The sequence below is a fragment of the Sus scrofa genome, chromosome X (assembly GCF_000003025.6).
Source record: "Sus scrofa isolate TJ Tabasco breed Duroc chromosome X, Sscrofa11.1, whole genome shotgun sequence".
NCBI lineage: Eukaryota > Metazoa > Chordata > Mammalia > Artiodactyla > Suidae > Sus > Sus scrofa.
Window position 1 is genome coordinate 42,715,915 of NC_010461.5, and position 121,896 is coordinate 42,837,810.

The 121,896-nt window shown below is 50.5% G+C and overlaps 3 protein-coding genes and 1 pseudogene across 15 annotated transcripts in view; all 4 read left to right on the top strand.

Annotated features, from left to right (window-relative positions):
• Positions 1-14,286, top strand: part of WDR13 (WD repeat domain 13) — a 15,104-nt gene extending 818 nt beyond the window's left edge. Inside the window, exons 1-10 of one of the 6 annotated variants that reach the window (XM_021080036.1) lie at positions 7,125-7,281; positions 7,630-7,709; positions 8,399-8,639; positions 9,921-10,030; positions 10,149-10,279; positions 11,135-11,442; positions 12,060-12,240; positions 12,344-12,485; positions 13,478-13,596; positions 14,015-14,286. In XM_021080036.1, the coding sequence (XP_020935695.1) occupies positions 7,669-7,709; positions 8,399-8,639; positions 9,921-10,030; positions 10,149-10,279; positions 11,135-11,442; positions 12,060-12,240; positions 12,344-12,485; positions 13,478-13,596; positions 14,015-14,199 (1,458 nt within the window). In that variant the 5' untranslated portion in view covers positions 7,125-7,281; positions 7,630-7,668 and the 3' untranslated portion in view covers positions 14,200-14,286. Of the gene's footprint in view, positions 1-7,124; positions 7,825-8,019; positions 8,640-9,920; positions 10,031-10,148; positions 10,280-11,134; positions 11,443-12,059; positions 12,241-12,343; positions 12,486-13,477; positions 13,597-14,014 lie in introns of those variants that run through there. The other 5 variants (XM_021080040.1, XM_021080041.1, XM_021080037.1 and 2 more) reach the window with 5 other exon arrangements.
• Positions 58,683-77,141, top strand: WAS (Wiskott-Aldrich syndrome). Of its 4 annotated transcripts, none has more exons than XM_021080063.1 (13): positions 58,683-58,901; positions 67,681-67,861; positions 68,228-68,368; positions 69,814-69,900; positions 70,018-70,120; positions 70,513-70,554; positions 70,652-70,705; positions 71,966-72,134; positions 73,075-73,117; positions 73,320-73,473; positions 74,392-74,798; positions 75,072-75,186; positions 76,712-77,141. In XM_021080063.1, the coding sequence occupies exons 2-13, from the start codon at positions 67,730-67,732 to the stop codon at positions 76,765-76,767; spliced, it is 1,503 nt and encodes a 500-aa protein (XP_020935722.1). In that variant the 5' UTR covers positions 58,683-58,901; positions 67,681-67,729; the 3' UTR covers positions 76,768-77,141. The 4 variants fall into 4 exon arrangements, with proteins under 4 accessions (XP_020935722.1, XP_020935723.1, XP_020935721.1 ...); XM_021080064.1 differs by lacking the exon at positions 58,683-58,901 and adding an exon at positions 59,738-59,755; XM_021080062.1 differs by lacking the exon at positions 58,683-58,901 and adding an exon at positions 64,292-64,307.
• SUV39H1 (suppressor of variegation 3-9 homolog 1) lies at positions 81,395-95,543 on the top strand. 4 transcript variants are annotated; one of them, XR_002340649.1, is made up of 7 exons: positions 82,015-82,239; positions 84,325-84,470; positions 86,842-87,504; positions 90,913-91,013; positions 92,874-93,020; positions 93,103-93,232; positions 93,998-95,543. XR_002340649.1 is itself a non-coding variant. In XM_021080076.1 (6 exons), exons 1-6 carry the CDS (start codon positions 82,221-82,223, stop codon positions 94,129-94,131), a joined length of 1,422 nt encoding a protein of 473 aa, XP_020935735.1. In that variant the 5' UTR covers positions 81,395-82,220; the 3' UTR covers positions 94,132-95,543. The 4 variants fall into 4 exon arrangements, 3 of the variants coding, with proteins under 3 accessions (XP_020935735.1, XP_020935736.1, XP_020935737.1); XM_021080076.1 differs by having other exon boundaries at positions 81,395-82,239; positions 92,874-93,232; XM_021080077.1 differs by lacking the exon at positions 90,913-91,013 and having other exon boundaries at positions 81,452-82,239.
• LOC110257674 lies at positions 102,710-108,264 on the top strand (annotated as a pseudogene). Its single transcript, XR_002340610.1, has 2 exons — positions 102,710-102,731; positions 107,654-108,264. The product of XR_002340610.1 is annotated as a 60S ribosomal protein L12 pseudogene (transcript).

Below are 121,896 nucleotides of genomic sequence, written 5' to 3' on the forward strand. Positions count from 1 at the left end.
CACTTTGGGAATTGGCGTTAAATAGTGCAGTGGTTAAAGAGTAAGGATTCTGGAGCCAGGTGGCCTGGGTTGATCCAACTCCATCACTCACTGGCTGTGTAGCCTTGAACAGGTTATTTCATGTCTTTGCCTCCATCTCCCAATCTGTGACATGGGCTAATAATAGTACCAACTTCATAGGGTTGTCCTGAGTATTAAAGGTCTTTTTTTGGAGTTCCCTCATGGCTCATCAAGTTAAAGATACAACAACGTTGTCACTGCTGTGGTGTGGGTTGGATCCCTGACCCAGGAACTTCAGCATGCTGTGGGCATGGCCAAAAAAAAAAAAAAAAAAAAAAACAAAAAAAGGTTTTCTATGTGAAATACCTCAAGCAGTGCCTGGGACAAGGTGCTCATTTCAGTACTATTACTGTAGGATGAGTAAAAGTGTTGTGTGCACAGAAGACAGTTTCCCAGATCTCAGGAATGGAACAGTTTGTGCAGTCTCTTTTTTTTTTTTTTTTTTTTAGCTGTGCCCATGGCATGCAGAAGTTCCCGGGTCAGGGATTCAAACCCACACCACAGCAGCAACCCAAGTGACTACACTGGACCCTTTGTGCCTCCAGGGAAGTCCTGTGCAATCTTTGTCTTTTTTTTTTTTTTTTTTTTTTTTTTTAGGGCCACACCCTAGGCGTATGGAAGTTCCCAGACTAGGGGTCACATGGGAGCTGTAGCTACTGGCCTACACCACAGCCACAGCATCTCCGGATCCGAGCCGCGTCCGCAACCTACACCACAGCCCACGGCATTGCCAGATCCTTGACTCACTGAGTGAGGCCAGGGGTCGAACCCACGTACTCATGGATGCTAGTCAGATTTGTTTCCACTGCACGATGGGAACTCCCCGCCTGTGCAATCTTAAAAGGATGTGCAAGAAAGTCAGTATGACTGGAACATAACCGGATAGAGTAACAGGGGACAGAGTTGGAGGGGAAGCCTAAGAGGTCGGCTTCTCACCCAACTGGGAGTTGTTGTAGATTTCAGGGCAGATCTACCAGTGCAGGAGGTTGAAAGACAGGAGTGGAAGTTGCTTTGGGATTTGACTAAAGGGATGTACAGAGAGGTGACAGAGGGATGGGGTATTGTCATCAACACTGTTGGCTTGTTACCAGAGAGTGGTGGTGCTTTCTGGTATCCAGGATGAGAAACTTAGTCTGGTTCTACTTCCTGCCGGGTTCCAGATGCTGGTTTTATTTATTTTTTAATATTTATTTTTGTCATTTTAAGGCCACACCCACAGCATATGGAAGTTCCCAGGCTAGGGGTCAAGTGAGAGCTGCATCTGCGACCTACACCACAGCTCACAGCAATGCTGGATCCTTAACCCACTGAGCGAGGCCAGGGATCCAACCTGCATCCTCATGGATAGTAGTTGAGTTTGTAACCCACTGAGTCACAATGGGAATTCCCCAAATGCTAGTTTTAATATTTTCTACATCTGTGGCCATGGGCAGTAAATCCCTCCAGGGTTCACTTTTCTCATCTCCAAAGTGGGGCTAAATGTCCCACTATCTCATTAGGGCTGTTGTGACAGTTCTGTAAGAACGCTATAGTAAGTGTTTGGTAAATGCAGGCTGTCACCAAATCCAGGTGAGACTTATCCCAGGAAAGCAAGGATGGCTTAACATTTGAAAAGCAACCAGAGGAGTTCCGGTCCGGGGTCAGTGGAAACAAATCTGACTGGTATCCATGAGGATGCAGGTTTGATCCCTGGCCTCACTCGGTGGGTTAAGGATCTGGCATTGCTGTGAGCTGTGGTGTAGGTTGCAAACGTGGCTCAGATCTGGTGTTGCTATGGCTGTGGTGTAGGCAAGTGGCTGCAGCTCCCATTTGACCCCTGGCCTGGGAACCTCCATATGCTGTGGGTGTGGCCCTAAAAAGACAAAAAAGAAAAAAGAAAAGCAACCAGATACAGGTTCAGTGGATTAGCAAGAAAAAGCAGGAAGAATCGAGGGCTGTGCTCATGTAGCTGTACCACCTGGGACTGAAGTACCAAACCCAAGGTCTGGTCTTGCTCAGGCCCCCAGTCTGGCACTGAATCATTCACTGGGTAAATGGGATTGAGATCTTAAGAGTGACTTCAGTTCTGACCCTGTGAAGTGATTTCTCCTCTGAATCAGTCACTGCCTGCCCTCACTGGCCTTATCCACACATTCAGTGTCCGGAGCTTTGTGTATCTGGCTCCTTTTCATTCAGGTTCCAGCTTAAATTTATTTTTCATCCCTCCCCCTCTCCCCCCACTGCTTTCAACGCCAACCAAAATACTATTTTAGTGATAGTAAATACCAATTTAAAAAATGATCTTGGAGTTGCCATCGCAGAGTAGCGGAAACGAATCCGACTAGGAACCATGAGGTTGTGGGTTTGATCCCTGGCCTTGCTCAGCAGGTTAAGGATCTGGCGTTGCCGTGAGCTGTGGTGGAGGTCACAGATGCAGCTAGATCTGGTGTTGCTGTGGCTCTGGTGTAGGCCGGCGGCTACAGCTCCGATTAGACCTCTAGTCTGGGAACCTCCATATGCCACTGGTGTGGCCCTAAAAAGACGAAAAGACTAAGTAAGTAAATAAATAAATATTTTATTTATCACTTACCTTTACAACTAGAATGGCAAGTCCATGAAAGCAGGGACCGTTTATCTGAGTTACTGCTGTTTCTCCAGTGCCTTGCACCTAGTAGGGGCTTGATAAATATTGGAAGCTTGGCTTGCTATTGCAGCTGGCTGGAGGTTGCTCAAGTGGTCTGAGAGGCTTTTCCCAAGTGCAGGATCTGGTTTCTATTTTATCTTATTTTTTATTTTTATTTTTTATTTTTTTGCTTTTTGTCTTTTCTAGGGCCGCACCCTTGGCATATGGAGGTTCCCAGGCTAGGGGTCTAATTGGAGCTGTAGCCACCAGCTTACACCACAACCACAGCAACACCAGGTCCGATCCGCATCTGCAACCTACACACAGCTCACGGCAACGCCGGATCCTCAACCCACTGAGCGAGGCCAGGGATCGAACCCACATCCTTATGGATGCTAGTCAGCTATGTTTTTGCTGCACCACAACAGGAACTCTGTGGCATTGTCTTTAAACAGCTCTGGCTTACCTGCCTTTTCTGTCCTAATCTGTTTTTGTTTGTTCATTCGGCACCCTCAACCAGCACTCTGACAGTAACATAGCCCCAGTATATTAGAGTGGGTAGGACTTGTGATTCTTCATGGACTTGAGCTTTTTTAGATGATTGTAACCAAGGTCACTCAAAACCTCCAGGAGCTGCTTCTGGTGACCTGATACTCCCAGGCCTGAGACCCCCTCTGACCTGCCATTCACACACACATAAATTCTGCCCCTTTCTCTCCAAGCTCCCAAAAAACTGAAAGTGCCTTCTGTCATCAGCTTATTGTTTAAAACCCATTTTTAATCCAATAAGAGTGTGTAAATTTTCTTTTCTATTTTTTTTAACCTTTTCTAGGGCTGCACCTGCAGCATATGGAGGTTCCCAGGCTAGGGGTCTAATTGGAGCTGTAGCCACTGGCCTACACCACAGCCACAGCAATGTGGGATCCGAGCCTCGTCTGCCACCTACACCACAGCTCACAGCAATGCCAGATCCTTCACCCACTGAGCGAGGCCAGGTATCGAACTTGCAACCTCATGGTTCCTAGTTGGATTCATTAACCGCTGCGGCACAACGGGAACTCTGAGAGTGTGTAAATGTTTAAAAATGAAAGTTGAAAAAATACAAAGCACAAAAATGTAAGGGGGTGGCTGTGGTCATTCTAATTCACATTATTTCTGCACCAGATTTACCTGTGGCAGATGGATCTGTTACTGGGAAAAGCTTTTATTATTTTTTTTGTTTGTTTTTTTTGCCATTTATTGGGCCGCTCTCACGGCATATGGAGTTCCCAGGCTAGGGGTCTAATCGGAGCTGTAGCCACCGGCCTACGCCAGAGCCACAGCAACGGGGGATCCGAGCCGTGTCTGCAACCTCCACCACAGCTCACGGCAATGCCAGATTGTTAACCCACTGAGCAAGGCCAGGGATCGAATCCGAAACCTCATGGTTCCTAGTCGGATTTGTTAACCACTGTGCCATGACGGGAACTCCGGAAAAGATTTTTTTTTTTTTTTTGTCTTTTGTCTTTTTGTCTTTTGTTGTTGTTGCTATTTCCTGGGCCGCTCCCGCAGCATATGGAGGTTCCCAGGCTAGGGGTTGAATCGGAGCTGTAGCCACCGGCCTACGCCAGAGCCACAGCAACGCAGGATCCGAGCCGCGTCTGCAACCTACACCACAGCTCACGGCAACGCCGGATCGTCAACCCACTGAGCAAGGGCAGGGACCGAACCCGCAACCTCATGGTTCCTAGTCGGATTCGTCAACCACTGCGCCACGACGGGAACTCCGGGAAAAGCTTTTAAAGCAACTAACATGGAGTTCCCATCGTGGCTCAGCGGTTAATAACCCGACTAGTATCCATGAGGCTGCGGGTTTGATCCCTGGCCTTGCTCGATGGGTTAAGGATCCAGCATTGCCGTGAGCTGTGATGTAGGTCAAAGACGAGGCTCGGATCTGGCATTGCTGTGGCCGTGGTGTAGGCTGGCAGCTACAGCTCCGATTCGACCCCTAGCCTGGAAACTTTCATGTGCTGTGGGTGCGGCCCTAAAAAAATAAAGATAAAAGACTAAAACAACTACCAGTAGTCAACATTTAGTAGATAATCTTCTGTGATCCAGATGCTAGTCTAAGATTTACAAATACCACATAAGTTGTCAGAGCCTGTGGTAGTGGCCAAATTATACTGCCTTCTGAAAAGTACTGTTTCCTGGAATGACAGCAAATGGTCTCGCAACAGGTGTCATTATGAACACTTTATACACATTAATAGGTAATTCATACATTTTTTTGTCTTTTCTATGGCCGCACTCAGGGCATATGGAGGTTCCCAGGCTAGGGGTCGAATCGGAGCTGTTGCTGCCAGCCTATGCCAGAGCCACAGCAATGCGGGATGCAAGCCACGTCTGTGACCCACACCATAGCTCATGGCAATGCCAGATCCTTAACCCACTGAGCAAGGCCAGGGATCGAACCCACAACCTCATGGTTCCTAGTCGGATTCGTTAACCACTGTGCCACAACGGGAACTCCTTAACATGAATATTTTTAAAATAACAAGAACAAAAAATTAATTCTGGCAGTGAGACAAATCTTCCTGGTGTCCTTGACGTTCCTGTGACTTGTTCCCACCAGGTTTCTTTGGAAGCTGAATGGTAGGATGAAGGGGTGGGGTTCTGACTAGGGAGTGTCAGGGTGAGCCAGATAGATGTTGATTGCATCATCCTTTATGGCAAAAAAAAAAAAAAGTTGTTCATTGCTGTCTGTGGAGGATTGGCTCCAGGACCTGCTGTGGATACCAAAACCCACAGATGCTCAAATCCCGTAGTTGGTTCTCTATATCCATGATTATGCATCTGTGGATTCAGTCAACCGTGGATGGTGTAGTGCTGTAATTTTTATTGAAAAAAAACCCTGTGTATAAATGGACTTGCATAGTTCAAACCTGTGTTTACAAGAGCCAACTGTAAAACCAATGCTGGTCACAAATGGGGGTCCAGTTGAACAAAGCGTTATCCATGGACTTTCTGGGCTTCGGACTTCCTCATCCATAAAATGAGGATAGTAATGGGACGGACCCACGACATTCAGTTATTAGGATTAAATTAATACATGTAAATCACTTTGAACAATATCCAACACATTGTCCAATAAATGTTAGTGGTTACATGTTTGTTCAGTGAAATAGTTTATTCCTTAGCAATTATGAAACAAAAAGGTGTTCAATATCCTGAAAAGACACCTGTAGCTTAGTTACATGGAGGAGGGAGGTACTAAATTAGTACAATACAGTGTGGTCTACTTTTGTTAGAACACAAAGGGCAATATATTTTTGGCTGTGTCTCATGTTAGGTGGCTTTTAAAAAATATTTCTCAGAGTTCCCTTGTGGCTTAGTAGGTTAAGGATCCAGCATTGCCATGGCTGTGGTTCTGGTTACAGCTATGGCGTGGGTTCAATTCCTGACCGGGGAACTTCTGCAGGCCATGGGTGTGACCAAAAAATTACTGTTTGTTATAAAAAACAGTGTGAAAAATTAACACATTCTATAGCAGATACAATCATCTGAACAATATTTGTGAGAACTGTGTCAGTTGATGTTAAGATCCAACAGGAGACTACTAAACATTATATTTCAGCTTCATACATTGTATATTCTGATCACTTTAAGATGACTAGAGATGCAGCTTCCTTTTGGAGTCAAAGTAAGGATGATTCAGATAGCCTCTTGGAATCCAAACCTCAAAGCTTGTTGTGCCTAATTATGTCTTCTGCCTTCAGAGACTCACACTAAGTTTCCTGGAAGAATCCAAGCCCACTGCCCCCACCCCAACACAGAAAGGACTCCTCATTTCAGGGGTGTCTGAAAGGCCCATCAGTCACCTAAGAACTGGATTTTTTTTTTCTTTTTAGGGCTGCACCCCAGGCATATGGGGATTCCCAGGCTAGGGGTTGAATCAGAGCCATAGCCTCTGGCCTACGCCACAGCCACAGCCACAGCCACAGCCACACCAGATCTGAGTGGCGTCTGCAACCTACGCCACAGCTCCTGGCACTGCTGGATCCTCAACCCACTGAACGAGACTAGGGATCAAACCCCCATCCTCATGTAGCTTAGTCGGGTTTGTTAACCACTGATATGCAACAGGAACTGCTGGAAAACTTTCTAGGGGCCTTGCATGTGTGATTATTTTTTATTGTGCACTTCAAATCTTGCTTAGTCAAGATTGTGTGGCTAAAAAGCAGCTTATACCACTCTTTCAAAAGAAAGTCGTGTTTCTTTTTCTTGAAAGTACTATTTCTGATTTTTAGTGAGTGATTCACATACTCGCGCCTGTCCCTGTGGCCCCTGGACATTGTTCTAGTGTACACAAAAAAATGCCACTAGGGACTAAAGGTGGATATACTTTAAAAGGGTGGAGCCTTCATCCTGGTGCCAGAAGCTATTGTCCCTTAATGCGCCTGCGTGATGCTCCCACGCCCTGGGGAGGATTCCTATCGATTTGCTCTGAACTCAGCATTCTCCCTGGCAGTAGGCGGCCATCTTGCCTGGAGCCTGGGAGAGAGAGGGAGAGAGAGGAGAGAAGGGTGACACTGGTCTCAGGGCCGCCCCGGGAGCCTCAAGAGCCGGAGGCAGCCCCGGAGGTGGTCCCTGATCCCGGGTCCTAATCTTGGACCCGAGAAGGGAAGGCGGGGGGCGGTGGTGGCAGGAGGGGTGGGGAAGCCAGCGAGTATAGCTAGGCGGTGGGGAGGAGGGGCGTTGCTATGGTGATCGGGGAGGGGCGGGGCCAGGTCTGAGTTGCCTTTGTGCGTCATCAGGGCACTGCCCGGGAAGGGCAGGACTAGGGTGATGACCATGCTAATAACCGGGTGGGATTTCGCGACGTCCTGGCCTGGAGGGACTCGGTGTCTAAGGCAACGATCGCCTGGCGGAAGGGGCGGAACTAGATCTCTTCACTTGAGACGCTGACTTTCCAGGCCCTTGTCCTGCAGGCTCCCGCGGGCGGACACGCCGGAAGAGGAGGCCGGGGAATGGCCGCGGTGTGGCAGCAGGTTTTAGCAGTAGATGCGAGGTGAGGCGGGGGGTCGGACCTCGTGGGAGCGGAAGTTACTGTGGTGCATGCGCAATGGCGTTAAATGAGGCTGGGCGGAGACCTTGCCTTGTGCTGCTGAGTGGGCCTGCTGGAGGTGAGCATGCGCAGTAGCATGGCGTGGGGGCTTGCCCGCAGTGAGGAGGATTGGCCATAGAGGGTCGTTAAAGAGCATGTTAGGAAAATACAGTCACAGGTGGGGCATGCGCAAAGCGTCTGTGTTATTAGAGCCTTTGGGAGGGGGTGATGGATCCCAGGCTAGTGACATCCTATTCCCCACTTTTGCCCCCAGACTTCTCTTACCAACATCACTTCCCCATTCTGACCCAATCGCCATCCCATACTGATCCCCACCATTGCCCCATAGTAATCTCCATCACCATGTCAGCGTGGCACCTATTGTCTACCCTAACTCAGTCAACCCATATCCCATGCCAGTCTCCAGCAGAGCTGCGGACAACCTCCATTGTGCCCACACTGACCTCATTGCCCTGTCCATTGTTACTGTGACTCGCCTTCATCACAGCACCAGAGGAACCCATCACCACTGCTGATCATTTGCCATCCTGACCCCTCACTGCCACAAACCTCATTCTTCCTTCCCCATCCCCTGAGCTGATTGATTCCCTCTGTCCTGTGCCTGCTACCCGCCTTGCCTCCTGCCATCGTAGATACAACGCATACCGCACACCAACGTTTCCACAGTTTCGGACGCAGTATATCCGGCGGCGCAGCCAGCTACTGCGGGAGAATGCCAAGGCTGGGCACCCTCCAGCATTGCGTCGGCAGTACCTGAGGCTGCGTGGGCAGCTGCTGGGCCAGCGCTACGGGCCCCTCTCCGAGCCAGGCAGTGCTCGTGCCTATAGCAACAGCATCGTCCGCAGCAGCCGCACTACCCTTGACCGCATGGAGGTGAGCTCCTCCCCAGCCACCTGCCATGCGTATCACCTGCCTCCCTGTATATTAACTCAACAGACTTGTCAAGCACCCGCTATGTGCCAGGCACTGTTCCAGGCTCTTGGGATGAGCAGAGGGTAGAAAGAGACAATGTATGAGATAAATCAACAAACGGACAATAAACAAGATAACAGGTTGATCAGCAGGCAATAAGCAAGATAAATAGGTCAATAAACATAGCAAACCAGATAAACAATAACTACCATGGTTTGTAGTGAGAAGTGCTAACCGTGGAAAAATAAAGCAGATTTGGGGGTGAAGCAAGACTGGTGTGGGGGACAGAGGGAAGCTAATTTTTTTTTTTTTTTTTGGCTGCACCCGCAGTCTGTGGAACTTCTCTGGCCAGGGATTGAACCCACGCTGCAGTTTCGGCCCATGCCACAGCTCTAGCATTGCTTTTTCAGGGCCGCACCTGCAGCAGCATATGGAAGTTCCTAGGGTAGGGGTCGAATCAGAGCTACAGCTACAGCTGCCAGCCTACACCACAACCACAGCAACTCGGGATCTGAGCTGCATCGGTGACCTACACCACAGTTCTAACAACGCCGACTCCTTAACCCACTGAGTGAGGTCAGGGATGGAACCTGCCTCCTCATGGATACTAGTTAGGTTCATTACCGCTAAGCCATGATGGGAACTCCAGGAAGCTTATTTATTTATTTATTTATTTTGTCTTTTTGCCTTTTCTAGGGCCGCTTCCCGCAGCATATGGAAGTTCCCAGGCTAGGGGTCTAATTGGAGCTGTAGCCACCGGCCTACGCCAGAGCCACCTTTGCAACCTACCCCACAGCTCACAGCAACGCTGGATCCTTAACCCACCAAGCAAGGCCAGGGATCGAACCCACAACCTCATGGTTCCTAGTCGGATTTGTTAGCCACCGCGCCACAACGGGAACTCCCTGGGAAGCTGTTTTTGATGGGATGATCAGGAAGGGCCTCTCTGAGGTGACACTTGAGCTGAGACGTGAATGAGGCAAGAGACCAAGCCGAGTGGTTTTCTGGGGGAAAAGTGTTCGCTTTTTGTGCAAAGAATGTTTGTCGAGTATTTCCTGAGCAGGGCAAGGGTGAGAGCAGGGGAACTAGTACAGAGGCCGCCAAAGTAGTCCAGGCAATGGTGGTGGCGGTGGAAGGGGTGAGGAGGGATCTGGTTCTGGGTGTGTTTTGAAGACACCAGACCTCATCCGTTCTTGAGGGCTGTCTCCCAGGTGTGCCCTCCCTGACCCTCTGTGTTTGCAGGACTTCGAGGATGATCCTCGGGCTCTGGGGGCCCGTGGGCACCGCCGTTCTGTCAGCCGCGGCTCCTACCAGCTGCAAGCACAGATGAACCGTGCTGTCTATGAGGACAGGTGGGCACCAGGGGCAGCGGAGGGCGGGGGTTTGTGAGGAGGAGAGGGGCCACAGTGCAACGGCAGGCCAAATGCTAGTTCCTCCCTCCTCTCATCCCTCCCTCTTCTTGGGGCCTAGGCCCCCCGGCAGCGTGGTGCCCACGTCAGCGGCAGAAGCAAGTCGAGCCATGGCCGGGGACACATCGCTGAGCGAGAACTATGCCTTTGCGGGCATGTACCATGTTTTTGACCAACACGTGGATGAGGCAGGTGAGCCAGTGGGTGGCAGGTCCCCTCACCACACATCTGCCCATACGCAGATAGCCACCTGGTGCATCCTTTTCTGGAATGCAGCATCTCGGGCCCATCTCCGATGGAGGAATTGCCATTCATCAAACCTATCGTAAACCTAAAAGCCCCCTGCAGCGTGATCTGCAAAGTCTAGGCTACTTTGTCTACCATAGAGGGCTCAGCAGCTTAAAAAGAGCACTTTGGGAGTTCCCTTCGTGGCTCCGTGTTTAACGAACCTGACTAGTATTCATGAGGATGCAGGTTTGATCCCTGGCCTCGCTCAGTGGGCTAAGGATCCAGCGTTGCCATGAGCTGTGGTGTAGGTCGAAGACGCAGCTTGGATCCTGCATTGCTACAGCTGTGGTGTAGGCCGGCAGCTGTCATTCTGATTGGACCCCTAGCCTGGGGACTTTCATATGCTGCAGGTGCAGCCCTAAAAAGCAAAAAAAAAAAAAAAAAAAAAAAATTAAAACACTTTGCAGAAGCTTTTGGGGTCCTGAGTCACTTGGATGAGCTTAAAACCTTGCAAAGGCAGAGTGAGTTTTTCAAGCCGCCAAGACCTTGGTAATTGTAGAGCGCTTCCTGAGATGTAGAGGCCTTTGCACGTTTCAGAAATCATTTGCAGTCCCTGAGGTTTCTGCCAAGATTTAGGGAGCTTTTGGCATAGGGCCATCTGGGGTTCCAGCTCCCCTTCTTAGCCAAGGAAAGCCCTTTGCTGAGGCCACTGCGCTTGGTGTGGTGGGTCCTGCCCCCAAGCGCACACATCAGAACCTCCTCTAAATGAAAGCACTGGTGACCTTGCCAGCTCTCACAAACGGTCCCTTGGCCTTGCAGTCCCACGGGTGCGCTTCGCCAACGACGACCGGCACCGCCTGGCCTGCTGCTCGCTCGATGGCAGCATCTCGCTGTGCCAGCTGGTGCCCGCCCCGCCCACCGTGCTCCGCGTGCTGCGGGGCCACACGCGGGGTGTCTCCGACTTCGCCTGGTCCCTCTCCAATGACATCCTCGTGTCCACCTCTCTCGATGCCACCATGCGCATCTGGGCCTCTGAGGATGGCCGCTGCATCCGGGAGATCCCTGACCCCGACGGGGCCGAACTGCTCTGCTGCACCTTCCAGCCCGTCAACAACAACCTCACTGTGGTCAGGCCCCAGGGCGCCCCTTCACCAAAGGCGGGCTGCGAGCCTGGGAGGGCTGCCCCTTGGGGATCAGGATGAGGGAGACCCCTCTAGTCCATGGCCTCAGCCCTCTGCTGGTCAGACTCAGAGGGCAGCAGGGCAGAACCAGGGGGGTGCAGTTCCTGGTCTGGCCTGGCCTCACTGTGGTAGACCCTTGGGGATGGAGGGGGGGCAATCAGGGGTCACAGTCCCATCAGCCTTGATCCTACCATTTTCCAGCTACAGGGGCTGCTGGCCGGGCCCTCAGCGAGGGGTAGGGGGAGCTGGCCAAGGGAGCCTGTGCTCTGGGCTCTTTTCAGCTGCAGCAGCAACTACCACCCCAGTGTAGTAAACCCTCCCGGAAGGACCGGGAGGACAGGCCCCTTTTACTCCTGGGAGCAGTCGCCTACTCCGGTCAGGTCACAAGAGGGGCTGGCTCGGGAGGTACAGGCCTGGGTCACCTTCTGGTCCCCTGGCCCAGCCTCACCGTGATGAGTGTCCAGTAGGGATCAGCCTGCCCCATCCACAGCCGCCCCACTGTGGTCAGACTCAAGGAGGGACTGGCTGGGAGCAGGGTGATGGTGTGCGGGTCTCACGCACAGGTGGGGAACGCCAAGCACAACGTGCACGTCATGAACATCTCCACGGGCAAGAAGGTGAAGGGCGGCTCCAGCAAGCTGACAGGCCGCGTCCTCGCTCTGTCCTTTGACGCCCCCGGCCGGCTCCTCTGGGCGGGCGATGATCGTGGCAGCATTTTCTCCTTCCTCTTCGACATGGCCACAGGTAGGCCAGCCCCCGGCCCGCCTCCAGGTGCTCGAGCTCCCCGCCGCCTCCAGGTGCCCAGTCCCTGCGCTCACCTCTGCCTCCCCTCCCTCTGCTGCCGCAGGGAAGCTGACCAAAGCCAAGCGTCTGGTGGTGCACGAGGGCAGCCCCGTGACCAGCATCTCCGCCCGCTCCTGGGTCAGCCGCGAGGCCCGGGACCCCTCCCTGCTCATCAATGCTTGCCTCAACAAGCTGCTGCTCTACAGGTGGGTCTGCCTGGAGGTAGGGGGCCTGCCACCTCCGTCAGACTGAGATGGGAAACCCCATGGTCCCAGCAGACTAAGCCATGGAGGTTACTTTCATTGAGAGCGGAGGTCTGGTCTCCTAATAATAGTACTCACACAATAATGGTGACACCAGCAGGAGCAGTAGTAATCGCAGTAGTTAGCATGTGTGTAGCAGTTACGGGGGCCAGGCCCTGTTCAAAGCACTGCTGCATACGTAACATCTCATTTAATCCTCATAGCAACCCTATGAGGTGGGTGCTGTTCTCGTGTCCATTTCACAGATGAACAAACTGAGCCATAAGATAGACTGGAGCCCCCTTAGAGCACTGGCCTGCATTTCTTCCTTCCTTCCTTTTTTATTTATTTATTTTTTAAGTGAGGGGTTTGCAGAGTTCCCATTGTGGCACAGTGGAAAGAAATCCAACTAGTAACCCTGAGGTTTCGGGTTCGATCCCTGGCCTCGCTCAGTGGGTTAAGGATTTGGCATTGCCATGACTTGTGGTGTAGGTTACAGATGCGGCTCAGGTCCTGCATTGCTGTAACTGTGGTGTAGGCCGGCAGCTGTAGTTCCAATTAGACCCCTAGCCTGGGAACCTCTATATGGCGTGGGTGTGGCCCTAAAAAGCAAAAAAAAAAAAAAAAAGTGAGGGGTTTGGCAGTTCCCATTGTGGCGCAGCGGAAAAGAATCTGACTAGTATCCACGAGGATGTGGGTTCGATCCCTGGCCTTGATCAGTGGGTTAAGGATCTGGCGTTGCTGTGAGCTATGGTGTAGGTTACAGACAAGCCTCGGATCCTGCATGACTGTGGCTATAGCTCCGATTTGACCCCTACCCTGGGAGCTTCCATATGCCTCCAGTGCAGCCCTAAAGAGAAAAAAAAAATCATGAACCTTGAAAAGACCTTAGGTGCAGGGGTGGGGACATAGACTGGCTGAGGCTGCCCCCTGACCCACTCTCCTCCTCCTCTCAGGGTGGTGGACAATGAGGGGACCCTGCAGCTGAAGAGGAGCTTCCCCATTGAGCAGAGCTCGCACCCCGTACGCAGCATCTTCTGCCCTCTCATGTCCTTCCGCCAAGGGGCCTGTGTGGGTGAGTGCCATGGGGGCAGGGGGGTCTAGGTGGCTGGGGAGAGGCAGGGACCAAGGCTGGTGCTGATCTGGCTCAGATATCATGACACCCTGATGCCCTGACCTCCTGCTCCTCGAGTCCTCGTGTCCCAGCAACCTCACACTAAACGTAGACCCCCAAACAGGCAGAAACCTCCCAACCTAAGACACAGGAGCCCCTCCCACCAACCACAGAGAGCTCAGAGACCTTCTGAACACAGAGCCAAAACAGCTAGGCGACCTCCCATCTAGGGACGGTCCACCCCCAAGCCCCCAGCCACAGGACCTCACGCCTTGGACCGAAACCCTGCAATACCTCAGACACCCCAGAGGCGTCACACGCAGAGCACCCAGTGGCCCCCTGCGATGCCTCCTGAGGGCCTCTCCTCTCCCCTGCGCAGTGACAGGCAGCGAGGACATGTGCGTGCATTTCTTTGACGTGGAGCGAGCAGCCAAGGCCGCCGTCAACAAGCTGCAGGGCCACAGCGCGCCCGTGCTGGACGTCAGCTTCAACTGCGACGAGAGCCTGCTGGCCTCCAGTGACGCCAGCGGCATGGTCATCGTCTGGAGGCGGGAGCAGAAGTAGGAGATGTCAGCCCTGCCACTGTCCCACCTTCCCACCGGCCTTCTGCCCCAGTTGTGTTTGTAAATAAAGTACCCGTGGTCGTGCCGATGGCTGGCTCCCAGATCTGCGGGGGGAGAGGGCAGCTCTTAGGCCCCAAGATGCGACGGGGTTCACCTCCTCATTCACGCCTTCATGCATTGATTGATTCATTCATTCAACACCCATTTAGGAAGGTCGGCCGGCCCTGTCAGAGGCACCACTTCAAGTGTTTTCCACAGCCACACACTGGACAGACATTATCAAACACCTACTATGTGCCAGGAACTGAGGGTCTAGTTATGACCTAAACTGACAGGAACCACTACCCTCATGGCGCTTATATTCCGGTGCGGGCAGGTAAAGAATAGATAAAAATAGATAATAGGTCAGCAAAAGTTGAGTGTTGGGAAGAAAAAGTGGGGACAGGGGATAGAGTTTCCAGAGGTGGGGTGGTGGCGGGTGGCAGCGGGGAGGTTGTGTTGTTTTTTTGATGTGACCACGAAAGAGGTTCCTGACTGTGAAATTTAAAGATGAATGACGTGAGAGGGAGCCATGATGTGTGAGGGAGAAGAATGTTATAGGCAGAGTAAAGGCAGTGCAAAGGCCCTGAGGCTAGAATGCGCCAGAAGGACTGTTGTAGAGGTCAATGTGACTGGATCAGGGTTTGGTAGGACACGAGGTTGGACAGGCCAGATCCTGGAGGGCTTTGGGGTCATGGTTGGTCTAGAGCTTTTTTGCTGCATGAGGGGTGAGTCATAAGAAGGTTTTGAACGGAGTAGGGACATGATCTGACTTGGTTATAAGAGGATCCCCCTCTGAGAAGAGAACAGATTGGGGCGGGTGAGCAGAAGTGGGGGGCCGGTCGGGAGACCCCACGGTAGTTGAGGTGAGCAGTAATGGGGACTCGCACCGGGGTGGCCGCAGCAGAAGGGCTGAAGTAAGGAATGTTGGCTTCTACCACAGTGATTTCACCCTGTTAGTCCGCGGGACTCTGCTGGTTTCTCAGGGAGGCTGAGGCTCCTGGGCTCCCCCAACCCGACCTTCGGGCAGCTGCTACCTGGGCCCCACACCTGTCAGTGCATTGATTGTTTTTCGCAAGCACGGAGCAGAGGTGTTGAGGACTTAGAGCGCCAAGCCAGTGCAGAGCAACTGTGGGCCCCCCTGCCAAGGCTCAGGTAGCGGCTCCTGTTGGAGAGGGAAGGGGATGGGGAATCTCTCTCCACCCCAGAGAAACCCCAGACCACCTCCAGCTCCCCCGCCCCATGCCCACCCAGAGCCCAAATTCAAGGTCCGGAACAGCCCAGAGACCACAGAGTGATGTTCAGTATTCAAGAGGAGCCCTGAGTGAGGGCAGAAAGCTTGGGGTGCAGACAGGGAGATCGATAGTAACCCAAACCCCTTGTCAGTGACCTGAGTCACGAGGAAATGTCAACGTTGCCAGGATATCAAAGACGCTCTTCCTCCAGCCCCATCCTTCGCTGCAGCTCCACAGGCTGCCACATCCAGAGGCCTCAGTGGGATGTGCAGCTACCATCTTGAGACCTTGGGTCAGTCCGCAGCAGAGTCCCAGAGACACAAAACTGGCCCAAGGTTGTTGAGAGGCTGAACTAACACCAGCAGTCTTGTTGGTGGAGGACAATAACCTTTTGTTCATTCAAACCACAGTTGTTGGACAGCGGGGTTACATACATCCAGAAGCATTTCTTTTTCTTTCTTTCTTTTTTTTTTTTTTTTTTAGAGCTGCACTGGTGGCATATGGAGGTTCCCAGACTAGGGGTCCAATCGGAGCTACAGCTGCCGGCCTACACCACAGCCACAGCAATGCCAGATCAGAGCCACATCTTCGACCTACCCCACAGCTGACGGCAACACCGGATCCTTAACCCAGTGACTGAGGCCAGGGATCAAACCCGCAACCTCATGGTTCCTAGTCGGATTTTTTCCACTGTGCCATGATGAGAACTCCCCATTTAAATCTCTTTTTTTTTTTTTTTTTGGCCATTTCTTGGGCCACTGCTGCGGCACATGGAGGTTCCCAGGCTAGGGGTCTCATCAGAGCTGTAGCCGCCGGCCTATGCCAGAGCCACAGCAACGCGGGATCCGAGCCATGTCTGTGACCTACACCACAGCTCATGGCAACGCCAGATCCTTAACCCACTGAGCAAGGCCAGGGATCGAACCTGCAACCTCATGGTTCCTAGTCAGATTCGTTAACCACTGTGCCATGATGGGAACTCCCCCATGTGAACTCTTAAGCAGTGCTCCCCTGGTCCGGCCTCAGACCTGGTCCACTATTTACTACTGCAACGTCAATGTCCTCCTGATCTGTTCTCAAACTAGGGTCTCTTTTACTGTCATTCCACCTTCAGTGTCATCCTGATTCCTAATCACAGCTTTTCCACTATCTTTGCTCTTCCATCTGTCTGATTCTTCACCAGGATTTCTTAACTCTTCCAAATTCAGCAATCTACTGGTCTAATTATGTTGCACAGCCACTTAAATTCTTCCAATCCAGGCCTATCCTCAAACCTGTTAAATACACCACCATCAACTCCCCTTTGGTTTTACCTTAAACCGGGTCCTCTGGTAACTGCTCTGTCACCTGTTCCCTGTGGATCTGTTGCTGAACTCATGCAGTTATTTCTTCCAACATCAGTGCTCCTAGAATCTGAGTTCAAAGCCCAGGCTCTGTTCACTGTTCTAGAATCTGTTCCTCCCCCCGACCCTTTTTTTGCTTTTTAGGGCTGCACCCGTGGCACATGGAAGTTCCCAGTCTAGGGGTAGAATCGGAGCCATAGCTGCCGGCCTACACCACTGCCACAGCAACTCTGGATCCAAGCCACATTTGTGATCTACACCACAGCTCAGGACAATGCCAGATCCTTAACCCACTGAGCGAGGCCAAGGATCAAACCCACATCCTCACGGGTACTAGTTGGGTCCGTAACCCACTGAGCCACAATGGGAACTCCTCTATTCCCCTCTTGGCTGACCTCAAACCCAGATATTTATTCAGTTGTCCCCATCTCTTTTTCTCTGATCTGACCCTAAACCAGGGGCTATGTTAACTGTTGCACCATGAATGCCTCTCTGGTCAGAGTTCAAGCATTTGCTAACTATTCTAACATCAACACCTCTCTTGTCTAGATAATCAGAACATTTGTGGGTTGTTTTTGTGTGTGTGTGTGGGGGGACACATACACATACAAACAACAAACAGGGTCCCACAATCAGTAGCCCCAAAATTCCACTTCCACTCCCAGACAGAGGATTCCAGACTGGCCTGGCTCCCAAAAGAGGATGGACCCAGATAAAGTGGGTAGAATTCCCACCTGTGCAAGCTGGAGCGACTTACTCCCAGTAACACCAGGGAGTTTCCATTGTGGCACAGCAGAGACAAATCTGACTAGTATCCATGAGGATGTGGGTTCAATCCCTGGCCTCACTCGATGAGTTAAGGATCCAGGGTTGTTGCTGTGGTGTAGGTCGAAGATTCGGCTAAGATCCAGCCTTGCTGTGACTGTGGTGTAGGCCGGTGGCTACAGCTCCAATTCAACCTCTAGCCTGGAAACTTCCATATGCCGCAGGTGCAGCCCTAGAATGCAAAAAAAAAAAAAAAAAAAAAAAAAAAAAAAAAATCCCAAGTGACACCAGATGTCGACTGTATCTCAGGATGTTTCTCAGCTCCAAACAACCTCACACCCTGGGGTGGCAGGCGCCTGCATTCCCTCCCAGTTCCCAGATTGAGATGAACTCAGGTAGCTGCTGGGATTCAGGGAAGGGGCTGCCTCTGGCCAGGTCAATCTGCCATGGGCTCAGGCTGGCTTCGCCAAAATTGTTACCAAACGCAAGTTTCTGTGCCCAATGCCCAGTGAGGCCGAACAAACCAAAACTTCGATATTTGGCACAGAGAAAGGTTTATCTCAGGGCCAAGCAAGGAGAGCTGGTGGCTTGTGTTCAAAAAACTCGAACTCGCAAAGAGAACAGCTGTTAACTAATTTTAAAAATCCTGGCCCCTGGAGTTCCCGTTGTGGCTTATCCATAAGGAACCCGACTAGTATCCGTGGGGATCTGGGTTCAATCCTTGGCCTCGCTCAGGGGGTTGAGAATCCGATGATGCCATGAGCTGTGGTATAGTCTCAGGCAGCATGGATCCAGCATTGCCGTGGCTGTGGTGTACACCAGCAGCTGTTGCTCTGATTTGACCCCTAGCCTGGGAACTTCCATATGCCCGGAGTGTGGCCCTAAACAAACAAACAAACAAAAAGATCCTGATCCCTCTTATCTGACCCCAAATCTGCATCTCTTGATTCCACTATCAGTGATTTTCTGGTCTATTACTGAACCTGTGTTTTAACTCTGCTGCCATCAATGCTCCTCTTATCTGACTGAACCACAGTCACTGTTTTTTGTGTTTTGTTTTGTTTTGTGCTTTTTAGGGCTGCACCCTCAGCATATGGAAGTTTCCAGGTTAGGGGTTGAATCGGAGCTGCAGCTTCCAGCCTATGCCACAGCCACAGCAATGCCAGGTCTGAGCCGCAGCGTTTGCCATCTATGCTACAGCTTGTGGCAACACTGGATCCTTAACCCACTGAGTGAGGCCAGGGATTGAACCCACATCCCACAGGGACAACATCGAGTCCTTAGCCCGCTGAGCCAAAACGAGAACTCCCTGAACCACAGTCCCTGTTAATTCTTCCACCATCAATCCCCCCCTGATGGCATCATCTTCCACTGGGGCCTCTAAGGCTACCGCTGTGATTGCCCATCCGGCCTGACCTTAGACAAGGGCTTTTGTTAGTAATTTCACTGTCAATAATCTCTTGTTTTAGAGCATGGACTCTGGCATGTAGCTAGTCCATCATCCATTCCCTATTTTCTGACCTTGAACCTGGACCGTTATTAAGTCTTTCAACATCTGTGCCCCGATGGAAAGACTTCCAACTTGGGCTTATAGTAAATGTTCCAGCATTAGTGGCCTTCTTGCCTGAATTCAAATATAGGGGATGAAAACTACTGAACATTTTTTTTAAGGGCCACACCCGCAGCATATGGAGGTTCCCAGGCTAGGGGTCCAATTGGAGCTACAGCTGCCGGCCTACACCACAGCCACAGCCACAGCCACGAGGGATCCGAGCTGCGTCTGTGACCTACACTACAGCTCATGGCAGCGCCAGCTCCTTAACCCACTGAGCGGGGCCAGGGATTGAACCTGCAACCTCCTGGTTCCTAGTCGGACTTGTTTCCACTGGGCCATGTCGGGAATTCCAGAAAACTAGTGAATTTATAAGGACTTCAGAGTGGTCAGTACTGCTGAAATACAAACTACAGTGGGATGTAATGAGGTGAGAGATTGCAGTGTGGACAAAACTGGACACAGAAATCAATGTAGATCCTAGCAGAGTCACAGGCTAGGATATGGACCCTCCCATGACCCATTATCTGACTCTGTGTGAGCTGAGGAGTCTCCACAACACAGTCTATATGACCACAGGGGTCCAGACTCCAGTCTGTGTGGCTGCAGGAGGTCCCTACCCCAGGAGTGTCCACACTTCAGTCCTTGTGACTAGAATATCAACACCCTAGTCTCTATGACTCCAGAAGTATTCATACCACAGTCTGTGTTATACCAGGAGTGTCTAAACTCGGTCTGTCTCTGAGTTCCTGTCATGGCTCAGTGGTTAACGAATCCGACTAGGAACCATGAGGTTGCGGATTCGATCCCTGGCCCTGTTCAGCAGGTTAAGGATCCGTTGTTGCCGTGAGCTGTGGTGTAGGTCGCAGACGCAGCTCAGATCCTGTGTTGCTGTGGCTCTGGTGTAGGCCAGCAGCTGCAGCTCCAATTTGACCCCTAGCCTGGGACCCTCCATATGCTGTGGGAAGCGGCCCTTAGAAAAGGCAAAAAGACCAAATAAATAAATAAATAAAAAATAAACTCAGCCTGTCTCAATCCAGTTTCCAAATTACACTGTGGGTGATTCATGGGAAACCACTTCCTAGTCTGTGTTACCCCAAGTGTGCCTACACTTAGCCTGGGTGACTCCTGGAGCCTTCACACTCCTGTCAGTGTGACACTAGGAGTGTCTGCACCCCATTCACAAAGGAGAACAGAAATGAGTAGATATTCTTTCTTTCCTTTTTTTAATGGATTGATTGATTGGTTGGTTGGTTGATTGCTGTAGTTGTAGCATGCAGAAATTGAACCAAGCCACAGCAGGAATTGAACCAAGCCACAGCAGTGACAAGGCTTAGTCCTTACCCATTAGGTCACCAGGGAACTCTGATAGTCTTTCATTTCTGCCGTTAATAATTAGATAATGGAGATTCAACTAAGTTTTTTGTTTTTTTTTTTTTTTTGCTTTTTAGGGCCGCACCCATGGTATCTGGAGGTTCCCAGGCTAGGGGTCGAATCGGAGCTACAGCTGCAGGCCTGCCAACGTCACAGCAACAGCAACCCAGCATCCAAGCAGCATCTCCGATCTACACTACAGCTCACGGCAACGCCAGATCCCTGACCCACTGAGCTAGGCCAGGCATCAAACGCACATCTTCATGGATACTAGTCGGATTCTGCTGAGCCATGACGGGAACTCCGAGAAACCCTCAAGTTACTAAAAAACAAAAACAAACAAACAAACAAAAAACTTCCATTGACCATAATCTCAGACCATGATGCAATAATGATTAGAAAATTAGCACTCAGTTATTAAAAAAGGAGCCACCAGTCTCCTCCTACCACCCTAAGTGAAGTTCAGGCTAGAATTTCTGAAGCTGTTCTTCTATCTATCCAGGGTGATGATGCTCTGGCTTCCTGACAGGGTTGATCTGGTCTTGGTCATTCTTTTTTTTTTTTTTTGTCTTTTTAGGGCTACACCCGAGGCATACGGAGGTTCCCAGGCTAGGGGTCCAATTGGAGCTGTAGCCGCCAGCCTACGCCACAGCCACAGCCACACGGATCCGAGCTGCATCTGCGACCTACATCACAGCTCATGGCAACGCCGGATCCTCAACCCACTGGGTGAGGCCAGGGATCGAACCCACAACCTCACGGTTCCTAGTCCGATTCATTTCTGCTGCGCCACAACGGGAACTCCTAAATTGGCTCTTTGACTAAAGTTTTCCTGTAGATAAAAGGGCAAGTGGAGGACATGAGTGAAGGTGCACGCTGGGAAGGCCTCTCAGGGTCCTGCTCGGTTACAAGACTGCTGTCCTTAGAAAGGACAGCTCTGCTTGCAAAGTTGGCCCTTGGGAGTTCCCGCTGTGTCTCAGGGTTAAGAACCTGACTAGTATCCATGAGGATTCCTGTTTGATCCCTGGCCTTGCTCAGAGGGTTAAGGATCTGGTGTTGCCAAGAGCTGCAGTGGAGATTGCAGGTGCTGCTCGGGTCTGGCCTTGCTGTGGCTGCAGCTGCAACTCCAATTACATCCCCAGCCTGGGAACCGCCATATGCCCCCGGTGCGGCTCTAAAAAGACAAAGAGAAAAAAGAAAACAAGTTGGCCCTTAGTGTTAAAGACTGAATTATGTCCCCACTATAAAGGCATGTTGAAGCCCTACTGCCAAAGTGACTGATTTGGAGATGAGGCTTTAAGGAGGTGATTAAGGTTAAATGAGCTCATAAGGATGGGGCCCTGATCCAATCGGACCGATGTCCTTACATGAAGAGGATGAGATCTGGCTCTCTTGGTGCAGGCGCAGAGGAAAGGCCATGTGAAGACACAGCAAGAAGGCGGCTATCACGGAGTTCCTGTCGTGGCTCAGGGGTTGACGAACCCAGCTAGTATTCATGAGGATGGGGGTTCGATCCCTGACCTTGATCGGTGGATTAAGGACCCAGTGTTGCCATGAGCTGCGGTGTAGGTCGAAGACATGGCTTGGATCCAGAGTGGCTGTGGCTGTGGCTGTGGCTGTGGCCGGCAGCTGCAGCTCCAACTTGACCCCATATGCCGAGGGTGTGGCCCTAAAAAAGGAAAAAAAAAAAGGTCGCTGTCTACAAGCCAGGAAGAGTCCTCACCATCACCAGAAGGCAGCCCTGGTGGCACACTGATCGTGGAAAAGAAATTTCTCTTGTTGAAGCCGCCCAGCCTGCAGTAACTTGTATGGTAGCCCGAGCTGACTCATACAGCTGGCATCCGGGAATTCGGATTTTGGGAGGGTCCCCAGCAGGTCTCTAAATGACAGGTGGCTGACTGTGCCTCCGGTTTGTACAAACCCTGGGTGTTTGCGCTGAGCACCTGCTTTCCTTCTGGGGAGTTGGCATTTTGCTGCATGATCTCCCGAGGGTGCCCACGTGACCAGCCCCTGATAAAAAATCTTGACCTCTCCCAGCAGGTGAGTTTCCCTCTAGACGATGTTTCAGATGCGTTGTCACAGTTCACTGCTAGAGGAATTAAGCGTATCCCATGGGACTCTAAGGAGTCTTAGAGGCTAGTTCCTGGTCCTCTCCCCACTTTGCCCCATGTGCCTTTTTGTGCTTTATGTCCTTTCGCTTTACTTATTTATTAATTTATTTATTTATGGTCTTTTTGGGGCCACACCCACAGCATATGGAGGTTCCCAGGCTAGGGGTGGAATTGGAGCTACAGCTGCCAGCCTATGCCATAGCCACAGCAATGTGGGATCAGAGCCATGTCTGCAACCTAGACCACAGCTCACAGCAATGCTGGATCCTTCACCCACGGAGCGAGGCCAGGGATCGAACCTGCATCCTCATGGATGCTAGTCGGGTTCGTTAACTGCTGAGCCACGAGGGGAACTCCATGTCCTTTCACTTTAATAAAGCATGGTGAGTATGACTACACAGAGTCCTGTGAGTCCTCAGAGTGAATTGTCAAACCTGGGGCTGGTCTTGGGGACCCCTAGCACTGAGACTCTTCTACACAGTCCCATGCTGTCATCCTCACACTCCTCCATCCCTTGCTCGACTGATTGTTTTTCGTTTGTTTGTTTTTGTCTTTTTGCCTTTTCTACAGCCGCTCCTGCGGCATATGGAGGTTCCCAGGCTAGGGGTTGAATTGGAGCTGCAGCTGCCAGCCTACACCACAGCCACAGCAACACAGGATCCGATCCTCATCTGCGACCTACACCACAGCTCACGGTAACACCAGATCCTTAACCCACTGAGCAAGGGCAGGGACCGAACCCGCACCTCATGGTTCCTAGTCGGATTCCTTAACCACTGCGCCATGACGGGAACTCCTTGACTGCTTGTGTTGCTGCCAGCTCCTTGGAGGCAGGGTCCTTACTTTAGTCATCAATGTGTTCCCAGTGCCTGGAAAAGAATAAGGTGTCAGTAAACCTCTGAGTCTTTTGTGTGTGCGTTGCAGGGGAAGGCCTTAAAATAACAGAAATTTGAAGTTCGCATTGTGGCTCAGTGGATTAAGAACCCAACTAGCATCCATGAGGATGCAGCTTCAATCCCTGGCCTCACTCAGTGCGTTAAGGATCTGGCGTTGCGGTGAGCCTGCAGTGTAGGTTGCAGACGCAGCTCAGATCTGGCATTGCTATGGGTATGGCATAGGTCACAGCTGCAGCTCCAATTCAATCCCTAGTCTGGGAACTTCCATTTGCCGCAAGGTGTGGCCCTAAAAACACACAAACAAAACCCAAAAAACCCCAAAGTTATTCTCTGATGGATCTGGAATTTAGAAGTCTGAAATTTATTTACTTATTTTTTTGTCTATTTAGGGCTGCACCTGTGGCGTATGGAAATTCCCAGGCTAGGGGTCGAATCAGAGCTGTAGCCACTGACCTACACCACAGCCACAGCCATGCAGGATTCGAGCTGTGTTTGTGACCTACACCAGAGCTCATGGCATTGCTGGGTCATTAACTGACTGAGCAAGGGCAGGAATCGAACCTGTGTCCTCATAGATTCGTTGGGTTTGTTAACCACTGAGCCACAATGGGAACTCCTTAAAAAAAAAATCTGAAATCAAGGTGTCGACAGGGCCATTGTTCCCTCTGAAGTCTCTAAGGAAAGACCTTTTTTTTTTTTTTTTTAAGTTCCTGGGTCAGGGATCAGACCCAAGCCATAGCCGTGACAATGCAGCATCCTTAACCACTAGGCTACCAGGGAGCTCCAAGGAGAGTCCTTTCTAATCTCTTCCAGCTTCTGGTGGATTGCCAGCATCCTTGATGGCCCATGGCATTCTCCCTGTTTCTCTGTGCCTTTTTTTTTTTTTTTTTTTTTTGCTTTTTAGGGCCGCACCTACAGCATATGGAGGTTCCCAGGCTAGGGGTCGAATCGGAGCTGTACCACCAGCCTACACCACAGTCACAGCAACTCAGGATCCAAGCGGTGTCTGCAACCTACACCACAGCTCATGGCAACGCTGTATCCTTAACCCACTGAGCAAGGCTAGGGATCGAACCTGCATCCTCATGGATGCTAGTCAGATTCATTAACCGCTGAGCCATGACGAGAACTCCCTTTTTCTTTTTCTTTTTTTTTTTCTAAATAGGGGGAATAGGGAAGGGCAAGGAGCAGAGTGTAGTGGGTTTTGTTATTGTTTTATTTATTTGTTTAGGGCTGCACCCATGGCATATGGAAGTTTCTGAGCTAGGGGTCAAATCAGAGCTGCAACTGCGACCCACGCCGAAGCCTACAGCAATGCCTGATCCCCAACACAGCGAGCAAGGCCGAGGATCAAACCTACAAGCCCATGGTATGGTACCACTCAGGCTCCCACTCTACTGAGCCACAGGGAAACTCCCTCTGTGCCTCTTCTCATAAGGATGTACGTGACTGGATTCAGGGCCCACCCTAATCTAGTACGACCTCATCTTAACTTACATCTTTTTTGTTTGTTTGTTTGTTTTTTTGCTATTTCTTTGGGCCGCTCCCGCGGCATGTGGAGGTTCCCAGGCTAGGGGTCGAATTGGAGCTGTAGCCACTGTCCTACGCCAGAGCCACAGCAACGCGGGATCCAAGCCGCGTCTGCAACCTACACCACAGCTCCCGGCAACGCCGGATCGTTAACCCACTGAGCAAGGGCAGGGACCGAACCCGCAACCTCATGGTTCCTAGTCGGATTCGATAACCGCTGCGCCACGATGGGAACTCCTTAACTTACATCTTAATTACACCTGCAAAGACCTGATTTCCAAATAAGATCCCATTCACATGTACCAGGGGTTAAGACTTGAATATATGGCATATGGAATTTCCCAGGCCAGCGATCGAGGCTTGCCTCTGCAGCAACCCAAGCTGCTGCAGTCAGATTCTTAAACCCACTGCACCACGGCAGCAACTCCAATGCTAATGATTATTGACAATAACTTCTAATTATCCCTGAGCACTTGCTATGTTGCAGGCACTGGGCTAGGTTACACTTTATTTTTTAATGATTTTTTTGGGCTGTGCTCTCAGCATATAAAAGTCCCCAGGGAGTTCCCATCGTGGGTCAGGGGTTAACGAATCTGACTAGGAACCATGAGGTTGCGGGTTCGATCCCTGGCCTTGCTCAGTGGGTGAAGGATCCGGCATTGCCGTGAGCTGTGGTGTAGGTCACAGATGCGGCTTGGATCCCGCATTGCTGTGGCTGTGGTATAGGCGGGTGGCTACAGCTCCGATTCAACCCCTAGCCTGGGAACCTCCATGTGCCGTGGGTGCAGCCCTAAAAAAGCAAAATAAAGCGGGGTGGGGGTGGAGAGAACCTTTTTCTTCTCCATCTGAATTTGGGCAGGACCTTGTGACTGCCTCCATGAGTAGGATGTCGGGGGAAGGACACTATATAACTTCCAAAACTGGTCATGAAAGGTGATACAACGTCCCCCTGCCTCTCTCTCTCTCTCTCTCTCTCTCTCTGGAAGCTCCGTCTTGGAACCCAGCCCTGATGCCGTGAAGAAGCCCAAACCAACCACATGGAGAGGCCCAGGCTGGAACCAGCATCAACTACCACCCATGTGGGTGTGGGAGCCTTCAGATGACCCTGCCCTTGGCCTTCTTCTGGTCTCCTAGCTGAGGCCCCAGGTCAGGAGGAGCAGAGACAAGCCATCATTGCTGACCTGCTCTGCCTGAATTCCCGACCCACAGCAGACAACCAAGACATTCGGGTGTAGTTTGACTTTGGACAAGGCTGGACTCAGAGGCTTAGATAATAATACTCAGAAGCCCTGCTCAAAGTTCTGCTTTGGCTTCTCCATGTTGGCTTCATTTTCCAGCTCCTCCTGGGGGCCCCTGGTAACCTCAGGATTCTTACATCAAGTGTTTTTTGTTTTGTTTTGTTTTTGTTTTGCTTTTCAGGGCTGTGGGATCCAAGCTGCAATGGAGACCTACACTGCAACTCACGGCAATGCCAGGGCCGTAATCCAGTGAGCAAGGCCAGGGATTGAACCTGCAACCTTATGGTTCCTAGTCAGATTCATTTCCGCTGCACCACGACGGGAACTCCCGCTTCCTTAAGTTTTATACTGGAGACACTTCATTTGCCTCATCCTAGCCCTAGGAAGTGATTCCATGAAGCAAGAAAGTCTAAAATGAGTCCTTCTGGAGTTCTCTTGTGGCACAGCAGGTTAAGGATCTGGCGTTGTCACTGCTGTGGCTCTGGTTGCAGCGGGGGCACAGGTTCGATTCCTGGCCTGGGAACTTCCACATGCTGAGGGTGCAGCCAAAAAAAAAATAATACATACCTGTAATTAGTACGACTTCTAATATACAAAGAAGTTGGCCTGGCCAGGGCAAAAGTGCCAATTGAGTGAGGTATCCTAAGTCTGGACCAGAACCCACATGGGCCCTGATCCCAATTTTTCCTTTTTAGAGGTGCCCTCTCTTACCCTTTACCCATGTATGGGGTCAGACAGATGCCCTGATGAGCTCTGGTTCTTATACCTATGGGGCTGTCCCAGGGCTCTCTGGCCACTCCTGGGGGCAGGTGGGTGGCTTGTCAAATGGATTGCTTCTCCTGGCTGGTGTGGCATTTCCTCCACAGGATCTTATGAGACGGAGGCATTAGAATGGTGGTGCCAGGCTGATTTTGAGTGACTCTCATTCATGTCGTTTACAAGCCAAGTTCAAGGCTCTAGGCCTAAACAATCACTCCCAACCATTGGCCTTGAGCTACCTATGTATCAGCTCTCACCGTGACTAGTCCACATGTGAGACTGCCTCCTGTCTAGGGCGCCTAAAATTGCAGACTTGGTGGCAGGTGACTTTACCTGTGTGTCCTCCGCCACTGGTACACAAGTCAGTCACTCCATCCACAGGCTCTGCACCAGGTGCCAGGCAGTCCTCTGGGCCATGTCCACCACCTCCAGGGACTTCTGAGACAATTTCTCCACAATTCCAGCAGGGCATCTTGGCTCATTAGTATGGTGACATCATGCTCCCCCAGGTCGAGCTCAAGCCATGCCAGATGAGGAACAGATATTCATTGTACAATGGGGACTCCCTACCCTGCCATGCCCTTGGCATTCCTCCCCACTGGTGGTGGCAGGTGGAAGGCAGGGGTACAGTCGTCCTTGCAACAGAGCCCATTCTAGGAACACAGTGATTATTGTTGAAAGAGTTCAGGAGGAGTTCCCATTGTGGCTAAAGAACCCGACTAGCATCCATAAGGACCCAGGTTCACTCAGCAGGTTGAGGCTCCGGCGCTGTCATGAGCTGTGGTGTAGGTTGCAGACGCGGCTTGGATCCTGCGTTGCTGTGGCTGTGGTGAAGGCTGGCGGTTACAGCTCCGATTCCACCCCTAGCCTGGGAATTTCCATATGCCCCAGATGTGGTCGTAAAAAGAAAAAAATAAGAGAGATCCTTCTTTTTTTTTTTTTTTTGACTTTTTGCCATTTCTTGTGGCATATGGAGGTTCCCAGGCTAGGGGTTGAATCAGAGATGCAGCTGCTGGCCTATGCCAGAGCCACAGCAACGTGGGATCTGAGCCGCGTCTGCAACCCATACCATAGCTGACAGCAACGCCAGATCCTTAACCCACTGAACAAGGCCAGGGACCGAACCTGTGACCTCATGGTTCCTAGTTGAATTCGTTAACCACTGAGCCACGACGGGAACTCCGAGAGATCCTTTTCTAACAAAACATTCATTCTTTTAAAAAAAGTCATCTTGTTCTACATTTATACTACAGAATACCAAATGGAAAATTTAGCATGTTCACAAAATGAAGTATTGTCCACTTTCCCCACCACGCTCTGTGCAAGGCTTGCTTTTGTGGTCCTTATCGACCAAACACAGTAACTTCTGTAGGAGGAGTCACTGGAAGCCTGTTATTATGGGTAAGATGTCACCTGCAGTAAATAAACAGCATTAGGGGAGTTCCCATCCTGGCTCAGTGGTTAACGAACCCGACTAGTATCCATGAGGACGAGGGTTCGATCCCTGGCCTTGCTCAGTGGGTTAAGGATCCAGCGTGGCTGTGGCTGTTGTGTAGGCTGGCAGCTGTAGCTCTGATTGCACCCCTAGCCTAGGAACCTCCATATGCCATGGGTGCAGCCCTAAAAAGACAAATAAATAAATAAATAAATAAAAATAAAGTAAAATAAAAAACGGTATTAGGGACTTGCAGAGGCAAGAGATCTATATTTCCCAGGACAAACATGTTCTAAAGAGCCATGGCAAATAAATAAATAAGTAAAATAAATAAATAAAATATTTATCTTTTTGCTTTTTAGGGCCGCATATGGAGGTTCCCAGGCTAGGGGTTGAATCAAAGCTGCAGCTGCCGGCCTACACCTCAGCCACAGCAATGCGGGATCTGAGCCGAGTCTGTGACCTACACGGCAGCTCACGGCAATGCCAGATCCTCAACCCACTGTAGCTCTGATTCAACCCCGAGCCTGGGAATGGCCCTATACCACAGGTGTGGCCATTTTAAAAAAAAGGAAAAAAACAAAGAAGCTTGGGATTTTTCTGCCCCATCCCCCATCCTCCAGAGAGGGGAGAGGGGCTGGAAACGGAGTTACTAATTGATCATGCCCACGTGAGGAAGCCACCATGAAACCCCAATGGCCTGGGGTTCTGGGAGCTTCCAGGTCGGTGAACCAACCACACTGGAAGGGTAACCCCAGCTCCACGGGCACAGAAGCTCCGGCGCTAGGAAGCCTCCCAGACCTTACCCTGTGCATCTCTTCATCTGCCTGTTCATCTGGACCCTTTATCCTGCCCTTAAACAGACTGGTAAGCACTTCCCTGATTTCTGTGAGCCGAGTTCCTTGATTTTCTAGCAAATTAATCAAACCTGAGGAGGGGGCTGCGGGGAACCTCTGATTTTCTTTTTATTTATTTATTTTTGGTCTTTTTGCCTTTCCTAGGGCCACTCCCACGGCATATGGAGACTCCCAGGCTAGGGGTCTAATTGGAGCCGTAGCCACTGGCCTACGCCACAGTCACAGCAATGCCAGATCCGAGCCGCGTCTGCGACCTACACCACAGCTCACGGCAACGCCAGATCCTCAACCCACTGAGCAAGGCCAGGGATCGAACCCAAAACCTCGTGGTTCCTAGTTGGATTTGTTAGCCACTGTGCCACGTCAGGAATTCCTCTTTTTAATTTTTTATTCTTGGCTGCCTCGTGACCTATGGAGCTCCCAGGCCAGGGATTCAGTCATCAGTGAAGCCACAGCTTCGGCAACTCAGAATCCTTAATCCACTGTGCCGGGCCGGGGTTCGAACCCGAGTCCCAGCACTCCCAAGACACCACCGATCCCATTGCACCACAGTGGGATCTCTGGTACCTCTGAATTTTAACCAAACCAGTCAGAGGTTATGGGTACCCTGAGAACGTACAACTTGCAACTGGCATCTGAAGCAGGATGGGAAGAGTCTCATCAGACTGAGCCTTAACCCGCGGGATCCGATTCCATCTCCACGTAGATAGTGTCACCATTACTGAGTTAAACTGTAGGACATCCAGCTGGGGTCACACAGAATTGCATGGGGTAGGGGAAACCCCACACATCTGGTGTCAGAGGCGTCGTGAGTGTTCTCTGTGAGTAGGAAAGGAGACACACCGGAAAGGGAAACACAGAAAGAGATGGAAACCTGGGTTTTCCCTACACGGGAGGTGAAAACAGCTGTTTTTTCTTTTATTGTCTTTTTTTGTCTCTTCTAGGGCCGCTCCTGCGGCATATGGAGGTTCCCAGGCTAGGGGTCAAATCGGAGCTGTAGCCGCCAGCCTACACCACAGCCACAGCAACGCCAGATCCAAGCCACATCTGTGACCTACACCACAGCTCATGGCAACGCCTGATCCTTAACCCACCGAGCGAGGCCAGGGATCGAACCCACAAACCTCATGGTTCTTAGTTGGATTCGTTAGCCACTGAGGCATGACGGGAACTCCAGTCTCTGAGTTTCTATTTGACATTGGTGTACAGAGGCCACAGTCTCAGGCCTCCCGTGCTGGCTCTTTCCAGCACAGGCTCTGCACCTGATTCCAGAAGCCTTGAAACGGCTGCCAGTCACATTGTTCCCTGGAAGGAAGGGGGTCCCATTTGGTGCTTGCGGTCTAGGTCACAACGGCTCTTTTCCTGTGTGTTGAGAACCTTCCTGCCACCTTGACCTCAGCCGACAAAACCCAGAAATTAATTGATGTGTGAGCAGAAGGCATCCTTCCAGGGAGGCTGGGAGCCACTGAGGGATTTTAAGCAACCCTAACAGCTAATACGGCTGATTGAGAGAAGTGTCATTTCTCACAAGTGGTTGAAACATGAATTTCCTGCACATGCAATTAACCATGAAATGGCTCAGGACAGGAGTTCCCGTCGTGGCTCAGTGGAAATGAATCGGACTAGCATCCATGAAGTTGCAGGTTCCATCCCTGGCCTCGCTCAGTGGGTTAAGGATCCAGCGTTGCTGGGAGTTGTGGTGTAGGTCGAAGATACGGCTCGGATCCCACATTGCTGTGGCTGTGGCATAGTCCGGTGGCTATAGCTCCAATTCAACCCCTAACCTGGGAATGTCCACATGTCGCAGGTGTGGCCCTAAAAAGACAAAAAAAAAAAAAAAAAAAAAAAAAGAAAAAAAGAAATGGCTCAGGATAAGTTGAGACCCTCTACAGGTAAAACAAAATTCCATGTACATACAAAATGCACCACCACAAGAATTCGTGCCTGCCTTTACTAGAAAAAGAAAAGCTAATTGTGGATTGAATTGCTACTTCCTTAACAGGAAGGAGGTGTTGTGGATTTGGGAAATGACTCATAAGTGGTAACATGACTCAGGATTGCATGAAACTAGGACATCTAAAACTTTATTAAGCCCCATTTCACACCAGCTGTACGTATACAAGTTATATAAATGCAGTGTGTGCTAAGAGTGTGTTCAAATCTTGGTCTGAATTAAGGGCGCTGTGCTTATAAAAGCACATAATTCCAGGAGTTCCCACTGTGGCACAGCGGGATTGGCGGGGTCTCTGCAGCATCTGGATGCAGGTTCTATCCCTGGCCCAGCATAGTGGGTTATGGATCTGGCACTGCCTTGGGCTGCATTGTAGATCACATGTGGGGCTTGGATCTGTTCCCCGGCCCAGGAACTCCAAAAAAGATAAAAAGGCATAATTATAGTCATCAGATTTTATTTTTACTTTGTATTATGGCATATTAGAAACTTATATAGGAGTTTCCATCGTGGCACAGTGGAAATGAATCCAATTAGGAACCATGAGGTTGTGGTGTAGGTCGCAGACTCGGCTCAGATCTGGCATTGCTGTGGCTGTGGTGTAGACCGGCAGTTATACCTCTGATTCCACCCCTAGCCTGGAAACCTCCATATGCTGCGGGTGTGGGCCTAAAAAGACAAAAGACCACAAAAAAAAAAAAAAAAAGAACTTAAACAAAAGCCTAGAGATCAGCAAAGGGACACTGTTTTGTTTTGTTTTGTCGAATCAGAGCTAGCTGGCCTACGCCACACAGCTCACAGCAACGCTGGATCCTTAACCCACTGAACAAGGCCAGGGATCAAACCTGCGTCCTCATGGATGCTAGTCAGATTCATTTCCACTGAGCCACGTTGAGAACTCTGAGATCAACAAAGGGAGCCTTCTGTTCTCATCCCCCAGCTCCAACCTTTGTAAACTTGGCCAAAGTTTATAAACATGACCAACCATCTTTCATCTCTATCCCATCCACTAGGCACCCCTCAGATTATTTCAAAGCAAATCTCAGGCATCATATTATTTTCTCTAGACTCTGTCAGTGTGGGTGTCTGTCAGAAAGATAAGGACGGTTGGGAAGTTCTAACCTCAATACCATTTTCTCATCTAAAAAAAAATAAAATAAAAATAAGAAATCCTAACTCATCCAATAGCCAGTCAGCCTTCTCAGTTCCCTGAATAGTTATATACACTCAGGATGGTTTCACAGAGATGCTTTGCGCCCCCATAACTAGGCACAGACTGTTGGTTGTCTCTCTCTTTTTTTGAGGTGTCATCAGTCATTTATGGGTGGCGCCTGGATCCACTTATTCACAAAGGGGTTACAAAAATGGAACATTGGAATGGAATTGAAACTGACAGTACCAATGGCCTGACCCTAGCCAGAATACGAACTGAGACTTGAACCCAAGTGCTGGGACTCGAACTCAGGCAAAACCCAGATTGGGATTTGAACCCAGGGTTGTTTTTGTTTGTTTGTTTTCGTCTTTTGTCTTTTGTCTTTTTAGGGCCGGACCCATGGTATATGGAGGTTCCCAGGCTAGGGGTCCAATTGGAGCTGTAGCCACTGGCCTACACCACAGCCACAGCCACACCAGATTGGAGCCGTGTCTGTGACCTACACCACAGCTCACGGCAACGCTGGATCCTCAACCCACTGAGCAAGGCCAGGGATCGAACTCACAACCTCATGGTTCCTAGGTGGATTCGTTTCTGCTGCGCCACGACGGGAACTCCGAACCCATGGTTTTAAATTAGAATCCCTCACCCTGTGTCTGGACTCACTTGAGGTTCAGGTTCTTCATGTCTTTGCGCAGAAGGAATTCAGCAAGAGACAAAGGGATAGGCAAGAAATAGATTTATTAGGATAGGACCCTTGTGAGAGGTGCCAGCGGGCAGGCACTGAAGCTATGCCCGGAGGAGGATGGGGTGGGCTACAGTTTTCTCTTCCGAGGGGAGTGGGGGTCGGAGAAGACCGCCTCTTCCTTTCTGGGAGTAGTAGCTCCTCCTGGGTCTCCAGTAAGCTGTGTATTCAAATCAGCAGAAGGGCGGTCCCCAAACTCCTGCCCCAGGTCTGAATCTGAATGCAGGCCTCATCCCAGCCCCACCCAATGACCTGAGGCAATTCTCATACCTCCACTTGTCAAGCAAGCCTGCCTCGTTCTGATGGCTTTTTTCAGCAATATTTTTTTTTGTCTTTCATCCTTTTTAAGGCCTCACCCGCGGCGTATGGAGGTTCCCAGGCCAGGGGTCCAATCGGAGCTGTAGCCACTGGCCTACACCAGAGCCACAGCCACACGGGGTCCGAGCCGCGTCTTCAAACCTGCACAACAGCTCCCAGCAACGCCGGATCCTTAACCCAGTGAGCGAGGCCAGGGATTGAACCCGCAACCTCATGGTTCCTAGTTGGATTCGTTTCCACTGTGCCACAATGGGAGCTCCCTTTTTTCCAGCAATGTTTGAACTTACAATGATCTCCCAGCACCCCCTAGATTTCCTTCTCTATCTATGATCCTCTACTGGGACTTCTACAACTACCTGTGCCTACTCCACCCCTATCAGAATGGTTTATTTATTGGAGTTCCTGTCATATTTATTGGAGTTCGATCAAACTCGTGCCACAGAAGCGACCTGAGCTGCTGAAATGACAACACCAGGTTCTTAACCCACTGTGCCACAAGGGAACTCTCAAAAGGGAATGTTCTTATTTGTTCGTTCCTTCTTCATTTTTAATTTTTTTTATTTTTTTATTTTTAAAATTTTTATTGACATATAGCTGATTTACCATGTTGTAATTATTCCTTCTTCATTTGTTAGCCCAAATATAATAAAGGAGAACTGCCCCCTCGCCAGTGCTGCCTTGTATAAGAAAAACAGGATAGGAGTTCCCGTTGTGACTCAGCAGGTTAAGAACACGATGTTGTCTCTGTGAAGATGTGGTTCCATCCCTGGCCTCACCCAGTGGATTAAGGGTGGGATAGGCTGCAGCTCCTATTCAACCCCTGGCCCAGGAACTTCCATATGCTGCAGGTGCTGCCAAGAAAGAAAGAAAGAAGAAAGGAGGAAAGGAAGGAAGGGGGCTTCTTGTTGTGGCTCAGTGGAAATGAATCTGACTAGCATCCATGAGGACGCAGGTTCGATCCCTGGCCTCGATCAGTGGGTTAAGGATCTGGTGTTGTGGTGAGCTGGGGTGTAGGTCGAAGACTGGTGTGCTGTAGGTGTGGCCCCAAAAAGACAAAAGAGAAAGAGAAAGAAAGAAAGAGATGGAGTTCCCCTTGTGGTGAAGCGGAAACAAATCTGACTAGTACCCATGAGGATGTGAGTTTGGGTTCGCTTCCCTGGCCTCACTCAGTGGGTCTGGGATCCAGTGTTACCATGAGCTGTGGTGTAGTTTGAAGACTTGTGTTGTCAAAGTCTGGTGTAGGTCGAACACCAGTGTTGCTGTGGCTGTGGTGTAGGCTGCAACTACAGCTGGGATTTGACCCCAAGCCTGGGAACTTCCATATGTCACAAGTATGGCCCTAAAATGACGAAAGAAAAGAAAAAAGATAGATGCTTAATTCTTTTGCTGTATTTATCAGTTTTCTTTATACAGAGTTGTTTCCCAAGCATTCTCCCAAGGTGACCAATAAGCTATTTTTATTTGTATCAGGAGTTTGTGGATTTTTTTTTTTTCTTTTTTTGGTCTTTTTAGGGCTGCACCCGTGGCATATGGAGGTTCCCAGGCTAGGGGTCCAATCGGAGCTACAGCTGCCGACCTACACCACAGCCACAGCAATGCCAGATCCAGATCTGAGCCACGTCTGCGACCTACACCACAGCTCACGGCAACACTGGATCCTTAACCCACTGAGCGGGGCCAGGGATCAAACCCACAACCTCATGGATACTAGTCGGGTTCCTTAACCACCGAGCCATGACCGGAACTCCTGGGAGTTTGCGGATCTTAAACTGGTTTATATTTCATGTATTTCAACCCGTTATGACAATAACTTGTTGAAGCTCAAATTGTCCCATCTATAATCTGTGGGATCATCTTCAACTTGGCTTCGGGATCTCTCTCTCAAGACTTCTGGATTTTCTATTTCAACAAAGCATTCCTTTCTTTTATGGAAGCTTCATTCTGTTTGCCCACGTGGCTTGAGGCTTTGTTAAATTTTCCTCTTGGTGGCGATGTTGCTCCAGAAATGCCAAGACGCCCTCCATCCCTCACCCCACCCCCTCATCGACGCGGCCTCTTCACCCGCCTTTCGCGTCTGAAAAAAACGCCTGGGCGCCTGATGGCTGCTGGAAAGGAAGCTGCTTGTTGCAGGGTTTGCGGGAAACCTGCTCACTGCGGCAGTACTTGCCTGCCTCCTTTGAATCGGAAATAAATTTGAGGACCACACTGCAAACTCTCATCGGACACCCTTTCTAAAATTCCATTTCTACTCTGCCTAGGCTTGGTAAATCCACACTAGTTAACCCCACATTAGATGCCCGCAATTTTCCCAAGTTGTCGAGAAATGCTGGAAAGCTAAAAACCTTGGAGGAGAGCGTCCCTAGCCACGGAGCCCTTAGGTCCCGGGCCTCACACACCTGCCAGGCTCATTGTCCTCAGTTTGCGGACCCAGACACGAGGCCGGCGGTTCTCAAAGCGAGGATGTAGGAGTTCCCGTGGTGGATCAGTGGTGAACGAATCCGACTAGGAACCAAGAGGTTGCGGGTTCGGTCCCTGCCCTTGCTCAGTGGGTTAAGGATCCGGCGTTGCCGGGAGCTGTGGTGTAGTTTGCAGACGCGGCTCGGATCCCGCGTTGCTATGGCTGCACAGGCAGGTGGCTACAGCTCCGATTGGACCCCTAGCCTGGGAACCTCCATATGCCGCGGGAGCGGCCCAAGAAATGGCAAAAAGACAGAAAAAAAAAAAAAAGGTAAATTCTCGGATCCCACCCCAGACCCGCTGCATGGGAAAACTGAGGCTGGGACCTCGCAGCTTAGGGTTTATTTAGCAAGACCCCCAGTGGATTCTGCGAACCAGTGCGGTAGGCCAGGTGTGGTAAGCGGGAAAGAACTATTTGGGGCCAGTGGCCCTTCTTCGAAGGACCGGTCTGACGGCTCCCATCAGTTCGACACACAATGTTCACACGGGGCGGGGTGGGGGGAGCGCACGGGCGGAGCGCGCATGCTCCCTACGTGGAGAGGCGACAGGCAGGTTTGTCTTGTGGTTTTATCGTTTATATCGGAATGCGAGCCTTCCGTGGCTTCCTATCTCCTTTACTTTCATTCCAGAAATACTGTTTTCTCATGAGCAAAGTCATCCACGCTGCTTGTGAGTTTTTCAGAAAAGAAGGAACTACATGGTAGAAATAAATGTCAGGCAAAGACCCACCGTTCTAGGGATAATTCGCATTTCCTTTAAAAAAATTTTTTTTTCTTTTGTTGCCACCCGAGGTATATGGGCCAGGGATATGAGCTGCAGTTGTGACCCATGTCGCAGCCGTGGCAATGCTAGATCCTTAACCCACTGTGCCCGGCCAGGGATCAAACCCCTGTCCCAGGGCTCCAGAGACGCCACTGAGTCTGTTGCCCCACAGCGGGAACTCCATAATTCTCATTTCTGTACTTTACATGTTTAAATATTTCTAAATTTCCGTGTTTATTTACATAAATATATTTCCATAAAATTGAGTTCCCACATACATATTTTGGATCAGACTTTTTCACTTCAGTATTACTATATGATACGCAGTTTTTCAGTAACGATACTTCTGAATGCCTATTTTACAATTTTAAAATTCAAATGGGGAGTTCCCATCGTGGCGCAGTGGTTAACGAATCCGACTAGGAACCATGAGGTTGCGGGTTCGATCCCTGGCCTTGCTCAGTGGGTTAAGGATCCAGCGTTGCGGTGAGTTGTGGTGTAGGTCGCAGACGCAGCTCGGATCCCGCGTTGCTGTGGCTGTGGTGTGGGCCGGTGGCTACAGCTCTGATTCGACCCCTAGCCTGGGAACCTCCATATGCTGCGGGAGCAGCCCAAGAAATGCCAAAAAAAAAAAAAAAAAAGACCAAAAAAAATTCAAATGGAATGCTTGATTATAGCGAGAGATTCAAAAATATAGAAACACAAAATAAATATTTCAAATCTCAACCTAATTTGCTAGAAACATATCCAGTATTATCATCATTTACCCTCATGTTATAACACTGTCCCATACAGTTATTCTTGAAGTGCCTGCTATCTCTTTATGTTTTTATAGATTAAAAACTAGTGTTCGTTCTGATTGGAAAGGCAACATGTTCTTTTGCGAAGTTTAGAAAATTTAGAAATTATACTTGAGAAAATCATTTACTTTCCTTCTTCATATAAAATCACACACTTAAAACGTCTAGGTGTGGGAGTTCCTGCTGTGGCACAGGGTAAAGGATGCAGCATTGATGCAGCTGTAGTGTAGGTCACAGCTGGGGCTGGGGCTCAGGTTTATTTATTTATTTATTTATTTTGTCTTTTTAGGGCCACACCCACATGAAAGTGCCCAGGCTAGGGGTCAAATTGGAGCTGCAGCTGCTGGCGGACACCACAGCCACAGCAAATGCCGGATCCAAGCCACGTCTGCGACCTACACTGCAGCTCAAGGCAACACTGGATCCTTAACCCACTGAGCAAGGCCCGAGATCAAACCTGCAATCTCATGAATACTAGCTGTTACCACTGAGCCACACCAGGAAGGCCTAAATTTAATCAATAGTATAATTTTCCTTAATTAGAGGTATAACCTCTAATTTTAAACTACCCATATGTAAATATAAATATTTTTACAACACAATATCAGTGCATATGTACATTTGTTTCACCTCTTGGATTGATTTAGGGGTTTTAATTTTTTTTTTCCCCTCAGTGGCTCGGAATTTATATATATATATATAGTTTTTTCTTTTTAAATTTGGCCTCATCCTCGCATGCAGAAGTTCCCATGTCAGGGATCAAACCAATGCCATAGCAGTGACCTGAGCCACAGCAGTGACAATGCCAGATCCTTAATCTGCCTCTGAGCCATCAGGGAACTCTGGGAGGTATATATTCTATTCCTATTATTTTTATGTTTATATAGAATTCTTAACAAACTAAAACCTACAATTTCCTACCAATGACTAGAGTTAATCAGCATGCCCATTGTCTGCTTTTTAAAATTTTTTTTTTTATTTTTATCTTTTCCAGGGCTGCACCTGTGGCATATGGAGGTTCCCAGGCTAGGGGTCTAATTGGAGCTGCAGCCGCTGGCCTACACCAGAGCCACAGCAACGCCATATCTGAGCTGTGTCTTCGACCTACACCACAGCTTAGGACAACGCCGGATCCTTAACCCACTGAGCGAGGCCAGGGATCAAACCCGAAACCTCATGGTTCCTCGTTGGATTTGTTAACCACTGAGCCATGATGGAAACTCCTATTGTCTGCTTTTTAAAATCCTGATGTATCACTTTAACAAAAACAGATTCATCAGGATCGCAGGCCACTCTTCTTCCTCTCATCTCTCCTGTTAATATTTTTGGTAATTCAATGTCTAGCTTGTTATCAAAAGTTATCAGAAATGTAGGAGTTCCCGTTGTGGTGCCACACAGACAAGTCCAACTAGTAGCCATGAGGTTTTGGGTTCAATCTCTGCCCTCACTCAGTGGGTTAAGGATCTGGCATTGCCGTGAGCTGTGGTGTAGGTCACAGACAAGGCTCAGATCCCACGTTGCTGTGGCTGTGGTGTAGGCCAGCAGCGGCAGCTCCGATTGGACCCCTAGCCTGGGAACCTCCATATGCCACGGGTGCGGCCCTAAAACAGAAAAAAAAAAAGTTATCAGAAATGTAAAGTGTATAATTAATGCTACTTTTTTTGATACTCAATGTTTCTTATCTATCAGCATTCACACCAATTTCTTTGCTCACTTTTCTTTCTTTCATTTTTTTGTTGTTTGTTTTTGTTTTTTTTGCTTTTTAGGGCTGCACCTGGGACATATGGAGGTTCCCAGGCTAGGGGTCCAATCGGAGCTGCAGCTACTGGCCTACACCATAGCCACAGCAACAGCAACGTGGGATCAGAACCTCATCTGTGACCTACACCACAGCTCACGGCAACGCCGGATCCGTCACCCACTGAGCGAGGCCAGGAATCCTCTTGGATTCTAGTCGGGTTTGTTAGCACTGAGCCACAATGGGAACTCCAGCTGGAGAACATGTTTTGGTATATTTTTCACCTTGCATCTGTGGGCATTGATCAGTGCATCCTTATTTGTCCAATGATACCTATATTTTGTCCTCAGTCTTTTTAATATTTGAATAATACATTATACGTGCATATTTTATGCATATTATTATTTAAAATTTATTGGATTATAGTTGACTTACAATGTTGCATTTGTTTCCAGTGTACAGCAAAGTGAATCGGCGATACATGCATATCTATCCATTCTTTTTTCCCATATAGATTATTATAAACTATTGAGGAGCTGTCCCTGTGTGGCCTCCGCCTTGAAGGTTAACTGGGCAGTGATACAGATCTAGGTTTAAAGCTATTTTTCAAGCGAGGGCTCCAATCAGTCATATAACAAGTATTTATTGACTGTCCACGATGTGCTGGGCACTGTTCTAGATACTGCACACACACACCCGGGGCAAAACAATAAACGGCTCTTATCATCACCATCTGACCGGAGGAGAAATGAAATAGCCCTTTGATCCTTATTCTCATGAATTTAAGCTTTTTTTTTTTTTAACTTTTTTAGGATTTTTTTTTCATCCTTGCACTTTTGAACTTTCACCGCCATCTGTGAGGCCTGGAGCAAGCTTCATGCTGTGTGAACTAGAAGTGGCAGGACTACTGGAACAGATGGTGAAGGGTCAACGTGAGTATGCTGGAGTGAATATGTGCTGTGAAAAACCCATAAGATGACCAGGTCCCCTGGGAGGGCCAGGGACTCCTCCATTTACCAAAGCGATAAGGAATATGCGGTGAGGAAGGGGCCTCAGCATCACTAAGAGGAGGGGTGGAGGCGCTCCACCTGTCAGCCTGAAGTGGTCCATCCATCCTCGAGGCTGCCCAACATGAAGCTTCCATGAGGAGTTCAAGATCAACAAGAACAGCTAGAAGTTGCCTTCGTGGCTCAGTGGTTAACGAACCCAACTAGCATCCATGAGGATGCGGGTTCGATCCCTGGCCTCGCTCAGTGGATTAAGGATCCGGCGTTGCCGTGAGCTGTGGCGTAGGTCGGCAGCGGTAGCTCTGATTCAACCCCTAGCCTGGGAATTTCCATATGCTGCAGGTGCAGCCCTGAAAAGCAAAAACAAAAAACAAAAAAAAACATGTTTGGATACAAGTGAATTTGCTTACAAAGAGGGACTCACAGACAGAGAAAACAAACTTACAGTTACCAAAGGGGAGGCTGGGGAGGTGTAAATTAGGAGATTGGGATTAAGATATACACCCTACTATATAGAAAATAGATAACCAACAAGGACCTACGGCATGGCACAAGGAATTCTAGTCAATATTTTGTAATAACTTATAAGGGAAAATAATCTGAAAAAGAATATATATGTGTGTGTGTATCTTTTCCTGTACACCTGAAACTAACAGACATTGTAAATTAACTATACTTCAATAAGATTAAAAAATAAAAATCATGGGCGTTTCCGTCGTGGTTTAGGGGTTAATGAATCCGACTACGAATCACGAGGTTGCAGGTTCGATCCCTGGCCTTGTTCAGTGGGTGAAGAATCCAGCGTTGCCGTGAGCTGTGGTGTAGGTTGCAGACGCAGCTCAGGTCCCGAGTTGCTGTGGCTGTGGTATAGGCTGGTGGCTACACCTCCGAATTTGACCCCTAGCCTGGGAACCTCCGTATGCTGTGGGTGTGGCCCTAAAAAGAAGAAAAAATTTTAAAATATTAAAAAAAATTTTGTTATCCTTTGCCCATGTAAAGAATTTCGAATTTTTTTTTTCTTTTTTGGTCTGTAAGAACTCCAGGACTTTTATCCTTTTATTGACAAACTCCATGAATTTTACATCTTTGTGCGAGCACCACCACAATCGGATACAAAATATTTCCATCACTCCAAAAAAGTCTTTCTACTATTACTTTCTAGATATACCCTGCCTGCACCCCAACTCCCTGGAAATCACGGATCTGTTCCGCTCACTAGAGTTTGGTCTTTTCAAGAATGTCCTATAGGAGTTCCCATTGTGGTGCAGCAGAAAGGAATCCTACTAGTATCCATAAGGATACGGGTTTGTTCCCTGGCCTCGCTCAGTGGGTTAAGGATCTGGCATTGCTGTGAGCTGTGGTGTAGGTCACAGATGTAGCTTGGATTCCCACATTGCTGTGGCTGTGGTGTGGGCCGGCTGCTGCAGCTCTGATTCGATCCCTAGCCTGGGAACCTCCATATACTGCAGGTGCGGCTCCAAAAAGCAGAAAGAAAAAAGAAAGAAAGAAAGAAAAAGAAAAAGACTCTCCTGCTGCCATCGAATTTCTTTTGCAGCTTTGCCAAAAACCAAATATCAGTATTGTGTGAGTCTATTTCCGAGCCCTCTATTTTGCTCCATTGATCTATGTGTCTGTTCCTTTGCCAATACCACTTATGAGACCTATGCCACGACTGCAGTAATGCCAGGTCCTTTAACCCGCTGTGCCAGGCTGCAGATCAAACTGGTGCCAATGAAGCAACCCAAGCCACTGCAGTCAGATTCTTAACCCCCATCACCACAGCGTGAACTCCCAGCTAATACACAATTCTTTTTTTTTTCTTTTTTTTTTCTTTTTTTTTAGGGCTGCACCCGCAGCACATGGAGGTTCCCAGGCTAGGGGTTAAATCGGAGCTACCGCTGCCAGCCTACACCACAGCCACAGCCACGCAGGATCCGAGCTGCATCTGTGACCTACATCACAGCTCACGGCATCGCCAGATCCTTCACCCACTGATCAAGGCCGGGGATTGAACCCACAACCTCATGGTTGCTAGACGGATTTGTTTCCACTGCCCCACAACGGGAACTCCAGGACACATTTCTTAAAAATTTACTTCGATCCTAGGAATCTACTCAAGAAAATAGAAACATGTCCCCACAAAGACTTGTATGTGAATATTTATAGCAGCATTATTTGTAATAAGCCCAATCTGGAAACTATCTATATGTCCATTACTGGTGAACGGGTAAACAAAACGTGGTATATCCAAATATTGGATGACCCTCAGTAATACAAAGGAACAGGAGTTCCCGTCGTGGCTCAGTGGAAACGAATCTGACTGGCATCCATGAGGACACAGGTTCGATCCCTGGCCTCACTCAGTGGGTTGAGGATCCAGTGTTGCTGTGGCTGTGGTGTAGGGCAGTGGCAACAGCTCCGATTAGACCCCTAGCCTGGAAACCTCCATATGCCATGGGGGTGGCCCTAAAAAGCAAAAAGGCAAAAAAAAACCCTTTGAATTGGACACTTACAATGAGTGAATTTTTATTTTATTTTTTATCACATCCATAGCTGTACAGTGATCATCACAATCCAGTTTCACAGGATTTACAGCGCACAACCCAAGCACATCCCCCCACCCCCCAAATTGTCTCCTTTGGAAACCGTAAGTTTTTCAAAGTCTGTGAGTCAGTATCTATTCTGCAAAGAATTTCATTGTGTCCTTTTTTCAGATTCCACATGTCAGTGAAAGCATTTGATGTTGGTGTCTCACTGTCTGGCTGACTTCACTTAGCATGATCATTTCTAGGTCCATCCATGATGCTAAAAATCTGGTATTTCGTTCCTTTTGATGGCTGAGTCATATTCCATTGTGTATATGGACCACCTCTTCTTGCTCCACTCCTCCGTCGATGGACATTGAGGTTGTTTCATGTCTTGGCTATTGTAAAGAGTGCTGCAATGAACATTGGGGTGCATGTGTCTTTGCGAGTCATGCTTTTCTCTGGGTCGATGCCCAGGAGTGGGATGGCTGGATCAAATGGTAGTTCTATGTTTAGTTTTCTGAGGCATCTCCATACTGCTTTCCACAGTGGTTGCACCAATTTACAATCCCACCCACAGTGTACTAGGGTTCCTTTTTCTCCACACCCTCTCCAGCACTTCTTGTGTGTAGACTTTTGGATGATGGCCATTCTGGCTGGTGAAAGGTGGTACCTTATCATGGTTTTGATTTGCATTTCTCTAATGATGAGTGATGTTGAACATCTTTTCATGTGTTTTTTGGCCATCTGTATAATGGGTGGATTTTATGTGTAAATTATACCTTGACAAAGCTATACAACATGTGCCCAAGCCAGGAGAGTTGGACAGGCTTTATCTTGCCCCAGCAGCCTCAGCAACCCCAAGCATAGTGTGTGCCTGCAAGATAGGCCAGATGAGAAATGAGGGCTGAAGGATGGTGCTGCCACCGCTGTTCTCTTGACCAAAGACTACTGACTTCCTCAAGGACCTGCTATTAGAACTGTGAGAAGCATTCGTAGGGTTCTTTACAAAAACACATGTCAGGAGTTCCCATGGTGGCTCAGCGGAAACGAATCTGACTAGTATCCATGAGTACGCAGGTTTGATCCCTGGCCTTGCCTAGTGGGTTAAGGATCTGGCATTGCCATGAGCTGTGGTGTAGGTTGCAGACATGGCTTGCATCTGGCGTTGCTCTAGCTGTGGTGTAGGCCAGCAGCTGTAGCTCTGATTCAACCCCTAGCCTGGAACCTCCATATACCGCAGGTGTGGCCCTAAAAAGACAAAATAAAGTTTTCATTTTCTTGGCTTCAGATCTGACTTTTCCAGGCTTCCACAAATAGACCATGGTTTCTGTACTACCTCCTTGCCCCCACCCCCAAATCATCACCAATAACAGGGGATGGCACACCAATTTGTCAACCAAGAAGGGACTGCAGGTGCTGTTGGGCTTTAACAACCCTCAGAAAAGAACTTTTGTTTGCCTTTGGGAAGAAATTCCCATTTCTCTCAAAGGGACTTCCCAAGCTTTACCCCTACCCCAAGCTTATTTCCTTTATCTTTCCACCAGCTGTCCCATCCTGCATGATCGGGAAAAGTGAAGTTCTTATCTTTCTTCTCTTCTTCCTGCTCAGTCTTTGACATCTTCGCCCCCATTCTTGCCCCCTTCTCTGGATCTCCGGAGTCCCAAAGGATGACGTGGCTATATTCTGAGATGATGTCCTTTCTCCCCTTTCTGTTCATTTTTATAACCACGCCCATGGCATATGGAAGTTCCTGGGCCAAGGATTGAACCCAAGCCGTAGCTGTGACCTACACTGCAGCTGCTGCAATGCCAGATCTTTTTTTTTTTTTTTTTTTTTTTGTCTTTTTGCTATTTCTTTGGGCCGCTTCCACGGCATATGGAGGTTCCCAGGCTAGGGATCGAATCGGAGCTGTAGCCACTGGCCTACGCCAGAGCCACAGCAACGAGGGATCCGAGCCGTGTCTGCGACCTACACCACAGCTCACGGCAACGCCGGATCGTTAACCCACTGAGCAAGGGCAGGGACCGAACCTGCAACCTCATGGTTCCTAGTCGGATTCGTTAACCACTGCGCCACGACGGGAACTCCAATGCCAGATCTTTTAATCCACTGTGCCAGGCAGAACTGGGGAATCAAACCTGTAGAATCTGCATCTCTGCAGCGACTCAAGCCACTGCAGTAAGATTTTTTTTTTGTCTTTTGTCTTTTTTAGGGCTGCACCCGTGACATAGGGAGGTTCCCAGGCTAGGGGTTAACGCGGAGCTACAGCTGCCAGCCTACACCACAGCCACGGCAACTCAGGATCCAAGCTGCATCTGTGACCTACACCACAGCTCACGGCATCGCCAGATCCTTAACCCACTGAGCCGGGGCCAGGGATGGAACCCACAACCTCATGGTTCCTAGGCAGATTTGTTTCCTCTGCACTGCGACGGGAACTCCAATAATAATAAATTTAAAAAAATAAAGATATAAAAATAAAATGCAAAAAAAAATGTTTCCAAAAACAATTTAAAAAAATTTTATGGCTGCACCTGCAGCATATGGAAGTTTCCAAACCAGGGATTGAATCTAAGCCACAGCTGACACCCTTTAACCTGCTGCGCCCAGCCAGGGATCAAACGCCCACCTCCAAGCAACCGGAGCCGCTGTAGTTGGATTCTTAAGCCGCAGCAGGAACTGCTTGAAAAACAATTTCCAGTCTCCTCAGAATGATTGGAGAATTGCAAGGTAGAATGCACTGGCTGATTAATGCCTAACACAGATGCTATTTCTACTGTGAAATTTCAAACATGGGTCCATTTGGAGTTCCCCTTGTGGCTCAGCAGAAACGAATCTGACTAGCATCCATGAGGACGCAGGTTCGATCCCTGGCCTCGCTCAGTGGGTTAAGGGTCCAGTGTTGCTGTGAGCTGTGGTGTAGGTTACAGACACAGCTTGGATCCCAAGTGGCTGTGGCTGTGGTGTAGGCCAGCAGCTGTAGTTCCAATTGGACCCCTAGTCTAGGAACCTCCACATGTCTCAGGTGCAGCCCTAAAAAGACAGAAAAAAAAAAATAGGTCCAATGGTAAGTAAAGGAATGAATTCAAAGGATGACTCCAGCAATGTCCCAATATGTGGTTTCTCCTTGAATACCAGTGAAGCGTTTACTTTGGTTATTCATTTTCCCAGAAGGTGGCAGCAGGAATCTCTTCTCAGCCCAGGCGATGCCAAGAGGCGCCCTTTAGGAGGTTACTGTGAAAGGTGGTGACTGGTGTGGTTTGGGGTTAGAGCTGGAGGAACTCTCCCACTAGAAAGTCCTCCAAACCAGTCACTTCTTCTACTAGAATTTCCATCATGGTTTTTAGTTGGCAATAATGATTTGACGATATTCAACTCAAGTATGCCCCACTCTGTACCAACGGAGAGGGGATGACTAGGAAACACCCCATGGACCTTTGCAGGCAGCTGCCCAAACCTCTGTGGATCTCTGGTCGCTTCCCTTCGAATGCACCAGAAGGATAATCCCAAACCATCTCTTTTGAAGCCCCACTACTCCATTTTTAACTCCTCGTTTCCGTCAAGTAACTTCACCTCCTGCTTCTCAGAGAAAATAAAGCTAACAGATTGAAATTCTTTCTACTAACAGCTTTTACCACTTCCTGTGGACCCAAAGGTTTGTGCCCCGCCCCCCATTCATATGTTAAAGCCCTAATCCCCAAAGTGATAGTATTAAGAGGTGAGGCCTCAGAGTTCTCATCTTTTGTCATGGTTCAGCGGTAATGAACACGACTAGGATCCATGAGGGTGTGGGTTCGATCCCTGGCCTCGCTCCGTGGGTTAAGGATCAAGCGTTGCCATGAGCTGTGGTGTAGAGGTCGCAGATGAAGCTCGGAACCCGAGTGGCTGTGGCTGTGGTGTAGGCTGGCAGCTACAGCTCCGATTCAACCCCTAGCCTGGGAACCTCCATATGCCGCAGGAGTGGCCCAAGAAAATGGCAAAAAGACAAAAATAAAAATAAAATAAAATAAAATAAAAAATAAAAAGAGGTGAGGCATCTGGGAGGTGATTAGGTCGTGAGGGTGGAGCCCTGCATGCCCTCACGAATGGGATGAGTGACCGTATAAGTGACAAGAGAGATTGAGAAATGCCCTCTCTCTCTCTCTCTGCCCCCCGACCCCCCGCCACTTTCCCTCTTTCTTCCCGCCATGTGAGGACACAGCAAAAAGGCAGCCATCTGTCAACCAGGAGGTGGGCTCTCACAAGTACCTGCCCACGTTGGCATCCTGATCTCAGACGTCCATCCTCCGTAAGTGTGAGAAACAAAGGCTGGTTAAGCCACGCAGTCCGTGGTAATTTGTTCTAGCAGCCCGAGCCGTGAGACGCCGCTCCATGCGATGCTCCAAGCTTGGCCGCACCTGCCACCGTCTCACCTCTTGGCATCAATTCGGAGCAATAGAGATGGCTTCTCACCTGCCATCCACCCTGTCCCCTGGGCTCTTAGCCCCCTCGCCTTCTACCTCCTCAGAGATCTTTCTCTCAGCTATCCCCCCCCGCCCACCCATGTTCCTCCTCACCTTTTACTTTCTTTTTTTGGGGGGTGGTGTCTTTTTGCCTTTTCTAGGGCCGCTTCCACAGCATATGCTGGTTCCCAGGCTAAGGGTCAAATCGGAGCTACAGTTGCCGGCCTATGCCACAGCCACAGCAACTCAGGATTCAAGCCACTTCTGTGACCTACACCACAGCTCACGGCAATGCTGGATCCTTGACCCACAGAGCAAGGCCAGGGATCGAACCTGGGTCCTCATGGATCCTAGTGGGGTTCATTAACCGCTAAGCCACGACGGGAACTCCGAAACATTTTTAGAGAAGCAATAAATTGGAGATCCCTGGTGCTCTAGCAGTTTGGGGATCTGACATTGTCACTGCAGTGGCTCAGGTTGCTGCTGTAGCTTGGGTTCAATCCCTGGTCCAGGAACTTCCACTTGCCACGAGCGTGACCAAAAAAAAAAAAAAAGCAATAAATACTCTATCATATACATATTATAAAACTTTCCCCATCTTCCAGTCTGCTCTAACCCAGGCACTGTGAAGGGAACACAGAAATATGAGGCTTCAGATTGCTTCCAGCCTCAGGGCACAGCTCAGCCCAGCCCAGTGCTGCCCGAAGAGGGAACGAGCAGAGCCCGAGTGGCTGAGCCAGAACTGGGTGGAGTCCAGATCACACATGATCTGACCGCGACCGCGGCTGAGGAGGGCAGGCTCTGTGGAGGACTCAGGCTTGAGAAGATGAGAGCAGGAAGAAGGGGACAAGTGGCATGCAGAATGCCCTGAAATTACTGGAAAATAATAAATCATTTGTTTCTTTTAAATTTATTTTATTTATTTATTTATTTTTTCTGTTTCGTGCTGCACTTGGGGCATATGGAAGTTCCCAGGCTAGGGGTGAAGTTGAAGCTGTAGCTGCCACCCTACACCAGAGCCACAGCAAAACCAGATCCGAGCCACGTCTGTGACCTTCCCCACTGCTCACGGCAACGCTGGATCCTGAACCCACTGAGCAAGGCCAGGGAGCGAACCCGCATCCTCAAGGATACTAGTTGGGTTCTTACCTGCTGAGCTACTGCAGGAACTCCTTTTTTTGTTTGTTTGTTTAAGTACAGTTGATTTGCAATGTTGTTAATTTCTGCTCTACAGCAAAGTGATTCGGTTATACATTTATATATTCTGTTTCATGTTCTTTACCATTATAGTTTATCCAAGATATTGAATATTCCTTGTGCTATGCAGTAGGACCCCACTGTAATAAATCACTTGTAATAACACCCACTTGTAGATAATACATCACTCACCGCTAAGAGTGTATGTAGCCTACTCATCTGCATTTGACTATGAAGGTGTCAGGCTTGATTCCCCAGTTCGTAATTTATATTCATGTGATTGTTCTCCTATGTGGATGGAGAAACTAATTTGGATGAACCAAATTTTATTTGCCTCCTCGCCAATGACATCGAATTGGTTTTCCTGCCTCAGCTGCCCTCCCTCCACCTCTCCCTCTCCACTAGTTTAGGGGACGCTGCATTACCCATAGTTGTCTTCTAGCTTGTCTCCCCAAGTAGCAGTGAAACCACAAGGGCTGGACTCATTCATTTCTTTTTTCTTTTTTTTTGGCTTTTTAGGGCCACACCCGCGGCATATGGAGAGTCCCAGGCTAGGGGTCAAATCAGAGCCACAGCTGCCCGCCTACACCAGAGCCACAGGGACATGGGATCTGAGCTGCGTCTGAAACCTTCACTGCAGCCCACAGCAACGCTGAATTCCTAACCCAGTGACGAGGCCTGGGATCGAACCTGCATCCTCATGGATGCTAGTCAGATCGTTACCACTGAGCCACAACGGGAACTCCTGGACTCATTCATTTCTGTCTCATCCCTCTTCCCCGCCCCAGACAGCTCAGCCCTGGGCGTACTGTGCATTATGGGAGTCAGTGAGGATTTGTGGAAATCTGTGGTGTGTATCATTCACACATTCATTTATTCACTCATCCCACAGCTAATTCGTTTCTTCTTTTTTTTAATGGCTGCATCTGCAGGATATGGATGTTCCCAGGCCAGGGATTGAATTGGAGCCGCAGCTTGGCAATACCAGATCCTTTAACCCACTGCACTGGGCTGGGGATGGAACTCACAGTTCTGCAGCGACCTGAGCCGCTGCAGTCGGATTCTTAACACATTGCACCACAGCGGGAACTCCCCACAGCTATTTCTTGAATGTTTCCTACAGGCTTGAAACAGCGAAACCAAGCCACAAGTCTCTTGCCCACTTATTGATTACACAGAAAGAATGATGGGGTAAGTCTGAGGGTCTTGGAAGCTCAGAAGAGAGGCACAGAACTTGAACTTGGGGTGTGAGGGAAGGACTCCTGGGAAGAGCGATGTCTCAGCTAAAATCTGAAGAAAGACTAGGACTTTGATAGATGAATAAGATGAGGGGATAGGGGAGCAGAGGGCCTGCTTTAGAGGACGCTGCTCAGCTTTTTTGTTTGTTTGCGTGGTTGATTTTTTTGGCCACACCCCTGGCATGCAGAAATTCCAGGGCCACGGGTCCAATCCGAGCAACAGCAGTCACCAGAGCCACAACAGGGACAACACCAGGTCCTTAACCTGCTCGGATCTGGTGTTGCTGTGGCTGTGGCTGTGGTGTCGGCCAGCAACTATAGCTCTGATTCGCCCCCTAACCTGGGAACCTCCACACGCCACGAGTGTGCCCCCAAAAAGACAAAACGAAGAGATGAATTTGAGGTGTGACTCACCAGATCACTTTGAGCACTCTGCATAATTTGGCTTTTCCCCTTGAGGCCCCTGACCAATCTATGGTTTTATTTTATTTTATTTTATTTTATTTTTATTTTTTTGTCTTTTTGCTATTTCTGGGGCCGCTCCCGCGGCATATGGAGGTTCCCAGGCTAGGGGTCGAATCGGAGCTGTAGCCACCGGCCTACGCCAGAGCCACAGCAACGCGGGATCTGAGCCACGTCTGCAACCTACACCACAGCTCACCGCAACGCCGGATCCTTAACCCACTGAGCAAGGGCAGGGACCGAACCTGCAACCGCATGGTTCTTAGTCGGATTCGTTAACCATTGCGCCACGACGGGAACTCCCAATCTATTGTTTTACAATCTGCACAATCATGTACACACCTGTCTGTGTGAATGTGCATATAAAGTGTATACACACATTGGTTTGTCTGAAGAAGGGCCATACAAAGGTCGCCTAATTGTCAGGAGGCTTTTCTGCTCCTTAGGTGAGTTTCTGGAGGTTTCTCAGCCTTGTGATACAGCTTTCCCTCTGCCACGTGGGGATGTATTTTGGTCTCCTGTTTCGATGAAGGTTTAGAAGGATTACGGTAATATCACTTTCCTGAATGACAAGTGTCACTTAACCGCAGGGAAGAACTCTGAAGAAACTAGAGACTGGAAGTTGAGAGTTAATATTCAAGGAAGTGCTGTTAGCATGTAAGCTTTTTTTTTTTTTTTTTGCTTTTTCTAGGGCTGCTCCCGCAGCATACGGAGGTTCCCAGGCTAGGGGTCGAATCGGAGCTGTAGTCACCAGCCTACACCACAGCCACAGCAACGTGGGATCTGAGCCACCTCTGCAACGTACCCCACAGCTCATGGCAACGCTGGATCCTTCACCCACTGAGCAAGGGCAGGGACCGAACCCGCAACCTCATGGTTCCTAGTTGGATTCGTTAACTACTGAGCCACCACGGGAACTCCTATTAGCGTGTAAGCTTTGATGTGGACCAAAAGCAAACATACTTACATGTGCTTAATCTTTGTGTAAGATCTCCAAATTGGTGTTATTGACTTTTGAACTTGAACATTTTCAGACCGGGTTAAAATTTGGTTTATTCTGATTTCTTCTTCTTCTTCTTCTTTTTTTTTTGTCTTTTCTAGGGCCGCTCCCACGGCATATGGAAGTTCCCAGGCTAGGGGTCCAATTAGAGCTGTAGCCACCGGCCTACACCAGAGCCACAGCAACGCGGGATCCGAGCTGCGTCTGCAACCTACACCACAGCTCACGGCCACGCCGGATCCTTAACCCACGGAGAGAGGCCAGAGATGGAACCCGAAACTTCATGGTTCCTAGTCGGATTCGTTAACCACTGCGCCACAATGGGAACTCCCTGATTTCTGTATCAAAAGAGATTTACGTGGTAACTAGTTTAATCCAAATAAAAATGGGGTTTGCAAAGTGAAAAAAATATTAAAAATAAAAAATAAACATAATAATAAATGTGCGTAATCAAGATATGAAATGGAAAATCTTGGCATGAAATTCAATGCTCATTTGGAATAAAAGCCCTTTTTAATAACATTGCATTAGAGAATGGTTTTGAAAGTTCAACATAAGACATAAAGAGGGATTTCCTCTTACCCAGTGCCAACAAGTTGCTAATGGAGATTATGTTAACATTATGGATTTGGTTTGAAATCAAGTGAAGGAGTTCCCATTGTGGCTCAATGGGTTATGAACCCGACCAGTATCCATGAGGATGCAGGTTGGTTCCCTGGCCTTGCTCAGTGGGTTAAGGATCCAGCATTGCTGCAAGCTGCCATGTAGGCTGGTGGCTGCCTTTCTGATTCGACCCCTAGCCTGGGAACTTCCATATGACCCGAGTGCACCCCTAAAAAGCAAAATAAATAAATAAATAAACAAACAAATAAATCAAGTAAAAATTCCAACTACCTTTGGCAGTGGAAAGATTTCTGTAATAGCCTTGGCAAACATGTAAAAATAGGCAATTATTTTTGCATTTTTCATAACACTTTATTTGTGTGCTTTAAAATAATAATGAGTGGGAGTTCCCGTCATGGTTCAGTGGTTAATGAATCCAACTAGGAACCATGAGGTTGCAGGTTTGATTCCTGGCCTTGCTCAGTGAGTTAAGGATCCAGCATTGCCGTGAGCTGTGGTGTAGGTTGCAGACACAGCTCGGATCCCGAGTGGCTGTGGCTCTGGCGTAGGCCGGAGGCTACAGCTCTGATTCGACCCCTAGCCTGGGCACCTCCATATGCTGCGGGAGCGGCCCAAGAAATGGCAAAAAAACCCAAAAATAAATAAATAAAATAAAATAAAATAATAACAAATGACTATAGTTTAATAATCGGTGAGTTTTTTGGTGGTTATAGGATTATCACAGAGATTTTCTGTTAAAATATATGATTAATTCATGGTTGATTTTTACTAAGAACCGAAATATTATGACAGTAATATGTAAAATAATCTCTCCCTGATATAGATATTTGATAATCAAAACATTAAGGAAAAGGAATAGTAACAGAAATAAATGCCAAATAATAATCACTTAAAATTAAAAAAACAGCAGTTCCCATTGTGGCTCAGTGGAAACAATCCAACTAGTATCTGTGAGGATTCAGGTTTGATCCCTGACCTCGCTCAGTGGGTTAAGGATCCGGCATTGCCCTGAGCTGTGGTGTAGGTCACAGATGAGACTCTGATCCCACATTTCCGTGGCTGCGGCGTAGGCCGGCAGCTATAGCTCTGATGTGGCCCCTAGCCTGAGAACTTCTATATGTTGTACCTGTGGCCCTAAAATAAAAAAAAAATAAAAATTAAAGAAAATTAAAAATAATACCACAACATATAATTTTTAATATTTAAAGGCTATTATTCTTGAAGTTCCTGTGTGGCTCCTCGGGTTAAGTATTTGGTGTTGTCACTGCTGTGGCTCAGATCACTGCTGTGGCAAGGGTTCGATCCCTGGCCTGGGAACTTTCACATGCTGCAGGTGCAACCAAAAAAGAAAAACATTGAAAAAAAACCTAAAAGCTATTATTCTTAGAGGGACATTTTAAAAACACATAAAGCATTTATTGCCCTATCACAAAGTCTTCATTTCTTTTTTTTTGTGTGTGACAAATATTCCAGATAGAGACAATTTCTCCCATCTTGTGTTGACTTCTGTCAAATTAATAACCATGCAATCTTAACTGTCTTTTTTTCTAAATCTTGAAGAATACTGTTTTTTAATTTTGAAATTATGTAGTTAACACCTTCAACCTTCTTATTCAGACTAATAACTAGGTATTCAAATTATGTGCTGTCACTTGCCCATAATATACCTTGCAGTGACATGTCTTTGGTAAAGGCTCATAATTGCCTTAAAAAAATCTTTTTTTTTTTTTAAATGGCTGTACCTGAGACATATGTTAAGTTCCCAGGCCAGGGACTGAATCCAAGCCACGGCGGCAATCTACGCCGTAGCTGCGGCAACACCAGATTCTTTAACCCACTGCAGTGGGTCAGGGATCAAACCCAAGCCTCTCCAGCAACCCAAGCTGCTGCAGTTGGATTCTTAACCCACTGCACCACAGCAAGAGCTCCTTAAGAATCTCTCTCTCTCTTTCTCTTTTTTTTTTTTTTTATTTTTGTTTTTGGAATGTCCAGTAGTCATGACAACTTCAAAAACAGCAAAGGCAAGAGTTCCCTGGTGGCCTAGCAATTAAGGACTTGGCATTGTTACTGCTGTGGCTCGGGTTACTGCCATGGCTCAGTTTTAATTCCTGGCTCTGGGAACTTCCAGCATGGCTAAAACAAACAACAACAACAGCAACACAAACCGACGAACAAAAAGGCCAGCAAAGGCTACTGACTCTGAATTTGGGGAAGGAGAATTGAAGTGGACAAGGATTGCGTGTCATAAGGAGGCTCTCAGCCAGGGGCCCAGAGTGTCTTCTCTGCCTCTGTGGTCTACCACCAACAAGGATTGGCACTTTGGCTGCCCAAAGTTTGCCATTCAGGAATATTGTCAGGTTGCCGAAGCCCAGACCAGGGAGAGAATGCTATGTCAGCTTAATTACTGCTGCAAAACAAAGGACTACAGAATTTAGTGGCTTTGGGAGTTCCTGTCATGGCTCAGTGGTTAACGAATCCAACTAAAAATCATGAGGTTGCAGGTTCGATCCCTGGCCTCGCTCAGTGGGAGAAGGATCCAGCGTTGCCAGGAGCTGTGGTGTAGGTTGCAGACGCGGCTCGGATCCCATATTGCTGTGGCTGTGGTGTAGGCTGGCGGCTACAACTCTGATTAGACCCCTAGCCTGGGAACCTCTGTATGCTGTGGGTGTGGCCCTAGAAAAGGCAAAAAGACACCAAAAAATAAAAATAAAAATAAAAAAACTTAGTGGCTTTAAATTACAACAGTGTATTTGCTCATGATCCTGTAGGTGGGCAATTTGACCTGGGATCAGCTGGTGGTTATGAACTTGGATTTCTCTCTGCGCGGTCATGTGGCTGCAGTCAACTGGAGGATCATCGGGGCTGGAGATTCCAGTGGCCTTGTTCATGTGTCTGGCAGTTGATGCCAGCTATCAGCAGTGAGTCTTGGTTCTCCGCCACCGTCGCTCTCATCCTCCAGCAGACCAGACCGGCTCCCTGGCATGGAGGGCTCAGGGCAACCCTGCAGCAGGGGCCAGGCAGAAGCTGCAAGGTCTCTTGAGGCCTGAGCTCGAGATCTCCCCTAATGGAAGTTCTGGTGCATTCTGTTGGCCAAAGCAAGTCACAAAGCCTGCCTAAAAAAATAGACTCCACCTCTGGATGAGGGAGCTGCAAAGTCACTCGGCTAGGGGGCATGAGTACAGACAGGGGAGGCATGTTTGTAACCATCTGTACTAATGCGCTCAGGCTGTCCTAATCGAGCACCATGGATCTGGTTGGCTTAAACAGCAGAAATTGATTTTCTCACAGTTCTGGAGGCTGGAAGTCCACGTTTAAGGGGCTGGCAGGTTTGATTTCTCCTTGGCTTAAAGATGGCTGCCTCTTCCCTGTGTCCTCACTTGGCCTTTTCTCTGTGTGCACACAGCTCTGGTGTCTCTTCCTCTTTTTCTTATTCTTTTTTTTTTTTTTTTTTTTTGCCTTTTTAGGGCCGCACTCATGGCATATGGAAGTTCCCAGGCTAGAGGTCAAACTGGAGCTGCAGCTACTGGCCTACACCACAGCCAGAACAACCCAGGATCTGAACCGCATCTGTGACCCACACCACAGCTCGTGGCAATGCCGGATCCTTAACCCATGGAGCGAGGCCAGGGATCAAACCTGCATTCTCGTGGACACTATGTCGGTTTCTTAACCCACTGAGCCACAACGGGAACGCCTCTTCCTCGACTTCATTTTTTTTTTCTTTTTAGGGCCACACCTTCAGCATATGGAGGTTCCCAGGCTAGGGGTCGAATGTGAGCTGCAGCTGCTAGCCTATATCACAGCCACAGCAACACAAGATCCAAGCTGCATCTGAGACCCACACTGCAGCTTGTGGCAACTCAGGATCCCGAGCCCGCTGAGCAAGGCCAGGGATCAAGCCCACATGCTCACGGATACTAGTCAGGTTCTTAACCCATTGAGCCACACCAGGAATTCCTCCATTTACTTGTTTTGATTTCAGTAAATAGTGTATTTCTTTTGGGAAAATAAATCTTTGGGATGAGGCTCAGAAGCTGTCTGGCCATTAAGTGCACTGTAAACTGGCATCTATTTTTACTCTTTATGAAAAACAAACCACTATGACATTCAGGGACCTCACAAGCAGATATTCAGAGCTTTATGGCAGGAGGAGAGATTCTGTTTGGTAACTGGTCTCATTCCTTGCCAAATACCCTGCATTGCTATAATTATTTTATAATTAAGATTTTAGGAGTTCCCGTCGTGGTGCAGTGGTTAACGAATCCGACTAGGAACCATGAGGTTGTGGGTTTGATCCCAGGCCTCGCTCAGTGTGTTAAGGATCTGGAGTTGCCGTGAGCTGTGGTGTAGGTCGTAGGCAAGGCTCAGATCCTGCATTGCTGTGGCTCTGGTGTAGGCCGGTGGCTACAGCTCCAATTCGACCCCTAGCCTGGGAACCTCCATATGCCAAGAGTGCAGCCCTAGAAAAGACAAAAAAAAAATTTTTTTTTTGCTTTGATTTTAAAAAACCATTGTTAGCCATAAATAAATTTTAAAAGGTTCCTGACCAACTTGCAGCACTCACACCAGCTATGCCAATACAATGCATGTGTACATTTTTACTGTTTTGTTTTGTTTTTTTTCATTTTTGGCTACCCTGTGGCATATGGAGTTTCTGGGCCAGGGATCAGATCCAAGCCACAGTCACAAGGCAATGGCCAGGGATCGAACCTTCGACTCAGTGCTCCCAAGACACACCTGATCCCATTGTGCCACAGCAGGAACTGCGTGTGTACATTTTTATCATTCAATTCTCTGAAAGCTCTGTTGATCATGAGCCTCTAAACATACACGTTGTGTTCTCCCATAGTTACCAAATGTAGCCAACTTAAAAAAAAACGGAGTTTGGTTGTGGCACAGCCTGTTAAGGATACAGCATTATCACTGAGGCTTGGGTCCCTGTTGTGGTGAGGGTTTAATTCCTGGCCCAGGAATGTCCACAGGCTTAGGGCACAGCCAAAACAAATAAACAAACAAAACACCACAACTCTTTTTCTCTTCAAGTTGTTTGTAATCAAGTTGATGATGATGTATAATTTAAAGGACTACAAACATATAAAGCAAGCTATACTTATTGGAGGTTTGTTATTTAAAAAAAAAATTTTTTTTTGGTCTTTTTAGAGCCATACCTGCAGCATATGGAGGTTCCCAGGCTAGGGGTCAAATCAGTGCTACAGCTGCCGGCCTGCGCCACAGCCACAGCAATGCCAGATCCAAGCCGTGTCTGAAACCTACATCACAGCTCACGGCAATGCCAGATCCTTAACCCACTGAGCGAGGCCAGGGATTGAACCTGCGTCCTCATGGATACCAGTCAGATTTGTTCCTGCTGAGCCACGACAGGCTCTCCTATTTATTGGAGTTTTTTTTTTAAATCCTTTTATTTTATTCAAATAGACTCATCCTTTAATTCATAAGCTAAAGACCTTCCATTTCTGTCTTCTTTAATTGTATCACTTTGGGGTGTTTTTCTGTAAAAAGAAACTATATAGCGTATTGCATGTTGGTTCATACCATACTATAAGCATTAGGGCAAGATCTCAAAAACAATGCACCCCTCACCAACTGTGGACCCTGAGTGTAGATACAAAATTGAAGTATATGTTACAAATCCGGTCACCATCAGAAACATTTAGTGATGACCAAGTGCTCACACTTTAACTGACCTTTCGATTTTTTTCTACCCAGCACCTCAAGTGCCCATATGCACACTTGTAATAGAATCAGAGCTGATACAAAGGCCTGCTTGTGTTTTCAGCAGTGGAGGCAGTGCTGGGCATACACTTGGAGTTTCTGAGTGAATTAAGAGAAATTTGTCCCGTCTGGTGAAAGCGGGAGACTCAGGGCACAGGCTTCCTAAAATTGGGGGCACTGTGTTAAATGATCAACAGTCCCCTCCCTTTCAGCATGTGACTGACCCAGGCCAGTGAACTGGGGCCCCACCTATACCATCTATATCCCTGTGAATCATGTATGTATTTATATTTATATAATGCATATAATCTAGACTTATAGTTTAGTTTACATATATAATGTAAACATTGCAGACTTTAAAGTAGGTATCACTGTGATGTACATTAAATAACACCTAGCAATCATAGCAATCCTGTCGTGGTCTGACCAGGCCTAACCATCGCTTTGCACAACATTGAATACTGGGTAAAGTTTGTATTCTCTTAAATACATTTTGTCAAAGGCCTCGCTGTCAGGGCTTTGAACTCCTGTAATTTTGTACCAGTCTTTTCAGGAGTAAAATTAATAATTTTAGTACATCATATCTGAAGACCACAAGATGTTCACCGCAATTTTCAGTCCTGGCCCAACTGTGCTCATCCTATTGTGGCAAGATGTACTTTTATTTAAAGTAACTTCTGAGAGTTTTCCTAAAACTCAAAGAACGCCTTTTGTTTTGACTAGAGAATAATGAATGCAAGAACCCCTGGGCAGTGGCAAGAAAACCCTAGTGGGATAGTTACAGAGTTTACGATTGTATGGCTCAGTGCACTAGGCACCACGCCCTGGTGTGTGATCTTACTAACCCCCAGGAGTAAACATTAATTTTTACCCCTTCTACACGTAAACAATCTGAACCTCCGAGGCGGTATTCGAACCCATCACACGAAAGCCCCAAAGTGCAGCTTAAGAGGCCAGGCACAAGGGTCTGGCACCCACTGCGCATGCTCCGAACCCGTGACCAATGGAAGCCCGGAGCGCGGAAGCGGAGGCGGGGCTGTGTTATTCTCCGAACCCTTGCAGCTTCAAAGAAGAGCTGGGAGGAGAATTTGACTATCGACCAATCAGAGCCCTGGATCCTGCTCTCCCCACCCCTGAGCCAATTACCGGCTCCGCTGCTTAGCGAGCTACTTCGAAATTAAGGAATAGAGGGGACGGTGAGAGTGGTTTAAGATGGCGGGTGTAAGAGCTGCTGAGGGCGCGACCAGCGTGAGCACACCCCCCTGAAGCGGCTGGGAGTCGGGAGGACGGTACAGGAATCTTGGGACAAGCAGGATGGCGACAGTCCTTTCTCCATTAGGGAATGAGGCAGCCGTTTTTTTCCTCCACCACAAACAAAATTGTTTCTTACAAGATGGCCACCCTCTCCGCAGTGGTACGATCCTGGGCAGACTGTTCCATTTTGCGTCCCCCCCCAACCCCCACCCCCGGCCCTCAGTAGTCCGTTCCAGGCTGCAGGAATGGATTACTCCTGGGCTCCCTGTCAAGGGTGTGGGCGGTCCCTGGTACTCAGAGACCGGAAAGTGGAAACTCCTAGAGTCATACAAATTCGGGTGTGGACCCTTCTGGTGTCACACAGGCTGGGAAATAGACACTTGGGGGTCACAGATCGTGGTAGAGAGGTAGGGAGTACCCATTTAGGGAGCGTTGGTGGTGACTTTGAGGTTGTGGGCAGTGTAGGGACTACGAGGGCACCTTTGGCTTCCGCCTGGTCCAAGGTTAGCAGCACCAGCCTAGAAGGGAAGGAGAAGGCTGGCTGGCACGGTGTTTTCCCCTGCAGGTGGAAGGAGGAGGGCATAAAACGTGGTGGGTGGGACTTCGAGTTTGGCAGGGAGGTCTCTAGGAGTATGTCCTGGCTTTGGAGGAGTCTTGGATGGTCCCAGAGAATGGATCTCTGAGTTGGGCTTTGCAGCAAGGAAACATAGAGAAAGGGCAGTGGGAAGGTCTCTGACCATCCGCCAATGATGGTTGGACCTGAACGTCTAATGGAGGACAGTGAGGAGAGGATTGGGACAGGGGTGACAATGCTAGGCTGAGGGAGGGATAGTTCATTTATCTCCAAGTTACTGGGCTACTTCATGAAAACACACACCGATGACTAATTATAACGTGTTATGTCCTCATCATTCGACTTGAATGAGTTTATTCAGTCTTCACAACAGTCTTAACTGCTATTATTATCTCCACTTTATGGATGAGAGAACTGAGGCACCTAGAGGTTAACAACTGGTAAGTGCCAGAGCCAGAGCCAAAGCTGGAGGCTTCATAATGGGTTCTATCTACTGAGCAATTCCCCCCCCCCTTTTTTTCTTGCTCTTTAGGGCCACATTCGAGGCATATGGAAGTTCCCAAGCTAGGAGTCCAATTGGAGCTGTAGCTGCTGGCCTTTGCCACAGCCACAGCAATGTGCAATCTGAGCATCAGTTGCAACCTACACCACAGCTCAAGGCAACACTGGATCCTTAACCCACTGAGTGAGGCCAGGGATCCAACCTGCATCCTCATGGATACTACTTGGGTTCATGCCCGCTTCGCCACAATGGGAACCCCTCCACTGAGCAATTCTAATGTCCACAGGTGTCTCTGCTTTTCTGTGCATGCCCTTTCCTCGCTCCACCCCCACCAGGACTAGAAATCAGCCCATCTCCTGAGGGTCCCTAAAGTGCCTATTTGCCCATAGCATCAGTGGACAGTGTAGACACTTCTGTGGGAGGGGCTGGCCCCTGCACACTAAGCTGTTTTCCTTGTCCCATTTCCCAGGCAGGGGATTGAAGGGAGGACAAAGGAGCCTAATGGAAAGAGGGCACTGAATCACAGCATAAATACCTGGACTGTATAGTGATTATTCAACAAATATTGATTGAGCCTCTGTATGCGGTGTCTCGTGCTAGGTGGTAGGGAGCTGGCAAGAAGTTCCCGCTGTGGCACAATGGGATCCAAGGTGTCTTGGGAGCACCAGGACACAGGTTCGATACCCAGCCCAGTTCAGTGGGTTAAGGATCTGGTGTTGCTGCAGCTGTGGCTTAGGTTGTGACTTCGGCTCAGATCTGATCCCAGGCCCCCGGGAACTCCATGTGCCACACAGGGTGGCCAAAAAAAAAAAAAAAAGGCAGAGGTCTAGTTCCTGCCTGCCCTGGGAAATCCTGGTAGGCAGACTTTGTTTATCACAATGATTGGGGTACTTTGGCATTGAACGGGCAGGGGTCTGAGATGCTGGGGGACAGCCCCACACCATCAAAACCTGTAACATAAAAAAAAGGAGTTCCTGTCGTGGGAACGACGACTAGTATCCATGAGGACACAGGTTCGATCCCTGGTCTCACTCAGTGGGTTAAGGATCTAGCTTTGCCATGAGCTGTGGTGTAGGTCGCAGACCCAGCTCAGATCTGGTATTGCTGTGGCTGTGGTGTAGGCCAGCACCTACAGCTCTGACTTGACCCCTAGCCTGGGAACCTCCATATGCCGCGGGTGAGGCCGTAAAAAGACAAAAGACAAAAAAAAAAAAAAAAAAGAAAGAAAGAAACTTGGAACATACATGAATGTCATTCCAGGATGGCAAAAGCCCTCCCCAGATGTTTCTTGTGAAGAGGGAGCATTGAGTCAGAGGGCTGGGAACTGCTGTTTCCTTAGGCCTGTCCCCAGGAAGCACCCCTCCATCAGGGGTAGGGAGGACCCCGAGGAGCCAGAAGGTAAGGGGAGGAGGACAGTGTGGCAAAGGACATTTCGCTGTCTTGGCCTCAGTTTGGTCTCAGAGGCCAGCGGTAGGACCTACCTCTCCATCATGGGCTCAATCATGTGACAGTGACCCGAATGTGGAAGACACCCCCAATGTCACTGAAGGTGTCTTTTTACCTACTCAGGACTTGGGGCATGGCAGTCGGGATCTTGCAAGCAATATCCCCTCAAAATAAAGGCAGATAAGCACAAGGGAGAGACAGGAAATGACTCTTCATTGGGTGACCCCCTGGGGGTTGGCAGAGGAAGGTATTGGGGGAACATGGGTGGGTGCAGGTTACGGATATGCTCAGGTTCCTGGGGGTTCACCAGATTACTGAGAAGTGAGTTAGGACTTCTGCTCCCCGCTGTGGGGCTGACTTAGAAGTTTTCAATCCATTCTCCTGCTGAGAACAACTGGAAAAACTGGATTAGGGGTTTTGTTCTTTTTATTTATTTGCTTTTCTTTAATTTTATTTTTTTTTTGGTCTTTTTAGGGCGACACCTGAGGCACATGGAGGTTCCCAGGCTAGGGGTTGAATCAGAGCTGTAGCCACTGGCCTACGCCACAGCCACAGCAACACCGGATCCTTAACCCTTTCTTTAATTTTTTAATTATAGTTGATTTACAGTGTTCTGTCAATTTCTGCTATACAGCAAAGTGACCCAGTTATACATATACGACATTCTTTTTTTTTTTTTTTTTGTCTTTGGTCTTTTTAGGACTGCACCTGCAGCATGTGGAGGTTCCCAGGCTAGGGGTTGAATCAGAGCTACAGCTGCTGGCCTACACCACAGCTAGAGCAACACCAGATCTGAGCCACATCTGCGACCTACACCACAGCTCAGAGCAACGCCAGATCCTTAACCCACTGAGGGAGGCCAGGGATTGAACCTGAAACCTCATAGTTCCTAGTCAGATCTGTTTCCGCTGCGCCACAACAGGAACTCCCATTCTTTTTTTTTTACATTGTCCTCCATCATGTTCCACCACAAGTGATCAGATATAGTTCCTCGGGCTGTACAGCAGAATCTCATTGCTTATCCTTTGGGTTTTGTTCTTTTTATTTATTATTATTTTTATTTTCATTTTTGTCTTTTTAGGGCTGCACCCACAGCATATGGAGGTTGCCACACTGGGGGTCAAATTGGAACTGTAGCCGCTGGCCTGCACCACAGCCACAGCAACGTAGGATCCAAGTAACATCTTCAGCCTACACCACAGCTCATGGCAACACTGGATCCTTAACCCACTGAGCAAGGCCAGGGATTGAACCTGCAACCTCATGGTTCCTAGTCGGATTCGTTAACCACTGAGCCACAACAGGAACTCTGAAAAAAATACACATTTTAAACATCTGTACAGTACAGGGAATTATATCCAACTTTCTGGGACAGACCGTGATGGAAAAGAATATTTCAAAAGAATGAATATAGGGAGTTCCCATTGTGGTGCAGCATGAAGGAATCTGACTGGTATCCATAAGGATGTGAGTTCAATCCATGCCCTCGCTCGGTGGGTCGTGGATCTGGTATTGCTGGGAACTGTGGTCTAGGTTGCAGATACAGCTTGGATCTGGCTTGGCTGTGGCTGTGGCATAGGCCAGCAGCTGCAGCACCGATTTGACCCCTAGCCTGGGAAATTTCATATACGGTGGGCGCAGCCTTAAAAAAGCAAAAAAAAAAAACAGGAGTTCCCGTCATGGCTCAGTTGTTAACAAATCCGACTAGGAACCATGAGGTTTCGGATTCAATCCCTGGCCTCGCTCACTGGGTTAAGGATCCGGCCTTGCTGTGAGCTGTGGTGTAGGTCACAGATGCGGCTGGGATCCCTCGTTGCTGTGGCTGTGGTGTAGGCCGGCAGCTACAGCTCTGATTCGAACCCTAGCCTGGGAACCTCCATATGCCGCGGGTGCGGCCCTAGAAAAGACAAAAAATAAAAGGCAAAAAAACACTGTAAATCAATGATACTTTAATTTTTTTAAAAAAGCAAATACAAGTGTCTGCTCCTTAGAAATAAGAACAGGAAATATACAACTTTTAAATGTTAATTTACAAAACCACCAGCAAATGTTGCCGAGGTTTAAAGCCCTCTGATGTAGACTTATGGGGGACCGATCTAGAAGCAGAGAAAGAAGGATTAAAAAAAAAGACAGTGAAGGAGCAGAAGAATTTTCTCTCAGCCCCACCTGGCATTTAACAGTTTAGGAACCAGTTCTCACATAATTGGCCTCAGCTCCACCACTGGACAGCTGTGTGCCCTCAAGCAGGTCAGCTACACTTCTCTGGGCCACAGCTTCCACATCAGTAAAATGGAGATAGCAGGAGAGCTTACCTCATGGGATCTTTGTGTATGAAATGAGTTCATAAGTGTAAGGCACTTAGAAAAAGATCAGATCCTACTGTATAGGACGGGGAACTCTATCCAATCTCTTGTGCTAGAACACGATGGAAGATAATGTGAGAAAAAGAACAAGAATATATATATGGATGACTGGGTCACTTTGCTGTACAGTGAAAATTGGCACAACAGTGTAAATCAAATATACCTTATTTTAAAAAAATTTTTAAGGAGTTCCGATCATGGGTCAGCGGAAACGAATCTGACTAGCATCCATGAGGACACAGGTTTGATTCCTGGCCTCCCTCCGTGGGTTAAGGATCCCGTGTTGGCGTGAGCTGTGGTACAGTTCACAGGTGCGTCTCATGTCTGGTGTTGCTGTGGCTGTGGTGTAGGCCGGTGGCTACAACTCCAATTTGACCCCTAGCCTGGGAACCTCCATATGCCGAGGGTGCAGCCCTAAAAAGACCAAAAAACAAAAATACTTTTAAAGAAAAAGATCAGAAAATATGAAATCAAATGAGACATTCATCCCTCATTCATTCCTTTAATAAAACATTTATTGAGTGTCTGGTTTGTGCCAGATACTGGAGGGATGCTTGGTGCACAGTGAGAGCTCAACAACAGTGTCAACCTGAGCGAATGCAGTGGCCAGCTGAGGAGAAGCAGGACCTTACCCCAGCCTGGAAGGGGCTCCAGGCCAGAAGGTGTGAAATCCATCGCCTGGTGAGTTGGGAGCACCCAACATGAGGTTGTGAGCAGAGAGGAGGCAGGGACATTGGAATTGTCACAGCACAACAGGCTTTGAGCCTAGGCTTAGGAGAGAAGCTTGTCACCTGCAGGCATGGGGGCGATACAAGGTTTCCAGATAGGACTGTGGGTCCAGCCTTGAAATATGCTTTTTCCCTTCAGGTACCTGGGAATATGCCAGTCACATGCCAGACATGCTAACCTGCCTCCACCCCCACCAAGCTGCTGTATGTGTGCCTGAGAGCTGCGTGTCTTTGTGTCCTCTTCGTGACCCAGGGAGGCGTGGGGACTGAGCTGGCATTCGTCTGGGGAGACAGTCTGTCAAAGTTAGAGCTCTTGAAGTTCCCTTGCGGCTCAGTAGGTTAAAGATCTGGCATTGTCACTGCTATGGCGCAGGTTCGACCTCTGGCCCAGGACCTTCCACATGCCATGGGTGTGGCCAAAAAGAAAAACATGTTTTTTTTTTTTCTTCTATTTTTACAGCCGTACCTGCAGCATGTGGAAGTTCCCGAGCCAGGAATGGAACTGGAGCTGCAGTTGCCATGGCAACACCAGATCCTTAACCACTGGGCAAGGCCAGGGTTCAAACCCACATCCTCACAGAGACAACGTTGGGTCCTTAGCTCACTGAGCCACAGTGGGAATGCCCAGAAAAACATTTTTAAAGGGCTATTGCAGGAGTTCCTGCTGTGGCACAACAGGATAGGTGGCATCTTGGGAGCGCTGGGACCAATGTTTGATCCCTGGCCCGCCACAGTGGGTTAAGGATCTGGCATTGCCACAGCTGTGTCTCACATTGCAACCGTGGCTTGGATCTGATCCCTGGCTGGGGAACTCCATATGCCAAGGGGTGGGAAAAAAAATGAGAGCTATGCAAACCCTGCAATGCCCAGATTCCCCTCCTGAGAGGGTGCATGCCTATGTGGACCAAGAGATGCATACAGGAGCAACACAGCAGCCAGTGTTGCTGTCAACCACAAAAGCCAGAAACAGCTCAGATACCTGTTAACAGGAGGATATGAATAAACAAATTGTATAGTAACTATATATATATATATATATATATGCTATATGGTATATACTATATAGCACTGAAAATAACAACTGCTACAAGCAAATATGAATCTTTTTTTTTTTCCGGTCTGTCATTTTAGGGTCGCACCTGCGCCATATGGAGGTTCCCAGGCTAGGGGTCCAATTAGAGCTACAGCTGTCGGCCTACACCACAGCCACAGCAACACGGAATCCGAGCTGCGTCTGCGACCTACACCACAGCTCACGGCAGCGCCGGATCCTTCACCCACTGAGCGAGGCCAGGGATCGAACCCACAATCTCATGGTTCCTAGTCGGGTTCGTTAACCACTGCGCCACGACGGGAACTCCAAATATGAATCTTAGTAACAGAGTGGGGATGGAGCATGAAAAGTGTACACTATGGGGAGTTCCCTGTTGTGGCTCAGTGGTAATGAACTAGTATCCATGAGGATTTGGGTTCGATCCCTGGCCTCGCTCAGTGGACTAAGGATCCGGCATTGCCATGAGCTATGGTGTAGGTCAGACAGCTCGGATCTGGCATTGCTGTGGCTGTGGGGTAGGCTGGCAGCTACAGCTCCGATTCGACCCCTAGTCTGGGAACTTTCATACACTGCAGGTGCAGCCCTAAAAAGAAAAAAAGTGTACACTCTGCACCCAGCCTTTCTGGCTTGCGGTCTGGGCTCTGCCCCTTACTAGCTGGGAGCTACTGGGGAAGTCATTTAAGCATTCTGTGCCTCAGTTTCCCTCTGTCACATGGACCTGGTAAAACAGCATGTGTCCCCCAGGCTGGTATGAGGATTTAAATGAGTCAGTATTTACAAAGAAGTCAGAATAGTGCCTGGCTCACACAGTTCAGTGCTATACATATAAACAGGATGTTGAGTAAGGAGAAAAACAAGTCTCCAAAGATTACAAACTTTCAAAAGTTGAAAAGCAACGGACCCGCAAGTAAACAAGATGGTGTTTAGGCATTCATGCACATAGGCTATAAAATCCCTTCCTTCTTGTTTCTTTTTTTGGCTGCCTCTGGGGCCTATGGAGTTCCCAGGCCAGGGATCAGATCCCAGCTGCAGCTGCAGCCGAAGCATCAGCTGAGACTAGCCTAAATCCTTAACTCACTGTGCCAGGCTGGCATTGAACCTGTGCCCCAGCACTCCAGAGATGCCACCAATCCTGTTGCGCCATAGTGGGAGCTCCTAGCATTCCTTTCTTAAAAAAAGGGGGATAAGATTTTTTTTAAAAAGGAAGAAAAGGAGGGAGTTCCCATTGTGGCTCAATGGAAACGAATCTGAGTAGTATCCATGAGGACATAGGTTCAATCCATAGCCTCGCTCAGTGGGTTAAGGATCCGGCGTTGCTGTGGCTGTGGCGCAGGCCAGTGGCTACAGCTCTGATTCGACCACTAGCCTGGGAACCTCCATGTGCCTTGGGTGCAGCCCTACAAAAAAAGAAAAAGAAAAAAGAAAAGAAAGAAAAAGGGATTTTTTTTTTCGTCTTTTCTAGGGCCGGTCCTGCAGCTTATGGAGGTTCCCAGGCTAGGGGTCGAATCGGAGCTGTAGCTGCCAGCCTACACCAGAACCACAGCAATGCAGGATCGGAGCCTCATCTACGACCTACACCACAGCTCACGGTAACACTGGATCCTTAACCCACTGAGCAAGGCCAGGGATCAAACCAACTACCTCATGATTCCTAGTCGGATGTGTTAACCACTGAGCCACAACGGGAACTCCAGAGATGAATTTTTTTTAAAAAATAAAGGAGGATAATAAGCAGGAAGTACTTTGGGAGCCACAGGGAGGTAGGGGTAGCAATGGGGAAGCTGAGCTGAGTGCCCTTGGGCTGTTGGGGGTCTCAGGAGAGGGCTAGGGTCCCAGGCGCTAGCTATATCATTAAAGGAAAAGCTTTCACCTAGTAACCCTTCAGCCCTAGGGGCCTGGGACCTTGGGCCCAGACTAGCTGGATGCTTTGGAAAGGAAGGAGGCTGCCCGGCTCCATGCCCGCTCCTGGCTGCACTGCAGAAGTGCCGCAGCGGCCTAGCTCTTGCTGCCAGCCAACCAGAGGGAGGCCGATCTGCGCTGGTCAGAGGGAGGTGGGCCCCAGAGCGCAAGAAAGAAAGGAGGCGGACATGAGTGGGTCCAAAAGATGGGTCCAACCAGGCACATGGAGGAGCCCCCCCCCCCCCCCCCCGTTGAAGGCAGGAGGAGGCCAGGCCCACCCAGGGGCCCCCGGAGGACTTGTTTCCCTTGTGGTTTTTTGCACTTCCTGTTCCCCTGCTCACTGCGGAAGTTCCTCTTCTTACCCTGCACTCAGAGCCTAGCCGGAGAGGACAGGACGGGAGAAGACGAGGACAGGAGGCACCATGAGTGGGGGCCCTGCGGGAGGCAGGCCCGGGGGCCGAGGAGGAGCCGCGGTCCAGCAGAACATACCCTCTGCGCTCCTCCAGGACCATGAGAACCAGCGACTCTTTGAGATGCTCGGACGGAAATGCTGGGTGAGCTGGGGATCGCCTGGCCCTCCCTGTCTCCTTTTCCTCCTCTTCCTCTCCGCCTCCTCTTCCGCCTCTTCATCTTCCTCATCCTCCCCCTCGCCTCCTCTCCCTCTCTCCTCATCTTCCTCATCCTTCTTGCCTCCCCTCGTCCTCTTCCTTTCCATCATCTCCTCTCCTGGCACCCACTTACCCCCATTCACCCATCCCAGGAAGATCTCCCCGTCTATTCGCTTTTCCTCTGGCTGCAGCTCTACCTTCAGAGCCAGGACAGCCATGGACAAGGAAGGACCACGTCTGGTTCCCAGCCTCTCTGGCCAACCCCCCCTCAGCGCTCCCCCCCCCCGACTGAGACCTGCTCTCCCCTCCCAGACACTGGCCACCGCGGTTGTTCAGCTGTACCTGGCGCTGCCCCCTGGAGCTGAGCACTGGACCAAAGAACACTGTGGAGCTGTGTGCTTCGTGAAGGATAACCCCCAGAAGTCTTACTTCATCCGCCTTTACGGCCTTCAGGTGACCCTCCACACCCCCCCACCGGACAGACACCCTAGCTTTCAACCCGCAAACCCACACCTATATCCGTAACCCTGAGCCCTCAGATCAGTGAACCCCTGATCCCCAGAACCAAAGACTTCATCCAGATGTCAACCCGTGGTTTGGCTTCCTAAGTCTGCGATGACTGACCCCAGAGTCTTCATGGCAAGATCTATAATTCCCAATATTAGTATACTTCCAAAGTCTAAGCTGTTCCAAAACCTCCAAAAAAACAGGCTATTATTTTTTTATGTGAACCTCAAATCTGTTCGCAACTCAACATTTTGGGTTTCAGAAATCCCCATTCAGAAGTTCCCATTGTGGCTCAGCGGTTAATGAACCCAACTAGCATCCATGAGGGTGCCAGTTCGATCCCTGGCCCTGCTCAGTGGGTAAAGGATCCAGTATTGCCGTGAGCGGTGGTGTAGGTCACAGATGTGGCTCAGATCCCGCATTGCTGTGACTGTGGTGTAGGCTGGCAGCTGTAGCTCTGATTCGACCCCTAGCCTGGGAACCTCCATATGCCATGAGTGCAGCCCTAAAAAGAAAAACAAAAAAAATATTCCCACTCAAAGCTCCTGAACTCCAGAATTTTGCCTAGCTCCTAAGTCATAAATCTGTTCCATAACCCCCCAGTCTAAATATGCCATTGAGTCTTGAACTCCAAATTTGTTCTGTTAAAACCACAGCATGGACCCCAGAATTCCTATGTGAAAACTCCGGAGCACGCAAATACTGCCAGAAATCTGTTCCACAAATCCCCAACCTCAACTCCCTAAGCATAAACCCCAAATTCATTCTTCTAAACCCATGAAGATAGACTCAGTAGAGCCACATCAAGATCCCAGAGCTGGGAGTTCCCTGGTGGTCTAGTGGATAAGATTCAGAGCTTTCACCACTGCAGCTCGGGTTCAATCTCTGGTCTGGGAGCTGAGATCCCACATCAAGCTGCTGCACACTAGCCCCCCCCCAAAAAAAATCCCAGGGCCATCGAATATTGACCCAAATCCAAAGCCATAACTCTACTCTATGAACCTCAAATTGCACATAACTTGGCTGGCTACCCCCCAAGACAAAAATCAACCTCCCAAGTCTATAGGTCTGAACCTCAAATCTCAACCCAGTTCCCAATACTGGCACCCTACCTGCCCAAACGAAGGCCCCCCCATAAAGGGGGGCAGGCTTCAGGATGGATTCTGCAAAGGGGCTCAGGTTCCTAGACTGAGAGTCTCAATCCTCACCTTCAAACCCCCAAATCCCAAATCCTCTCACTGAAGTATCTGACTCCCATAGTGCACCCCAATCCGCCCCAGACATCTAGTCCCTCAACTCTCTGATGCTGAACTAGAAAGCTCCAAATCAGATCCCAGGACCCCAAATTTGTATACTACGCCTCAGTGCCAGCATGTTCCCTGCCTCTCCAGGCCGGCCGGCTGCTCTGGGAACAGGAGCTGTACTCACAGCTGGTCTACTCCACGCCCACCCCCTTCTTCCACACCTTTGCTGGAGATGTAAGAGACCACCCAACCCCCAGGGGCCTCAGTCGGGGTGCTGGGAGGAGGTGGGAAAGGGGTCGGGGTGGGGGGCAGGGTGCACCTGGAAGGCTGCTGACCCCCAGGCCTGTGCAGGAATGCCAGGCGGGGCTGAACTTTGCAGATGAGGGCGAGGCCCAGGCCTTCCGGGCCCTGGTGCACGAGAAGATCCAAAAAAGGAATCAGAGGCAAAGTGGAGGTGAGCAGGCCTTGGGGGAGGAGAAGAGGTTGCCCAGAGGTGAGTGCAAGAGTGGGAAGCTGGAGGGAGTTCCCGTCATGGCTCAGTGGTTAATGAATCCGACGAGGAACCATGAGGGTGCGGGTTCGATCCCTGGCCTTGCTCAGTGGGTTAAGGATCTGGCGTTGCCGTGAGCTGTGGTGTAGGTCGAAGACGCGGCTCAGATCCCACGTGGCTGTGGCTGTGGTGTAGGCCGGGGGCTACAGCTCTGATTCGACCCCTAGCCTGGGAACCTCCATATGCCGCGGGAGCGGCCCAAGAAATGGCAGAAAGACAAAAAAAAAAAAAAAGAGTGGGAAGCTGGAAAAGCCCCCATCATGGTTCTGGTTCCCAGTCGAATTGTCTCTCCACAGACAGGCGCCAGCTCCCCACTCCACCCACACCAGCCAATGAAGGTGAGTCCTTTAGCGAGTGCAATTAGGAGTAAAAAGGGCCCGGCCCAGGAACCTGTGGCAGGATTGCAATGGCTCTCTACCCATCCCATCTTCCCAGAGAGAAGAGGAGCGCTCCCACCCGTGCCCCCGCACCCAGGTGGAGACCAAGGGGGTGAGTGCTGATTCTTCCCTGTGTCTCTGGGTGGGCAGGTGGGTGGGGGAGTGGGTGGATGGGTGAGTAAGTGGGTGGGTACAGAGATAAGTGGGTGAATGAGTAGGTGAATGGATGTGTAGTTAGATGGATTGGTGGTGGACAAATGATTGAATAGGACGAGGAATTGAGGGAAGGATGAAAATATAGATAGATGTACAGGTTGTGTGTATAGATATATAGGTGAGAGTTCCCGTCATGGCTCAGTGGTTAACGAATCTGACTAGGAACCATGAGGTTGCGGGTTCAATCCCTGACCTCGCTCAGTGGGTTAAGGATCCGGCATTGCCGTGAGCTGTGGTGTAGGTCGCAGATGTGGCTCAGATCCCGCGTTGCTGTGGCTCTGGCGTAGGCTGGTGGCTACAGCTCTGATTAGACCCCTAGCCTGGGAATCTCCATATGCTGCAGGAGTGGCCCTGGAAAAGACAAAAAGACAAAAAAAAAAAAAAAGATATACAGGTGAATGGGTATGGGGATAAATAGATGAATGGATGGATGGATGATTGACTGAATGAGTGACTGAATTCAACAGTGAATAAATGAGTGACATAAAATTGCAAGCAGTGGAGTTCCTGTCGTGATGCAGCAGAAGCGAATCTGACTAGCATCCATGAGGATGCAGGTTCAATCCCCAGCCTCGCTCAGTGGGTTAAGGATCTGGCATTGCCATGAGCTATGGTGTAGGTCACAGATGCGGCTTGGATCTGGTGTTGCTGTGGCTGTGGTATAGGCTCCAATTCAACCCCTAGTCTGGGAACCTCCATATATTCTATGGGTGGAGCCCTAAAAGACCAAAAAAAAAAAAAATTGCAAACAGTGGATGGCACAACATTGAAACCAACTACACCTTAATAATAATAAAAAAAAAGGACTAATCCCAAGCATCTTGGGATTTACAAGTGAGAAAAAAATTTCAATCTGTGGAGAAAGCAATGAATGAATGAATGAACAAGTAATTTAACAGATTAGTCCATGAGCAAGTGAATCAATGAGTTGATACTTAAGTGATAAGCGTGAGTGAACATAAATAAATGAATCAGTGAATGCGTGGATGGTTTGTGGGCCCCAACCACACTCTTCTCCATAAACCCTACTTGGACCCCCTCACCCCCTCCCTCCACAACCATCAGACACAGAGATTCTCCCAGCTATCTTCCTGTCTCTTATGCCTGTGCTTTGCTTGGTTGGGTCAATGACTCAGTCCCCCTATTTTCCCCACAGGTCAAGGAAGCAGCTCACTGTCCTTGGTGACAGTGGACATCCAGAACCCAGACATCACAAATTCACGATACCGTGGGCTCCCGACCCCGGGGCCTGGTCCAGGTGATAAGAAACGCTCAGGGAAGAAAAAGATCAGCAAGGCTGATATTGGTGCACCCAGCGGATTCAAGTGAGAACCTCTCCCCAGTGGGCCCATGGATCCCTGGGGGGTGGGGGAGCGCATAAGCAGGTGGACAGGAGGCGAGCCAAGTGGTTGGAAGGATGGGAAAATGGATGGGTGGGTGGGTGAGTGCAAGGCCGGGACTAGGTCACCATGATTGCAAACGTTGTAGAGGCTATCCCTCTCCAGGTTGTCCAACTACAGTTCATGACCCAGAGTGAGTGCCTCCTTAAAGTTTGCTCCCTAACACTTTCACTCATCTCAACCTAGTCCTACCCCGGTTAGGCTGGCCCATGAGTTGGGGGGAGGGTAGATGGATGGATGGATGGATGGGTAGGTGGGTTGGAGAATGAATGGGTGGATAAATGGGAAGTGGGTCGGTAGATGGATGGCTGAGGGGATGAGTATATGGACAGATGGATATATAGGCTGATGGGCTCACAGGCAAGTTGGATGAGGATGGATAGATGGCCAGATATGTGGATGTGTGGACAGTGCAGGGGATACGTGGTCAGCAGTGTGTAGTCGCATGGGTCGTCACGCGAGTGAATGGATGGGAAGATGGACACAGGGGTAGATGGATGGGTGGATGGATAAGTGTGAGTGAAGACAGATTGGTGGATAAGTGGGTAAATAGATGTGCATGGATAGATGAGTGGAGAGAGAAAAATGTATAGAAATCAGTGTCCGACAGGTGAATGTGAATAGCTGAGTAGACAAAGAGATGGGTCGGATGGATGGTGGAAAGAGAGGTGGGTGGACAGATGGGCATCACAAACTATGGCCGGCCACCTTCTAATTCCGTAACTACTGTTTTCTCTCATTCATTCATTTATGACCCATTCATTCATTCTGGTCCCTCTGGGCAGGAGAGGGCAAGAGGGCTTCGCTAGGAAGGGAGGGAAGAAAGGGCAGTGGGGCTTCATTGGGGTCTCCTCACCTCCCCCAGACATGTCAGCCACGTGGGGTGGGACCCCCAGAATGGATTTGACGTGAGTAACTCCAAAGTCCCCTGGACCCCACTCAACTCCCACCTACCCTTCCACGGCTCCAGACCTACCCTCAGAGCCCAGCCTTCCCACACGCCTCTCAGATGCCTCTCTGGTGGGGGGGGTGGACCCAATGAGAATCTCTGCCCATGACCTCCCCACCTGATTCCCCTACCCCTGCCCTGGCCTTTTTCCTCCTGGGCAGGTGAACAACTTGGACCCGGATCTGCGGAGTCTGTTCTCCAGGGCAGGAATCAGTGAGGCCCAGCTCACTGATGCTGAAACTTCCAAATTTATCTATGACTTCATTGAGAACCAGGGTGGGATGGAAGCTGTGCGGAAGGAGATGAGGCGTCAGGGTGAGTCACCCCCCCCAGCTTTCTGGACACCCCCTTTTTCATCAACCCTGGTAGCTGATTTCTAAGAGATCCATTGCAGGCACTCACATTTCCTCACGGAAATGCCTATACTGCTTGAATTGGGAGTTGATAGAGTTCCTCCCATGGTGCAGTGGGTTAAGAACCCCACTGAAGCAGCTCTGGTGGCTGCCAAGGCGTGGGTTCCATCCCCAGCCCTACCACCTTGCAGTAGTTGGTTAAAGGATCAGTGGTGCCCTACTCCGGGATCCCATTAGATCCCTGGCCTGGGAATTTCCATATGCTGTGGGCGAGGCCATTAAAAAAAAAAAAAAGAGGGAGTTCCCCTGATGGCTCAGCAGTAACAAACCCGACTAGGATCCATGAGGATGTGGGTTCGATCCCTGGCCTTACTCAGTGGGTTAAGGATGGTGTCGCTGTGAGCTGTGGTCTAAGTCATAGATGCAGCTCAGGTCCTGTGTTGCTGTGGCTGTGGCGTAGGCTGGCACCTGTAGCTCGGATTCAACCCCTAGCCTGGGAACTTCCATGTGCTGCAGGTGCAGCCCTAAAAAAAAAAAAGAAAGAAAAGAATTTTGAGTTAACAAAAAAAAAAAAAAAATGGGAGTCCCCTTCGTGGCTCAGGAGTTAAGGAACCCGACTAGAATCCATGATGATTCGGGTTCAATCCCTGGCCTCGCTCAGTGGGTTAAGGATCTGGCCTTGCTGTGGCTGTGACACAGGCCAGCAGCTGTAGCTCTGATTCAACCCCTAGCCTGGGAACCTCCATATGCCCCAGGTGGCCCTAAAAAGGAAAAAAAAAATTGCAAGTTGGTAGGCTGGGATGTTCATTTTACAAATGAGCACAACTGAGGCTCTGAAGAAACCTATAGTAATAGCTATGTATCATTTTTCCCCCCTCAGAGCCGCTTCCACCGCCCCCACCGCCATCCCGAGGAGGGAACCAGCTCCCCCGGCCCCCCACTGTGGGGAGTAACAAGGGTCGCTCTGGCCCACTGCCCCCTGTTCCCACGGGAGGTGCTCCACCCCCACCAATTCCCCGGGGACCCCCACCCCCGGGCCGAGGGGGCCCTCCGCCACCACCCCCTCCAGCCACTGGACGCTCTGTACCACCACCCCCTCCGCCCCCTGGAGCTGGGGGGCCGACCCTGCCTCCGCCACCACCGCCACCGCCACCACCACCCAGCTGTGGGGACGGACCCATCCCTCCCCCACCTCCTCCTTCTCTGGGGCTTGTGGGGGGCCCGGCCCCTGGTGGGGGTCGGGGGGCGCTGTTGGATCAAATCCGGCAGGGAATCCAGCTGAACAAGGTAAGGACCAGCGTGATGGAGGATTGGCCGTCTAGGACTCTGGGGTGTGCTGCACAAGTCAGGATATTAGGGGGCCGAGGCCGAGCGTGATGGAGGTCCCGGGATGTGGGGGTTCGGGGATAAGGCTGGGAGGTTGGTGGAGAGAGGCGGGCGGGCTCGGAGACGTGTGGAAGGGAAGGGCGTGTGGGGGAGGAGAAATAAGGACAAAGGGGCGGGGAGGAGCACCCCTCTCTCAGACCCTGAGCCTTCTGTGCTGGACCCTGCTTGCTGCAGACCCCTGGGGCCCCAGAGAGTTCAGCGCTGCAGCCCCCACCTCAGAGCTCCGAGGGGCTGGTGGGGGCCCTGATGCACGTGATGCAGAAGAGAAGCAAAGCCATTCACTCCTCCGGTGAGAACCCCCACCTCCCCTGCGAGCCTGCCCTTTATAGCCCACCCTGCCTGGTGGTGACCCTGGTTCCCAGCTGTCACCATCGAGAGTAACATTCGTGCTATCTATCTGTTGGCGAGAGGAGGGTTCACTCGCATCCTGTATCAGTCTCTTTTCTTGATAAAGGTGACGTTGGCATCATGTAGCAGGAATATGATTAGCTCTGTCTTCGACGGTGATATTGGCATTAACTCCAAAGTATATCCACGATATTAACATTAATCCCATAGGTTCAAGAGTGTTCGTATTAGCTCAGCATGTGATGATTATATGATAAAGATCGCCATTAATTCATTATGTAATAATGGTATAATGAACCCAATCTTTCTACATCAATACCAACATTAATCCCAATATTAATCCCCTAAGTGTGTCAACAATAATGTCCTTATATATGACAATGAGGTGAGGATCCCCTGTTATGTGATAATAATATACTATACTCCAAGTGTGACAATATGGATATCAACCCCAGAGTCTCTTCCCAAGATTCCGAAGAATCCATTCTATTACAATATTATAACAAGTTCATTTTTTTTTTTTTTTGCCTTTTCTAGGGCCGCTTCCTCGGCATAGGGAGGTTCCCGGGCGAGGGGTCCAGTCAGAGCTGTAGCCACCGACCTACGCCAGAGCCACAGCAACACAAGATCCGAGCCGCATCTGCAACCTACACCACAGCTCATGGCTATGCCGGATCCTTAACCCACGGAGCAAGGCCAGGGATCGAACCCGAAACCTCATGGTTCCTAGTCGGATTTGCTAACCACTGTGCCATGACGGGAACTCTAACGAGCTCATCTTTTGACCACGATATCATCTTTAACCCCATTACGTGTCACCAAAGTTAACATGAACTTGCTATGATATAGGTGTGCCTGTTGTGGCTCAGTGGTAATGAGCCCGACTAGGATCCATGAGGTTGCAGGTTCCATCCCTGGCCTCGCTCCGTGGGTTAAGGATCCCATGTTGCTGTGGCTGTGGTGTAGGCTGGCAGCTGCAGCTCCGATTGGACCCCTCACCTGGGAACCTCCATATGCTGCAGGTGCTGCCCTGAAAAGCAAAAAATAAAAGATAAAAAAAATACGAAACCTGCTGTGAAACAAGAATATGGTCATTTATTCCACTTTTGCTAATATTTAACTCCACCCCCTGAAGTGACAAGCCCTTGTTAACACGAATCCTTTGTGTGACAATAATCTCCCAATTAACCACACTTTGGATGATAACATTAACTTCATCTCCAATCAGAGCCTGGACCTCAGCTATCATCCCTATCTTGCCCCAACTCTGCCTCCTCTGAGGGGGCCCCTTCTGCATCCAACACGCAGGCCCCAGATCTAATTTCCAAGCACATGTCAGCACCCCCCCCCCAACTGAGGACCCCAGAGTCCCAAAGTCCCAGGCCCTAGTAACATCCCACTGGGGGGGGGGGGGCTTTTGAACCCTTCTGCCCATCCTAAGTTCCACTCTTTCTCTCTCCCTCCAGACGAAGGGGAGGACCAGGCCGGTGATGACGATGACGACGATGAATGGGATGACTGAGTCACCGCCACCCTCACCTGCTCTGCACCTGCGCCCCTGGCAGCCCTGCTGGCCGCCTTCCACTCTCAGCTTCCAGGCTCCCAAGCCCTGTTTCTTCGTCACTCACCCCTCCGATGCTGTTATCCCTGACTGCCCCCACCCTCACCACTCATCCCAGCAAGAGCCAGGGACCTTTTCTACAAAACTTTTCAATTCCCCTTTCTCAAGAGCTTTTTTTTTTTAAATAAAATATAGTTGGTTTACCATGTTTCTTCAATTTCTATTGCACAGCAAAGTGACCTAGTCACACCCAACTGTGCTGGAGGGTAGGACCCCGTTGCCCATCCAGTCCAAATGTTAACAGTGTGCCCAAAATAAAATGACTGTTTTTTTTTTCCTTTGTCTTTCTGCAATTTTTTGGGCCGCTCCTGCGGCATATGGAGGTTCCCAGGATAGGGGTTGAATCAGAGCTGTGGCCGGCAGCCTACGCCAGAGCCACAGCAACGCAGGATCCGAGCCGCGTCTGTGACCTACACCACAGCTCACAGCAACGCTGGATCATTAACCCACTGAGCAAGGGCAGGGATCGAACCCGCAACCTCATGGTTCCTAATTGGATTCGTTAACTACTGAGCCACGATGGGAACTCCTAAAATGACTGTTGTTTTATTTGTTTCTGTTTTGGTTTTTAGGGCCACACCGTGGCATATGGAAGCTCCTGGACTAGGGGTTGAGTCGGAGCTGCCGCTGCTGGCCTACACCACAGCTCACAGCAACACGGGATCCTTAACCCACCGAGCGAGGCCAGGGATCGAACCTTCATCCTCGTGGATACTAGTGTGAGTCTTAACCCACTGAGCCACAATGGGAACTCCTCTTTTTGTTTCTTTAAATCTTAGTTCATTTATATTCCAAATGTTGGGAATTTGGGTTCTTTTTCCCATCTATCCCATTTCATTTATTTAGCTTTGTATTTATACATTTATTCATTCATTTATTCCTTTGGTTATTTAGCCTGTATCTCTTTGTTTCCTTCTGCCTTTTTTCCCCCCACAGCCATGTATTGTCAGTGTCAACTTAAAAAAAAAAAGTGCAACCTTGGAGTTCCCATTGTGGCTCAGGGGTAATGAACCCGACTAGTGTCCCTGAGGATGCGTGTTTGATCCCTGGCCTCGCTCAGTGGGTGAAGGATCCAGTGTTGCCGTGAGCTGTGGTGTAGGTTACAGATGCGGCTCAGATCTGGCATTGGTGTGGCTATGGTGTAGACGATTCGACCCCTAGCCGGGGAACCTCCATATGATGTGGGTGCGGCCCTAAACCACCCCCCCCAAAAAAAACCCAGTGCAACCTCAACGTTGAGAGTTACGTTTTATTCTGAGCAAAATGAGGGCTTAAGCCCAGGAGGCAACATCTCCTGTAATGTTGAGAAAACCTGCTCTGGGGAGGCAAGGGGGGAGCTAATATATGTAAGAGTTTTGCCACAAAGAGCAGATGGTAGGAACAAAAGATCACTGCTGGAGTTCCCGTCGTGGCATAGTGGTTAACGAATCCGACTAGGAACCATGAGGTTGTGGGTTCGATCTCTGCCCTTGCTCAGTGGGTTAAGGATCCAGCGTTGCCATGAGCTGTGGTATCGGTCAAAGATGTGGCTCGGATCCTGCGTTGCTATGGCTCTGGCGTAGGCCGGTGGCTACAGCTCTGATTCGACCCCTCGCCTGAGAACCTCCATATGCCGCGAGAGCAGCCCAAGAAATGGCAAAAAGACAAAAAAAAAAAAAAAAAAAAAAAAGATCACTGCTAATAACAGAAAATCAGATATCTCAAGTTAAGGAATTTAGTGCTTTTCTATGGAAAGATCCTCACTGATCTCTTCCCTTTGACATTCACCTCAGCTGTCTGGGGCCAATATCCTGTGTTTTCACAGCCTGAGTTTCCCCAGGGCTGGCTGTCAGGAGTGGCTGCAGTCTGATGGCTGCTGGATGGCAGGTATTATGTTTCCTTCCTGAGTTCCCTCAGGGTTCACCACCAGCCATGCACACACGTTGCAGGAGTTTGCTGCTGGTGTTATGAAGGCTACCACTAGTCACGAGGAGCAGACATCGCCACGAAGGATTTTAGGGCTTTCTAGATTCCAGGCGATGCAAAAATTGGGCTCATCAAAACTTCTCCTAAAAATATCTATCTGAAGACCTGTTTTGCCAGTTTTGTTTTTTGTTTTTTGTTTTTCCTTTTTAGGGCTGAACGCACAGCACATGGAAGTTCCCAGGCTATGGGCTGAATCTGCCCCACAGCCACAGCAACGCCAGATCCAAGCCACATCTGCAACCTACAGCACAGCTCACGACAATGCTAGATCCCCGACCCACTGAGTGAGGCCAGGGATGGAACCTGCATCCTCATGGATACTAGTCGGATTTGTTTTCACTGAACCACAAAGGGAACTCCTGTTCTGCCGGTTTTTCCCAGAGCACAGAGCGCTTCGCTCCTTGTCTCCAACCTGAGCTCCTTTGGGAGGGGGGGCATTGAGGGCCAGCAGCTGCAGTGGCTCATGATGCCATCCTTGTAGAGGCAGGTGGCAAGTGCCAAACTCCAGTTCACACCCGACACTACTTTAGGAGCTGGGGATAAAGCAGTGGGAAAAAGCGGACAAAAATTCTTGCTCTGGTAAGGCTGGCATTCTAGGGCAGGAGCTGGAAAAGAAACTTGAAATTAAATAGAAACAAAAGATAGGTATAGATCATGATAAGTACCACGATGTGCTGAGGGGAATGACATTAAGATAGGGTTCGGGAGTTCCTGTCGTGGCTCAGTGGTTAATGAACCCGACTAGCATTCATGAGGACGTGGGTTCAATCCTTGGCCTTGCTCAGTGGGTTAAGGATCCGGTGTTGCCATGAGCTGTGATGTAGGTCGCAGCCGTGTCTCGGATCCCATGTTGCTGTGGCTGTGGCGTAGGCCGGCCACTATAGCTCTGATTCGACCCCTAGCCTGAACCTCCACATGCCATGGGTTTGGGCTCCCCCCACCCAAAAAAAAAAGAAGGTGCTAGTCCAGAAAGATTCATGTTCCAGGTGAGCAGGAGAAGCCCACCCCAAGGTCACTCATCTGAGGTTTTACAGATGAAGAAACTGGCTTAAGATCACACACTTTAGTAAATGGTAGAGCTGGACTGAACCCAGGTAGCTGGGCTGTAGAATCCAAGCCTTAACCCACTACATCCTTTGGGGGGAAGGACAAGTGATGCTCCCCAACACCCATTAAACCTCTTTGTGTCCCCCAGGTCATGGGAGTTCCCATCATGGCTCAGTGGTTAACGAATCTGACTAGGAACCTCGAGGTTGTGGGTTGGATCCTTGGCCTTGCTCAGTGGGTTAAGGATACGGCATTGCCCTAAGCTGTGGTGTAGGTTGCAGACGTGGCTCAGATCCCGCGTTGCTGTAGCTCTGGCGTAGGCTGGCGTCTACATCTCTGATTAGACCCCTAGCCTGGGAACCTCCATATGCTGTAGGAGAGGCCCTAGAAAAGACAAAAAAAAAAAAAAAAAGAAAGAAAGAAAGAAAGAAAGAAAAAGGTCATGACTTAAACCACTTTTGTGGGTTCGACAGGCCTCCTTGACTCCTGGGAGTGGGAAGGTCCCGTGTGCCTGGGGAGACTGGGGGCATGTGAAGGTCAGCATCTGACTCTGTTCTAGAAAGAATAAGGGAGAGAGGGGGACTCCACGGTGAGACTCCACTGTTAGCTGTTTCACAGCAAGCAGGGGCTACTGGAAGCTCAGCCTGATCAACCATTTCTCCAACCAGGTCACAGCTGGGCTGGCAGGCACAGAACAACCGTTTGGTTAACTGTATAACCATTTGGTTGACTACATAACTCATGGACCGACAGGGAGAGGGGCAATTTGAGGAAATGACAGTGCGGTTTCCTGACACCGTGAGCTACTGAAAATCTAACTGAATTACAGCCCACCTGGGACTGGCTGGAGCTGGTGACCTGATAATGCAGAAGGCAGGCAGGCTCCTGGGGGACTTACAGGCTGGCTGATTGATGACCCGTGTTGTTGCTGCTTGCCTAGGTGGTGGGATACTGTGAATGGCTGACTATTCCTAGGAATCACACCCGGCCCGAGGGAGTGTCTGGATGTCACGCTGTCTGGCGATGTGTAAAGGAAATCTACCCCAAGGGAATTTCAGGCTGACTGATGGACGATCTGTTGCCAACTGATAGGCAAGCCATATCTGGCGACTGACTGTCCACACTGGCCAGATCACACCATGCCTGACATATCATGTGGCCAGTCGGATGCTGAGAATGGCTACCTGGCTGGCTGATATGAGGGGCAGACTGAATGAGTCACAGGCCAGCTGGCCCACTGAAAGATCAGCGTAGCTGCCCGATCCCATGCCTGTCGTCGGATAGAATCACGGCCGCCTTGAGAGGGCCCAGGGGTGGGAGGATGTTGACTGACCGACCAATGGGGGGCATGCATCGCCTGAGAGGTGACAGACTGCTGACCACTGACGGGTGGCCTGGAGGCTTTAGCTGCTCTGACTACGAGGAAATAATTGCCTGATCCGTGGTGTGAATGGGGAGGAACCCGAGGGAATTACAGAGTGACCAACTGACAGTGGAGAGAGTGACTGCACCACGACAGGGCTACATTAGATGCTGACAATGACAGCCTGTCATGGTATAATCAGAGGCAGCCCGAGGGCCCCGTCGGTGGTGAAATGATCCCCCCGCCACCCCCCTCCTTCGGGGTTTGGAGCTGCTCCCAGGGCCAGGGTAGATGAAGAGCCTGGCTGCTGGACCGACTGACGGTGTGACAAAAGGACAGGCTAAGAGAATGACAGGCCGGCGGGCGTGCAGCGTAGCTGCTGTCAGCGCCGTATGTCTGCCTTGAGGGTCTCGCAGCTGGCCCCAGGGCACGAGTGGATGCTGCTATTGACAGACTAACAGCGTGAATGGGGGGCAGGGGTCTGATGAGGCGGTGGTCGTGGTGAATGACCCATTGTCTGATTTGAGTCGGGTGACTGCCTGAGCAGCTGTGTGTGGCGGTAGTCCACCTGGGGAGTCATGGCCTGCTTGGGGTTAAAAATGTGGTGACGGACTGACTGACGGCCGTAATTGGGGGTCTGACAAGACGGAGAATCCCCCCGTGCGGCTGGCTGACAACGTGATTGGCTGATAGCGTGACAGACAGACCGGCGTACGGGCAGGGCCTCCGGCAACCTCGGCAGCCACAGCCGTCGCCGCCGCCGCCGCCCAGACGCACTCTGGGAAAGCGCCGGCGAGCACCCGCCTTCGGGACCGAGCCGGGTGGCGGGGAGGGGTCCGGTCACGGCTCGCCGGTTGGTCCGCGCTGGCGCTGCTCGCGGCGCGGCGCGGCCAATAGGCTGCGCGTTCTCGGCCACGCCCGCGCGAGCTCTCTTCTCGCGAGGCCGGTTAGGCCCGAATGTCGTTAGCCGTGGGGAAAGATGGCGGAAAATTTAAAAGGTGAAGCAGTGGCGGCAGCGACGCGGGCCCGCTGGCCGGGCCGGGTGGGCTGGAGGGGTGGCGTCGCGGGCTCGGGGCCCCGGCGTCCGAGGCCACGGGGCCGGGAGCCGGAAGCTCGGCGCCGAAAGGCTGGGGCTCGGGGCGCGCGGGCCTGGCGCGCGGGGCTGGGCGGGGCTGAGGGGAGGGGGCGCGTGCCTCGGAACGCGGCGGGCACGGGGCTAAGTGGGGACGCGGGAGGGGGGCGCGCGCCGCAGTTCGCGACAGGACGGCGCGCGCACGCGCGGGGACTTGTCGGGGAGGCCGCGCCCGCGCGCGGGAAAATTGGCTGCCGGTGACCGTTACCCGCTTGGTGTCCACGCGAGACGCCGGAAGGGGAGGGAAGGGAAGGGGACGGACCTCCTTTTCAGAGTTGGGGGACAGGGGACTCTTCAGGGGGAGGGTATCTCCTCGCAGCGTGATGGGGGAAGGGCTTGCAGCAGAGAGGACTCTTCCAGGAAGAGGTGCAGGGGCTTCCCTAATGGGAGAGCTGGATCCCCCCGTGCGCAGGGAAAGAGGGGTGACTCTCTCAGTATGTTGGGGAAGGCGGGCTCCTCTGGGTGAGGAGAGCTGCGGGGAGGATGGGTTCCACAGGTGTGAGGGGGACCTCTGAGGGTAGGCGGGTCCACCTGTGGTCAGTGCGGAGCCAGCAGCTGGTGTGAGTTGGGACCGCTTGAGCGGGGTTTCAAATGCAAGTTGAGGGTTTGAAAGGGAGAAGCATCAGAGGGAAAAGGAAGCGTGGGCACAGGCCGAATCTCCATTAGGCCCGCTTAAGGGAGCGGGGGAAATGCACACGTAACAATTTCGTAAAGCTCTTGGCCATTTGTAGTGTGACATCTATAGAGTATTTCATCATGAGTAAGTATTTGATTTTTCTAACGGGAGGTCGGAAATAGTAAACATTTTTAAAAGGTGAAAATGAATGAGGACTGACTACATTTGGAATAAGGGCTTGTGAAATGATTTGATAAAATGGCTTCTAAAGCACAGTCATTAAGAATATGCCTTGAACTGTAAGAAGCCTTTTTAAACTTAAAAAAAAAAAAATCTGCATGTCCGGGAAAATTCTGGTAGTCCCCAAAACATTCCGGGGATATTCAAAATAATTGTCGTCACTAATCTATATTGTCGTGTCTGTTCTTGAATTAAGAGCACAGCCCTTTGGGTGAGCTGCACCCTTCACAGAAGCATGGACCAGACAAAGTCGAAAACATACCTTGTGGGTTTAAGGCACCCAGAATAATCATTCAGGGAAGCTTCCTGTAATGTACTAACATTCCACAATCTCTCATTCATAATTCCGAAATTCAGAAAGCCCTGAAGACAAATTTGGAATCATTCAGTGGCAAAACTAGACTCCAAGGAGGGCCTGATCAGTGCTGCTACCTTATATCTTTATACCCTTTAATATGAAAAATTCAGGCTCTTGCTGTAGAAGTATTAATGTGTTTGATCATGGCTTGGTTCCCCTGACCACAACAGGGGTGTGTTAGGGCAAGTGTGGGCTATATGTAGAACTACGCTTGTAAAATCCAAAAAAAGAAATTTGGATTCCAAAAACATGTCTGGCCCCAGGAGTTTCAGATAAGAATTGTGGACCAGTCTTTCCAGTTTAGGCCTTTGTTCCGTGCTGCTCTGGAGGTTTTAATCCCATCCCTACCCACCCCCCTTGGGGCTATGCACCCTACTGAGATGGAGGGGGGTTCTCTTTCTTTTGCAAAGTGGGGAGAAGGATGGTTGGGTCCCAACTCCAGGCAGGTTTGCAGGCAGCTTCAGGAATGGTATGAAGGGAGTTGGGAGCTCTGGGAATAGATGCCTTTAGGACAATCCTTGCAGCAGATCCCACCCTGAAGTCTGCTGCTCCAGGGGTAGATGGGAGTAGCACGTTTTTGTTGTAGAAGGGTCTGAGCATTGGGAAGGCCTGTGGATTAAATTTCACTGACCGTGAGGCAGTCCTTTGGAAGTCTCAGGGAGGATCTGAGATCCTCTTTGACCCCTGGCCTCACCAGAATGCCTGGTAATAGTTCTTTCTGGCCCTCTTTGTTCCAGGATGCAGTGTGTGTTGCAAGTCTTCTTGGAATCAGCTCCAGGACCTGTGCCGCCTGGCCAAGCTCTCCTGCCCTGCCCTTGGCATCTCCAAGAGGAACCTCTATGACTTTGAAGTCGAGTACCTGTGCGATTATAAAAAGATCCGCGTGAGTCTGGGGTGACCATGGCCGGGACAGGGTTGACTCACCCCTGCCCCACATCAGTTTCCAAAAGGAATTTTCTCCTCTTATCTTAAAAAAAAAAAATAGGATTAGTTGGCCCTCTTATCATCTCTCTTTTACAGGTGGGAAACCTAAGTAACTTTATGAGAGGGGCAGGAGCCAGAACGAATCCCCAAATAAATCTCTTCTTCCCACCTCCCTAGGAATACAAACCAGTTGCAGAGATTGAGATGCTGAGCCCACGAGTGGAGATGATGATAGCGAATGGTTACTCAGCACTTTGTGTGCTAGGCACTTCCTTTCAGAAACTGATTTAATCTCCTGAGCAACACTGTAAAGTGGGAACTGTTACTGTTGCGAGAGGAGGTAATGGCAGGATATTTAAGAGAACCGCCTGGAGCCTTGCACGGCTTGGGTTCAGATCCTGGCTGTGAAGCCCCAAGATACTCATCCAAATCCTCTGTGCTGCTTTTCCTCATCCATCAAATGGGGATAATTAGTAGGATCGCTCTCACATTGAGTTGTGAGGGTTAAATGAGTTAATAACACACGTAAGGGGCTTAGAACGGTTCCTGCTACCTCATGCCTGCTAGAAAAATGTCAGCTTCTTTTTCTTATTTATAGACGAGGAGACTGAGGCCCAGCCAAGTTCAATAACTGCTTAAGTCCCCACTGCTAGGGAGCGGCAGATCCAGGATTTGTACCCAGGGTGTCTAGTTGTAGAATCCGTGTCATGACGCTCTATCCTATAGCTACCGCTCGGCAAGAAAAGATCCTTCTGGCTGCTGTGTGGGAAACAGACCGTGAGGGTGAGGGTGGAGTGGGGGGGGGGGGCGGGAGAAGGCTGCTGCTGCCAGTGGTGGCAGTGACCGCGGTTTGAAGTGTGGGATTCTAGAGGTCGGTTTGCAGGCGGGGCTGGCAGGATTCGCTGAGAGTGGATGTGGGGGGAGTTGTGTGAAAAAGGAGTCAAGGGTGATGCCAAGAGCTGGGGCTCAGCAGCTAGAAGGAAGGACTAGGTTTGGGAGATTAAAGCTTGGACGTGTGACAGATGGATGGTAAGAGGGAGAGGGGGTCTGGAACCCAGCGAGCCTCACGCCAGAGCCCTTTTTTTTTTCTTTTCTTTGTCTTTTTAGGGCGGCACCTACGGCATATGGAAGCTCTTCAGGCTAGGGATCCAATCAGAGCTGTAGCTGCCGGCCTACACCATGGCCACAGCAACGCCAGATCCAAGCTGCATCTGTGACTTACACCACCACAGCTCTCGGCAACGCCGGATCCTTAACCCACTGAGCAAGGCCAGGGATCGAACCCACATTCTGGTGGGATTCGTTACCACTGAGCCACGATGGGAACTCCCCAGAGCTCGTCCTTTTTGCTTTTTGGGGGTTTTTTTGGCTTTTTCGGGCCGCACCCGCGGGATGTGGAAGTTCCCAGGCCATGGGTGGAATCGGGGCAACAGCTGCCAGCCTACACCACAGCCACCGCAACATGGGATTTGTTTGTTTGTTTGTCTTCTTGCTGTTTCTTTGGGCCGCTCCTGCGGCATATGGAGGCTCCCAGGCTAGGGGTCTATTCTGAGCTGTAGCCACTGGCCTACGCCAGAGCCACAGCAACTCAGGATCCGAGCCGCGTCTGCAACCTACACCACAGCTCACGGCAACGCCGGATCGTTAACCCACTGAGCAAGGGCAGGGACTAAGCCCACAACCTCATGGTTCCTAGTCGGATTCGTTAACCACTGCGCCACGACGGGAACTCCGCAACGTGGGATTTGAGCCGTGTCTGCGACCTACACCACAGCTCACAGCAAGGCTGGATCCTTAATCCACTGAGTGAGGCCGGGGATTGAACCCGCATCCCTGTGGATCCTGGTCAGATTCGTTACCACTGAGCCACGATGGGAACTCCCCAGAGCCTGTCCTTTTGTTTTTTTGGAGGGTTTTTTTTTTTTTTTGGCTTTTTTGGGCCGCACCCACGGGATGTGGAAGTTCCCAGGCCACGGGTGGAATCGGAGCAACAGCTGCCAGCCTACACCACAGCCACCGCAACACCAGATCTGAGCCGCGTCTGCGACCTACACCACAGCTCTCGGCAACGCTGGATCCTTAATCCACTGATCGAGGCCAGGGAATTGAACCCGCACCGTCATGGATTCTAGTCTGGATTCATTACAGCTGAGCCACAACGGGAACTCCCCAGAGCCCATGCTTGTTAACCACTGCACAGAGTCTTTCCAGGAAAGGGGGCGGGCAGTGTGGGTGTCATCCACAGGTGTCGGGATGGAGGTCACATGAAGGCTGGCCCAGGGGTCTGGTCACTGATGGTGTCCATGTCTCCCCCTCCCCCCTCCCCACAGGAACAGGAGTATTACCTGGTGAAATGGCGTGGGTACCCAGACTCAGAGAGCACCTGGGAGCCTCGGCAGAATCTCAAATGTGTGCGCATCCTCAAGCAGTTCCACAAGGACTTGGAACGGGAGCTGCTCCGGCGGCACCACCGGTCAAAGCCGCCGCGGCACCTGGACCCAAGCCTGGCCAACTACCTGGTGCAGAAGGCCAAGCAGAGGCGGGCCCTCCGGCGCTGGGAGCAGGAGCTCAACGCCAAGCGCAGCCACCTGGGACGCATCACCGTGGAGAACGAGGTGGACCTGGACGGCCCCCCGCGGGCCTTCGTGTACATCAACGAGTACCGGGTGGGTGAGGGCATCACCCTCAACCAGGTGGCCGTGGGCTGCGAGTGCCAGGACTGTCTGTGGGCACCTGCCGGAGGCTGCTGCCCGGGGGCCTCGCTGCACAAGTTCGCCTACAACGACCAGGGCCAGGTGCGGCTGCGAGCCGGGCTGCCCATCTACGAGTGCAACTCGCGCTGCCGCTGCGGCTACGACTGCCCCAACCGCGTGGTGCAGAAGGGCATCCGCTACGACCTCTGCATCTTCCGCACGGACGACGGCCGCGGCTGGGGTGTCCGCACACTGGAGAAGATCCGCAAGAACAGCTTCGTCATGGAGTACGTGGGCGAGGTAGGGAGTCGGGGCTGGGCGCCTGTTCCCGCCGCCGCCGTCGCCGCCCCACCGCTAAGCGCAGTGCGCCGGGCTCGCCCGCCCCTCTGTGTGCCTGCGGCTTCCCCGCACTCCCGGTGCGGTGGGCGAGGTGTTGGGGGCGGTGAACCCCAGTGTGAGAGACCCCACCCCAGCCGGGGTGAGTGGTCTAAGCAGGCGGGTAAAGCCCCCCTGAAATACCTCCGGGCTGGGCGGCCCTCCCTCCCCAGGGGAGCCAGCAAAGGGCAAAAGCGGGAACCGAAATCCAGGCAGCGTTCCTTTCAGCGGGCCCTGTGGGCTGCGAGGGGTTGTGTCACCTGACGGGGCACTTCCTCTTCTCATTTCCCCCGAGGGCCCAGCCGTCCGCCCAGCGGTGCCTGCCCAGGGAGGAGCACCTTTTGCTAGTCCGCCCAAGCGGGGCGCCGACGGCCTGCCGGAGGCGGGCGGGAGTGCCTGGGGGAGGCCGGCTTCCGGCTTCCTCCTCTGGACACGGCTCTGGAGAGCCGGCTGTAGGAGGCAGGCCCCCCCACCCTACCAGGCAACCCCAACGCTTAGCGGCGTGGTGCGTTGGAAGTCCGTTCGTTGGAAGTCCGTTCGCGCCTCTCCCAGCCCAGCATGGGCCTGTAGGTGGTGTCCTTCCTCGTGACGGCGCAGACACCCGGGTTCCTTCCCTCTTGTGCCTTTGCTGTGCTTCAGGGCCTTGGAGCCGCCTCTGATCCTCAGCACTGCGAGGCAGGTGGGCTGAGGCGGGGCAGACCCGGGGAGGCCTGGACGCGGTGCGCATGTCATGTCGGCGTGCACCTGCTGGTGGGAACCGACTCACGGGCCATAGCTCGGGGCAGAGGCCCGCGAAGTGTGACTTAGCCTTATGCTCAAGTGGAAAATCCAGAGGGGTGTGGGTGAATAACTAGCAAGTGCCCGCCACAGCAGGTGTCACGTTCTACACTGAGACACGGTGGGCACTTGAGGTGGGGCAGTTTTTTGTGCCGTGGGACCATCTCATGCATCGGGGAACATAAAATACCCCTGGACCGTGATCATTTAAATCCCTGAGTGTGCCCTGTTGCGATGACACCCCCCAAGCACCCCCCCCATTTCCATAGGTCTCTTGGGGGTGTGATTTGGCCGGGGAGTGACAGAATTGGCCTAAGGGACACACACCTGAAGCTGTCTCCACAGTAGTGATGACACTGATGGAGAGGAGCGGCTCCTGCTCTGGGGAACTATACCGTAGAGAGGGTCAGAGCACCGGCGCAGGGGCGGGGGCGGGCAGAGACCGGCTAGGGGCGGAGCGGCCACACTGCAGAGGACCCTGACGGTCTGGACAAGGTCATGTCCATGCCCCAGAGAATCCGGTGGTCGGATGGAGGAGATGGCAGAGGACCTGACAGTCTAGAGGAAGGAGGAGGTGGCCACAGCCCAGAGGGTTCCCGGCAGTCTAGAGAAGGGAAGGCCTGACAGTCTGTAGGAGGAAGAGGTGTCCGTGTCCCAGAGCCACCTGAGGAAGAGAGCGAGCGCTCCAGAGGACCCTGGCAGTCTGACTTAGGAAGTGTCCACACCCACACTGCCCTGACAGTCGGGAAACTCAAGTGTCCTCACCCCCGAGGGATAGTGACAGTCTGAAGGAGCTCGGGTCTACACCCAAGAGGCTCTGACAGCCTGGAGGAAGTGTCCACACCCTCAGCGCCCTGACACTCTGGAGGAGATGCCGAGACCTCAGAGGGACAGTGACAGTGTGGAGATGTCACACCCCGGAGGGATGTCCCCAGGGTGGGGGAGGAGGTGGCCACACCCACAGGGGCCCACAGTGGCAGAAGAGGTCCAGAGCAGCGGGTCCCTAGCTTCACTCTACTGCCGGTCTCAGGGGGGCACTGAGCGCAGGAGAGGCCTGGCAGGCGAGGGGGAGGAAGTGTCTACAGCCCATTGGCACCCTAAGGTCCCCACCACTCTTCCTTAGTGCCCTTGCTCCTCCACGCTGTAAACACAGGGCTTGCTGAGGACCCCCTCCCTCCCTGTCCTTACTCTTCCCACTCTGCACACATTCTCTTCAAGCTGTTTCTTGGTCTCCCTCCTGCCACGTTCAGTGACTTCCAGCCCCCACCCCCCGGCATCTGCAGACCTATGGGGCCTCCTAATAGCACCACAGGCCCCCAAACTGCCAGAGCCAAATGCATCTTCCTGGGTCCCCCTCCTATGAGGCAGCGTGGCAGAGGGGTGGGGGAGGTGGTGGACCCTGGAGTCTGGGTGCCTGAGGCTGAATCCCATCTCCACCCCTCCTCAGCGGCCAGCCTCTTTGTGTCTCAGTTTCCTAATCTGTAAGATGGGAAGATAAGAGCACCCACGCACCCACCTCATACACTTGTTATAAGAACTAAATGAGTTCCGAGGTGTGAAGCATTTGGGGGAAGCCCTTGAATGGAGTTCAGTACACAGCAAGTCCCACATAAGTGTTGGCCGTTAGGGTCCAAAATTCAGAAAAATCCAAAAAGGTCAGAAAGCCAAATGTTTCCTGTGCCGCCTTTGGCTACAAACCCCAACTGGACCTGGTAGAGGCCCACGTGTCGTCTGTTTACCCCACCTGACGTGCATGTTCATAGATTTCATGGCAGAAATATGAATTGACTTGATTCCGTGAGGCTGTCCTGCCGGGCACCCTCCCTGTTGACCCTGCTGTCCTCCCGCGCCCCTGCGCGACAGCCCCACCACGCGAGCTGCCCCTCCGCCTTCTGCCGGGACGGCCCGACCCCCGCCCAGCAGAGACCATATCGTGTTTTATCCATTCGGCAACACGCACTTCATATTTTAACAACTCTGAAATGAAGGTGGATCTCAATTTGTTTAATTAAATGATGGCGTATCATCATTTAATTAGTAGCAGCTCTTCCTTTCCTGGGAAAGGGCACACGCACTAAGTGAGCCTGTTGGGATTTCAACCAGCTATGGTACCTCCCCGAACACAAAACCACACAGACACGCCTTTCACACCCCTGATCTTGGGTTCTTCCAACCGCCCCTGTCGGGGCGGGGGCGGGGGGGCATTACGGCCATGGTCATCCCCATTCTACAGATGTGAAAACTGAGGCCCGGAGAGGGAGAGTGGGTTTAAAAGAAAAAGAAAAAAAAGCCTATGTGTCTCAAACTCCTGTGCTGCCCGATCTGGTGAAGTGTTGTCTTTTGGGTTTGGGGGAGGTTTTCTGGGGGGGGAGGCGCTGAGGAAACAGGCAGAGAGAAGGCTCAGGATCCTGTATCTGGGAGGGGGCAGAGCAGCAGGTGGCCTCCGAGGTTCTGGTTCCCTTTTCCGGCTGCCCGCCTCTAGCCCGTCCGTCTTCCCCCGTCCCTCCGGAGGACTGCTAGGGAGCAGGGACCTGGACTGATTTGTTCTCAACTCAGCCCTTACAGAGTGGGACTGAAAAGAAGACAAGAGAGAAGGAACCGTTTGTGCCCTGGAGGGTTTGCGGTGTGACTCACTCCTGGGGAGACTCAGGGAGCAGGTAGGGGCAGGACAGGCAGGAAGATGGAGCCTGGGGAGGGGGTGGCCGTATTCCCTCTGGTTGGGGAGGGGCCCGGGGGGCTCCTGAGCCCCCGGGAGAGGCTGCCCTTTGATCCCGGGGCTTCTAGAGGCGGCGGTGGTGGCGGTGGGTGGGGACTGGGAGCCTCAGGAAGAGCTGGACAGAGAAGTGACATCTGCTAGAGCTGACGTCGCAAGGAAGAGCGCCGTGTTCTCTGGGAGGTGGCGGGAAACGGACCTGGCTGTACTTCTCTTCCAGCGCGTCTGTGGCTCCTGTCTTGTCCCTCGGGAGAGAGTCCCCGCATTTCAACTTGGTCAGATCCCTTTTATGATCTGCAGTTCGCCTCAGTGGTGGTCTTTCTTTCCCATTGCCCCTCCAACTCTTAAGCCTCGTAGGCATCTGCATCCATCTCTGTCACCAGAGTGACCTGTGTCGCATGTGACCGTGAGGGCCAGAGGGGACCTGGTCCCTGCGACTCTCCCACCAGACATTAACCCCTGAGGGCCAGGACTGAGCCTGCTTCCGGTGTCTCCCCGACCCAGCCGTGACCTCTGAGTACCGGGACCAGGCTCAGGACTGGCCTCCTAAAAATCCCCTGAGTGAAAGGGCACAAGCAAAGATTTGGGGTGTGGGGGAGCCAGGTTCCTCAAGGAATGGAGCTGGAGCCTGGGGCAGTGGGCATTGTGGCCCGAGGGATAAGCCTTGGGCTTCTAAGGGGGTCATGGCTCAGCACTCAGGGCTCAGCGCAGAGCAGAGGTGGGAGGGGACGACGTAGGAGGCAGGGAAGAGGCTGGAGAAACCCGAGGCTGGTCAAGACCGGAGGCCGGAGGAGCCAGGAGGGAGGTCTCAGGCTTGCCTCTGCTGTGGCAGGGGGCACTGGGTCTCGGGAAGGGAGAAGCGGTGTGGTGGGGAGAGAGTGCCTGAGCTGCTTGGGGACCGCTGATGGACAGACAGGTCTGTGAGCTGGAAAGCAGAATGCAAGTAAAGGGCCCGTGTTGCATGTCTGCTGTGTACTGGGCTGGCACTGGTCTCTTGAGGGCGCCAGGAACCCGGGAGTGGAGTTCCCTGCCCCCCCCCCCGCCAGAGGGCCGGCCCGGGCCAGGGCCTGGGGAAGAAGGAACAGGAGGGCTGGAGAGGAGGGCTGGGCCGTGGCAGCGGTTGGGGTGGGGAATTGGTCACTAGCATGTGGGTGGCAAGGACAGACAGGGACCCAGCCAGGGAGAAGGAGATGCCTGCTGCTGCGTCTTAAATACCAATTGCTGGCGCTGGGCGGTGTCCACCGGGCTGAGCCGAGGGTCTCATCTGTGCTCTGCTCTCTGTTCTTTCCTCTTCCGTCTGAGTTTTTGGCCTTGGCCTCTTTTTTTTTTTTTTTCCCCCCCCTTCTTTGAGATCTCGGGCCCTCTGGGGGCTTGGCCTTCTCTCTAGAGGGACCTGGGTCTTATCAAGGTTCTGTCTGCGTTCCTAACTCTGCCTCTGGCTCTCTCACCCGAGTCTCCCTCTCCCCGGGGGGTCCTCCCCTCCCTCCCCCTGTGCTTCTTGCTGTCTGGGGTCTGCACCGGCCTGCCCTGCGCTGGCTCCGTCCCCTAGCTGGGTCCCGCAGCACTGGGTCCCTTCCATGAGGTCTCACCTCGTGGGCCACTCTCTGCCTACCCCCGAGGCGCCCCCCCCATGCCCTCCAGAGGCCAGTACATCGCTGTCTCCTCTGCCACAGGGGTGGGGGCGCCTCCCTGCTCCCTCCTCCTTCCCCCCCGCCTCCAGGGGGGCCAGGCTTGGTGGGGGGGGGGCGGTCAGGAGCCCTGCTGGCTTTCCCGAGCCTTCTTAGCCAAGCTCCTCTTCCCCCAGATCATTACCTCAGAGGAGGCAGAGCGGCGGGGCCAGATCTACGACCGCCAGGGCGCCACCTACCTCTTCGACCTGGACTACGTGGAGGATGTGTACACCGTGGATGCCGCCTATTACGGCAACATCTCCCACTTTGTCAACCACAGTGTGGGTACCCCGCAGGCGGGCGGGGGGTCGGGAGGGGCAGGCGGGGCCCCTCCTCATCCTCCCGCTCTTCTCTTTTGCCCAGTGTGATCCCAACCTCCAGGTGTACAACGTCTTCATAGACAACCTTGATGAGCGGCTGCCCCGCATCGCTTTCTTTGCCACAAGAACCATCCGGGCAGGCGAGGAGCTCACCTTCGATTACAACATGCAAGGTGTGTGTGTGTGTGGGTGGAGGGGTGGCAGGGGACTGGGGATAGGGCCAGGGACACACAGTGACATGGGGCCTGAGGACCCCTCCCCCAGGAGTTTAAAGATGCTTTTCTTCACCCCGTCTCCTCTCTGGACTCCTGGACCCCCGCCTACCCTTTGGGGGTCCCTTCATTCCCCACTCTTGGACACCACCCCGAGACACTCATATCAGCTCTCCCAGGCTCCTGGGAGCACAGGGGGTGGGTGGGCAGTGTTTGGCTGAAGCGTCAAGAGCCCTCCCGACTCCAATCTTGTCTGAATTTCCCCAGTCCCCCAACCCTCCCCGCTCCTAACCCTCTTGGGCCTTCCTCATGCCAAGCCTCTGGACACCCTGTGGCCTCCAGCCAGTCCCCTTCTTGGCAGACTAGCCACCTCTGAGACACTCGAGGGGGGAATCTTTGGCAGGGGAGTTCAGGGGCCCCTCTGGGTGCCCAGGTGACCCTCCATTCCTGACCCTGGGAACGACCCTCTTGGTTCCCCCTGACAGCTCCCTGCCTCCCCCAAGGAGCCCCTCCCATCCCTGGCCGTCTTCCTAACACCTGAACACCCCTCTCGTGCTCAGCCCTGGCCCTCCCTAAGCTACCGACCCCGTGATCCCTTCCCGACCCAGATCCTAGACCTGCTCCCAGCCCCTAAGATCCCTGGGTCCCGTGGTAAAGAGGGTAGCGGGACCCTTCATCTGGGCCTCCTGGCTAACAAGTCCCCCCGCCCTGGCTGTGACCCTGCAGTGGACCCGGTGGACATGGAGAGCACCCGCATGGACTCCAACTTTGGCCTGGCCGGGCTCCCTGGCTCACCCAAGAAGCGCGTCCGTATCGAGTGCAAGTGTGGGACTGAATCCTGCCGCAAATACCTCTTCTAGCCCTTTGACGTCTGAGGCCAGACTGACTTTGGGGGCCTCAAGCTGCCCGCCCCACCCACCCACCGCTGCCCTCCTGTCGAGGAACGACTGCCAGGGCCTCCTCCCTGCCTCCACCTGCCCCATGCTCGGGGCCGCAGGGCCGCGGGGAGTCGTCCCCCCCCATCCCAGCCCCATCCGTGGGTTGCACTTACGAACCCCCGCCCGCCTTCGGAAGTGATTTTTCAACATCAGGACTTTTCTGCAGTTGGGATTCATGGCCTAGCGAGGAGGTCCAAGGGCTGAGCCCCAGCCCAGACCTGGAATAGAAAGATGTTTGTTTTTGCACCTGCTTCTGCCTGGAGCTTGAGGGGTCTGTCGCAGGCCCTCTTCCTACTGCCCCAAGGGTGTGGGGAAGCAGCCCCCTGGCAGGCTGGCACCAGAGCCCAGGGTTCCCAGCCCGCCCGTCTCCCCTACCACAGAGATGCTGTGCACGTGGAAGAAAGGGGGCTCCAGGGCTGGGGGCTGAGGCTGGTTCCTGCTCATGCTCACACGCTGACTAGTGTTGGCCCAAGAGCCGTTAGGGTCTCTTTTCCAGGGCTGTGCATCTGAGAAGTGACTCCCACTTGCCACTGGAAGGGGAGTGGCTGCCCACGGCCCACTGGCCAGCAAGGGGCGGTCCAGACTCTCGCAGCCCTTAAGGCGGGTTGGGACTGAGCTCTGCCTTTGGGAGTACACGGAAGGTGCCCGGGGCTCTCAGAGCTCGGAGGGTGCGAAGGAGCCCTGACCTGGGGTGTGACAACCGCTGGGAGTACCCAGAGCTGGAACCAAGACCTAGCTAGGCTGTAGATAGCACTTAGGACAAAATGTGCATTGATGGGGTGCTGATGAGGTGCCAGGCACTGGGCAGAGCACCTGGTCCACGTGGATTGTCTCAGGGAAGCCTTGAAAACTATGAAGGTGGATCCCAGGAAAGAGCCCATGTGGCAGAAGGCAAAGCACAGGCCAAGAACAGGGGGTGGGGATGGCTTACCCGAGAAGGTATGGCAAGGCAGGGGAAGCCTCTGCTGCCCCCTCCCCCCGGCCCCAGCCCCTAGCCCTTCGCGCTCACCTCGGGTCCACTGGTCTCAAAAGTTACCTGCCCACAAACACACGAAAGGCGAAGGCTCTGAAGGCTGCCTCGCCCCTCGCTTCCCCTGTGAGGTCTTCTCTAGGAAGCCCTCCCCGACTACCTGTGCGCAGAGTGTCCCTCCGTGAGACTGTGCCCCGCCACCAGATGCCAGATGTGTGTGTCTGTTTGTGTGTCTGCCTGTGTGTCCGTGTTCCCCACCCCCAGACTGACCTTCAGGCATGGACTGAATCTGATTCCCCTCTTGGATGTCCCTTGGCCCTACCCAGCCTGGGATAGGCATCAATAAAACAGATCAGTGACTGAACGACCCAAGGTGTGGGGACTGAAGACCTCGGGGCGGGGGGCGGGGGGGGGTGTGGTGCTCAGGAGCGTGTTCCTCAAACCTCAGCCCTTTGACCCCACACTCCCCGCTGTGTACCACTTGCTCCATCATCTGCATTGACAGCTTGACCTACAACTTGATTTATACTTCAGTTTCAAAATGCACTGGAAAAGCAAACTAACCATTGCTCTCTGAAGGCACAGACCATTACCACGGGTCCTAAACAAAAACGGCTAACCAGAGAAATACGGTGGAAATATAGAAACACAACACAATTCTAGCAGGAGCCTCCCTGCTCTACGAAGTTTTGAACCCAAAGCCTGCCTACGACATTCAAAGAGCAAAGTTTATATGTGCTGGGGGCATATTTTCTTGAGCACCTCTGTGTGCCAAGGTATAAAGCAGAGACCAAAGGGATGCTCTTTCAAGTATGCCTGTTTTCCTCATCCCTCAACCCAACAGCATGTACTATGACAGCCGAATTTTTTTTTTGTCTTTTCTAGGACTGGCATATGCAGGTTCCCAGGCGAGGGGTCCAATCGGAGCCTGTTGCCGCTGTAGCCACTGGCCTACACCACAGCCACAGCAACACAGCCAAATGTTTCAAAGACCTCACACACAGGTGAAAGCATGCTGAACCGCTCAGAGGCCTCAGGGCACCCTGGGCACAGGCCTCCAAGCGGCTCATGGACCTCACACTCCAGATATGGACCCCAGACCTCAGGGACCTCACACCGTGCGACACACGTCTCCCTACTCAGCGATCTCATACCTGGATGCGAACCCCACTGAGGCTGCCCTGAAACCGTGGGGCGCAGACCTCCAAAGAGCTCTGAAACCTCGAATGCTGCCTCACATGCTCCATCAGATTTGTGAGCCAGAGAGGCACAGACATCTCAAAGACCTCGCAACCAGGATACTGCTCCTCAGGCTGATCGGAGCCGTCGCACCTGCTCATCTATCCCCAAACTGCTCTGAGAGACCCCCCAGACAGCTGCGATGCGACACCCGGGGCGCGGACCACCCAAACACCCGAGAGCCTTCACGCTCTGTGGACACAGATCCCTAAATTGTTTCAAAACCCCATACCTTAGAGACAGACCCCCAGGTGGGGCTGAGACACCTGGAAGAGAGTGTCATCCCAGAGGCCTTGCTCCCTGGAACATAATGCCGCAACCAACTCCAACTCAAGCCCTGGACACAGACCCCCAAGGAGCCGTAGAGATCTCACAGCCCAGGAGCAGACCCCATTCCAAGAAGTCCAACCCTGGGAAACAGATGTCCACACAGCTCAGAGACCTCACAACTTCTGACACTGACCCCTAAACAGTCGAGGGCCAGGGCATCCTAGGAAAGACTACTGAACACGTCAGAGACCTCACGCTTTGTTTTTGTTTTGTTTTGTCATTTTCGGGCTGCACTGCAGCATATGGAAGTTCCCAGGCTAGGGGTCAAACCAGAGCTACGGCTGCCGGCCTACACCACAGCCACAGCCACACCAGATCCGAGCCTCGTCTGTGACCTACACCACAGCTCATGGCAACGCCGGATCCTTAACCCATTGAGCAAGGCCAGGGATCGAACCCAGCTCCTCATGGATACTAGTCAGGTTCATTACCCCTGAGCCACGACGGGAACCCCTCACCTCACGATTTGTAACCCACATACCCAAAGAGCTTGGAGACCCACACATCTGGACACGGATCCTCCACACAGCTTACAGACCTTATGTCCTGTGACGCAAATCCCAACTAACTGAGGTCACACGTCCTGGACACAGACCTCAGCTTAGAACCCTCACATCCGAGGCTAATCGCCCCCAAACAGCTCCGAATCATCACACTCTAAACACAGACCTCCCCATGGGGGAGAAATAGAGCACCCTGGACTCAGATCTCAAAAGCCCTCCCAGGAGTTCCCGTCGTGGCTCAGTGGTTAACAAATCCGTCTAGGAACCATGAGGTTGCGGGTTCGATCCCTGGCCTTGCTCAGTGGATTAAGGATCCAGCATGACATGAGCTGTGGTGTAGGTTGTAGACATGGCTCGGATCCCACGTGGCTGTGGCTGTGGCCGGTGGCTACAGCTCCGATTAGACCCCTCATCTGGGAACCTCCATATGTTGCAGGAGCGCCCTTAGAAAAGGCGAAAAGACAAAAAAAAAAAAAAAAAAAAAAAAAAAAACAACCCTCCCAGAACTGCCACCTGGTACCCATCTCTGGGAAGATTTCAGACACCTGACCCTCGTGGACACAGATCTCCAAACAGCCCAGAAACCTCCCATCCTCGCCCCTGGGACACAGACCCACAGCAGCTTGGGGACCTCGCATGGTGGACGCAAGGCTCTCAAATAGCTCAGACCACTTCGAACCAGTGAGGCAGCCACGAAAACGACTCTGACATAGGACAGCCTGGCTACGGGTGCCCACGTGACTCAAACACCTCACCTTATGGGACAGAACCCCTCAAAGAGTTCATGCACCTCACAACCTGGAAAGCAGACCCACAAACAGGCCAGACACCTCGCAGGCAGACACCTGACACCAAAAGGCTCAGAAGTTAACAAACCTTATGCCCTAAGACACAGGACCCCCCACCCCTACCCAGCTCAGAAACATAACAACCTGCACACAGACCCACAAACACCCAAGAGACATCATAAGCCGGTGACAGAACCCCGAACCGCTCCGAGACCTCCAACCCCAGAAATAGACCCCCCCCCCCAGGAAGTCAGAGACCTTGCACCCTGGGACCAAGCCTCGCCCTAACCCCTGCGGAGTGACCTTAATCTTGGAAACACACCCTCGCAGTTAGGGACCTCACCACCCCAGGGTACAAAGATCAGAGATCTCACACCCTGGGACACAGAGGGCGAAGCATCTCAGAGGCCTGACGCAGGAGAAAGACCTCAAACTTTGGAAAAAGATTCTGAAACTGCTCTGAAAAACAAACACGCTGAAAAATAAAACCCCCAGCATCACAGAGAACTCATCCCCCGGGACATGGGCGCAAAACAGTTCAGAGAGGTGGAGCCCAAAAGGCTCAGCCACCTCCCACCTGAAAAGAGAGATTTCTAAGCAGTTCACAGAGTTGAGAGATTTCACACACTGAAGCAAGACCTGCAAAGAACCCAGAAACAGCACTAACCGGTACACACCCATCCCCTCCCCCATGAAAAGCTCAGAGAGGAGTTCCCTTGTGGCACAGCAGGTTAGGGATCCAGCGGTGTCACTGCAGCAGCTCAGGTCGATGCTGTGGCTTGGGTTTGATCCCACGCCCGGGACCTTCCACATGCTGCAGGCACAGCCAAAATGGAAATGAAAGGAAAGGCAACAAATAAAATAAATAAAATGAAATAATAAAAAATAGAAAATAGGAGTTACCGTCGTGGCGCAGTGGTTAACGAATCCGACTAGGAACCATGAGGTTGAGGGTTCGATCCCTGCCCTTGCTCAGTGGGTCAAGGTTCCGGCGTTGCCGTGAGCTGTGGTGTAGGTCGCAGACGTGGCTCAGATCCTGCGTTGCTATGGCTCTGGCATAGGCTGGCAGCTGCAGCTCCGATTCGACCCCTAGCCCGGGAACCTCCATATGCCGCAGGAATGGCCCAAGAAGTGGCAAAAAAGACAAAAAAATAAAATAAAATAAAATAAAAATAAAATGAAATAGTAAAATAAGAAAATAAATAAAATGAAATAATAAAAATAGAAAATAAAATGAAATAGTAAAATAAGAAAAGAAAATAAATAAAATGAAATAATAAAAATAGAAAATAAAATAATAAAATAAATAAAATGAAATAATAAAAAATAGAAAATAAAAAATAAATAAAATCTCAGAGCTCTTGACCTTGGAACAAACCTCTAAATGAGTCAGATAGCTCACACCCTAGGAAGGAGGCCTCCCGAAAAGAAGAGCCTTCGCATCTGAAAATATGTCCCAAACAGGTCCTGGAACTCTCAAGCCAAAAGAACGTAGGTACCACATACTCTAGGACAGTCACCCAAACAGCTCAGTGAACTCACCCATGGAATGTAGACCCGAAAATGCTCAGAACTCCCAAATCCAGGATTCAGAAGTCCTTCTGAGACCTAGGATACAGCCCCTAAAATACTGTGCAAAGAAAGTACGCTGTATATAGAACATTGAGTAATTCAGAGACTTTAAATTGTGGGACATACCCACCTGAACAGATCAGGAACCTCACACCCTGGATCATATACACGAAAACAGCTCAGAGAATTCAAATTCTAGGAAATACACGCCCTGAGAGAACAGACCTCACATCCTGTGACATAGTCACAAAAAGATCAAACACCACATGCGCCAAGATATATGCTCATAAGCATTTCAGAGAAAAAGCATCCAGGACACCTGTACACAGATCAGAGCACACAGATCCTGGGAAACAACCCAAAGAATGCACCAGGGACCCATACCCACAAAGAGACCAGAGGCTCAAATCCTGAGATAAAAATACCAAATGGCTCGGAGATCTCAGATGCTGGGACAAAGCAAGACAGGTCAAAACCTTGTAACCTGGGACACAGAGCCCCAGTCAGATGAGACACTGGTGATGGACATACAGGAAGAGACCCTTTTGTCTTTTTAGGGCTACACCTGCGGCACATGGAGGTTCCCAGGCCAGGGGTCTAATTGGAGATGTAGCTGCTGGCCTACACCACAGCCACAGCAACGCCAGGTCCAAGCTGCGTCTGCGACCCACACCACAGCTCACGGCAATTGCAGATCCTTAACCCATTGAGCAAGGCCAGGGATTGATCCTGCAACCTCATGGTTCCTAGTCGGATTCATTTCCGGTGCACCACAACGGGAACTCATCTTTTTTTTTTTTTAATTTTTATTTTTATGGCCCCATCCAAGGCATACAGAGTTTCCAGGCCAGGGACTGAATCTAAGCCACAGCCTCAACCTATACCACAGCTGTGGCAATGTTGGATCCTTAACCCACTGCACTGGGCGGGGAATCAAACCTGTGCCTCCACAGCAACCTGAGTTGCGGTGCAGATAATATCAGATCCTTAACCCGCTGTGCCACAGCGGGAACTCCAGGTATCTCATGTCTTGAAGTACAACCACAAACAAATGTGACGCCCCGGGACATGCACCTTCAAGTAGATGAGAGACTTCACATCCTTGGGCGTACACCCACAGATGGGTAATAGTCTTTGCAAACTGGAAATACACACAGGACTAGATGAAAGACCTCTCTTCCTGGGACATAAATCCCCAAAGAGGTCAGAGAACTCACGTCTGAGGACATAGGAGAGACCTCAGTCCGTAAGACACAAAATATCAGACAGAGAACATACACCACAGATGTACACCTGCAAAGGGATCAGATACTGCCCACCCTGGGATATACGTCGAAAAAGCCCAGAGGTGGAGTTCCCGTTGTGGCGCAGCAAAAACGAATCCGACTAGGAACCATGAGGTTGCGGGTTCGATCCCTGGCCTTGCTCAGTAGGTTAAGGATCTGGCGTTGCCAAGACCTGTGGTGTAGGTCACAGACACGGTTTGGATCCCGTGTTGCTGTGGCTGTGGTGTAGGCTGGCATCTGTAGCTCCAATTGGACCCCTAGCCTGAGAACCTCTGTATGTTGCGGGTATGGCCCTAAAAAGCCAAAAAAAAAAAAAAAAAAAAAAAGAAAAGAAAAGAAAAGAAAAGCCCAGAGGGAGGCACATTCTAGGAAATGTATTTTAAAATCCTGGGATGGAGTTCTTGTGGTTCAGTGGGTTAAGAACCCGACATAGTGTTCATGAAAATGCGCGTTCAATCCCTGGCCTCACTCAGTGGGTTAAGGATCCTGCATTGCTGCAAGCTATGGCATTGGTCACAGTCTCAACTTGGATCCTGAATTTCTGTGGCTGTGGTGTAGGTTAGCAGCTGTAGCACCAATTCGACCCCTAGCCCAGGAACTTCCATATGCCACACATACGGCGGAAAGAAAGAAAGAAAGAAAGAAAGAAAGAAAGAAAGAAAGAAAGGAAGGAAGGAAGGAAGGAAGGAAGGAAGGAAGGAAGGAAGGAAGGAAGGAAGGAAGAAAGAAAGAAAGAAAGAAAGAAAGAAAGAAAGAAAGAAAGAAAGAAAGAAAGAAAGAAAGATCCTGGGAAACACATCCACAAAAAGATCAAAGACCACACAGCCTTGGACACATACCGGTGAACAGTTTGGGATTTCACATCTTAGAACACAGGGCAAGAAACAAATCAGAGATCTCAAACTCTGGATGACACACAGGAAGCCATCATACCCTGGGACATAACAGTGGCAGAACTGTTCCCGGACCTCACCTGCTGCGAAATACACACAGAAACAGATCAGAAACCTCGTATCCCAGGAACACACCCTCAGATAGATCACAGATATGAAATCCTGCAAAACGCATCCACACACCATTCACAAACCTTGCTTCCTGGAACATACAACAAACAAATCAGAGACCTCACATTCGGTGACTACACCGAAAGCCCTGAATTTCTGAAAAAACAGCGCACACAGATCAAAGACCTCCCACCAGCAGCAAGGTGTACACACAAAGTGGAGAGGGAGAGGTATTCTGGAATAGATGCCCACAAACAGCTCTGCCACAATCACATATCAGGAAATACACGCACAAACACCTCAGAGACGTCACATCTTTGGAGCGACACCAAACAGATCAAACGTGCAAATCAGGAGTTCCTGTCATGGCTCAGGGGTTAATGAACCCAACTAGCATCCATGAGGTTTGATCCCTGGCCTTGCTCAGTGGGTCAAGGACCCGGCGTTGCCGTGAGCTATGGTGTAGGCCGACAGCTGTAGCTCTGATTGGACCCCTAGCCTGGGAACCTCCATATGCTGCGGGTGCAGCCCTGAAGAAAGACAAAAGACAAAAGACAAAAAAAAAAAAAAAACCAACAACATGCAAATCCCACAGAGAAAGAGATGGGTCCTTGCACACCCGCAAAGAGATCAGGGGGGCTTGGGTTTTCGGACGTAAACTGACAAAAAGACTAGAGACCTCACAGCCTGGAGCAAACAAAACAAAACAAAGACTTCAAATCCTGCAACATCCATCCACAGTCAAGTTCAATACTCCATATGCTGAAAAACACATCCAGAAAATACACCAGATGGCAGACGTGACATCATGGGGCCCAGCCCACAAAGAGGTCAGAGGATTCAAGCACTGTAGCTTCCCACCGCTTGCTCTCTCCCTGACCTGGGCTTCTGCCATCATATCACTGTTTTCTATTTTTGTTTTGCTTTTTAGGGCTGCACCTGTGGCGTATGGAGGTTTCCAGGCTGCCGGGGCGGCGGAGGGCGGGGGGGGGGGTGTCGAATCGGAGCTGCAGTTGCATCTGCGACCTACACCACAGCTCACGGCAACGCTGGATCCTTAACCCACTGAGCGAGGCCAGGGATCGAACCTGCATCTTCATGGATACTAGTTGGTTTTGTTTCTGCTGCACCACGATGGGAACTGCCAGCACATTGTCTTTTGTGACTTTCCTGCTGTCCTCACATGGCCCTCCCTGTCTCACCAGACACAGTCACTCCATCTTCTCTGATCCTCTTTCAGTCACAAAGCCCATTAGGATTATACTGGATCCTCCTAGGTCATCTCCAGTCTCAGCACGCTTATGAATACATACCTTCCAAGTCCCCTTTTCCAGGTAAAACAACATATCAACACGTTCCAGGCATGGGGTGAGGACATATTGGATGATCCGTTATTTGCCCAAACAGAATAGCCCTGCAGAAAAACGAAAGGAAACCTCACATCCTGGGACATATGCCCACGAAACGCTGAGGGAATTAACATCGGAAGTCCCGCGGAGACCTTCCAGGGAGATCAGAGTCCAAAGAGGTGAGAGACCATCCACCCCAGGGACGTACGTGCAAAAGATGACAGAGCTGCACATTCTGGAACATTCAGCAAATACCGCTAAGAGTCCTCACACTCTAAGAGTTAAATCCACAAGGATATAAAAGAACTCACTCTCTGGGACACTCCTCCCAAACCTGACATGCTATGATAGACACTCACAAAGAGGTCAGAGAGCCACATGCTAGGACCCCCTAACAGACCAGACCTCTGACTCTGGGACATCCAGAGTAGAAAAAAGCCCACATATTGTTTCTTTTTCTTTCTCTTTCTCTCTCTTTCTCTCTCACACACACACATCAGAGACACACACATATATCAGAGACCTCACAAACTGGGACATATAACCCCAAATAGAATAGACCTTATGGGGTTCTCTTGTGGCTCAGCCGGTTGAGGACCTGGCATTGTCACTGCCACAGCTTGGGTCACTGCTGTGGCATGGGTTTCATCCCTGGCCCAGAAACTTCCATGTGCTTCAGAGGCCACCAAAAAGAATAGACCCCCCCCTTTTTTTTTTTGCTTTTTAGGGCTGTGCCCATGGCATACGGAGGTTCCCAGGCTAGGGATCCAATCGGAGCTGTAGCTGCTGGCCTACACCACAGCTCACGGCAATGCCAGATCCTTAACCCACTGAGTGAGGTCGGGGATAGAACCCGCAACCTCATGGTTCCTAGTTGGATTCATTTCCACTGCGCTATGATGGGAACTCCAAGAACAGACCCTTTTTACAAACACACCCAAGGAGGTGACCCACTCATGTGTGACACACACACACCAACAGATCTGAGAAATATAACCCAAGCCACACTAGAGACCTCCAATTCTGCAATGTGAACCAGCCAACCAACGTGGACCTTGTGTGCTGGTTAACATCCCCAGATACAGACAGACACCAGGAATCCTGGGGGCGCACAGACTCAAGATCAGAGAGCTCAGATCCTGGGAGGCACACCCACAGAGCACGTCTCAGAAACCAGCGACAGTCCCCAGGGGCATGGAAACACACCCATGGGAGAGCTGGCAACCTGGGACAGGCGCCTACAACGAGATCAGAGGCCTGGAGTTCCCACGTGGTGAAATGGGGATGGGCAGCGTCTCTGCAGCACCCGGACGCAGGTCCAATCCCTGGCCTGGCATAATGTGTTAAGGATCTGGCATTGCCCTAGCGGCTGCGTAGGTCCCAACCGTGGCTTGGATCTGAACCCTGGCCCTTGGAGCTTCTCTATGCTGTGGGGCAGGCAAAAAAGAAAAAAAATACCAGAGGCCTCACATTCTGAAATAAACACCGAGCACCAGCTCAGAAATCTCATATCTCAGGGGAGTTCCCGTCGTGGCTTGGCGGAAACGAATCCGACGAGGAACCATGAGGTTGTGGGTTTGATCTCTGGCCTCGCTCAGTGGGTTAAGGATCCGGCATTGCTGTGAGCTGTGGTGTAGGTCACAGATGCAGCTCAGATCTGGAGTGGCTGTGGTATGGTATAGGCTGGCAGCTGTAGCTCTGATTCCACCCCTAGCCTGGCAACCTCCATATGCCTCCTTGAGTGCAGCCCGAAGAAGCAAAAAAAAAAAAAAGAAAAAGAAAAAAAGAAAAGAAATCTCATATCCTGAATATATCTATCCATATCTACCTACCTATCTATCTATCTAGATATCGATATCAATAGACCTTAATAGATGAGAATCTCACTTTGTGGCATATATGCCAACTAACAAGTAAAAAATGTTTAAAATGGAGTTCCCGTTGTGGCTCAGTGTTTACGAACCCAACTAGTATCCATGAGGATGCGGGTTCAATCCCTGGCCTCGCTCGGTGGGTTCAGGATCCGGCATTGCTGTGAGCTGTGGTGTAGGCTGGCAGCTGCAGCTCCGATTCAACCCCTAGCCTGGGAACTTTATATGCCATAGGTGCGGCCCTAAAAAGCCAAAAAAAAAAAAAAAAAAAAAAAAAAGCTTAAAATATTCCCATAAAACATTAGCCATCTGACAACCTGGAATGAATATATATATACACATACATACACACACACACACACACACACACACACACATATACACCACAAACAGCGCGCATGCCCAAAACATCAGAGCCCTGAAATCCTACGACGTGCATTGAGAAAGAGATGAGAGAACTCAAGTCGTGGGTGACTCCCATCAAACACATCAAAGACTCCACACTCTTGTTCATTTCCCAGTGAAAAGATCAGGCCCCTCGCGCTATCGGACACGTAGCCGCACACGGATGAGGGAAGTCCCATCACAGCACATAGACCTGGCTTCACTCACCAGCAAACATAACAGCGACGGCACGTCCCGAGACTAAGACACATGAACCGATCGGGATGCCTTCTCACATCCTGGGACATAAACCCAGAAACAGAGCAGGGGTTTCAAGCGCAGAGAAATGTCCCCGCAAAGGGTTCAGAATCCTTCCACCCCAACAGTTCAGAGAACTCACAGCCTGGGACCTGGACCCGACCAGGGATCAGAGAGACCTCCTCTCCTAGGATATATACCCGCAAATGGCTGGGACCGCACATTCTGGGACACACACCATCAAAGCGATCGGAGACCTCCTATCTTGGTTCCAACACCCGCGCACAAATCAGAGACCTCCCACACATTCACAGAATGTGGCGCTCACGCCTGGGATGTGCACTGAAGGCCAGAGAGAGACATGACAGCTTGGGACACTGTGATCATTTCTCTTTCCCCTCCCTCCCCCTCCCTCCCTCCTTTCTTTCTCTTTTATTCTTTCTTTCTTTCTTCTTCTTTTTTTTTTTTTTTTGCTTTTTAGGGCCACACCTGGGGCATATGGCAGTCCCCAGGGTAGGGGTGCAATCAGAGCTGCAGCTGCCGGTCTACACCACAGCCACGGCAATGCAGGATCTGAGCCGCATCTGCAACCTACACCACTGCTCGCGGCAACGCCAGATCCTTAACCCACTGAGCAGGGATCGAACCTGTGTCCTCATGGAGATTAGTCAAGTTGTTAACCTCATGAGCCATAATGGGAACTCCCCCCTTTCTTTCTTTCTGAAAAGAAGGCCCCATTTATTCCATTTCCTTTTTCTTTTTTTGGCTGCACCCATGGCACACGGAAGTTCCCCAGTCAAGGTTCAAATTCTAGCCACAGCTGCCACCAGATCCTTAACCCACTGTGCTGGGCCAGGGATAGAACCTATGGCTCCACAGAGACAAGCTGGATCCCTAACCCCCTGCGCCACAGCTGGAACTCCTTATTCCATTTCTTAAAAGCGCAGGCCTTTAATCTCCTCAGGAATTGCTGCTGTAACAAACCACCATAATCTTATTGCCATAAAACAAACACAAATTTGTTCTCTTACATTTCTGTGCATCAGAAGATGGCTAAGGAGTGGCCCAGGGTAAAAGTCAAGAGCTGACCTCCTTCTGGAGTTCCTAAGGAAGAATCTAGTTACTGGAATTCCTGCTGAGGCTCAGTGGTTAATGAACCTGACTAGTATCCATGAGGACTCGAGTTCAATCCCTGGCCTCGCTCCGTGGGTTAAGGATCTGGTGTTGCCGTGAGCTGCAGTGTAGGTCACTGACGCGGCTCGGATCCTGCATTGCTGTGGCTGTGGTGTAGGCCAGCAGCTATAGCTCTGATTGGACCCCTAGTCTGGGAACCTCCAGATGCTGTGAGTGTCGCCCTTAAAAAAAAAAAAAGAAAAAAAGACAAAAAAAAAATCTAGTTCCTACTGGCCACTTGCCTTTCCCTAGCTTGTGACCCCCCTCGTCTGTCTGCAAAGTCAGCAGGGTTTCATCTTCAAATCTCTCTCTCTGTATTCATCTTTCCATCTCTCTTTGATCTCTGCTTCTGTCGTGAGTCACCTTTTCTGACTCTGCTTCTGTCGCTACATAGCGTTCTCTGACTCTTGCCTTCGTGCCTCCCCCATGTCATGACACCTGCAATCACACCGGGCCGGCCCAGGTGATCCAGGGAATCCCAGGACGCTTAACTTAATCATACCTGCAAAGCCCCCCTTTTCCAGGTAAATTAACATAATCATAGGTTCCAGGGATGAGCAAGTGGACCTCTTAGGGGGGCTGCTTTTCAGCCACCAGAGAAACACATGCACAAACAGCTCACAGACCTCACACCCTGCGTCTCACAGTTCCAATTAGATGAGACACCTCCCACCCTCTAACATACAGCCAAAAAGAACGGAGAGACACACATTTGAGAACACCTACGTACGTACGACTCAGCCATAAAAAGGAACACAATCGGGAGGACGCCAAGGTGCAACTTTCTTCAGTCGTCCCGAATCTGGGTTCATCCGACACCAGCCACCTCCACCAGGCCGAGATCAAAGTCGTGTACCTGAGATGCACCGGTGGAGAAGTCGGTGCTACATCTGCCCTGGCCCCCAGGATCGGCCCCTTGCGTCTGTCTCCAAAAAAGGTTGGTGATGACATCGCCAAGGCAACTGGTGGTTGGAAGGGTCTGAGAATTACAGTGAAACTGACCATTCAGAACAGACAAGCCCAGATCGAGGTGGTACCTTCTGCCTCTGCCCTGATCATCAAAGCTCTAAAGGAGCCGCCAAGAGACAGAAAGAAGCGGAAAAACATTAAGCACAGTGGAAACATCACTTTTGATGAGATTGTCGACATTGCCTGACAGATGCGGCACCGCTCTTTAGCTAGAGAGCTTTCTGGAACCATTAAAGAGATGCTGGGGACTGCTCAGTCTGTGGGATGCAATCTTGATGGCCGCCACCCTCATGACATCATAGATGACATCAACAGTGGTGCAGTGGAATACCCAGCTAGCTAAGAACTGCAAAGAAAAAGATTTGACAACAACAACAAAAAAGAACACAATCATGCCATTTGCAGCAACATGGATGGAACTAGAGACTCTCATCCTAAGTCAGAAAGAGAAAGACAAATACCATATGATATCACTTGTACGTGGAATCTAATATATAGCACACAGGAACCTCTCCACAGAAGAGAAACTCATGGACTTGGAGAACAGACTGGTGGTTGCCAAGGGGGAGAGGGAGGGAGTGGGATGGACTGGGACTCTGCCTTTGTAATGGATAAGCCATGAGATCCTGCTGTGTAGCACTGGGAACTCTATCTGGTCACTTGTGATGGAGTCTGATAATGTGAGAAAAAATAATGTATACATGTATGTGTGACTGGGTCACCTTGCTGTACAGTAGAAAATTGACAGAGCACTCTAAACCAGCTATAATGGAAAAAAATCAAAACCCCCAAAAAAAAAAAAAAAGAACACCTACAGAGTTCCCGTTGTGGCTCAGTGGTTAGGAACCATGAGGTCGTGGGTTCAATCCCTGGCTTCACTCAGTGGGTTAAGGATCTGGCATTGCTGTGAGCTGTGGTGTAGGTCGCAGACGTGGCTCAGATCCCGGATTGCTGTGGCTGTGGCTGCAGCTGCAGCTCTGATTCAACCCCTAGCCTGGGAACTTCCATATGCCTGGGGTGCAGCCCTAAAAAGACAAAAAAAAAAAAAAAAAGAACACCTACCCCCGCCAAATGCTCAGAGTCCTCAATTACTTGGCATTAAACTCACCAGCTGGGAGACACACAGACACAAATTGCAGACAGAAACATCTTCTTAGACATAAACCCACAAACGGGTCATAATCCACAAACTTGGACATGTAGCAGCAGACTGAATGGACCTCACACCCTTGATGAACCCACACAAAGAGATGGGGCACTCACACACTGATAAACACTCACAAACAGATCAGAGAGCTTATGGGAGAAATACCGCCAAAAAGAGATCACATCATGGTCATTCAACTATAAATATAATAAAATTCATTGAATTATTTTTTAAAAAAAGAGATCACTCAGAGTTCCCATCATGGCTAAGTGGGTTACGAACCCGACTAGTATCCATGAGGATGTAGGTTCCATCCCTGGCCTCACTCATTGGGTTCAGGATCTGGCATGGCTGTGACTGTGGCATAGGCCAGCAGCTGCAGCTCCAATTCAGTCCCTAGCCTGGGAACTTCTATATGCCATAGGTGTGGCCCTAAAAAAAAAACAAAACATAAAATAAAATAAATTTTAAAAATGAAAGCAATCACAGCTCTCAAATCATGCAATATCAAGTTCCCTGATGGCCTAGAGGTGAAAAGATCTGATGGTGTCTCTGCTGTGGCTCGGGTTCCCTGGCCCGGGAACTTCCGCAGTCTGTGGAGGAGATAAAAAAAAAAAAAATCTTGCAACATGAAACTCCAAACAAACATCCACGAACAGATCAGAGCCCTCACTACCTGAGCTAGATTCCCACAAACAAATCGGAGACCTCAAATCCTGCAACACATACCCACCATCAAGTCAGAGACCTCACAGGCTAGGACAGAAGAAGAGCTGGAGACCAATCATAGACTTGAGATCTTCCAACACACCCCCCCCCAAAAGGTCAGAAAGGAGTTTCCGCTGTGGCATAACAGGATCGACAAGTGTCTCTGCAGCGCCAGGATGCAAACTCCACCCCCCGGCCAGACCCAGCTTGCACCTGCGGCTTGGATCTGATCCCTGGCCCGGGAACTCCATGTGCCAGAGGGGGCCAAAAAAAAAAAAATCAGAGAGCTTATATTCCGGGACATCTTTCCAAACAGGTCAGAGGTTTCAAACAAAGGGAAAGGACGCACTGAGAGTTCATTAACCTCACAGCCTGAACATAGACACCTTCAGATCAGATAAATATATAGATCCAGACAAAGATACGAATACATAGACCCAGATACACACATATATCAGCAACCAGAGCAGAAATCTCGGGAGCTTGGAAGTATCCTCCCTAAACCCCAGAGATCTGACAACTGGGAACGCACATCCTTGGGGTAAACACCCACAGAGAGTTCAGAGACCGAACACTCCCTGAGGCGGGTCGAAAGCACATGGACCAGAGAACCCAGACCTCAGGAGAACCTCCTCACGCAGATCAGAAACTTCCCACTCTGGAGTTCCCATCGTGGCGCAGTAGAAACGAATCCGACTAGGAATCATGAGGTTGCGGGGTTCGATCCCTGGCCTCGCTCAGTGGGTGAAGGATCCGGCGTTGCCGTGAGCTGTGGGGTTGGTCACCGATGCGGCTTGGATCCCGAGTTGCTGTGGCTCTGGCGTAGGCCGATGGCTGCAGCTCCAATTGGACCCCTAGCCTGGGGACTGCCATATGCTGTGGCATAGCCCTAAAAAGACAAAAGACAAAAAAAAAAAAAAAGAAACTTCCCACTCTGATTCACTGGCCAGTGAAGACATCAGATAGTTGACACCATCAGATGCTACCCACAAATACATGAGGGCAGTCACATCTTGAGACACATGCCAACAAAGAGACTTCAGACATCACAACCTGGAAGTGGAGTCACAAACAGATCGGAGACCTCAAACACAAACAGTTCAGAGGCCTCGCACCACAGGACATACTCCATCCAGTAGATCAGGGAGCTGAAATCCTGGGATAAGCATCCACAAACAGATTCAAGACCTCACACACTGCACGTGAAGCCATAAAACCCCCACAGACTTCAAACTCTGCAACATATACCCACAAACAGATCGGAAACCCCAAGCCCTGGGTCCTCTATCACAAACCAACCAGGAAGTCCACATCCTGGGATATATTCCACAAACAATGCGAAGCCCAGAGGCACCTGAGACCCACACATAGATCAGCGATCTCAAATCCTGCAACGCACAACGACAATCAAGTCAGAGCCCTTGCGGGTGAAGACGACACCAGAAACAGATCAGAGACCTGACATCTTGCAACACAGATCCATTAACAGATCAGACAGCTCACGTGCTAAGACATTCACCAGCGACCAGATCAGAGGCCTCAAGTCAAGGGACCCACAGCCACAAAGAGCTCAGAAACCCCACACAGCCTGGACATACACACCGAAATAAATCAGAGACCTAACATCCTGGTATATGATCAAACCAATCAGAAACCTAGGAGGTCCCTTCGTGGCACAGTGGAAATGAATCCAGCTAGTATCCATGAGGATTCGGGTTTGATCCCTGGCCTCGATCAGTGGGTTGGGGATCCGGCGTTGCCATGAGCTGCGGTGTGGGTCACTTGCAGATGTGGCTTGGATCTGGTGTGGCAGTGGCTGTGGTGTAGGCTGGCAGCTGCAGCTCTGATTTGACCCCTAGCCTGGGAACCTCCATAGGCTGCAGGTATGGCCCAAAAAGCAAAAGAAAGAAAAAGAAAGAAACTTCCTATATCCCCCAAACAGATCAAAGACCTCACAACCTGGAATGCAACCCACAAACCTCGCAGAGACCTCACTTAGTAGAATGCACATACTAGAATGCCCCCAATCCACTCAAACACCTCGCATCCTGGGACACGCACAGAAAATGTGTGGGGACAGAACCCCACAAACAGCTAGAAGATGACGAGCTCTAGGACACCCACCCACCCAAACATTCAAAGACCTCTCAACAGGGTCCATACACCCACACATAGATGGGAGACCCTCACCAGCAGGCACACACTCATACATTGTGGCGTTTACATCCCGGGATGGGCACGAATGGCCAGATAGGGGCATCACAGCCCAGGCCACCATGCTCATTTCCCATCACCGCCGTAACAAGGCACAATCTCAGTGTCATAAAACAACACAAATGTATTCTCTTACTTTTCCACAGATCAGAAGCCAAAACTGGGTTTTAAAGGGCTAATCTCAAGTTGTTGGCAGAGCTGCGTTGCTCCTAGAGGCTCAAGGGGAGAAAATGTTTTTTTGCCTTTTCCAGTTTCTTTTTTTTTTTTTTTTTGTCTTTCTGTCTTTCCTGGAGCACATGGAGGTTCCCAGTCTAGGGGTCTAATCGGAGATGCAGCCACCAGCCTACACCACAGCCACAGCAACGCCAGATCCAAGCTGTGTCTGCGACCTACACCACAGCTCACGGCAACGCTGGATCCTTCACCCACTGAGCGAGGTCAGGGATCGAACCCACAACCTCAATGGTTCCTAGTCAGATTCGTTAACCCCTGAGCCATGATGGGAACTCTGTCTTTTCCAGTTTCTAAAGCTGCCTGCAATCCTTAGCTCCTGGCCCCTTCCTCCATCTTCAAAACTGGCAGTGTTTCGCTCTCACATCTCTTTTTTTTTTTTTTTTTGTTGTTGTTGTTTTGTTGTTGTTGTTGTTGCTATTTCTTGGGCCGCTCCCGCGGCATATGGAGGTTCCCAGGCTAGGGGTTGAATCGGAGCTGTAGCCACCGGCCTACGCCAGAGCCACAGCAACTCAGGATCCGAGCCGTGTCTGCAACCTACACCACAGTTCACGGCAACGCCAGATCGTTAACCCACTGAGCAAGGGCAGGGACCGAACCCGCAACCTCATGGTTCCTAGTCGGATTCGTTAACCACTGCGCCACAACGGGAACTCCTCACATCTCTTTCTGATCTCTATTTTGGTCATCACATCTGCTTCTTTGACTATCCTGCCTTCTGCAAGGACTTTTGTCATTACACTCTGCTCACCTGAAAAATTCAGGATAATCTCCTCCATCTCAAGGTGATTTGCTTAATCACAACTACAAAGGACGTTTTTCTTTTGGCCACACCTGCAGCGTATGGAACTTCCAGGGCCATGGGCTGAACCTGCGCCACAGCAGCAACCCAAGCCATAGCAGTGATAAACCAGATCCTTAACCTACTGAGCCACCAGGGAACTCCAATCGCATCTACAAAGGACCTCTTTTTTTAAAGTATAGTTTTGATTTACAATGTTATGTCAATTTCTGTTGTACAGCAAAGTGACTGAGTCCTACCCATATGTATACATTCTTTTTTCTTTTTCTCTTTTTAGGGCTGCACCTGCGGTATGTAGAGGTTCCTGGGCTAGGGGTCGAATCAGCGCTATAGGTGCCGGCCTACACCACAGCCACAGGCACCCCAAATCCGAGCCATGTCTGTGGCCTACACCACAGCTCACAGCAATGCCAGATACTTCACCCACTGAGTGAGGCCAGGGATCGAACCTGCATCCTCATGGATGCGAATCAGGTTTGTTTCCACTGAGCCACGGCGGGAACTCTTACAAAGGCCTTTTCAACTTCTCCTAGAGATTAGGACATGGATATTTTTTGGAGACTTTTATTCCACCAACCCCAGCTATACCACCCCAAGCAATTTAAAACATCCCATCCTGGAGTTCCCGTCGTGGCGTGGTGGTTAAAGAATCCGACTAAGAACCATGAGGTTGCGGGTTCGGTCCCTGGCCTCGCTCAGTGGGTTAAGGATCCGGTGTTGCCATGAGCTGTAGTGTAGGTCACAGACGTGGCTTGGATCTGGCGTTGCTGTGGCTCTGGTGTAGGCCGGCGGCTACAGCTCCGATTGGACCCCTAGCCTGGGAACCTCCACATGCTGTGGAAGCGGCCCTAGAAAAGGCAAAATGACAAAAAAAAAAAAAATCCCATCCTGATATGTATAGCCACAATCAGCTCACAGCCCTCACATTCTGTGCCCTACAATCCCAAAGACATTGGAGAGCCTCCCACCCTTGGCCGTACATCCAAAAAAAGAAGTGAGGCACACGTTCTGTGTCATCTGCCCACAAACAGGGTTGGGGCCTCACAAATGGGGACATATAACCCCAAATGGAAGACCCCTCGCTTCTTGGACAAACATACACAGAGAGATCAGAAATTCAAATCCTGTGACAGAAAAGCAAAAACAGAAGAGAGACCTCATCTGAGAAATATACCCACACGCAGAAGAAAGACCTCACACCCCGAAACATACCCTGCAAAGAGATCAGAGATTTCGAGTCTGGCAACACCCACCCACACACAAGGAAGGGATCTCACATTCTAGGAAACATGCCTTGAAGCTGACTCTACACCTGACCTCTTCACAAAGTATCCACAAAGAGTTTAGAGGGCTCCTATCTTGGGACTCAGACCCACCAAAAGATCAGAGACCTCAAGCCATGTGAAATACATTCATAATGAGCTTCACACCTCACACCTAGGAGTTCCCATCGTGGCTCAGCAGAAATGAATCTGACTGGCATCCATGAGGACACAGGTTCTATTCCCTGGCCTCGCTCAGTGGGTGAAGGATCTGGCATTGCCGGGAGCTGTGGTGTGGGTCACAGATGCGGCTCAGATCCCACATTGCTGTGGCTGCGGCGAAGGCCGGTGGCTACAGCTCCGATTGGACCCCTAGCCTGGGAACCTCCATATGCCGTGGGTGCGCCCCAAAAAGCCAAAAAAAAAAAAAACCCAAAAAAAAAAGCCTGTGAAACATCCAAGACTTACCAACCTAGACATAACTCACACACACCTCAGAGGTCTCCCAGACAAACACACAACATCAGTGGACTGACTTCATGTCCCAGAACCTGTGGACTCACAGACAAGCCAGAGCCCACAGGTCCTGAGACAGACAGACACCCACGAAAACCTCAGAGCCCACGATTTTAGAGGGACACACACTCTCAAACAGAGACGTCTCGCCCCTGGTTCACACGCCCACACACAGATCAGAGACCGCCACCATCAGAGACATGCACTCACAAACACAGTGGGGTTCACGTCCTCAGATGGACAGACAGCCAGATAGAGACAGCCCAACCCGGGACGCTGTATTTCTTTTTTTTTTTTTTTCTTTTTAGGGCTACGCCTATGGCATATGAAGTTCCCATGCTAGGGGTCGAATCAGAGCTACAGCTCCCGGCGTACACCACAGCCACAACAATGCCAGATGTGAGCTGCGTCTGCAGCCTACACCACAGTTCATTCATGGCAATGCCAGATCCTCAACCCACTAAGCGAGGCAGGGATCGAACCTGTATCCTCATGGATACTAGTTGGGTCCATTACCACTGAGCCACATGGGGAACTCCCCAGGACACTGTATTTCATTTCTTTCTTTTTTACCACACCCACAGCACATAAGTGTTCCCAGGCCAGGGACTGTATCCGAGCCACAGCTGTGACCTACACCACAGCTGTGGCAGTGCTGGATCCTTAACCCACTGTGTCAGGCCAGGGATTGAACTCGAGCCACGGCAGAGACAACGTTGGATCCTTAACCTGCTGTGCCACAGCGAGAACTCTTGTGTTTCGTTTCTTATTGCTGTTCTAACAAATCACCACAATCTTAGTGTCATGAAAAACACGTATTTCTACATTATATTATATTTGTGTGGCTCAGAAACCTGAAAATGGGTCTTATTTTGTGTGTGTATGTGTGTCTTTTGTCTTTTTAGGGCCGCACCCATGGCATATGGAGGTTCCCAGGCTAGGGGTTGAATCAGAGCTACAGCTGCTGGCCTACACCACAGCCACAGCAACCCAGGATCCGCAGGATCCGAGCTGCGTCTGCGACCTACACCACAGCTCATGGCAAAGCCAGATCCTTAACCCACTGAGTGAGGCCAGGAATCGAACCCGCAACCTCATGGTTCCTAATCAGATTCGTTTCCACTGAGCCACAATGGGAACTCCTGAAAATGGGTCTTACAATACAAAATCAGGTGTAAACAGAGCTGTCTTCCTTCTGGAGACTCCACGGAGAATCCATTTTCTTGACTTTTCCAGTTTCTGGAGCTGCCTGCATTCTTGGTCCGTGGACCCTTCCTACATCTATAAAGGCCTAAGTGCTTCACATCCAAATCTCTCCGTTCTCAGAGTTCCCATTGTGGCTCAGTGGGTTAAGGACCTGACATAGTCTCCGTGAGGATTTGGGTTTCATCCCCAGCCTCGCTCAGTGGGTTAAGGACCCAGTGTTGCTGCCACAAGCAGAAGTGTAGGTTGCAGATGTGGCTCGGATCCCACTTTTCTGTGGCTGTGACACAGGCTGGCAAGCTGCAGCTTCATTTCTACCCCATTTGCTGCAGGTGCGGCCATAAAAATAAAAAAAATAATAAAGAAATCTCTTTTGCTTTTTTGTCTTTTGTCATTTTAGGGCTGCACCTGGAGCATATGGAGGTTCCCAGGCTTAGGGGTCGAATCGGAGCTACAGCTGCCAACCTACGCCACAGCCACAGCAACACAGGATCCGAGCTGCATCTGTGACCTACACCACAGCTCACAGCAATGCTGGATCCTTAACCCACTGAACGGGGCCAGGGATCAAACCTGCAACCTCATGGTTCCTACTTGGATTCGTTTCCGCTGAGCCACGACGGAAACTCCAGAAATCTCTTTGATTTCTGGTTTCTTTGTCACACCTCCTCCCAACTAGGGTTCCCTGGTCATATGCCCTTTGCTGGGACCTGTTGTTTGTCCGACTACAGACATATATACAAACAATTAGAAATGTCATATCCTAGGACATACTCCCATCAACAGCTCAAGGAGTTCACAAGCTGGAACACAACCTACCAACATCTCCGCCATCAGGTCACTGTCTCTGATCTGGTTCGTGTCATTACTTTGCATTCCTGACAATAACCGTCCTGTCCCCCTCATATCAGGGCCTTTGTGATGACACTGGATCCACCGAGAAAACCTAAGAAAAATCTCCCCACATCAAGATGTTAATGTAGTCACATCTGCCAAGTACCTTTTATTTTGTCATTGTTGTCTTTTTAGGGCCGCTCACGAGGTATAGGTAAGTTCCCAGGCTAGGGGTCGAATCGGAGCTACAGCTGCCAGCCTATACCTCAGCCACAACAACGCCAGATCTGAGCCACATCTGCAACCTACACCACAGCTCATGGCAACACCGGATCCTCGACTCCCTGAGCGAGGCCAGGGATTGAACATGTGTCTTCATGGATACCAGTCGGGTTCATTCCTGTTGAGCCCCAACGGGAACTCCCAAGTACTTTTTTTTTTTTTGCCAGATTTTTTTTTTTTTTTTTTTGTCTTTTTACCATTTCTTGGGCCGCTCCCGTAGCATATGGAGGTTCCCAGGCTAGGGGTCGAATTGGAGCTGTAGCCACCAGCCTACACCACAGCCACAGCACGCAGGATCCGAGCCGCGTCTGCAACCTACACCACAGCTCATGGCAACACCAGATCCTTAACCCACTGAGCAAGGCCAGGGATCAAACCTGCAACCTCATGGTTTCTAGTCAGATTCATTAACCACTGAGCCACGACGGGAACTCCCCAAGTACTTTTTAATATGTAAGGTCACATCTTCAGTTTCCAAGGATTAAGATGTGGGCATCTTTAGGAGGCCTTAGGCTGGCAGAGCAGAGAGATAAGCGCAAACAATTAGAGACCTCACATCACAAAACACACTCCCCCAAAAAGCTCAGAGGCCTAAAATCCTGGAACATACACCGGAAATAGGTCACATCCCTCCTCCGGAGTCACACATCTAGAAAGTGATCAGACACACAGACCTGAAGAGAACAGAGAGACATACACTGTGGGACATACACGCACAAACAGGTCTGAGGCCTCACAAATTGAGACACATACCCACAAAGAGAGAGACCTCGCCCTCTTGACTAACAAGCAAAGGACACAGAGCAAAAACGAAAAACAACTTCGCATACTGTGATAGGCACACCAACGAATTGGAGCCTTCATCCGTGAAGTACAACCAAAAATGGCTGAGAGACCACAAACCCGGCAGTCAGGAGTTCCCATCGCGGCTCAGCGGAAAGGAACCTGACTAGTATCCACAAGGACGCAGGTTCGATCCCTGGCCTCGCTCAGTGGGTTAAGGATCTGGTGTTGCTGTGAGCTGTGGTGTAGGTTGCAGATGCGGCTCGGATCCCCCGTGGCTGTGGCTGTGGTGCAGACTGGCAGCTATATCTCCGATCCGACCCCTAGCCTGGGAACTTCCATATGCTACAGGTGCGGTCCTAAAAGAAAAAGAAAAAGAAAAAAAACACAGCAGTCAGAACCCACAGCATGCTAGAGACCTCCTATCCTGGGAAATACTCCCAGAGTAATTAAAGACACTTGACCTCCTGGGGCATATTCCCACGGAGATGGGACACATACCTGCAGACAGATCAGAGGCCTCAACCCCGAGACATACACCCACAAAGAGCTCAGAAATCTCATACATTGAACAGAAATACTTGAACACACAATAAACCTCTCACCCTGTTACGATTGAGCATCCGGATCAGAAATCTCGAGAGTTCCTGTTGTGGTGCAGCAGAAACAAATCCTACTAGGAATCATGAGGTTGCAGGTTCGATCCCTGACCTTGCTCAGTGGGTTAAGGATCTCCGGTGTTGCCGTGAGCTGTGGTGTAGGTTGCAGACGTGGCTCAGATGTGGTGTTACTGTGGCTGTGGCTGTGACTGGCAGCTGTAGCTCTGATTAGACTCCTAGACTGGGAAACTCCAAATGCCACGATGCAGCCCTAAAACAAAAAAGCAAAAAAAAAAAAAAAATTTAAGAAATCTCACGTGCTTGCAATTAACACCAAAAACATCAGAGATCTAACACCCTCGGATGTATACCCTCCAACAGCTCAGGGAACTCACTCCTGGGACGTACATCCGCAAAGACCTCTGAGATCTTGGAGTTCCCACTGTGGTGCAATGGAATCGGCAGCGTCTCTGGAGCGCTGGGACACAGGTTTGAACCCCAGCCTGGCACCGTGGGTTAAGGATTGGGCATTGCCACCATGCTAGGACCCATGTTCAGAAACAGATCAGAGAGCTCACGTCCTGAAGAAACACCCTCAAACACATCAAAGTCCTTTTAATCTGGTTCATTTACCGGAAAACAGATCCAAATCTTCACACTATTAGATACACATTCAAACACACACACACACACACACACACACACACACACACACACACATACATACATCAAAGAGCTCACATCCTGGGATACACCACAACAAACAGATTAGAGACCTCACAACCTGGACATGTAACCACAAAGAGACCATAGACCTCAAAGCCTGCAGTTTGTGCCTTCAGAGAAATCAGAGACCTCACCCTCTGAGAAATATACCAACAAGCAGGTCAGGAGACACACATCATGGGATATACTCGAGAAAACATCGGAGACCACATGCAATCGGAGACCCCCACAAGTAGGTCAGACACCTTCAGTCCTACAGTGTACACCCACGGGCAAGTCCGAGACCAGACGCATTAGGAAAAAGAGCCAGAAACAGATCACAGAACAATTATCTTGTTTCACAGACCACAAAGAGATCAGAGAGCTCAGAGCACAGGACAGGTACTCACAAGAGATCAGAGGACTCAAGCCAAGGGACATACACAATGAGTCCTTTGAAACCTCACATCCTGGAAGTTCATAACTAAATAGGTTAGAGACTTCCTATTCTGGTAGAAGTAAAACCAAAGAAAGCAGAAAGTTCATTATCAGCAGAAACACATCCGAGGACTTCCCGCTGTGGTGCCGTGGATTGAGAATCCCACTGCAGGAGTTCCCGTTGTAGCTCAGTGGGTTAAGAATCTGACTAGTATGCACAAGGATGAGGGTTTGATTCCTGGACTCGCTCAAGTGGGTTAAGGATCTGGCATTGCTGTGGCTGTGGTGTCGGCAGCTGCAGCTCCAATTTGACCCCTAGCCTGGGAACCTCCATATGCCACAGGTGCACCCCTGAAAAGACTAAAAAAAAAAAAAAAAATCCCACTGCAGTGGCTCAGGTTGCTGTGGAAGCTCAGGTTTGATTCCTGGTCTGGCACCATGGGTATGGTTCAAAAACAGGTCATAACCCTAGAAAGGTCATAAACCAGTAAATAATCCCCCAAACTGATCAGAGACCTCACACCATGGGACCTATTGCCCCAAAGAGCTCACTGGCCTCACACACTGAGACATACACCCACAAACAAAACAAAACTTTACAACTGGGTTCATACAACCCACAAACACATCAGAGACCTTACTTTCTCGGCATACCCCCATGAAAGACACCTCACACAACTGGTAATTATAGTGACGAGCAGATCACCGGCCACAATTTCTGGAAGCTACATGCACAAACAAATCAGTCACCTGATATTCTGGGACAGACACCCATAGACATATCTGAGACCTCCTCTTCTTGTGAATATACCACAGAAGCTCACACCTGCGACCAACACACATACAAAGAGATAGGAGACCGCACATCCTGCAACACTGCACAAACAATCCAAATACCTAATTCCAGACATAAAGCCACTAACCCGAAAGTCAGCACCCTTGGGAATTATAACAATAAAGAGATGAAAGACCTCAAACTTTTTTTTTTTTTTGTAGGGCTGCACCCATGGCATATGGAGGTTCCCAGACTAGGGGTCCAATCGGAGCTGTAGCTGCCGGCCTGCGCCACAGCCACAGCCACACTAGATCTGAGCCGCATCTGCAACCAACACCACAGCTCAAGCCAACGCCGGATCCTTAAACCCCCTGAGCGAGGCCAGGGATGGAACTCGCGTCCTCATGGATGCTAGTCAGATTCGTTTCCACTGAACCACGATGGGAACTCCCAAAGACCTCAAACTCTTGCTACACGTTCGGAAAAGATCAGAGACCTTCCCTACAGAAACTTACGCAGGAAAACAGATCAGGGACTTCTGACTCTAAGACACCCAGCAACAGATCAGTGACCTCACACCCTGGGAAATACACCCACAAACAGACCTTGATATACACCAGTGAAGACAGACTTGCATACTAGTCTACAGCAACAAACAGATCAGAAAAAAACAAAAACAGGAGTTCCCGTCGTGGCACAGTGGTTAACAAATCCGACTAGGAACCATGAGGTTGCAGGTTTGATCCCGGGCCTTGCTCAGTGGGTTGAGGATCCGGCGTTGCCGAGAGCTGTGGTGTAGGTTGCAGACACGGCTCAGATAATGCGTTGCTGTGGCTGTGGCGCAGGCTGGCAGCTACAGCTCCGATTCGACCCCTAGCCTGGGAACCTCCATATGCCACGGGAGCGGCCCAAGAAATGGCAAAAAAAAAAAAAAGACAGAAAAAAACAAAAACAGATCGGAGACCTGATGTTCTGCGAAATAAACCACCCAACACTTCAGAGATCTCCCACCTTGGGATATGTAACGACAAAGAGCTCAGCGACTTCACACCATGGCAGATACACACCCAAAAAGATCAGAGACCTGCGTCACAGGTCATACAGCCACAAACATATTTGAGAACCCCGAATTATACAACCCCCCCAAAAAAAACCCCACTGATCAGAGACCTCATTCCCTGGGACATACAAAGAAAAAAGTATCATGGAGTTCCTGTCATGGCTCAGCCTCTAACGAACGTGACTAGCATCCACAAGGACGTGGGTTTGATCCCTGGCCTCGCTCAGTGGGTTAAAGATCCAGCATTGCCGTGAGCTGTGGTGTAAGTCGCAGATGCGGCACGGATCCTGCTTTGCTGTGGCTGTGGCATAGGCTGGTGGCTACAGCTCCAATTCAACCCCTAGACTGGGAACCTCCATATGCCGCGGGTGTGGCCCTAAACACAAAACAAAAGAATATAATGATCAGGTAAATACACCCATCAAGAGCTCA

Coding starts and splice junctions, on each gene's coding strand:
- WAS (XM_021080063.1), top strand. CDS start 67,730: ATGAGTGGGGGCCCTGCGGGAGGCAGGCCCGGGGGCCGAGGAGGAGCC. Junction 69,901..70,017: donor TCCACACCTTTGCTGGAGAT/GTAAGAGACCAC, acceptor AGGCCTGTGCAG/GAATGCCAGGCGGGGCTGAA. Junction 72,135..73,074: donor GGTGCACCCAGCGGATTCAA/GTGAGAACCTCT, acceptor CACCTCCCCCAG/ACATGTCAGCCACGTGGGGT.
- SUV39H1 (XM_021080076.1), top strand. Junction 91,014..92,873: donor TGGGGAGACTCAGGGAGCAG/GTAGGGGCAGGA, acceptor CTCTTCCCCCAG/ATCATTACCTCAGAGGAGGC. Junction 93,233..93,997: donor CTTCGATTACAACATGCAAG/GTGTGTGTGTGT, acceptor GTGACCCTGCAG/TGGACCCGGTGGACATGGAG.